Source organism: Carya illinoinensis, chromosome 15 (genome assembly GCF_018687715.1).
Source record: "Carya illinoinensis cultivar Pawnee chromosome 15, C.illinoinensisPawnee_v1, whole genome shotgun sequence".
Taxonomy (NCBI): domain Eukaryota; kingdom Viridiplantae; phylum Streptophyta; class Magnoliopsida; order Fagales; family Juglandaceae; genus Carya; species Carya illinoinensis.
This window is the reverse complement of record NC_056766.1, coordinates 15,118,711-15,262,889: the sequence shown is the minus strand read 5'-3', so window position 1 is coordinate 15,262,889 and position 144,179 is coordinate 15,118,711. Positions and strand designations below refer to the sequence as shown.

The following is a 144,179-nucleotide window of genomic DNA, read 5'->3' as shown; positions in this document are numbered from 1 at the left end:
GAAAACCATTGTAGTTCTAGAAAGGACTACACGTTCCAATAAATCTTATTAATTTGATGAATATTCTTACATGGATTATTAGGGGTATTTGTTCGTCGACGGCTAGATTGCAACGTATTATGAATAAACATAAGCCATCAATGGTGGCTTTATTAGAACCTTTTCTTTCTATTAATAAGTGCAAGCATTGGGCTAGGTGGTTGCATCTTCCAAACTTTTGTCATAACATAGAAGTTGGAGGTAAAGCGTGGTTGTTTTGGGATAATGGGACTGAATTTGAGTTGCTCTCTATTTTGGATCAAGTGTTAACTGGCTGGTTTTCTTGTGGACATACTCGTGTATTAGCTATTTTTATGTATGCTAGTTGTTTCCAACAGCAACGTTGGTTTCTTTCGCATTATCTTTGTGATATGAATGTAGATGGTTACCCTGGTTTTTAGGAGGAGATTTTAATATAATCCGGTTGAAAATGAAAAACTTGGTGGTATTTTCCAGTCTATTCAGGCCATTATGGATTTCAACAATTGTATCCAAGCATGTGGTTTACTTGATATTCCTTCGACTGGTCAGAAGTTTTCATGGTGCAATGGGAGGTTAGGAGGGGGTAGAATTTGGGTACGGCTTGATAAAGTGTCATTGAATACCGAGTTCTTGGCCTCGTTTGCAGATGGGAGGATGGAATATTTATCTAGAACATCATCGGATCACTGCCCGAGGGTTATTGAGTTGGTTCGTGAATAACGGAGTGGGCCTCAACCTTTCTGATTTCAGCTCATGTGGTGCACTCATAATAATTTTATAATAATTTTTCGGAGGTTGTACGTGAATGTTGGGAGCAGGAAGTCACTAGTTGTGCTATGGTGAGGTGAGTTTGAAGTTGAAAAAATTGAAACAAGTGTTGAGGAAGTGGGATGTTGACGTCTTTGGCAAGGTTAAGATGGATCTTAAAGTCATGATTGAAGAAGATTTGGTTGCTTTAGAACATAACGTGATCAATAACTTTTTGCAAGAAGCTGAAGCTAGCCGAGCTATTGTTATGTAAGCAAAAACATCTTTAATATTTATATTGCCAAGAAATTATGGGATGTCAAAAGTTGAGAATTAAATGGCTCAAGGAAGGTGAGTCAAATATGGCATTCTTTCATGCGTCGCTTAAGTGTAAGAGGAAGAATAAAAGTATAGATCACATGCTACTTGAAGATGGTCGGATTCTTAATACAGTAGATGATATTCACAATGGCACAATGACTTTTTTCTAGGAACTCCTTTTGACATCTACGGTTTCTGGTGATAGGAAGCCATGAGTTTATTAACTCCTTATTTTTTTATGAGGATAATTTTCTTTTGTGTAGGGCTTCTTTGATGGAAGAGGTAAAGGAGGCTCTTTGGTCTATCCCTCAAGATAGTAGCCTGGGTCCTAATGGTTTCTCGACAAGCTTTTTCTAGCATGCATGGTATATTATTAAAGGGGATTTGTTGAACATGGCAATTGAACTTTTTGATGGAAAGCCACTTTCTACTTTCTTTGGTGCTACAAATATAGTGTTGATACCAAAATTTGATGCACCAGATAGTTTTACTATATTTCATCCCATAAGCTTGTGCTTAGTGGTGTATAAAGTGTTGACGAAAATAATGGTAAGCAGGATGGCACTCTTAATGGGGAATTTGATTTCTAAAGAGCAATCAGGAGTCCTTAAAGGGCGTAGTATATTTGATAATATTTCCATTGCACAGGAATTGGTTCATGGTATAAATCAGTGAGTTCGGGGGATCAAGATTGATATGGCCAAAGCATATGATCGGATTAATTGAAAATTTTTTATGGAAGTTATGAGGCGATTGGGTTTCTCAGCAAAATGGAGGGAACTTGTTTTCAATTGTATCTCTTCTCCTATGTGTTATATAATATTGAATGGCATCGATGGTTAAAGGTTTTTTCAAGCCTTCTCAGGGTCTTCGACAAGGCTACCCTTTATTGCCGTACCTTTTTATTTTATCAGACGAGATTCTTTCTTGCATGATTCGAGAAGAGTTTAACAAAGGTTTTATTAAACCATTCAATCCTCTTGGGGGAACATTGATCAGTCATTTGTTTTATGCGAATGATCTCCATCTTTCTGCTAATGGTGGAAAGCTGTCAATTCATAAGATCATGGACATGTTGCACTCTTATGAAGCTATTTTAGGTCAACTTGTAAGTCCCACAAATCCTCTATTTTCTTTTCAAATAAATTTCCTCTCAGTAGGAAAGTTGAGGTGCTTCAGGCTACAGGATTTGTGGAGGGGCAGTGGCCTTGTAATTATCTCGGAGTTCGGTTACATGTGGGGAGGCGAACAATCCATTTGTTTGATCCATTGATTATCAAAGTGCAGAAAAAACTGGCAGGTTGGAAGAGTAAAATTTTGTCTTTTGGAGAAAACAGTACTCTTATCAAACATGTGCTAAGTAGTATGCCCATTAATATTTTATTAGTGTTGAATCTTCCAAAGGGGGTGTATAAAGGTATATCTTCCATTTTTTCCAAGTTTCTTTGGGACCTGGTGAGAATTTAAAGAAAAGAAAATAGGTGGCTTGGCATAAAATTTGTTTGCCCGTGGAAAAGGGTGGTCTGGGCATCAGGGATCTCTCATAAGTGCAATCTTCATTATTTATGAAATCTGCATGGAAATTACTTGTAGGATTCTTTATGGGCTGAATTTTTCAAAAAGAAATATGTTGGGGAAGCACATCTGGCATTAGTCTTGAGTAATTAGCTAGGTACTAGATTCTGGAAGAATATTATGCATGTGCTTCCTTTGGTGCTTAGTAATACAAAATATTTGGTTCACCGTTGGGATATAAATTTTTGGTATGATAATTGGATGGAGGATGAAGCTTTTGTAGCGTCTCTTGAGGTGAGGGGAGATCTTTGTCTAGAAGTTAATTCGGTACTTGCTAATTCCGGTTGGGATGAACTCAGGTTACGTGATCTTGTACTTGAGGAATTTGTGAATAAAATTGTAGCATCACAGGTACAACTGCAAACGGGTAGGGATATACTCATCTGGATGCTGACAACTGAAGGGGTTTTTATCATTAAATCGGCATGGGAGATTATTAGCAAGAAATGAATTTTTTGTCCATAGAGGAAGTGGCTTTGGCATAAGCATGTTCCAAAAAAGATGTCTTTTGTTTGTTAGAGAGCCCAAAAGGAAGCATTACCCGTGGATGATTTGATTATGAAGCTTGGCATTCCAATAGTTTCCAAATATAAATGTTGTTGTTCTCCTTAGATTGAAATTATTAATCATGTATTGTGCGAAGCAAGGTTGCACAAAAAGTGTGGGACTATTTTGCTGTTGTCTTTGGTATTAGGTTTCCTCAAATGCGATCTTGGCAAGGAGTTGTGAATGTCTGGTGGTTCTGGATGTCCCTATCTTCATAAGCTGGTTTGTGTAGAGACATTACTCCCAATTTAATTACTTAGGTTCTTTGGTGCTCAAGTTGTGGAGCAGTCAACACCAGTGTACCCTTTATCGCATTCACAAAGCCCTTTAGAGAGACATTTGCCATATCCATTACAATTGCTGGGGCAAGAGCCTGCAAAAAGTATCAATTTAGAGCTGATGCCAAATCAAAGAAAAATAGGAAATGTGAACCTGCATGAGCAAACTTTATAATGTGACTGTCTGCAAAGCAGGAAAAGAGAAATGAAAGCTCACGTTTGCTACAGTCATGACCATGAAATCCTACAAAGCAATGGCACTATCCATCAACAGAGTCTCCACTGAAATGACAAGAATTGGGACAATGTCCTGAACTGAGAACTGGTCTACTACTAAGAGATCATGGTATGCAGGACACATCAATTCACCTACAGACACATCAAAAAAAAAAAATTAATATAAGTAAAGGTAAAACTTTGTTGATAGGAATAGACATAGCCCAAGTAACAGGAAGTATACACAGAAAATGCCTAATACAGACAGATCAAACTGGATTCAAAGAAAATGAGTTAATTAAAAATTTGTGACATAAATTGTCAGTTCATAGGACAGCCTACTTACCATTAAAGCCAGACTTATGGAAGAAGAGATATTTCCTAACTAAATCATCATAAGTTCCTTTTAAGTCAAAGCTCCCTAATTTACCTTTAAAAAAAAAGTCAAAGCTCCCTAATCTGTTCAGAGGGAGCTGAATGGGCGGGCTCTCAAGCCAGAGGCAGATGATTTTGAGGCAATCTGCCACCATTGCATATTGCCGCAAATTAGAGTGAATATCAATGGCAAATCCACCTGCTTAGGGTAGTTCACACGGTGCACAAGACTGGACCTGATCAAGGTCACTAGGGGTTGTTCATAACTCCATTAAACATATTTTAGGGAATGGACGACTTTCATCACACCAGGGACATAAGACTGCAACAAAACATGCAATCCCATCGGTCTACCTATTCTCATTTGTTATTTTTTATTATTTTAATCTTAAACATTGTAAGATCTAGTAAAGAGTCAAAGGAAAGTTCCTTTTATATTTCATTTGACCATTAGAAGAAAAGTTGGAAAAAAAGGAAAAGGATTAAACACGGAATTGACAACCAACAGAGTGAACTAGGCTCTCTCTTTGTCATTAAAAGGCAAAATAGTCCATGGTAGGACTGGGTTTTCAGAATTAGATGCTCTCATGCTCATTCTCCTGCTCCAATTTCTAATTACTAAGACCTAGTTAATGAGCAATAATGAATGGGGACTACAGATATTGAGCTCTAAATCATACGTCTAGAGAGTTATTATTAATGCACCTGTGTTGATAACAACCATTTCCTTGGGTCATGGAACCTCGTACAAACCCTGTACGTACTAATGATGAGGCCATACACCTACACTCCAAAGAGGGAAATATCATGAGCAATATTGAAACATGAAGTCTTTTATTTATATGCCATAAAACATCAGGCATGTCATACAGCTATTTGAGAAAGTTCTGATAATATCAGACCTGGAGCTTCTCCCTCGCACTTCACCCAACACTCTGTCTGGTGCTCGTGCACTGTTGGTGTCTGTACATGATCCATCAGAGTAGGCTACAAAGTAAGTAGATACAGTAATCGGCCAATGATGACTGCCCACCTGCAAATGGCAATAGAATTAGTGGAACTTCAAATTAAAGACTCGGAACAGATAATTGGAATCTCGATACGAGGAGCCATGAAATGGTGATATCTAATGTTATCCAGCACATTTAAAAAATGCATGAATTTATTTTATGAGTACCCCCATTGGCTCTAGCTGTGTGTGTGAGAGAGAGAGAGAGAGAGAGAGAGAGAGAGAGAGAGAGAGAGAGAGGCTTTATAATCTAGCTCCTTTGTACTAGATAATATCTTAGCCAATCAACATCGTTCAAGCTCACTAGCCCTCATGAATCAGTGAGTTTCAAAGAGTATGATATTGAGTCGAAGTTGCACACACAGGTTCAACCGGTATAGTTAGTCTGGCAGCTAGCGGCTATGATAAATATGGAGCAAAATGCCGGCAGTTGATGTTGGAACCATGGAGAGGCAGACTTGAAAAACAATGAAACATTCGAATAAATACAGGGTCATGTTAAAAAGAACCAATTTCCATGGAACCTAAGAGAATCTGCTAGACTTGGAACGCCAAATTTTCTGTAGCTCTACTCCATTGTTACTGTTTGCCATTCCACCACCTCCCTCCCCCTCCAGGCCCATAAAATAAAAAAATAAAAAATAAAAACAAGAGAGTAAAAAGGTTTTCATTAATTAATTAAGGCAACGCATAGCCGACGAAGTACATGATCTATCACAGATCTTAATACAAGATTAGTGCATTACGTAGCTTATGAAAAGATAGAGGTGATCAAGCGGCATGTCACTTTTTAACAGGCGCGCATCGGAATAAGCATAATTATAGAACAATGCAAAACCTGTGTCATCGGGAGGTTAGTCTGCAAGACAACATAATTGTTTAAATAAAATAAGACAAAAACCAAGAGAAAGAAAGAGTGCATACAGCAGGCATTTTCACTCAAGAAACTTATCAAAGTTCCCCAAATCGGCAAGGCCAGAGTACGTTTAACTAGTCTTTTCTTGAAACAACGGCAGCAGTCACCAAAAAACTCGCCGGAGCAACCACACAAAACATCACACAACACCAAAGACGATAAAAAAGATCCGTTCCCCACAAAAAATTAAAAAATGCGTTGGGATTCTCTGAAGGCCAGGCGTTGCCCCCTATCTTTCACCGTTGAGAACGGAAAGTTTCCTTTGCACCGTGAGACGCTCGTTGACGTTCTCTCTGAAGCGAGATCTCGACACAGAGATCCGACCCAGTCCCAACTTGAAATATGGGCGACTCGGCTGAGTGCTAAATGAGTTATCCCCCAACGCTCTTTGCCCTTGTACATGGGGAACCCACGTAGGTCGTGAAACCGTATATAAACCCGTTTGTATCTTTCGCTCAGTCACTGTGGGACAATGTTAGGGCCGGCTAAGATACCAAGGCCACCCCACCTTGAGTCCGACGCCCCCCACAATGAAAAACAAATTATAGAAAAAAATAGTTTACCCTAAAGTCAAGCATTAAAATCAACATTAAACAAAACAACAATAGTGGTTTTGCATCTCAAAATTTTTAAATAGAATTTTCTTATTTAAATATTATTATCATTTTTAAATTAAAGCCTCATGTACTTAATGGCTCGCCTTAGGCCACAAAATATATCGAGGTGCGCCTGGACAATGTTGAAAGTGCGTATAAACCATTGGTTAGGATTGACTTCGGTTAATTAATATTTACCCGATGATTGTGACACATGGAAATTATAAACCATGTGACTCCTTGGTTTCTGACACACAGCTAGCAAGCCACCTATCTGACTTACAAGTAGTAAGAAAATAAAACCAATTATCGTTAAAACAAGGAATATGAACAATGAACAACATAGATATAAAATGAGAAGCATTATAGCCAAATAAAAAAAAAAAAAAATGTTTCTCAAAAATAAACATATATACTAATATAATTTCATATGATACATTAGATTTAGTTTACAACAAAAGTAACTTTACAATTTAACATATCACATCAAGTCACGTCAATTTGTAGTTTTACTTTTGTGAGATTTCTTTGTAATTAAAGCATTTCTGATCATATGACATGCATATTTATGAGTATATAATGTCATGTGTCATCTCTCTCTCTTTATTTTCCTTTTTTTTTTTTTTAGAATAATCATAGAGTAGGGGGAAAAGAAATGAATAACTACTGGTACTTCGAAAAAAAAAAAAAAGATGCACTGCAATCGATTGTTCTTTCACTTTGTATGAAGTTTTTCACTTCTACTATAGGCGGCAACTGTTGCTCACGCACTTGTCTAACAAATACATTGCTCAAGACACTTGATACAAGAGAAGCTCATGCTCCTCGGGGGAGATGTGGCGAGGTTCTCTCTAAAAGGATGGTTTTGTTCTTTTTGCAATTTTCTTAAATTAATAGGAGTTATAAAATGAGTATTGTGCCTCCCTTAAGACAATAGAAATTTCAAGAGTAATGGGCAAATGTTCTCCCCACTTGAGCACAACCAAAATTTGAATATGCATTGGAAAACATCAGTGTTATTGAATCCGTAGTAGTTCATATGGGTTTAAATGAATAGTCATAATAGAGGTGAGAGATCTTTGATCCCTAGAAGGAAAGAGAGTCCCTATGAATGGTGGATGGTTTGCCACTCACTCCAAATTTGTCAAGACAAGTCCTTTTTCTGCATAGAATAAAGATTTATTGAAGCTTTAATATGCATCATATAAGCAAGTTAGGCATGCTCAATCAGTTCATGACATGCTGGTTTGGTGGTATTCCACTCCGTATCTTATTAAATATCATATATTTAGTAATTCTACTTTGATAGGGAGAAAAAAAAAAAAAAAAAAACCCCTGAAAAGAGTTTTTCTGAAATAAAGATAAACAAGTCACTGGTGATTAAGTAAAACTTGTTGCTATTTTATGACATGGTGGGTTAAAGCTTTCAGTTTACATTTCTTTACTTTATTTCTTGGTTTGCAAAAGTTTGTGTTCCTCACTTAATTTTAAAGGGTTTCTTTCCTTTCCCAACATTTTGTAAAGGAGCTATTGTAATGTTTCAAGTTAGATTTTATAATTTTTAGTGAGTTTTTAATTTAAATGGTTGATTTACTAAACTTCTTTAACCGTGTCATATCAATGTGAGAAAAGTTGTTTTCCATTTTAAATTTTATCACTTTCATATATTTCCATATCTCGACAATGACAAGATCTTAAGATGCATTATAAAGACGTCATAGTAGCTCTCTTTCAACCGAAGGGGCAAATGAAAGCAAATAACAATCAAATCTTGACCAGCTATCTATATAAACCACTCGGTCGAGCCTTATGATTGACTATATTTATACAAATAGTGGGTTAGTTATGAAAATTATTTAATGCTTCAATGTTCAAGATGCATAGAATCTTAATGCTTAGCACATTTTTTTTTTATCTACAATAGTAAAGGTCCAAAGCATAATTTTCTTCAGAAAAATCAAGTTGGATTTATTAATTAGGTGTAGCTTATCATTTATATAATTTGCCTGAGACAAACTATGGATGCTACCCGCATGGTGCGGGGAGGGGGACCCTTCCCCTCACCTTGCAGAGGATGGCTTTCCCGCCCGGTAGCCTGGGAGTGGGGTCAAAATGCCATCTACCCCCCCCCCCCCCCCGGCCCGCCTAAACTAATCAATTGGATCTAAAAAGATATTTAATATTTTTAGACCCAAATTATAATATAATTTAAATTATAAATTAAAATTTATAAATACAAAAATAATTTAAATTTATTAGAGTTATACTTTGAATTGTCTTAATCTCCCAGACTAACCTTTATATAGGAAGTCAAGACAATACAATAACTTGAATACAATTTCAAGTCTTTAATAAATTGTATATGTCTATATACAATATATTTATATATATATATATAATATTTTTTATATATGAAGAGCGGAGCAGCAGGCAAGGTGGGTCCCTCTGGGGTCATCCTGCCCTCGCCCCCATTAGGCATTCTCCCTATAGAGTGGGAGCGGGGCGAACAGGGGAGAGGTAGGGGGTACGGGCCCCTGCTGCCCACCCCTAAGACAAACGGAGAAGATTGACTCTAGACATGATGGGACTTGATCCTTGAGTACTGGCCCTAGAGCCCATAGGGACTTGGCCCAATATGTTGACACATATATCTGTTTAAAATGTGTTGTGTAAGTAAATACGATTAAAGTAGCATTGCTCCTTAAAGAAATAGGCAACTATACTCTCTTTAGTTTACGAATTTGTCGAATTTGTGATCCAAGATTCTAACTTGATATGTTTGAGGCCAATGCTTTCGAATGTATTAAGTTTGAGATCCCTTGCTTTTAAAATCCTCGTGATTACTTCCTAACTAACCATTTAAAATAATATGACTTCCTATTTAACACAAATAACCATTTAAGATATTTTACATCAGTAAATAAGACTAAATATGATAAAGTTTAAGATAAAAATATAATTGATTAAGAAAAAAATAGGCAACTGTCCAATTTTTATTTTAAAAATTTATGATCCAAGATTCTAATTTGATAGTACCTGTAGAGTATTGTTAGATACAGTCTTACAATATACAAATTTGACGTATTCTATTTAAAAAAATAGATAAATATGATATTTATATAAAAAAATGTTATACTTTTTAATAATAAGTTCTATTATTTTTTAAAAAGAGTGCGTGCCAAGACTATTATTCGTATCATATAATTCCAAACATACTTAAAGTTGAGAAAAATAATCTTCATCATTATCATCAAGGGTACAGATTACAATTCCTAGCCAGCCAAGATTAAAAGCATTTTGTACAGAAAAATCATATTAGATTTATTAATTAGGTATGAAGTTTATCCTTTATCTAATGAGTACTGTTATTGGACTATCTAAAATTTACTGTTCAGATTACTCTCTGGATATGATATGGTGCAACGTAATTTATTAAAAATAAAAAAATATTCAAAATAAAATGACGTCAAAAAATATAGAAGAAAATTGAAACCTTAAGTTTCCTCTATCTTTTCTGTGTTTATATTTTTAATTTTTTTAATAAATCACAAGAAAGCATATGATGATACCATATCAAAAAGGTTATTCGAGCAATAAGTTTCACCTGACCAAATAAAATTATTCTTATATAATTAAGTCTGAGCAAACTGGGGGGATTGGTCGAGGGGCTCATGGGACTTGGTCCTTGCCCACTGGACTTAGAGCACAGAGGCTCTCAAACTTCGTCCCAATATGTTTGTGTAGACTGCCCGAGTAATAAGAAACAAATTGGCCCATTTCGTCAGTTACGCAGATGCAATAGAAACCAAGCCTAGAAGAAAACTTGATCACTAGAGTTACACTTGAGATAAGGTCCAAAACTTCTCATTATTTACTTGGGAAAATATTTATAAAGAGCTTTGATGTGCAAAAATCATAATAGTTTTCCATTATGTCTCTAAGAACAATTTTTTTTCAAAAATCAAAACTCCAACAAAGAAAATACTCTATCCATAAACGGATTACACAAAAATAATCTCACAAATTGACGTAATTTGATGTGTTATATCAGATTATAGAATTATTTTTATTATAAAGTAGGTCTAACGGATCAGATAAAATAACTTCAATTTGTAAGATTCTATTTGTATAATTTGTTATAGATGTAGCACTCCTATTTAGTCCTTTTTAAGTATAAGTTGAGACGTGTTATTGGACTTTCTTTGAATTCTTTTAAAACTTATGAAAACTAATTTAATAAAAGGTCAAGGTTTGAAGGTTGAATTTCAAAGTTCAGCCATCCCATTTGAAGTTATAAGGTGATCAATTTATTAAGGCGCAATTGAAAATTTAGACCCCACCTCATGCAGTCAAATGGTAATGGTGAAAATAGTCTCTCAAATGGAATCATTTCATATTCTTATATAGAGAAGTATTAGGTTTATATAAAGTATTTTAAAAAGAAGAATTTACAAACTGGTATATCTTAATATATTTCATCAGATAAATTATATAATTAAAAAAGAAAAGTTTTATAATATGATGCATTACTTTTAATCATGTCAGTTTATAAAATAATTTATTTTTTTCTTTTATAATTGGTCCATCTCTACTTGGAGTTGAAACTATGATTTAATTATTCAAACTAGTAAGTCGAATCACTTAAATACTATTCATTAGGGTTTGGTACCCACTCGACCTTTTTGACATATCCAAATTAATGTATGAAACAAATGATGGCCCACCCAGTTGTGATGCACATGTACATTAGTCAAAAGTGACGTAAGAAGAAATTGCATGAATAACGGAAATACATTAGTCAAAAGTGACGTCATCCAGCTAATTTCCAACCATTTCTTTCTAACAATCAGTGGGTTAGTAAACAAATCACCTATCTTTTCATTATAATTGGTTCGATACATGTTTGGTTATTAGACCGCACTAAGATTAACTGAATTCAGTCTAATTTTAAGTAGAGTCTAACATCTAAATAATAATTTTTAAATTACTGAACTCATCTCAATTCAAAATATATTTACAAGTAGGATCCACAACATTTTTCAACTTCTCCTAAATAGTACTAAACTTATCTTAATATCCAAACACATATAAATTCATTTTAAATGAGCTCTACAGAACTCACACTATCATCTCAACTCACTAAACCAAATACACTGAACTTATACAAAAAAACATCTAGCCCATACTAGAGTGCCCCGAATGACCCAAAAGCCTGTGAAAACTACCCAAAATACACCAAACCCAAATTGGAATGGAACACACCTCCCCAACCCCAACCCCTTGTTTCATGTACAACTAATTCAAATCCCTCTACAAGACCGTCTTCACAATGCCCTCACTTTAGTCTTCCCTCAACTTGAACTCCCTCATATCACGTTGTAGTTAAATATTGTCCATGAAAGATGCTTCAACTCCCCGCTTTTTTTTTTTAAACTTGATTTGGTTTCAAGCGTGTGGCTCGCCTCAATCGCAGTGAACAGAGCTTTAATTTGGTCTTCATATACATCATCTGAGATCCCCACAATTTTCTTAAACCCGTTAACTTTATCGTTTAACAGAAGTTGAGAAACCATGGGAACGATATTATCTCTAGACACAATATCCAACTGCACTCCCAACTCTAAACCTTCCTCCACACAAGGCACCAACGACAAACTTTCCTTCCCGTCATATGGTTGCTCGACAACAATATTGTTGTTATCCATTGTTTCTATCACCATTACATGTTCCTCCCCTCAATCAACATTGCTTGTATGTATTCCACTCCCTGATTGCTCAGATTGCTCCCTGAGGTGACACAGAACAAGTAGAGGAAACACAACCTTCTATAACCTCATTTGCATTTTCTAGAAGAGGCTCGACTGTTTCTTCCAAAGTATTCAAGACCCTGGATGGACCCCCATCTTCAACTAAAAAAGAACCGTGGACAAAACTACTAACCCCATCTGCAATTGGAGCCTGAGGCCCTACTGCTCCCTCAGGAGGCATAGTGACACTGGCATAAACAAAGATGCTAGCATCCAATAACCCTATCTGTGACAGCGTTGAAACCTTTGTCGGCACACTTGTGACCTTCAAACCCGAAGGATCTACCTCCCGCCCTCCCTCATCCAATCTCAACCCACCACCAAAACCCACGACTAGGTCCAGCCATTTATCCACTTTAATCATCAAATGACTCACATACTCAATAACTCCTTTCAATTGAGTTTTAACCTCCCACAAGACCCCCTCCACTTCTCCTAATGTCATTTGACAGCCTTTATCTCCTACAATTTCCTTCCCCTTTACTTCTGCCACTAAGCTGATCTTGGCCGGACTACCCGCCATTGACCTCAACACCGCAGCATATGAAGCACCTTTAAATGAGGGAGACCTTCCCATTGTTTTTCCATCGACAAACTCTCCACTATTTGCATGCTTCAAAAAAGTGGCTTTGGACCCAGTAGCACTACGAATGGATTATATAAAACCTTTCCATCCAAAGCCATTTGCACCGTCCAGAATCACCAACAAACCTTTCCTCCTTTCATTCCGAAATTCTAAGAGTTGCAGAAAGTTGCCCCTTGCATTAAAATGATATTTAATTATAAAAATTCCATTACCCATCCTTAACTCTCTGAAGAAACCTTCATGACAGTTAAGTTCTAAACAATCGAATAAAAATGAAGTTTTTATTCCACTTTCAACCACCTCTCGCCTTCCAACTGAGACGAATCCCCCTCGCTCGTCATCATGGTCAAATCCCAGAAGCCCAAATCAAAAATATCCTATTGCTCCCTCTTCATTCTCTTATGAACTACAAATCAAACAGCAAAAAACACCCATTTCAAATCTCTTCAAGGATGTTAGTTTTTGGAAATGGACATTGGACAGAAGTCGTAAAGGGAATGGTGAGTTTTTCCTAGCACCGCCTTGCGAGAGTGAGCAAACTCCGCCAAATGTACCTCTCCAGCAGTTGATGTTGGAACCATGATGAGGGAAGAAGACTTATAAAACACTGAAACATTCGAACAAATATAGGGTCATATTAAAAAGACCCAAGTTCCATGGACCCTAAGAGTATCTGATAAACTTGGAACAACAAATTTTCTCTACCCCATTGTTACTATTCGCCATTCCACCACCTCCCTCCCTTCCTCTCCATGCCCTAAAAGAAAACAAGAGAGTAAAAAGATCATTAATTAATAAAGGCAAGGTATAGCCGACGAAGTACATGATCTATCACAGATCCTAATACAACATTAATGCATTCTTTAGCTTATGACAAGATAGAGGTGAGCATGTCATTTTTTTAACGAGCGTGCATTGGAATAAACATAATTATAGAACAATGCAAAGCCTTGTATTATCAGGAGGTTAATCTGCTAGACCACCTAATTGTTTAAATAAAATAAGACAAAAATAAAGAAAAATGATTTTTGCCCAAGAAGCCTATCAAGTTTTGCAAATGGACAAGGCCAATATACATTTAACTAGTCTTTTCTTAAAACAACGGTGGCAATCACCACAGAACTTACCGGAGCAACCACATAACAAACTTGTAAAAACCCCATTAACATCAAGAATGAGAAATTATCGAAGCTTTGCTTAAAAAAACACTGATATATGAGTCATCCCCTCAAAAAATTAAAAATAAAAAGTGTTCTGTGGCTTGGTTAAGTGTTTAATATTGAGTTATACCCAACACTCTATGCACTTGTGGAGGGCCGACGAAAGTCGTGAACCGCATATAAAGCCGTTTTGTATCTTTCGCTTAGTCAGTGTGGGACAATGCAAGGCCACTCCACCTTGAGACCGACGCCCCCAAAATGAAAAACAAATTACAGAAAAAAAATAGCTCAGCATAAAATCAACATTAAAATCAACTCTTGCGACATTAAATGATAAAATTTGGTAAAAAAATAGGAAATATAAAAGTTTTATTCAAAAATATCTTATCTGAAATGTATAAATTTTTTAAAGAAGGGTGAAACTAGAACAGAAGCAGCAAAATAATGATATATTACTCTTGAGTATTTGCTAAAGATAAATTCTATTCATTATTTCCATACATTACAAATCATACATAATTTTTTATTTTTATTTTCTCTTATCTAATATGTGGTGTATGGATAATAAGTAGAATAACTTAATTATTTTAAAAAAAATAAAACCAAAAAATATTTAAAACAATAAAAATAAGTGTAATGTATTATGTGTTAGGATGATGAGTAACAAAACTCTTTTCTAAAATATGACGGCCTTGATTTGTTTTTAAAATTAAGCATTAAAAGAAGTATTATTGATAAGGGATAATACTCCATTTATAGAAATATTATATTCTTTTTCTAATTGTTATATTGCTTATAGAAATTATTAAACAAAACAATAATAGTTGTTTTGCATCTCAAAATTTTTTAATTGAATTTTATTATCTAAATATTATTATCATTTTTAAATTACAGCCTCATGTACTTAATGGCTTGCCTTAGGCCACAAAATATATCGAGGTGCGTCTGTACAATGTTGAAAGTGTCTATAAATCATTCTGACGGTTAGGATTGACTTTAGTTAATTCCTGTTTACCTGATGATTATGACACATGGAAATTATAAACCATGTAACCCCATGGTTTCTAACCTACACCAGGCCACCTGACTTACAAATAGTAAGAAAATAAAACCAATTATCTTTAAAACAACAAGGAATATGTACAATGAACAACATATATATAAAATAAGAAGTTTTACAAAAAAAAAAAAAAAAGAAAAAACATAAAAGTAAACCTACATACTAATATAGTTTCATATCATACGTTAAATTTAGTTTACAACAAAAATAACTTTATAATATAACATACCACATCAAACTACATTATTTTATGATTTTACTTTTGTGAAATTTTTTTGTAATTAAAGCATTTCTTATATAGCATACATATTTATGAGCGTGTGTTGGGGGGGTGGGGGAAACGGTGGGTGAAGTTGCACTGGAATCAATTGTTCTCGCACTTTATGAGTCTTATGCCTCCCTTAAGACACAATAGAGATTTCAAGAGTAGTGGACGAATGTTCTTCCCACTTGAGTACAACCAAAATTTGAATATGCGTTGGAAAGCATCAATGTTATTGAATCCTTAGTAGCTCAGATGGGTTCAAATGAATAGTCATAATAAAGGTGAGAGATCTTTGATCCCTAGATGGAAAGAGAGTCCATATGAATGGTGGATGGTTTGCCACTCACTCCAAATTTGTCAAGACAAGCCCTTTTTTGCATAGAATAAAGATTTATTGAAGCTTTAAGAGGCATCATATAAGCAAGTTAGGCATGCTCAATCAGTTGATGACATGCTAGTTTGGTGGTATCCCACTCTGTATCTTATTAAACAACATTTAGGTAGTAATTCTACTTTGATTGGGAAAAATAAATAAATAAAAATAAAACCCCAAAAGAGTCTTTATGAAACAAAGATGAACAAGTCACTGGTGATTAAGTGAAATTGTTGCTATTGGCACCATGGTGGATTAAAGCTTTTAGTTTATATCTCTTTCCAATTACTTTATTTCTTGGTCAACATAAGTTTATCTTCATCACTTAATTTTAAAGGCTTTCTTTCCTTTACCAACATTTTATAAAGGAGCTATTGTGGAGCAATATTTTTTAATACATTTCTTAATATTTAAGAAAATAATAATAATTTAATACATTTTTTAAATATTTAAGAAAATTAAAATAAAAAATAAAAAAGAAATACTCGACCTACCTAGCATTTATCTTTGTATAATTAAGTTGAAACAGAGAATTACCTCCAGGGCCTCATGGGACTTGATCCTTGACCACTAGACCTAGAGCCCATAGCCTCTTGGCCCAGTATGTTTTTGTACACTAATTTAGCCCTGTTGAACATTTAAGCATATGCAATAGAAACCTAGCCTTGTTGAAAACTTCATCCGAATTTGATTGAGTTATTTCTTTGTATGGTTTGAAAAATTCGACTCGTAACATCCTAAGTGTAACAAATTACGTGATACGTTTAACTATGACAGACAATCAAGCTAATCATATAAATTTTTATAACTAATATGATAAACATATCAATATCTGTCTTGTCAATAATATTATTCTCAAGTTACACTTCAGATATTACAAGTAGTAAGACTCTTTCAATTTTCTTATCCACTCGATAGTTATAACTTCTTATTATTTACTTCGAAAAATTTTTATGAATAAATTTATTGTGCGAAAATCAAAATAGTAGAACAATTTTTTTTCTTAAATCAAGACTCCATGAGTTCAGATTAATGAATGTGAAGTTAAGATTTTCATTTGGAAGTAAGAAATTGATAAATGTGGGATGTACGTGAAAAAATTTAATTTTTAATAGTAAATACCATTTTTTTTCAAAAGAATGGGGTACTAAGACTAAATTTAGTATTGATCGTATCCTATAATTTCAAACATACTTAAAGTTGAGATTTGAGGTCCCTTATTTTTAAAACCCTCTTGACTTCTTATTTTAATATAAAATACAAATAAAATAAAAATAAAAATAATCTCGTCATTATCATCAAGGTCTTACAAATTACAATTCCTACTGTTCATCCGGGTTCTGGCTAGGGAACCCTAAAAACCAAAATATCTTAGAATGCTAACAAATCTTTTTATTGGTAGACTTTAGTGTAAAAGATCTTATGTAAACTGTTCAGGACCTTTTAGATTTGTTATAGCTCTAGAAAGCTGAGAAAGAAGTTAAAACTCACCAACATTAAGGGGATGTTTGGGGAAAAAAAAAATTCATCTCGTATTATTTTATCTCATCTTATCTCATTTTCTTTCCAAACATCATTTAAATATAAACACTTTCAAATTAATCATTATAACTTTTCCAAACTTTCAAATAAATAACAAAAAATAATTCAACTTTTTCCAATCCCAAAACCAAAATTATATTAAAGAAATTATATTCTAACAATATTTTAATTTTATAATATTTTTTACTCAATTTTTTATTTCTCCTTTTACAAAATCCAATAAATACTTAATTCAAATTTTCTCAATACTATTCACAAACCATCTTACTAGTATTCACAAAATTCTCATCTCATTTCCAAGCATCCAAACATCATAGGACTTCTTTCCTACCTATATTACCAAGGAGCAGTAATGAACATCCAAGACAATCAATAAATAGGAGTGATCACAATGTCTTCCACTTTCACATACAATGTAAATTTTGCAACATATGATTGCAAAAATTTCAATCAGCAAAAATATTCTGTGAGCATTTAGGGGAGGTTGGAGATGAGAATTTTGAGTTTGAGATGAGAGTTTAAAATATCATTTTTAGTATTATTATTGTTTTGGGATTTGAAAAAGTTGTATTGAGATTTGAAAAAGTTGAATTGTTTATTATATTTTGTATGAGAATTTGGAAAAGTTGTAATGATGAAATGAGAATTTTGAGTTTGAGATGAGATTTCTTTGCCCCCAAACCTACCCTTAATATTATGTCAACATCAGACATTAGACAACCATCTAATCAGTCAAAGAATTGGAATTGGGTCATATTCATCCCATCTTCCCATTCAAACAGTAACTCCTAAAAGGAAAATTAAAGCTTTTTCCTTACTTTCAAGGCCTTAGGCCGGAGCTATCTTCATTTTCCTTTCCAAATTTTTCATAGCATTTTCTACAAAGCGGCTTTTGAATCGAAAGCCAAAACTCAATTAACCTTATTAACTTAGAGACTATTGCTACACCATCAAAAGTCATTGCAGACGAACCATAGGGAAAACCATTGGAAATTTTGTTAGTTTTTCTCTCAAGTTGTATGACAGATTTTATTCTCTCAGATTCATGTACAAACTATGTATAAATATCACTCGCAATGCAAATACAAATTACTATGGAATTCAGCCAAACATGTGACTCTGATATGGTATCAAAGCTTTCGACTCACAATCTCTAATTCACAGCGTTATCTTCTCCCTTTCCCTTCCCCAATCCTTCCATCATGTCTTCCTTTTCTCATATTGTCACAACCAAGTTAAACACAGATAATTACCTTCTGTGGAAGTTGCATATCACTGCATACCTTCGAGGTCAAGACCTCTACCAATATGTTGACGGTAGTCTTGTCTCCCCTTCTAAAACTTTACCAGATCAATCTACCTTTACTCCTCAAACCAACCCAGAGTTTACATCTTGAAAGCGCAATGATCAACTGGTACTCAGCACCCTATTTTCTTCCCTCTATGAATCAGTCATTGGTCATGTCCTTTCATCCAACACCTCACATGAGCGCTGGCTCTCCCTTTCTTCTCTGTTTGCATCACATTCCTAAGCTAAATAGTTTCAGGTGGGGTTTCAACATGCTAATCTAACTCAAGGTGAGCAATCCATCAACGATTATTTTGGTAAGGTTCGCTCACTTGCGAATATTCTTACCATCACGGGTAGCCCCTTACCTGATCAAGAGTTTGTCACTTACCTTCCCACTGGACTCAATTCCACATATAAATCCTTTGTTACTTTTGTAACTACACGAGCTGAGCCCATCTCTTCTAACAAACTTTACCAATTGTTGCTTGTTCATGAAGGTAGATTGTCTCATACTGCAAGGTATACCTCCTCCCTTGAGCCCTTTGTTAATTTTACCAATACTGGTAGTCATGGACGAGGTTCTTATCAAGGTAGTCAAAATGGCCGCAGAGGAAGAGGCAGAACAACCTACTCCAACTATGGTGGCCATTCTTTCTTGTCAGTTGTATAACCACATACCTTATAGAATCAAGGACCTACCTGTCAGGTCTGTCACAAAGCTGGCCATGTTGCCTTACAATGTCAACATCGTTTCGACCACAGCTACCAATATGCTACTCCACCATCATTCTCTATGAATATTACAGGTCCTCAAAGCTTCTCTGACCACACATGGTACCCAAACTCTGTAGCAACCCACCATATCACCCATGACTTTGCTAACTTCAACCTCTCCTTTAAGCCATACAATGGTAATGATCAAATTCGTGTTGGTGATGGCTCGAGCCTCTCCATTCAAAACACTAGTGACTCTTCTCCATCTTCTCCTTCCTCTTCCTTCTTACTGCGCAATCTACTTCATGTTCCAAGTATAACCAAAAACTTGATTTATGTCTCTCAATTTTGTCTGAAATAATCTCTGCTACTTTGAGTTTCATGCCAATTTCTTTTCTATGAATGACATCTCGATGAGGAAGCCCCTCATCATAGGACCACTCCGTGATGGACTTTATGTTTCCCTCCTCCTTTCATGACTACTTCTCCTTCTACCTCATCTCCTTCAGCTCATCTCAACGAACACACCTCCATGGCTCAGTGGCACCATCGGCTGGGTCATCCTCATTACTCTGTTGTCTCCAACATCCTATACACCAACCATTTGAAGATTGCCTCCAATGCTTCCAGATACACCTGCACCAACTGTCCTCTTGCCAAAAGCCATCAACTCTCATTTTCTCCTAATTGTTAATAGGCCCTTAGAACTTATGTGTGCGGATGTTTGGGGCCAGCCCCTTTTGTTTCTAGACTAGGCTACAAATATTATGTATCTTTTGTAGACCAATTCACCAAGTTCACTTGGTTCTATACTTTAAAATTAAAATCAAAGGTTCCTCAAGTCTTTTCAAATTTTTTACCTTATGTTGAACGTCTTTTTAATACCAAACTTGTTTCCTTACAAACAAATGGGGGTGGCGAATTTAAGCCACTCACACCATTATGTCACAAGCTTGGTTTTCATCATCATTTTTCCTGTCCACATACCCATCAACAAAATGGGCTTGTGGAAAGGAAACATAGCCATATTGTAGAAACCGGACTTGCCCTTATGGCCCATGCATCTCTTCCCTTTCAATTTTGGGCCAAAGCTTTCAACACTGCCGTTTATCTTATTAATTTCTTACCATCTCCAACTGTCCAAAATAAATAACCATCTTTTTCATGTAAATCACCGTTACTCTGATTATCATTTTTTAAAAGTTTTTGGATGTCAGTGTTTTTCCAACTTACATCTTTACAACAAACACAAAATTAATTTCAGATCTACCCATGTCTTTTCATCGATTATAACTCTATACACAAGGGATATAAGTGCTTGGACATAACCACCCAAAGACTCTATATATCTCGTGATGTTATATTTCATGAAGATTCCTTCCCCTACTCAAACACTCGGCCCATTAACGAATCCTCTGTACCGTTCATGTCCAACCCATTACATACTCACTCATCATAAGCCAACTTACCCATCCTATTCAAATCCCTAATTTGTCTCCTTTCACTTCCCCTTCCAGACCTTCAACTCCCACTTCTACTTCTACACCTACCCGAAATCAAATCCCTAATATCCCACCCCAATCTAATCCCCTCATTCTCACTCCAACTCATTCTCCCATCATCACTCGATCTCACACTCATTTTTCCCATACTCGTATCCGTTTGGATGGCACCATCCCATACCCTTCTTGAAATTGTCTCACTACCACTGTGCACACCCCCAAAACCCCTACCAATTACTCAGCAGCTTCTAAACATACAAAATCGGTGTGATGCCAAGTAGTAGGAGTATAGTGCCTTGCTCCAAAACTGTACTTGGACCTTAGTCCCTCCTAACCCATCTACTAATATCATTGGTTTCAAGTGGGTGTATCACACCAAACTCCTTGCCGATGGGTCCATTGAAAAAAGGAAGGTGAGACATGTAACCAAAGGCTATCATCAGCAGCTTGGCATCGATTTTCATGAGACTTTCAGTCCCGTGGTTAAGGCTCTGACCACTCGACTCATTCTATCAATTGTTGTTGCTCGTGGATGGCCTCTGTGCCAAGTTGATATCCAGAATGCATTCTTTCATGGAACCCTTACTCATCAGATATACATGCAACAACCTCAAGGATTTATAGATCCTCTGCATCCCAATTATGTGTGTAAATTGCGCAATTTACAGACTCAAGCAGGCCCCTAGGGTGTGGTTTGCCCAAGTATACATTTGAATAATACAGAAGCATATCAAAAGTGGATGCAATCTCATATCAATATCTTGATATGACAATGCATCCACTTTTGATATGCTTCTATAATGTTCAAAATGCATACCGTGTATATTTTTCCTCTCTCACCTACTGTGAGTGGAGGTGCTCTCTCTCACCTAGTGCGAGTACAAGTTTTCCCTTCTGAGTGTATCTTCCGAAGCCCTTTTTCCCTAACGGTGGGCGGTGAGTGGAATGGCGGACGACCTGGAAGGTCTGTATGGGCGCATGTCCCTAACGGAATCTGAGGAAGAGGTGGTGTTTGTTGACGAAGCGGTGGTTCTTGATACCGTTTATAGGGGAGAGAAATGCTTGATAATCCAGCTGCTGACTATGAAACATTACAGCAAGTAAGCATTGAAACAGATGCTGCGAAGGATCTGGAGACCGGTAAAATCAATGCGCATTCAGAATCTTGGGTCCAAATTCCTCATTGCTGAGTTTGAAGAAATAAAAGATAAAGAGAGAGTGATTCAAGATGGACCCTGGACTTTTGACAAACAACTGGTGCTGGTGAAAGATTTTGAGGGGGCGCAACAAACCCAAATGTTGCAACTGTCCGAGGCGTTATTTTGGGTCCGCATCCACGACTTGCCATTGATGGCCAGAAGCGAGGCTGTTGGAAAATTGATTGGGAGTACGCTGGGAGCCGTAGAAGACGTGGATTTAATCGAGGGTGAGCTTGCATGGGGCGAGTTCATGCGGATTCGTGTTCGCTTGGACATAACGAAACCGCTGCTAAGGGGCAAAAAGTTGTGTATTGGCTCTAGTGTGCCATATTGGGTAAGATTTACTTACGAAAAACTACCGGATTTCTGCTATGGGTGTGGGAGAATCGGCCACTCTCAGCCGGATTGTGACCAACGGAATGACCTGGACCCAAAACAGAGTCCCCTCCCCTATGGAGATTGGCTGCGGGGAGTGGGTCGTGGGGGAAAACCAACAGCACCGGGGCGGCCCCAACAGGCGGAAGTACACTGTGATAAGCGCACGGATGGGGAATCCACTACTGCTCCGAAAGTTGCTCCGGTAGTTGCTGAGGGAGAAGGGCATGAAGGAGGCAGCCTGGGTCTCGACAGAATGGAAGCAACACCAGAAGAGGAGAGGGATGAAGTCATGGGCCGGACCGAGGATGGGTTGAATGTGGGCCTTTCTAGGTGCTTGAGCGTAAAGGACATGGAGGCTTCTAACCGGGTTGGGGACCAGGCCGAGGGACTGAGTGCAAAAGGCCCGGAGAATCCAATCTGCATACGGGACAAGGCCCGACCCTTGCAACTAATGGGTAAGCCTACTGGAAAATGGAGGAGGCGAAACCCAGGGAGTCTTGTTACAAGAAATTTGGTGCTAAGGTGTGAGACCGTAGTGAAGAGGAAGGCATCCCCATTGATAGACGTCTCGCCGACCAGGGGAAAAAAGCAGAAACAAGGACCCTTCCCACGGGATGGTGGCGATCAGCTCCATGAAGTTCGTATTGAGGTATTGGCAGCGGCTGATGTTCAGCCCTGCCAGCAGCCATGAAAACCCTGATTTGGAATTCCCGTGGGCTTGGGAACCCACAGGGAATTCGAGCTCTACGTGATCTAATCACGAAAGAAGAACCCAGTTTGGTTTTCCTCCAGGAAACCAAGCTTAAAGCGAATGCTATGGAACGCTGTAAGTATAAGTTACATTTCCAAAACTGCTTTACAGTCGATTGTAGGGGTAGAAGTGGAGGCTTAGCCCTATTGTGGACAGGGGACTTATGTGTCTGTGTTCAATCTTATTCTATAAACCATGTTGATGCTTTGATTAAAGAGGAAGGTAAGCCGGAATGGAGGTTCACGGGTGTGTATGGAAACCCTGAGGTGGGTAACCGATACATGACTTGGGATTTAATTAGGCGGGTAAGTACTAGGGTGGATGGCCCGTGGCTTTTAGGAGGGGACTTTAATGAAATTTTGCACCTCAATGAAAAATGAGGTGGCAGACCACGACCAAATGCCCAAATGGAAGCTTTTAAACAAGTTTTGAGTGACTGCTTGTTACGTGATTTGGGGTTTGTAGGACCAAAGTTCACATGGTGTAATGGTAGAGAGGGGAATCAAGCTATTTCAGAAAGGCTAGACAAATTGGTAGGAAATAACCACCTGTGCATGTTATTCCCTCAATATAAAATTAGGCATGGTGGGGCTGCCCATTCGGATCATTTACCCGTATGGTTTGATTCTGAAGTTATGGAGGTTAGGAAAAGATCCCCAAAACAATTCCGATTCGAGGCAATGTGGGTAGGGGATGAAAATTGTGCTCAGATTATTGACCAAACGTGGAACAATGGGGAACACCGGGGTAGCATGGTTGATGTAATAAAGGCTCTAAAAAAGTGTGGAGAGCACCTCACCACATGGAATAAGCAATCCTTTGGAAATGTTCTTAAAAAGGTTGATAATGCTAGGAGAGAATTACAGCAAGCTCAAAATAGAGATGACATGGATCCGAATAGACCAAGTGTGGGTAAAGCTAGACAAGAGCTGCAGCTATGGCTTGAGAGGGAGGAGACCATGTGGAAGCAAAGATCCCGAGTCTCTTGGCTTCAAGAGGGGGACCAAAATACTCGTTTTTTTCATGCCCAAGCAAATGGTAGAAGGCGGAGAAACTCTATAAAAGGCCTGAAAGATGCCAAGGGAGTTATAAGGGAAGGGGCCATGAGAGATAGACTCATTGTAGATTTCTTCAAGGAGCTGTTCACGTCTTCCCCGCAGCTGCATCAAGACGAAGTCATGGCTTGCATACCTCGAAAAGTGACACTTGAAATGAACGAAGAATTGACAAAGCCTTACCATGCGAATGAAGTTAAGATTGCCCTCCAGCAGATGCACCCCACAAAGGCCCCGAGCCTGGATGGTATGTCTCCTCTCTTCTTCCAAAAATATGATGGTGTTTTCCCTAGTGACCTAAACCATACACTCATTAGTCTTATTCCAAAGAAAAAAAATTGTGAGCTAGTTTCTGATTATCGCCCCATTAGCCTATGCAATGTGGTGTTCAAAATAATCTCTAAGGTTATAGTGAATAGACTAAACCATCATTTACCTAAGATTATTTCAGATTCCCAATGTGCTTTTGTTAAGGGTAGACTGATTTCTGATAATGTACTTATTGCATATGAGCTGGTTAACTACCTAAGGCATAAAAGGTATGGGAAAAAAGGGTACATGTCCCTTAAATTGGATATGAGCAAGGCTTACGACCGGGTGGAGTGGAGTTTCCTAGAAAAAATTATGCTTAAATTGGGTTTTGCTGAAACTGTTGTACAGCTGATAATGAAATGCGTGACAACCGTATCTTTCTCTGTTTTGATTAATGGTGAGGCACATGGTCCTATTGTTCCCACTAGAGGGATTAGGCAAGGGGACCCTCTATCCCCTTACCTTTTCCTCTTATGCTCGGAAGGACTCACTGCACTGCTGAAAGAAGCTGAAAGCAAACAACTTGTGAGTGGTGTGAAGCTCTGCCGAGGAGCCCCTATGGTGAGCCATCTGTTGTTCGCGGATGACAGTATCCTTTTCTGCAAAGCTGACACACAAACCACTAGGAATATCCAAGGGGTATTGCAAAAGTATGAGGAGGCTTCGGGACAAAAAGTGAATAAAGGAAAAACTGCGGTGGTCTTCTCAAAGAATGTAGGAGTGGTGCAACAGAGAGAATTGCTGAACTTGTGGGGGGTTAGAACCTTCCAACAATATGACAAGTACCTTGGGTTGCCAAATCTGGTTGGGAAATCCAAAACTCTTGCCTTTGCTGAAATAAAAAAGCGAGTGTGGAATAAACTGCAAAGCTGGAAAGAGAAATTACTGTCACAAGGGGGAAGAGAAATCCTTATCAAAGCTGTAGCTTTATCGATCCCCACTTATGCTATGTCATGTTTTAAGCTCCCTTTAACCTTATGCCGAGAATTGGAAGGGTTGATGTCAAGATTTTGGTGGGGCCAAAAAGGAAATGAAAAGAAGATGCATTGGTTAAGTTGGAGAAAGCTGTGTGTTTCAAAATTCAGAGGGGGAATGGGGTTTAAAAATCTGCACTCTTTCAACCTGGCTCTATTGGCTAAGCAAGGATGGAGGCTATTACAGAATGAAGGGTCCTTATTGCATAGGATATATAAAGCTAAATATTTCCCAACTAGTTCTTTCTTCCAATCGAAGTTGGGACTGCATCCCTCCTATGCATGGAGAGGGATTTTTTAGGCAAAAAAATGGTTAAGAGAGGGATGTAGATGGTGTGTAGGGTCTGGTGCATCTATTTCCATCTGGAAAGACTACTGGGTCCCGGGTTTCAGAAAACTGAGCAAAAATACAGGGGCTGGGCTGTCGGAATGCCATGAGGATGCAACCGTGGATAGGCTTATCACCCAAGATACAAGAATGTGGAGGATGGATACTGTTAGAGCTCTCTTTAATCCAATGGTAGCTGATGAGATCCTCAAGATTAGAGTGCCTTTTGAGCCCTATGAAGATAAATGGATATCGACAGAGGAAGCCAATGGTTGTTTTAAGGTAAAGAGTGCTTATAGGCTATTCCAGGCAATTAACTCGAGGGAAGTGGCAGAAACTTCCAATCGGGTCCAGGAAAACTACATGTGGAAGAGCTTATGGAAAATGCATGTGCCTCAAAAGATCAAGAACTTTGCATGGCGTGCTTGCAAAAATATTCTCCCTACCCTCACAAACTTGAGACACCGAAACATGACAGTGGAAGAGGGTTGCAGTTTCTGTGGGGAAAGGGAGAAGGATATTAACCATGCTCTGGTGTTTTGCCCTCAAATAGCAGAAATATGGAGACACCTTGGGCCAGCAGGTTTACGGCTCCAACAACAGCAAAGTTTCAAGGAAAATGTGAAGATAGTACTGGACAATGGTACTGATGCTGACCTTGCTTTATTCTTTGTATTATGCTGGGGTATGTGGTATAGAAGGAACAAACATAAGATGGAAGGGGAGAGGGTAACGCCTAATGCAGCAGCTAACATGGCCATGTCCCTGCACAAGTCTTTCACTGAACTTAAAAATCTAAATGCAACTGTTGCAAGGAAATCATATAGGTGGAAACCTCCACCACCCGAGTTCCTAAAACTAAATGTTGATGGGGCAACTTTCACAGAGTATAGGAAGGCCGGCATTGGCTTGATCCTGTGTGACAGCACTAGCACGGTTGTGATGGCAGCAACAATTTCAGAAACGGAAGTGAATGACCCATCCACCATCGAGCTGTTAGCCATACTGAGGGGTATGCAAATGTGTATCCCTCTGGGCATCCCGAAACTAATGGTAGAATCTGATTGCTTAATGCTTGTTAATGAATTGCAGTCCTCACAGGCACCATCATCGGCAAACGGCAACTTAGTTATGGAAGTAAAAAATCTGATGAGTTGTTTTCATGAAGTACTTTTTGAGCATGTAAACCGAACGTGTAATGGAGTGGCTCATGTTTTAGCCAGGTATGCTTGGAATGTGTGTGATGTTCAGATGTGGTGGGGTTCGGCCCCAGCTTTTGCTGGTCAAGCCTTATGGTTTGATCATGCTGATTTGTAACTCGTTTGATATGAATGAAGTTTTACTCTGCTTATCAAAAAACAAAAAAATTCATACCGTGTGCTTTTAAATTGCAGAACTAATGGCTTTATTTTCTAGGCTCAAGGATTTCTTGGTTTCTAGATAGATTAGCCTGGTTTGTTTTGACAAATCATCTCAACTTAACTCATTTCATTATTACAACATTTCTAAATCTTCATACAAAATAAAATAAACAATTCAACTTTTTCATATCTCAAAACAAAAATAAAATAAACAATTCAACTTTTTCAAATCTCAAAATAAAAATAATATTAAAAAAATATATTCTAACAATATTTTATTCAACTTTGAACTTTAATCTCAACTCATCTCATCTCATCTGTGAAAACAAATGGGGCTAAATTTGATGATTTCATCTGACATCTAGATATTTGTAGTGAAAACATGTCAGTTGGCCTCCTCGGCAGGTCTAGCCTATAGTGAAAACAACCAACATAAGTTAAACAAGTTAGTTGAGACCTGTTGGAGACACTTAAGAGGTCAAACTATCTCTCTCGAGATTGGAGATTGCCCTAGGGTTTCGTGCATGGTGACTCACACCGCCCTGTCATCCTCCTCTGCGAGTCTGGCCTGCGATGATGTAGGAAAGAATCAGGAGATCATGGGGGTACAAATTATGGGGTATGGTATGTCTGTAGTGTCTGTTGCAGGGCATTTTTATGCAAATATTGTGGTGCATAGGCCTTAGCCTTTACCAGAGATTGATCTTCCGATTAGAGAACCACGATTTAATGATGGTGAGATGTTCTTTCTTTTCTCTAAGGCAGAGATAAATAAGTCAGCCGAACCTTTTCGTTTCTCTGTTGTCCTGAAATTTCTACGTCGAAGACCTTCGCTGGATCATGTTAGAGGCTTCATTAAAAATCATTGGCATTCTATGTCAGTGGTGGGACAGTTGAAAAATCCTCGTAATTTGCTGGTTAAATTATCAAATGAGGAAGATTTTGTGATTGTGATGGAAAGGGGTAATGCGGAAATTCAAGGGGTTCCTTTCTACACTTTTCATTGGACTCCTGATTTCAATGAAGAAGAGGATTCTCCTTTGGTGCCTATTTGGATCTCCTTACTGGGATTACCACCAAATTATTTTCATGTCTCAATCTTGAAGAGCATTGGAGAAGGATTTTGTGCATTTTTTGAAATGTGATAATGCCACTGCATGTGTTACAAGGCCAGAATGTCAAGTGGTTCTGGGTGTCCCTATCTTCATAAGCTGGTTTGTGTAGAGACATTACTCCCAATTTAATTACTTGGGTTCTTTGGTGCTCAAGTTGTGTGGCACATATGGAAGATGTAGGGTGGAATTGGGGGGCCAACGTCCGTGTTGTGAAAGGATTTTTACTGGATATTTCTTCACAACTTCGACGCTTCACAAGATGAATAGTAGAGATGCAAGTATACTGAATGAGCTTAATTGTCCTATTGTGCCTATTACTGTCAAATCTCCAAGAGTAGTAGCTTGGTCAAGGCCAGGGAGTGGGTGGTTCAAACTTAATGTAGATGGTGGTTCGAATGGTAATCTAGGCCCTGCTAGTGGTGGGGGCAACATTCGGGATGATTGTGGCCATGCCTTGGCAGGTTATGCGCACTCATATCGTGTCTCAACTAACACGCTTGTTGAGAGGCTTGAAAATGGCGCAACAGCTTTTTACATTAGAAATTTGTTGGTTGAGTCGGACTCTAAAGTAGTGGTGGGTTGGCTAAGATTTGGCACTTGCAATTTCTGGTACATGTGAGATTTTTGGAAGAAATTCAAACTTTGTTTCAACTGTTGAACTGCAGTGTTTGTCATATCTATAGGGTAGCCAACATGGTGGCAGATGTATTAGCAAAGGAAGGTGCTAAAAGCAAGATCATGGCTTTTGACGGCAACAATGTTGGCCTTGGGCGTTTGCGTGGTCTTTTGCTGACGGATTGTTTGGAATTGCCTTGTTTACATGGACAAGTCTTAGAGTCTTGATTGATTGGATGTATATGGTTATTCCTCCACCACATCGAGGGTTTTTTAACAAAGATTCTATTCTCCAAAAAATATATATATCTGGATATCAGTAGGCTATGCTAAGCATACAAAAGTGACATGATCCTTGTACGTTGAAATATCAGCTACTCCCAGAAGAAGGAAAATGAAAATCTTGCAATACTCGACTAACTCCTATTTATCGAAGAAAACTAAGAAATGAGCCATGTGGAGCTCACTGTCAAATGTGAGTGGAGGATTTTCAATACACAAACTAAAGATAGGAAAGAGAAAATCTTCAACACTCGACTCATCTTCTATTTCATCAAGAAAACTAAGACAATGCGTTATGTGACTGGAGGACTTTCAATACACAAACTAGATAGGATCTCAACCCTATGAGGGTATGCTTTTAAGTTCTACATTACCAAGTAGAGCCTCGATCTAATCTCTACATACAGGCATGCAGAGAGAGAGAATAAAAATACAAAAATAAAAATAGGAAAGTCCTTATTTAAAGGGGAGCTGGGGAGGAGGCCCACGTCCATACCAAATTTTCAGCAGAAACAATTGCAAGATGGCAGACAACTTACCCAATATGCTAGGTGCTTAGTTGTTGCCAAAGAAATTAAATAACTTCCTAGCACCACCTGGGAACAAACGGTGGTAGTTGGGCATGACAACTACTTCTTCTAGTTGCTAGAGTATGCTTGGTTCACTGGGTGCACAGTGCTTCCCATACATATCACTTTCCAGCACATCTTCTAGTTTTTGTTTTTTGGACAAGATGTTCCATGTAGTTTCACCTTAATTAAACAAAAAATCAGTCACTAAAATAGAGAACATATAAAAACATGAAGAAACGAAAGGATATTCCCTAACCAGTGGAGAAGTCAACACCAGTGTACCCTTTATCGCATTCACAAAGCCCTTTAGAGAGACATTTGCCGTATCCATTACAATTGCTGGGGCAAGAGCCTGCAAAAAGTATCAATTTAGAGCTGATGCCAAATCAAAGAAAAATAGGAAATGTGAACTTGCATGAGCAAACTTTATAATGTGACTGTCTGCAAAGCAGGAAAAGAGAAATGAAATGAAAGCTCACGTTTGCTACAGTCATGACCATGAAATCCTAGAAAGCAATGGCCCCATCCATCAACAGAGTCTCCACTGAAATGACAAGAATTGGGACAATGTCCTGAACCGAGAACTAGTCTACTGCTAAGAGATCATGGTATGCAGGACACATCAATTCAGCTATAGACACATTAAAAAAAAATTAATATAAGTAAATGTAAAACTTTGTTGATAGGAATAGGCATAGCCCAAGTAACAAGAAGTATACACAGAAAATGCCTAATACAGACAGATCAAACTGGATTCAAAGAAAATGGGTTAAATAAAAATTTGTGACATAAATTGTCAGTTCATAGGACAGCCTACTTACCATTAAAGCCAGACTTATGGAAGAAGAGATATTTCCTAACTAAATCATCATAAGTTCCTTTTAAGTCAAAGCTCCCTAATTTACCTTTAAAAAAAAAAAAAGTCAAAGCTCCCTAATCTGTTCAGAGGGAGCTGAATGGGCGGGCTCTCAAGCCAGAGGCAGGTGATTTTGAGGCAATCTGCCACCATTGCATATTGCCGCAAATTAGAGTGAATATCAATGGCAACTCCACCTGCTTAGGGTAGTTCACACGGTGTACAAGACTGGACCTGATCAAGGTCACTAGGGGTTGTTCATAACTCCATTAAACATATTTTAGGGAATGGACGACTTTCATCACACCAGGGACATAAGACTGCAACAAAACCTGCAATCACATTAGGCTACCTCTTCTCATTTGTTATTTTTTATTATTTTAATCTTAAACATTGTAAGATCTAGTAAAGAGTCAAAGGAAAGTTCCTTTTATATTTCATTTGACCATTAGAAGAAAAGCTGGAAAAAAAGGAAAAGGACTAAACACGGAATTGACTCCCAACAGAGTGAACTAGGCTCTCTGCTTGTCATTAAAAGGCAAAATAGTCCATGGTAGGACTGGGTTTTCAGAATTAGATGCTCCCATGCTCTTTCTCCTGCTCCAATTTCTAATTACTAAGACCTAGTTAATGAGCAATAATGAATGGGGACTACAGATATTGAGCTCTAAATCATACCTCTAGAGAGTTATTATTAATGCACCTGTGTTGATAACAACCATTTCCTTGGGTCATGGAACCTCGTACAAACCCTGTACGTACAAATGATGAGGCCATACACCTACACGCCAAAGAGGGAAATATCATGAGCAATATTGAAACATGAAGTCTTTTAATTATATGCCATAGAACATCAGGCATGTCATACAGCTAGTCGAGAAAGTTCTGATAATATCAGACCTGGAGCTTCTCCCTCGCACTTCACCCAACTTCACCCAACATTCTGTCTGGTGCTCGTGCACTGTTGGTGTCTGTACATGATCCATCAGAGTAGGCTACAAAGTAAGTAGATACAGTAATCGGCCAATGATGACTGCCCACCTGCAAATGGCAATAGAATTAGTGGAACTTCAAATTAAAGACTCGGAACAGATAATTGGAATCTATACGAGGAGCCATGAAATGGTGATATCTAATGTTATCCAGCACATTTAAAAAATGCATGAATTTATTTTATGAGTACCCCCATTGGCTCTAGCTGAGAGAGAGAGAGAGAGAGAGAGAGAGAGAGAGAGAGAGAGAGAGGCTTTTTAATCTAGCTCCATGGTACTAGATAATATCTTAGCCAATCAACATCGTTCAAGCTCACTAGTACTCATGAATCAGTGAGTTTCGAAGAGTATGATATTGAGTCGAAGTTGCGCACACAGGTTCAACCGGTATAGTCAGTCTAGCAGCTGGCAGCTATGATAAATATGGAGCAAAAATGCCGGCAGTTGACGTTGGAACCATGGAGAGGCAGACTTGAAAAACAATGAAACATTCGAATAAATACAGGGTCATGTTAAAAAGAACCAAGTTCCATGGACCCTAAGAGAATCTGCTAGACTTGGAACGCCAAATTTTCTGTAGCTCTACTCCATTGTTACTGTTCGCCATTCCACCACCTCCCTTCCCCTCCAGGCCCATAAAATAAAAAAATTAAAAAAACAATACAAGAGAGTAAAAAGGTTTTCATTAATTAATTAAGGCAACGCATAGCCGACGAAGTACATGATCTATCACAGATCTTAATACAACATTAGTGCATTACGTAGCTTATGAAAAGATAGAGGTGATCAAGCGGCATGTCACGTTTTAACAAGCGCGCATAGGAATAAGCATAATTATAGAACAATGCAAAACCTGTGTCATCGGGAGGTTAGTCTGCAAGACAACATAATTGTTTAAATAAAATAAGACAAAAACTAAGAGAAAGAAAGAGTGCATACAGCTGGCATTTTCACTCAAGAAACTTATCAAAGTTCCCCAAATCGGCAAGGCCAGAGTACGTTTAACTAGTCTTTTCTTGAAACAACGGCAGCAATCACCACAAAACTCGCCGGAGCAATCACACAAAACATCACACAACACCAAAGACGATAAAAAAGATCCGTTCCCCACAAAAAATTAAAAAATTCGTTGGGATTCTCTGAAGGCCAGGCCTTGCCCCCTATCTTTCACCGTTGAGAACGGAAAGTTTTCTTTGCACCGTGAGACGCTCGTTGACGTTCTCTCTGAAGCGAGATCTCGAAAAGATCTCACCTAGTCTCAACTTGAAATATGGGCGACTCGGCTGAGTGTTAAATGAGTTATCCCCCAACGCTCTTTGCCCTTGTACACGGGGAACCAACGTAAGTCGTGAAACCGTATATAAAGCCGTTAGTATCTTTCGCTTAGTCAGTGTGGGATAATGTTAGGGCCGGCTAAGAGACGAACACCCCCCCCCCCCCCCCCCCCCCAACAATGAAAAACAAATAGCTTACCATAAAAGCAAACATTAAAATCAACTCTTGCCAAAAATAAAATCAACATTAAATGATAATATTTGGTTAAAAAAACAGGAAATATAAAAGTTTTATTCAAAAATATCTTATTCAAAATGTATAAATTTTTTAAAGAAAGGTGAAACTAGAATAGAAACAGCAAAATAATGATATATTACTCTTGAGTATTTGTTAAAGAGAAATTCTATTCATTATTTTAACACACTACAAATCAGACATAATTTTTTATTTTTTTCTCTTATCAAATATGTGGTGTATGGATAATTAATAGAATAACTCAATTATTATAAAAAGAATAAAACTAAAAAATATTTAAAAAATAAAATAAATATGATTTGTGGTGTGTAAGAATAATGAATAACAAAGTTCTTTTTTAAAATATGACGGCATTGATTTGTTTTAGAATTAAGCATTAAAAGAAGTATTATTGATAAGGGATAATACTCCATTTATAGAAATATTAGATTCTTTTTCAAATTGTTATATTGCTTATAGAAATTATTAAACAAAAAAATAATAGTGGTTTTGCATCTCAAAATTTTTAAATAGAATTTTCTTATTTAAATATTATTATCATTTTTAAATTAAAAGCCTCATGTACTTAATGGCTCGCCTTAGGCCACAAAATATATCGAGCTGCGCCTGGACAATGTTGAAGCTGCGTATAAACCATTGGTTAGGATTGACTTCGGTTAATTAATATTTACCCGATGATTGTGACACATGGAAATTATAAATTACCATGTGAATCCTTGGTTTCTGACCCACAGCTAGCAAGCCACCTATCTGACTTACGAGTAGTAAGAAAATAAAACCAATTATCGTTAAAACAAGGAATATGAACAACATAGATATAAAATGAGAAGTATTATAGCCAAAAAAAAAAAAAGTTCCTCAAAAGTAAACCTACATACTAATATAATTTCATATGATACATTAGATTTAGTTTACAGCAAAAGTAACTTTACAATTTAACATTTCACATCAAGTCACATCAGTTTGTAGTTTTACTTTTATGAGATTTCTTTGTAATTAAAGCATTTCTCATATGACATGCATATTTATGAGTATATAATGTCATGTGTCATCTCTCTCTCTTCATCCTTTTTTTTTTTTTTTAGTTAGAATAATCATAGAGTAGGGGGAAAAAAGAAATGAAACTTGAAAAAAACATGCACTGCAATCGATTGTTCTTTCACTTTGTATGAAGTTTTTCACTTCTACTATAGGCGGCAACTGTTGCTCACGCAGTTGTCTAACAAATACATTGCTCAAGACACTTGATACAAGAGAAGCTCATCCGTAGCAGTTCATATGGGTTTAAATGAATAGTCATAATAGAGGTGAGACATCTTTGATCCCTAGAAGGAAAGAGAGTCCATATGAATGGTGGATGGTTTGCCACTCACTCCAAATTTGTCTAGACAAGTCCTTTTTTTGCATAGAATAAAGATTTATTCAAACTTTAAGATGCATCATATAAGCAAGTTAGGCATGCTCAATCAGTTGATGACATGCTTGTTTGGTGGTATTCCACTCCGTATCTTATTAAACAACATTTATATAGTAATTCTACTTTGATTCGGAAAAATAAATAAAAATAAAACCCCAAAAGAGTCTTTATGAAACAAAGATGACCAAGTCACTGGTGATTAAGTGAAAATTGTTGTTATTGGCTTTTAATTTACATCTCTTTCCAATTACTTTATTTCTTGGTTTGCATAAGTTTGTCTTGGTCACTTAATTTTAAGGGCTTTCTTTCCCTTCCTTTCCCAACATTTTATAAAGGAGCTATTGCGGAGCAATATTTTTTAATACATTTCTTAATATTTAAGAAAATAATAATAATTTAATATATTTTTTAAATATTTAAGAAAAGTAAAATAAAAAATAAAAAATAAATACTCGACCTACCTAACATTTCTCTTTGTATAATTAAGTTGAGACAAACAGAGGATTACCTCAGGGCCTCATGGGACTTGATCCTTGACCACTAGACCTAGAGCCCATAGGCTCTTGGCCCAGTATGTTTTTATACACTAATTTAGCCCTGTTAAACATTTAAGCATATGCAATAGAAACATAGCCTTGTTGAAAACTTCATCCGAATTTGATTAAGTTATTTCTTAGTATTGTTTGAAAAATTCGACTCGTAACATCCTAAGTGTAACAAATCATGTGATACGTTTAACTGTGACAAACAATCAAGCTAATCATTTAAATTTTTATAATTAATATGATAAACATATCAATATCTGTCTTGTCAATAATATTATTCTCAAGTTACACTTCAAATATCACAAGTAGTAAGACTCTTTCAATTTTCTTATCGACTCGATAGAGTCATAATTTCTTATTATTTACTTCAAAAAATCTTTATGAATAAATTCATTGTGCGAAAATCAAAATGGTAGAACAATTCTTTTTCTTAAATCAAGACTCCATGAGTTCAGAGTAATGAATGTGAAGTTAAGATTTTCATTTGGAAGTACAAAATTTACACGATGAATGGAAAACTTAGACCATCACATACTCAGTTTTTAGTTTGTGTAGTTGTGTCACTTTTGCAAGCACTGCCAGCCAAAGTTTTGACTAGCGAGAACCTGAGAAGGGCACAGTGCAAAAGGGTCACCTAAAGTTGGTGATCCATGCATGGTTTCCTTTGTTTTTCTTTCCCTTTTTTTTAGTGTGATATTTAAATTAGAGAAATAATATGTACAAATTCCATATAGACAAACTCCATTCAGGCTTTTGCATATAAAAATTAAAAAAGTGGATCCCACGTTGCAAAAGTATTAAAAAAAAAAAAAACCCTTTTATTTTTAAGTAAAACCCAATTTTTAACAGAAGAACTTTCTATTTATAGATCGTACATGTCATTACTCTTTAAACTAAGATTACCAATTTGCAACAAATGCTCAGTCCCAAAATATATTTATGTATTGGACCTCCAAGTATATGTTACTTAAATAGTTGACACATATAACTATTTAAAATGTGTCATATCAGAAACTATGATTAAAAATGACAAAATTCGAAATAAAATAGCATTGCTCCTAAAATATAGGCAAGTATTCTATATTTAGTTTACAAATTTGTGATCCAAGATTCTAATTTGTTATGTTTGAGGCATATGCTTTCAAATATACTAAGTTTGAGATCCCTTGTTTTTGAAACTAGCCTCGCAATGACTTCCTGAGAAGGGTGGCTCTACAGTCACCACTGGGAGCTCCCGCTAGTTACTTTTATATTTTTTTTTTATATGTATTTTTTTAAAACTTTTAAATATTTAAAAAAAAAATTAAAATATTAGTAAAAAATACTTACTTAACTATTAAGTAAGAAAAATATTAAAAATAAATAAAAAGTCCCAGTAAGAGCCACCAGGGAGAAGAGTAGTATTTTCCTCTTAAGTAAAAGGCAATCTACTACTTACATAACCATTTAAAATATGACTAAATATGATAAAGTTTAAGATAATAATATAATTGATCCTAAAACAAAATAGGCAACTTTCCTACTTTTACTTTACAAATTTATGATCCAAAATCTTAATTTGATATATATTTGTAGAGTAATATTAGATACAATTCTATGGTGTACAAGTCTCGCACACTCTTTTTAAAGAAATTGATAAATGTGGGACGTGCTTGAAAAAAATAAATTTTTAATAGTAAATTTCATTCTTTTTCAAAAGAATAGGGTGCTAAGACTAAATTTAGTATTGATCGTATCCTATAATTTCAAACATACTTAAAGTTGAGATTTGGGGTCCCTTATTTTTAAAACCCTCTTGACTTCCTATTTTAATATAAAATACAAACAAAATAAAAATAAAAATAATCCCGTCATTATCATCAAGGTCTTACAAATTACAATTCCTACTGTTCATCCGGATTCTGGCCAGAAAACCCTAGAAAGCAAAATATCTTAGAATGCGAACAAATCTTCTTTTTTTTTTTTTTTTTTCGTAGACTTTAGTGTAAAAGATCTTATGTAAACTGTTAAGGACCTTTTAGATTTGTTATAGCTCTGGAAACCTGAGAAAGAAGTTAAAACCCACCAACATTAAGGGGATATTTGGGAAAAAAAAAATCATCTCGTATTATCTTATCTCATTTTATTTCATTTTCTTTCCAAACATCATTTAAATATAAACACTTTCAAATTAATCATTATAACTTTTCCGAACTTTCAAATAAATAAATAAAAAATAATTCAACTTTTTCCAATCTCAAAATCAAAATTATATTAAAAAAATTATATTCTAACAATATTTTAATTTTATAATATTTTTTATTCAATTTTTTCTTTTTCCTTTTACAAAATCCAATAAATACTTAATTCAAACTTTCTCACTACTATTCACAAACCATCTTACTAGTATTCACAAAATTATCATCTCATTTCCAAGCATCCAAACATCATAGGACTTCTTTCCTACCTATATTACCAAGGAGCAGTAATGAACATCCAAGACAATTAATAAATAGGAGTGATCACAATGTCTTCCACTTTCACGTACAATGTAAATTTTGTAACATTTGATTGCAGAAATTTCAATCAGCAAAAATATTCTGTGAGCATTTAGGAAAGGTTAGAGATGAGAATTTTGAGTTTGAGATGAGAGTTTAAAATATTATTTTTAGTATTATTATTGTTTTGGGATTTGAAAAAGTTGTATTAAGATTTGAAAAAGTTAAATTGTTTATTATATTTTGTGTGAGAATTTGGAAAAGTTGTAATGATGAAATGAGATTTTTGAGCTTGAGATGAGATTTCCTTGCCCCCAAACCTACCCTTAATATTATGTCAACATCAGGCATTAGACAACCATCCAATCAGTCAAATAATTAGAATTGGGTCATATTCATCCCATCTTCTCATTCAAATAGTAAACCCTAAAAAGAAAATTGAAGCCTTTTCTTTACTTTCAAGGCCTTTGGCCGGAGCTATCTTCATTTTCCTTTCCAAATTTTTCACAGCATTTTCTACAAAGCGGCTTTTGAATCGAAAGCCAAAACTCAATTAACCTTATAAACTTAGAGACTATTGCTACACCATCAAAGGTCACTGTAGACAAACCATTGGGAATTTTGTTAGTTTTCTCTCAAGTTGTATGACAGATTTTATTCTCTCAGATTCATGTACAAACTATGTATAAATATCACTCGCAATGCAAATACAAATTACTATGGAATTCAGCCAAACATGTGACTCTGATATGGTATCAAAGCTTTCGACTCACAGTCTCTGATTCACAGCGTTATCTTCTCCCTTTCCCTTCCCCAATCCTTCCATCATGTCTTCCTTTTCTCATATTGTCACAACCAATTTAAACACAGATAATTACCCTCTGTGGAAGGTGCAGATCACTGCATACCTTCGAGGTCAAGACCTCTACCAATATGTTGACGGTAGTCTTGTCTCCCCATCTAAAACTTTACCAGATCAATCTACATCTACTCCTCAAACCAACCAAGATTTTACATCTTGAAAGCGCAATGATCAACTGGTACTCAGCACCCTATTTTCTTCCCTCTATGAATCAGTCATTGATCATGTCCTTTCATCAAACACCTCACATGAGCTCTGGCTCTCCCTTTCTTCTCTGTTTGCATCACATTCCCAAGCTAAATAGTTTCAGGTGGGGTTTCAACATGCTAATCTAACTCAAGGTGAGCAATCCATCAACGATTATTTTGGTAAGGTTCGCTCACTTGCGAATATTCTTACTATCACGGGTAGCCCCTTACCTGATCAAGAGTTTGTCACTTACCTTCCCACTAGACTCAATTCCACATATAAATCCTTTGTTACATCTGTAACTACATGAGCTGAGCCCATCTCTTCTAACAAACTTTACCAATTGTTGCTTGTTCATGAAAGTAGATTGTCTTATACTGCAAGGTATACCTCCTCCCTTGAGCCCTCTGTTAATTTTACCAATACTGGTAGTCATGGACGGGGTCATTATCAAGGTGGTCAAAATGGTCGTAGAGGAAGAGGCAGAACAACCTACTCCAACTATGGTGGCCATTCTTTCTTGTCAGCTATATAACCACATACCTTATAGAATCAGGGACCTACCTGTCAGGTCTGTCACAAAGCTGGCCATATTGCCTTACAATGTCAACATCGTTTCGACCACAGCTACCAATTTGCTGCTCCACCATCCTTCTCTATGAATATTACAGGTCCTCAAAGCTTCTCTGACCACACATGGTACCCAAACTCTACTGCAACCCACCATATCACCCATGACTTTGCTAACTTCAACCTCTCCTCTAAGCCATACAATGGTAATGATCAAATTCGTGTTGGCGATGGCTCAAGCCTCTCCATTCAAAACACTGGTGACTCTTCTCCATCTTCTCCTTCCTCTTCCTTCTTACTGTGCAATCTACTTCATGTTCCAAGTATAACCAAAAACTTGAATTATGTTTCTCAATTTTGTTTGAAATAATCTCTGCTACTTTGAGTTTCATGCCAATTTCTTTTCTGTGAATGACATCTCGATGAGGAAGCCCCTCATCATAGGACCACTCTGTGATGGACTTTATGTTTCCCTCCTCCTTTCACGACTACTTCTCCTTCTACCTCATCTCCTTCAACTCATCTCAACGAACACACCTCCGTGGCTAAGTGGCACCATCGGCTGGCCCATCCTTATTACTCTGTTGTCTCCAACATCCTGCGCACCAACCATTTGAAAATTGCCTCCAATGCTTCCAGATACACCTACACCAACTGTCCTCTTGCCGAAAGCCATCAACTCTCATTTTCTCCTAATTGTTAATAGGCCTTAGAACTTGTGTGTGCGGATGTTTGGGGCCAACTCCTTTTGTTTCTAGACTAGGCTACAAATATTATGTATCTTTTGTAGACCAATTCACCAGGTTCACTTGGTTCTATACTTTAAAATTAAAATCAAAGGTTCCTCAAGTCTTTTCAAATTTTTTACCTTATGTTGAACGTCTTTTTAATACCAAACTTCTGAATTTAAGCCACTCACACCATTATGTCACAAGCTTGGTTTTCATCATCATTTTTCCTGTCCACATACCCATCAACAAAATGGGCTTGTGGAAAGGAAACATAGCCATATTGTAGAAACCGGACTTGCCATTATGGCCCATGCATCTCTTCCCTTTCAATTTTGGGCCAAAGCTTTCAACACTGCCGCTTATCTTATTAATCTCTTACCATCTCCAACTGTCCAAAATAAATAACCATTTTTTTTTTCATGTTAATCACCGTCACTCTGATTATCATTTTTTAAAAGTTTTTGGATGTCAGTGTTTTTCCAACATACATCCTTACAATAGAAACAAAATTAATTTCAGATCTACCCATGTCTTTTCATCGATTACAACTCTATACACAAGGGATATAAGTGGTTGGACATAACCACCCAAAGACTCTATATATCTCGTGATGTTATATTTCATGAAGATTCCTTCCCCTAATCAAACACTCGGCCCATTAACAAATCCTCTCTACTGTTCGTGTCCAACCCATTACATACTCACTCCTCATAAGCCAACTTACCCATCCTCTTCAAATCCCTAATTTGTCTCCTTTGACTTCCCCTTCTAGGCCTTCAACTCCCACTTCTACTTCTACACCTACCCGAAATCAAATCCCTAATATCCCACCCCAATCTAATCCCCCCATTCTCACTCCACCTCATTCTCCCATCATCACTCGATCTCACACTCATTTTTCCCATACTCGTGTCTATTTGGATGGCACCGTCCCATACCCTTCTTGAAATTGTCTCACTACCACTGTGCACACCCCTACCAATTACTCAGTAGCTTCTAAACATACAAAACGGTGTGATGCCAAGCAGTAGGAGTATAGTGCCTTGCTCCAAAACTGTACTTGGACCTTAGTCCCTCCTAACCCATCTACTAATATCCTTGGTTTCAAGTGGGTGTATCACACCAAACTCCTTGCCGATGGGTCCATTGAAAAAAGGAAGGTGAGACTTATAACCAAAGGCTATCATCAGCAGCTTGGCATCGATTTTCATGAGACTTTTAGTCCCGTGGTTAAGGCTCCGACCACTCGACTCATTCTATCAATTGTTGTTGCTCGCGGATGGCCTCTATGCCAAGTTGATATCCAGAATGCATTCTTTCATTGAACCCTTACTCATCAGATATACATGCAACAACCTCAAGGATTTATAGATCCTCTGCATCCCAATTATGTGTGTAAATTGCATAAAGCAATTTACAGACTCAAGCAGGCCCCTAGGGTTTGGTTTGCCCAGGTATACATTTGAACAATACAGAAGCATATCAAAAGTGGATGCAATCTCATATCAATATCTTGATATGACAATGCATCCACTTTTGATATGCTTCTATAATGTTCAAAATGCATACCGTGTGCTTTTAAATTGCAGAACTAATGGCTTTATTTTCTAGGCTCAAGGATTTCTTGGTTTCTAGATAGATTAGCCTGGTTTGTTTTGACAAACCATCTTGTTTTGACAAACCATCTCAACTTAACTCATTTCATTATTACAACATTTTCAAATCTTCATAAAAAATAAAATAAACAACTCAACTTTTTCATATCTCAAAACAAAAATAAAATAAACAATTCAACTTTTTCAAATCTCAAAACAAAAATAATATTAAAAAAATATATTCTAACAATATTTTATTTAACTTTGAACTTTAATCTCAACTCATCTCATCTCATCTATGAAAATAAATGGGGCTAAATTTGATGATTTCAACTGACATCTAGATATCTGTAGTGAAAATATGTTAGTTGGCCTCCTCGACGGGTCTAGCCTATAGTGAAAACAACCCACATAAATCAAACAAGTTAGTTGAGGCCTGTTGGAGACACTTAAGAGGTCAAACTATCTCTCTCGAGATTGGAGATTGCCCTAGGGTTTCGTGCGTGGTGACTCTCCCCGCCCTATCATCCTCCTCTGCGAGTCTGGCCTGCGATGATGTAGGAAGAATCAAGAGAACATGGGGGTACAAATTATGGCGTATGGTATGTCTGTAGTGTCTGTTGCAGGGCATTTTTATGCAAATATTGGGGTGCATAGGCCTTAGCCTTTACCAGAGATTGATCTTCCGATTGGAGAACCACGATTTAATGATGGTGAGATATTCTTTCTTTTCTCTAAGGAGAGATAAAAAAAGTCAGCCAAACCTTTTCGTTTCTCTGTTGTCCTGAAATTTCTACGTCGAAGACCTTCGCTGGATCATGTTAGAGGCTTCATTAAAAATCGTTGGCATTCTATGTCAGTGGTGGGACAGTTGAAAAATCCTCGTAATTTGCTAGTTAGATTATCGAATGAGGAAGATTTTGTGATTGTGATGGAAAGGGGTAATGTGGAAATTCAAGGTGTTCTTTTCTACATTTTTCATTGGACTCCTGATTTCAATGAAGAAGAGGATTCTCCTTTGGTGCCTATTTGGATCTCCTTACTGGGATTACCACTAAATTATTTTCATGTCTCAATCTTGAAGAGCATTGGAGAAAGATTTTGGGCATTTTTTGAAATGTGATAATGCCACTGCATGTGTTACAAGGCCAGAAGTGGCGAGAATTTGTGTGGAAATGGACATATCTAAACCTCTACATCATCATTTCTAGTTGGGTCCCTTGGGGCTTGAGTCGAGTCATTATCAAGAGGTCATCTATGAATCTATTCCAGCATTTTGTGGGTGGTGTCGGAAACAAGGTCACCTTGAATCAAAGTGTGAGTTTAAAGAAAAATCTATGGAGAAAGGCAAGGTGAAGGTTGTGTAGGAGGATGCTAGGAAGGGGAATTTGAAACAATTTTGGAACGTGGTTGGGACAAAAAAAGTTTCGAAGGTGGTAAACCGGTCGGTGCACAGTGGAATTCATTCAAAACTTACCTATGTCTGTTCAGCAGCAGTTTGACCCTGGTTCAAACCGCTGAACCGGTCGAACCAATAAATCTTTTTTTTTTAATATACATACTCAAAACGATGTCATTCCACTTAAGTTTCAGTAGAACGGCATCATTTTCTACATATAAGTATACAACAGTCAACAGATAATTGAAATAACGCCGTTTGGTATTCATGTAAGACGTATGAAAAAAAAAAATTAATTGAAACGACGCCATTTGATTTTAAGAAAAGGGGGCATCTTTTCGAAATCATCTTCAACCTCCAGCTTCTTTTTCCTCCATTCCTCTCATCTGTTGCACTAGCTCTCTCTCTCTCTCTCATCTGCAATACTCTCTCTCTATACTCTCTTAGGCGAACTAAGCCACCAAGGTAACCAAAAATCGGCTAATAACTGACAAAGAACTGCCGAAGTCAATACGGCCAGTTTACCTCCTCCCCATCGACCAGTTACAATCGGTGGCTCCTCCCTCTGCAACGACATTGGTCGAAGTCAGTTTTGCCTAAAAACTACACTAAATACGTCGGTTTTCACCCTTATTAGAAACAAGGTCACCTTGAATCAAAGTGTGGGTTTAAAGAAAAATCTATGGAGAAAGGCAGGCAAAGGTTGTGCAGGAGGATGGTGGGAAGGGGAATTTGAAACAAGTTTAGAAGGTGGTTGGGACAAAAAAAGTTCTCGACATAGAAAATGATCTCGAAAAGGTGGATGAGCCTAAATGCAAACGAAAAGTGATTCTAGCAAGGATTCTTGGTTGAGAAGGTGATGGGGTTCAGCAATCGGTAGAGGTTCTATTTGCAAGTCTGAATGGTGACTTGTTCACTTAACATCAATTGCGCGCACCTTGAACCTGATCCAAGATCTTTTTTTAGTATGCGGGAGGAGACAATGGAAAATGTTAGTGGTTTGATTTCAAATTGGTTTGATCAGTTGGAAAAGGAAGCGACTAAGGCAAATTTTGATGAAATGAACAATGGCCTTTTATCCCTGAGAAGCTCATTGAAAATTATAGATGAAGCCTTGGAGTATGGATTATGTAGAGAAGCAGATAGAGTAGTGGAGGAGGAAGGAATGGTCGAGCTGGCTAGGATGCACGTAAATTCTATGTCAGATAAGGAAGATGATGATGATATGGAAGAATAGGCCGCAAAATGTTATGAGTCAGACATTGATGTTAATATTCTGATTAAGCATCTTTGGGGTGTTAAAAAAAGGAAAACCATTGTAGTTCTAGAAAGGACTACACGTTCCAATAAATCTTATTAATTTGATGAATATTCTTACATGGATTATTAGGGGTATTTGTTCGTCGACGGCTAGATTGCAACGTATTATGAATAAGCATAGGCCATCAATGGTGGCTTTATTAGAACCTTTTCTTTCTATTAATAAGTGCAAGCATTGGGCTGGGTGGTTGCATATTCCAAACTTTTGTCATGACATAGAAGTTGGAGGTAAAGTGTGGTTGTTTTGGGATAATGGGACTAAATTTGAGTTGCTCTCTATTTTGGATCAAGCGTTAACTGGCTAGTTTTCTTGTGGACATAATCGTGTATTAGCTATTTTTATGTATGCTAGTTGTTTCCAACAACAACGTCGGTTTCTTTGGCATTATCTTTGTGATATGAATATAGATGGTTACCTAGGTTTTTAGGAGGAGATTTTAATATAATCCGGTGGAAAATGAAAAACTTGGTGGTATTTTCCAGTATTTTCAGGCCATTATGGATTTCAACAATTGTATCCAAGCATGTAGTTTACTTGATATTCCTTCGGCTGGTCAATGGTTTTCATGGTGCAATGGGAGGTTAGGAGGGGGTAGAATTTGGGCACGGCTTGATAAAGTGTTAGTGAATACCGAGTTCTTGGCCTCTTTTGCAAATGGGAGGATGGAATATTTATCTAGAATATCATCGGATCACTGCCCAAGGATAATTGAGTTGGTTCGTGAATAACGGCGTGGGCCTCAACCTTTCTGATTTCAGCGCATATGGTGCACTCATAATAATTTTATAATAATTTTTTGGAGGTTGTACGTGAATGTTGGGAGCAGGAAGTCACCAGTTGTGCTATGGTGAGGTGAGTTTGAAGCTGAAAAAATTGAAACAAGTGTTGAGAAAGTGGGATGTTGACGTCTTTGGCAAGGTTAAGATGGATCGTAAAGTCATGATTGAAGAAGATTTGGTTGCTTTAGAACATAACATGATCAATAACTTTTTGCAAGAAGTTGAAGCTAAGCCAGCTATTGTTATGTAAGCAAAAACATCTTTAATATTTACATTGCCAAGAAATTATGGGATGTCAAAAGTCGAGAATTAAATGGCTCAAGGAAGGTGAGTCAAATATGACATTCTTTCATGCGTCGCCTAAGTGTAAGAGGAAGAATAAAAGTATAGATCATATGCTACTTGAAGATGGTCGGATTCTTAATACAGCAGATGATATTTACAATGGCATAATGACTTTTTTCTAGGAACTCCTTTTGACATCTACAGTTTCTGGTGATAGGAAGCCATGAGTTTATTAACTCCTTATTTTTTATGAGGATAATTTTCTTTTGTGTAGGGCTTCTTTGATGGAAGAGGTCAAGAAGGCTCTTTGGTCTATCCCTCAAGATAGTAGCCTGGGTCCTAATGGTTTCTCGACAAGCTTTTTCTAGCATGCGTGGGATATTATTAAAGGGGATTTGTTGAACATGGCAATTGAACTTTTTGACGGAAAGCCACTTTCTACTTTCTTTGGTGCTACAAATATAGTGTTGATACCAAAAGTTGATGCACCAGATAGTTTTACCATATTTCATCCCATAAGCTTGTGCTTAGTGGTGTATAAAGTGTTGACGAAAATAATGGTAAGCAGGATGGCACTATTAATGGGGAATTTGATTTCTAAAGAGCAATCGGCATTCCTTAAAGGGCGTAGTATATTTGATAATATTTCCATTGCACAGGAATTGGTTCGTGGTATAAATCGATGAGTTTCGGGGGATCAAGATTGATATGGCCAAAGCATATGATCGAGTTAATTGAAAATTTTTTATGGAAGTTATGAGGCGATTGGGTTTCTCAGCAAAATGGAGGGAACTTGTTTTCAATTGTATCTCTTCTCCTATGTGTTCTATAATATTGAATGGCATCGATGGTTAAAGGATTTTTCAAGCCTTCTTGGGGTCTTCAACAAGGCTACCCTTTATTGCCGTACCTTTTTATTTTATCGGACGAGATTCTTTCTTGCATGATTCGAGAAGAGTTTAACAAAGGTTTTATTAAACCATTCAATCCTCTTGGGGGAGCACTGATCAGTCATTTGTTTTATGCGAATGATCTCCATCTTTCTGCTAATGGTGGACAGCTGTCAATTCATAAGATCATGGACATGTTGCACTCTTATGAAGCTATTTTGGGTCAACTTGTAAGTCCCACAAATCTTCTATTTTCTTTTCAAATAAATTTCCTCTTAGTAGGAAAGTTGAGGTGCTTCAGGCTACAGGATTTGTGGAGGGGCTGTGGCCTTGTAATTATCTCAGAGTTTCGTTACATGTGGGGAGGGGAACAATCCATTTGTTTGATCCGTTGATTATCAAAGTGCAGAAAAAACTGGCAGGTTGGAAGAGTAAAATTTTGTCTTTTGGGAAAAAAAGTACTCTTATCAAACATGTGCTAAGTAGTATGCCCATTAATATTTTATTAGTGTTGAATCTTCCAAAGGGGGTGTATAAAGGTATATCTTCCATTTTTTCCAAGTTTCTTTGGGACCTGGTGAGGATTTAAAGAAAAGAAAATAGGTGGCTTGGCGTAAAATTTGTTTGCTAGTGGAAAAGGGTGGTCTGGGCATCAGGGATCTCTCATAAGTGCAATCTTCATTATTTATGAAATTTGCATGGAAATTGCTTGTAGGATTCTTTATGGGCTGAATTTTTCAAAAAGAAATATGTTGGGGAACCACATCTGGCATCAGTCTTAAGTAATTAGCGGGGTACTAGATTCTGGAAGAATATTATGCATGTGCTTCCTTTGGTGCTTGGTAATACAAAATATTTGGTTCGCCGTTGGGATATCAATTTTTGGTATGATAATTGGATGGGGGATCAAGCTTTTGTAGCGTCTCTTGAGTTGAGGGGAGATCTTTGTCTAGAAGTTAATTCGATACTTGCTAATTCCGGTTGGGATGAACTCAGGTTATGTGATCTTGTACCTAAGGAATTTGTGAATAAAATTGTAGCATCACAGGTACAACTGCAAACTGGTAGGGATACACTCATCTGGATGTTGACAACTGAAGAGGTTTTTATCATTAAATCGGCATGGCAGATTATTCGCAAGAAATGAATTTTTTGTCCATAGAGGAAGTGGCTTTGGCATAAGCATGTTCCAAAAAGGATGTCTTTTGTTTGTTGGAGAGCCCAAAAGGAAGCATTACCCGTGGATGATTTGATTATGAAGCTTGGCATTCCAATAGTTTCCAAATGTAAATGTTGTTATTCTCCTTAGATTGAAATTATTAATCATGTATTGTGCGAAGGCAAGGTTGCACAAAAAGTGTTAGACTATTTTGCTGTTGTCTTTGGTATTAGGTTTCCTCAAATGCGATCTTGGCAGGGAGTTGTGAATGTCTGGCGGCTCTGGGTGTACCTATCTTCATAAGCTGGTTTGTGTAGAGACATTACTCCCAATTTAATTACTTGGGTTCTTTGGTGCTCAAGTTGTACGGCACATATGGAAGATGTAGGGTGGAATGGGGGGGGCCAACGTCCGTGTTGTGAAAGGATTTTTACTGGATATTTCTTCACAACTTCGACGCCTCACAAGATTGAATAGTAGAGATGCAAGTATACTGAATGAGCTTAATTGTCCTATTGTGCCTATTACTGTCAAATCTCCCAGAGTAGTAGCTTGGTCAAGGCCAAGGAGTGGGTGGTTCGAGCTTAATGTAGATGGTGGTTCGAATGGTAATCTAGGCCCTGCTAGTGGTGGGGGCAACATCCGGGATGATTGTGGCCATGCCTTGGCAGGTTTTGCGCACTCATATCGTGTCTCAACTAACACGCTTGCTGAGAGGCTTGCTTTATTGGATGGTTTGAAAATGGCGCAACAGCTTTTTACATTAGAAATTTGTTGGTTGAGTCGGACTCTAAAGTAGTGGTGGGTTGGCTGAGATTTGGTACTTGCAATTTCTGGTACATGTGAGATTCTTGAAAAGAAATTCAAACTTTGTTTCAACTGTTGAACTGCAGTGTTTGTCATATCTATAGGGTAGCCAACATGGTAGCAGATGTATTAGCAAAGGGATCATCGCTTTTGACGGCAATAATGTTGGCCTTGGGCATTTGCGTGGTTTTTTGTTGACGGATTGTTTGGAATTGCCTTGTTTACGTAGATAAGTCTTAGAGTCTTGATTGATTGGATGTTGATTGATTGGATGTATATGGTTATTCCTCCACCACGTCGAGGGTTTTTTAATAAAGATTCTATTCTCCAAAAAATATATATATCTGGATATCAGTAGGCTACGCTAAGCATACAAAAGTGACATGATCCTTGTACGTTGAAATCTCAGCTACTCCCAAAAGAAGTAAAATGAAAATCTTGCAATACTCGACTAACTCCTATTTATCGAAGAAAACTAAGAAATGAGCTATGTGGAGCTCACTGTCAAATGTGAGTGGAGGATTTTCAATACACAAACTAAAGATAGGAAAGAGAAAATCTTCAACACTCGACCCATCTTCTATTTCATCAAGAAAACAAGGACAATGCGTTATGTGACTGCAGGACTTTCAATACACAAACTAGATAGGATTTCAACCCTATGAGGGTATGCTTTTAAGTTCTACATTACCAAGTAGAGCCTCGATCTAATCTCTACGTACAGGCATGCACAGAGAGAGAATAAAAATCCAATAATAAAAATAGGAAAGTCCTTATTTAAAGGGGAGCTGGGGAGGAAGCCCACGTGCATACCAAATTTTCAGCAGAAACAACTGCAGGATGGTAGACAACTTACCCAACACACTATGTGCTTAGTTGCTGCCAAAGAAATTAAATAACTTCCTGGCACCACCTGGGAACAAACGGTGGTAGTTGGGCATGACAACTACTTCTTTTAGTTGCTGGAGTATGCTTGGTTCACTGGGTGCACAGTGCTTCCCGTACATATCACTTTCTAGCACATCTTCTAGTTTTTGTTTTTTGGACAAGATGTTCCATGTAGTTTCACCTTAATTAAACAAAAAATCAGTCACTAAAACAGAGAACATATAAAAAGATAAAGAAATGAAAGGATATTCCTTAACCAATGGAGCAGTCAACACCAGTGTACCCTTTATCGCATTCGCAAAGCCCTTTAGACAGACATTTGAAATATCCATTACAATTGCTGGGGCAAGAGCCTGCAAAAAGTATCAATTTAGAACTGATGCCAAATCAAAGAAAAATAGGAAATGTGAACTTGAATGAGCAAAATTTATAATGTGACTATCTGCAAAGCAGGAAAGGAGAAATGAAATGAAAGTTCACGTTTGCCACAGTCATGACCATGAAATCCTAGGAAGCAATGGCACCATCCATCAACAGAGTCTCCACTGAAATGACAAGAATTGGGACAATGTCCTGAACCGAGAACTGGTCTACTGCTAAGAGATCATGGTATGCAGGACACATCAATTCACCTACAGACACATCAAAAAAAAAATTAATATAAGTAAATGTAAAACTTTGTTGATAGGAATAGGCATAGCCCAAGTAACAGGAAGTATACACAGAAAATGCCAAATAGAGACAGATCAAACTGGATTCAAAGAAAATGGGTTAAATAAAAATTTGTGACATAAATTGTCAGTTCATAGGACAGCCTACTTACCATTAAAGCCAAACTTATGGAAGAAGAGATATTTCCTAACTAAATCATCATAAGTTCCTTTTAAGTCAAAGCTCCCTAATTTACCTTTTAAAAAAAAAAAGTCAAAGCTCCCTAATCTGTTCAGAGGGAGCTGAATGGGCGGGCTCTCAAGCCAGAGGCAGGTGATTTTGAGGCAATCTGCCACCATTGCATATTGCCGCAAATTAGAGTGAATATCAATGGCAACTCCACCTGCTTAGGGTAGTTCACACGGTGCACAAGACTGGACCTGATCAAGGTCACTAGGGGTTGTTCGTAACTCCATTAAACATATTTTAGGGAATGGACGACTTTCATCACACCAGGGACATAAGACTGCAACAAAACATGCAATCACATCAGGCTACCTATTCTCATTTGTTATTTTTTATTATTTTAATCTTAAACATTGTAAGATCTAGTAAAGAGTCAAAGGAAAGTTCCTTTTATATTTCATTTGACCATTAGAAGAAAAGTTGGAAAAAAAGGAAAAGGATTAAACACGGAATTGACTCCCAACAGAGTGAACTAGGCTCTCTGTTTGTCATTAAAAGGCAAAATAGTCCATGGCAGGACTGGGTTTTCAGAATTAGATGCTCTCATGCTCTTTCTCCTGCTCCAATTTCTAATTACTAAGACCTAGTTAACGAGCAATAATGAATGGGGACTACAGATATTGAGCTCTAAATCATACCTCTAGAGAGTTATTATTAATGCACCTGTGTTGATAACAACCATTTCCTTGGGTCATGGAACCTCGTACAAACCCCGTACGTACTAATGATGAGGCCATACACCTACAAAGAGGGAAATATCATGAGCAATATTGAAACATGAAGTCTTTTAATTATATGCCATAGAACATCAGGCATGTCATACAGCTAGTTGAGAAAGTTCTGATAATATCAGACCTGGAGCTTCTCCCTCGCACTTCACCCAACATTCTGTCTGGTGCTCGTGCACTGTTGGTGTCAGTACATGATCCATCAGAGTAGGCTACAAAGTAAGTAGATACAGTAATCGGCCAATGATGACTGCCCACCTGCAAATGGCAATAGAATTAGTGGAACTGCAAATTAAAGACTCGGAAGAGATAATTGGAATCTCGATACGAGGAGCCATGGAATGGTGATATCTAATGTTATCCAGCACATTTAAAAAATGCATGAATTTATTTTATGGGTACCCCCATTGGCTCTAGCTGAGAGAGAGAGAGAGAGAGAGAGAGAGGCTTTATAATCTAGCTCCATGGTACTAGATAATATCTTAGCCAATCCACATCGTTCAAGCTCACTAGTACTCATGAATCAGTGAGTTTCAAAGAGTATGATATTGAGTCGAAGTTGCACACACAGGTTCAACCGGTATAGTCAGTCTGGCAGCTAGCAGCTATGATAAATATGGAGCAAAATGCCGGCAGTTGATGTTGGAACCATGAAGAGGAAGACTAGAAAAACAATGAAACATTCGAATAAATACAGGGTCATGTTAAAAAGAACCAAGTTCCATGGACCCTAAGAGTATCTGCTAGACTTGGAACGCCAAATTTTCTGTAGCTCTACTTCATTGTTACTGTTCGCCATTCCACCAACTCGCTCCCTCTCCAGGCCTAAAAAAAAAGAACGCCAAATTTTCTGTAGCTCTACTGCATTGTTACTGTTCGCCATTCCACCACCTCGCTCCCTCTCCAGGTTCTAAAAATAAAAAATAAAAAATAAAGAGTAGTGCATTATGTGGCTTATGAAAAGATAGAGGTGATCAAGCGGCATGTCACTTTTTAACAAGCGCGCATAGGAATAAGCATAATTATAGAGCAATGCAAAACCCTGTGTTATCGGGAGGTTAGTCTGCAAGACTACATAATTGCTTAAATAAAATAAGACAAAAACAAAAAGAAAGAACGAGTACCCCCGTTGGCTCTAGCTGTGAGAGAGAGAGAGAGAGAGAGAGAGAGAGAGAGAGAGAGAGAGAGAGAGAGAGAGAGAGAGAGAGAGGCTTTTTATAATCTAGCTACATGGTACTAGATCATAATATCTTAGCCAATCAACATCGCTCGAGCTCACTAATACTCATGAATCAGTGAGTTTCAAGGAGTATGATATTGAGTCGAAGTTGCACACTCAGGTTCAACCGGTATGGTCAGTCTGGCAGCTGGCAGCTATGATAAATATGGAGCAAAATGCCGGCAGTTGATGTTGGAACCATGATGAGAGAGGAAGACTTATAAAACAATGAAACATTTCAAATAAGGAAAAATTTAATTGTAAGTATAGCTGTGTACAAATATGTACATCAATTTAATGTGATTAATCAAAAAGTAAATTTTATTAAAAGTAATGCTAATTTAAATTTTAAATATGAATGAATCAATATTGATATGCATATTAATACGCGACTTTACTTGTATGCAATAGAACTCTTCAAATAAATGCAGGGTCATGTTAAAAAGAACCAAGTTCCATGCACACTAAGAGAATCTGCTAGACTTGGAACGCCAAATTTTCTGTAGCTCTACTCCATTGTTACTGTTCGCCATTCCACCACCTCCCTCCCCCTCCAGGCCCATAAAATAAAAAAATAAAAAAATAAAAAAAATACAAGAGAGTAAAAAGGTTTTCATTAATTAATTAAGGCAACGCATAGCCGACGAAGTACATGATCTATCACAGATCTTAATACAACATTAGTGCATTACGTAGCTTATGAAAAGATAGAGGTGATCAAGCGGCATGTCACTTTTTAACAAGCGCGCATAGGAATAAGCATAATTATAGAACAATGCAAAACCTGTGTCATCGGGAGGTTAGTCTGCAAGACAACATAATTGTTTAAATAAAATAAGACAAAAACCAAGAGAAAGAAAGAGTGCATACAGCTGGCATTTTCACTCAAGAAACTTATCAAAGTTCCCCAAATCGGCAAGGCCAGAGTACGTTTAACTAGTCTTTTCTTGAAACAACGGCAGCAATCACCACAAAACTCGCCGGAGCAATCACACAAAACATCACTCAACACCAAAGACGATAAAAAAGATCCGTTCCCCACAAAAAATTAAAAAATGCGTTGGGATTCTCTGGAGGCCAGGCCTTGCCCCCTATCTTTCACCGTTGAGAACGGAAAGTTTCCTTTGCACCGTGAGACGCTCGTTGACGTTCTCTCTGAAGCGAGATCTCGAAAAGATCTCACCTAGTCTCAACTTGAAATATGGGCGACTCGGCTGAGTGTTAAATGAGTTATCCCCCAACGCTCTTTGCCCTTGTACATGGGGAACCCACGTAAGTCGGGAAACCGTATATAAAGCCGTTTGTATCTTTCGCTTAGTCAGTGTGGGATAATGTTAGGGCCGGCTAAGAGACCAAGGCCACCCCACCTTGAGTCCGACGCCCCCCACAATGAAAAACAAATAGCTTACCATAAAATCAAACATTAAAATCAACTCTTGCCAAAAATAAAATCAACATTAAATGATAAAATTTGGTTAAAAAAACAGGAAATATAAAAGTTTTATTCAAAAATATCTTATTCAAAATGTATAAATTTTTTAAAGAATGGTGAAACTAGAATAGAAGTAGCAAAATAATGATATATTACTCTTTGAAGAGATACGATCTGTCAACCATGATTCTCTCTCCATGACTTCCTCACATATTTAATTCCTTACTCTGTTTTGTATACGATCTTATTTTCCATGTATAGCATAATAGGCAGTGATTATATTTTCTTGTAAAGCACAATAGACAGCCATGATGTTAGCTGTACATAACCGTTACTCGCATCTGTAATTTCTGTTTAAGATGAATACAATATCAAAGGAAAGTAAGTTAGTTTTCCTACATGGTATCAGCGCCCCCAGAGGTATCACCAACGATGGAGTCTTCTACCTCTTCGATCCCACCTGTGTCAAATCCCTCTTCTCTTGAATTTTTACCATCTTCTCCTCATTTACCTGATATCTCCATTAAGCTAGCTTCCACCAATTATCTTTTGTGGAAAGCCCAAGTCATTCCCATTCTACGTGGCAATGGTCTTCTTGGCTTTGTGCAAAATCAGGTTCCTTGCCCGTCGCAAACCATCATCGGTGAAGATGGTGTGTCTCGAACCAACCCAGCGGCAGCCATGTGGCTGCGCACTGATCAATTGATCCTTGGATGGATCAATAGCTCCCTATCCGATGGTCCCTGTCCCAAGTCATCAATAGTGAATCCTCTCATGATGCTTGGAAGGTTTTGGAGACTCTTTATGGTAGTCATACTCAGGATCGTCTTCAACAGATGAAGGGCGAGTTGCAGTCGCTCAACAAAGGCAATTCTTCTTTAGAGGATTACTTGCACAAGGCTAAATCTCTAGCTTTGTCTCTTCGAGGTGCCGGTAAGCCAATGGATGACGATGAGTTCATCATATGTATTCTTCGAGGCTTAGGATCTGAGTTTGATCCTATAGTAGCAGCTTTAAATGCTCGGGATATTTTTCCACCTCTTGAAGGGGTCATCGGCAAATTACGTGATTTCGAAATTCGTCTTCAAGCAGCACGAGTAACTTCTCCTAATGTTGCATTTTACACAAACCGTGGCAAAACCAATACAAAGTCTCGTGGAGCTCATGGTTCTCGTGGTCGTAATATTCCACCCAACCACACTACTTCTCAATCCCAACAAAAAGATGCTCGTTTTTCACGCTCAACTAGAGGTAATTCTGGAACTCGTTCTCAAGCTTTCACAAATCGTGGTGGATGTGGCCCTGCTCGTGGACGTGGTGGCATAACTAGCTTTCGATGTGGAGGCCCCAATCATAAAGCAGATGGATGCTTTGCCTCAGATGAGGAAGCAGAACAATTCAAAGCTTTTGCTGCACTCCAAGTTGCCGATACTACAGAGGACACCTGGTACCCCGACACTGGTGCAAATCATCATATGACATCTGATACCAGTGAAGTACAAGGTATTCATTCTTATCTTGGAAATGATGCTATTATGGTTGGCAATGGAAATGGTTTACCCATATCTGGTATTGGACACGTCTCACTACCTGCTACTAATATCAAGCTCAATCATGTTCTTATTGTCCCTGATATTAAAAAGAAATTGCTATCTGTCTCTCAACTTACAAGGGAACATAACTGTTATTTTATATTTTATCCTTGGGGCTTTCTTCTTAAGGACATGAGGACGAAGCAGGTGCTACTTAAGCGCTCAATGGTCGATGGCTTGTATCCAATCCAGTTCCGCCAACATTCAAATTCTCCAGTTGGTCTACTCTCAACTAAAGTACCCAGCAACTTGTGGCATGCTTGGCTTGGACACCCTCAAGCTAGAATTCTTCAACTTTTATCTTTACCATTTCTAAATAAAAATGTTGCTTTTTGTGAAAGTTGTGTTTTGGGTAAATCAACCAAATTACCATTTAGCTCTCGAGAGACATATGCTACTACCTTTTTACATACTCTTCACACCGATGTGTGGGGACCTGCTCCAATCTCCTCCTATGATGGGTTTCGATTTTATTTAATCATTGTCGATGAATATTCTCGATATACATGGCACTTTCCTCTTGCTCGTAAATCTGATGTTGCCACTATATTTCCTGCATTTCTTCAGCGAATGGTTAACCAGTTCAATTCTCGTGTAAAAATAATTCAAAGTGATGGTGGCGGTGAATTTGTTAACCAAAGTTTACAAGATTATTTTGTAGCCCATGACATTATTCACAGATTATCATGCCCAGGGACACCAGAGCAAAATGGGTTGGCCGAACGTCGGCATCGGCATATTGTGGACACTAGTTTAACGTTAATGGTACATGCTTCCATTCCGCCACGATTTTGGACAGCTGCATTTACCACTGCCGTATTTCTTATCAATCGGCTTCCAACTTCTATTCTGGGTAACAAGTCTCCTTATGAACTTGTTTTTGGATCACCACCATTCTATACTCTTTTATGAGTTTTTGGGTGTGCATGTTACCCATTACTTACTCCTTTTGGAAGGTCCAAACTGGATTATAAATCCATCCGTTGTGTGTTTCTGGGCTACTCTCCACATCACAAAGGGTATCAATGTTTAGACATGCAAACAGGTCACATATATATATATATATATATATATATATCTCGGCATGTAAGATTTGATGAATTCACATTCCCATTTAAGTCTACACAGGAGTCCAATAAAACTGATTTTCATGCCTTCAAAGTTCGTGCTCTTCCCAGGCCTTTTCAAATTGCTGCTTTGCAATCTCTTCCATCGGATTCTTTATCGGCAGCTGCCACTCGTGTTGCCCATGAGCCTCCTTCATCTCCTTTTGCCCAACACTCTGCCTCAATGCCTCAGTCCGCATCATGCCAGGAGCTTCCTACTCACACTATCCTTCAGGATGCTTCCGAATTGCCTTCTCCAACAATTGAGGACATCTCACAAGCTGCTCCACGTCGAACTCATCACATGATCACACGGGCTCAAACAGGTTCATTAAAGCCTAAGGTTTTCCTCTCTTCAAGACATCCAGTCCCTGTATGTTTTCTAGCAGATCTTGCAAACCAACCACAAGAGCCTCAAACGTATAAGCACGCTCTCACTGATCCAAAATGGCAGCAAGCCATGCAAGCTGAAATTAATGCTCTTCATAGCAACAACACGTGGACTTTGGTGCCTCGAAGACCATACATGAACGTGGTTAGCAGCAAATGGGTGTTTAAAATTAAAACACGATCTGATGGCTCAATTGAATGGTATAAAGCTCGACTCGTGGCCCGTGGTTTCACACAACTTCCTGGCTTGGACTATGATGAAACATTTAGTCCAGTGGTTAAACATGGTACCATCCGATTGATCCTCACCCTTGGTTTGTCTCAAGGATGGTCAATTAAACAACTTGATGTAAGCAACGCTTTTCTTCATGGTGATTTACAAGAGCGTGTATATTTATCTCAACCACCTGGTTTTGAAGACTCGTCTCATCCTCATCATGTTTGCCACCTGCATAAAGCTCTCTACGGTTTAAAACAGGCTCCAAGAGCTTGGTATATGAAGTTCAGTAATTATCTTCAGCAAATGGGCTTCCATCAATGTCCCTATGATCAATCCTTGTTTTCTCGACGTTAAGGATCCGATATAATTGTGCTCTTAATTTATGTCGATGACATACTTATAACAGGGAGCTCTCCTTCAAAAATCAGCAACTTTATTTCTCATCTCTCTACTGCTTTTCACATGAAGGATCTTGGCGATGTCCATTTCTTTTTAGGCCTACAAATTACACGAGATGAGTCGACCATCACTATCACTCAGACTCGCTATCTACTTTCTCTACTTCAGAAATTTGGTATGGATGGTGCGAAACCAGTCTCCACTCCTATGGCCTCTGGTACATTGACTGCTAATGAGGGAGTCCCCCTAGCTGACCCAAGCTATTATCGGCGCCTTGTTGGTTCACTACAATATCTCACTTTGACACGCCCTGATATTTCCTATGTGGTCAACAATATTTGTCAGTTCATGCAAAATCCTCGAGACACTCATCTCATTGCCGTTAAGCGTATCTTTCAGTACCTCAAAGGTACTCTTAATATTGGCCTTAATTTTGTACAAGCTCCTTTCATTGCCCTTCGTGGTTTTTGTGATGCGGACTGGGCTGGATCCAGGGATGATCGACTTTCTACAACTGGGTTTGCTATCTATATGGGTGATAACCTGTTATCCTGGGGAGCTAAAAAGCAAGCTACTGTATCTCATTCCACAGCGGAAGCCGAATATCGAGCTTTGGCCTCAACCACAGCTGAACTTATGTGGTTTATGCATCTTCTGAAAAGCATTGGCTATTTAATTCCTGCTCCCACATTATATTGCGACAACATCAATGCTATCAATATGGCCAAGAATCCCGTTTTTCATCATCGCACGAAACATATCGAAATCGATGTTCATTTCATTCGGGAACAAGTTGCTCGTGGTATTCTTTCTCTGCAACACATCTCTGGTCCAGATCAAATAGCCGATATATTTACAAAACCATTGTGTGCTGCCAAGTTTCTACCGAATAGAAGCAAGCTCTTCATCAGTCCAATACCGCCTTGAGCTTGAGGGGGGATGAAGAGATACGATCTGTCAACCATGATTCTCTCTCCATGACTTCCTCACATATTTAATTCCTTACTCTGTTTTGTATACGATCTTATTTTCCATGTATAGCATAATAGGCAGTGATTATATTTCCTTGTAAAGCACAATAGACAGCCATGATATTAGCTGTACATAACCGTTACTCACATCTGTAATTTCTGTTTAAGATGAATACAATACCAAAGGAAAGTAAGTTAGTTTTCCTACACTCTTGAGTATTTGTTATAGAGAAATTCTATTCATCATTTTAATACACTACAAATTATACATTATTTTTTTATTTTTTTCTCTTATCAAATATGTGGTGTATGGATAATAAATAGAATAACTCAATTATTGTAGAAAGAATAAAACCAAAAAATATTTAAAAAATAAAATAAATATAATTTGTGGTGTGTGAAAATAATGAATAACAAAATTCTTTTTTAAAATAAGACGGCCTTGATTTGTTTTAGAATTAAGCATTAAAAGAAGTATTATTGATAAGGGATAATACTCCATTTATAGAAATATTAGGTTCTTTTTCAAATTGTTATATTGCTTATAGAAATTATTAAACAAAAAAATAATAGTGGTTTTGCATCTCAAAATTTTTAAATAGAATTTTCTTATTTAAATATTATTATCATTTTTAAATTAAAGCCTCATGTACTTAATGGCTCGCCTTAGGCCACAAAATATATAGAGCTGCGCCTGGACAATGTTGAAGCTGCGTATAAACCATTGGTTAGGATTGACTTCGGTTAATTAATATTTACCCGATGATTGTGACACATGGAAATTATAAACCATGTGACTGCTTGGTTTCTGACACGCAGCTAGCAAGCCACCTATCTGACTTACAAGTAGTAAGAAAATAAAACCAATTATCGTTAAAACAAGGAATATGAACAATGAACAACATAGATATAAAATGAGAAGTATTATAGCCAAAAAAAAAAATAAGTTCCTCAAAAGTATACCTATATACTAATATAATTTCATATGATACATTATATTTAGTTTACAATAAAAATAACTTTACAATTTAACATTTCACATCAAATCACATCAATTTGTAGTTTTACTTTTGTGATATTTCTTTATAATTAAAGCATTTCTCATATGACATGCATATTTATGAGTATATAATGTCATGTGTCATCTCTCTCTCTTCATCTTTTTTTTTTTCCCGATTAGAATAATCATAGAGTAGGGGGAAAAGAAATGAAACTTCGAAAAAAAAAAATGCACTGCAATCGATTGTTCTTCCACTTTGTATGAAGTTTTTCACTTCTACCATAGGCGGCAACTGTTGCTCACGCACTTGTCTAACAAATACATTGCTCAAGACACTCGATACAAGAGAAGCTCATGCTCCTCGGGGAAGATGTGGCGAGGTTCTCTCTAAAAGGATGGTTTTCTACTTTTTGCAATTTACTTAAATTAATGTTTGTAATGTTTCAAGTTAGATTTTATAATTTTTAGTGAGTTTTTAATTTAAATGGTTGATTTACTAAACTTCTTTAACCGTGTCATATCAATATGAGAAAAGTTGTTTTTCATTTTAAATTTTATCACTTTCATATATTTCCATATCTCGACAATGGCAAGATATTAAGATGCATTATAAAGACGTCATAGTAGCTCTCTTTCAACCGAAGGGGCAAATGAAAGCAAATAACGATCAAATCTTGACCAGCTATCTATAAAAACCACTCGGCCAAGCCTCATGATTGACTATATTTATACAAATAGTGGGTTGGTTATGAAAATTATTCAATGCTTCAATGTTCAAGATGCATAGAATCTTAATGCTTAGCACATTTTTTTATCTACAATAGTAAAGGTCCAAGGCATAATTTTCTTCAGAAAAATCAAGTTGGACCCTTCCCCGCACCTTGCAAGTTGCAGGGGATGGCTTTTTAGCCCAGGGGCCCCCGCCCCGGTAGCCTAGGGGTGGGATCAAAAAGCCATCTACTCCAACCCCCGCCTAAACAAATCAATTGGGTCTAAAAAAATATTTAATATTTTTAGACCCAAATTATAATATAATGTAAATTATAAATTTAAATTTATCAATATAAAAAGAATTTAAATTTATTAGAGTTATACTTTCAATTGTCTTAACCTTCCAGACTAACCTTTATATAAGAGGTCAAGACAATACAATAACTTAAATAAAATTTCAAGTCTTTAATAAATTGTATATGTCTATATACAATATATTTATATATATATAATCTTTTTTTATATATGAAGAGCGGAGCAGCAGGCAAGGTGGGTCCCTCTAGGGTCATCCTGCCCTCGCCCCCCATTATGCATTCTCCCTACAAGGCAGGAGCGGGGCGAACGGGGGAGGGGAAGGGGGTACAGGCCCCTGCTGCCCACCCCTAAGACAAACGGAGAGGATTGGCTCTAGACATGATGGGACTTGATCCTTGACTATTGGCCCTAGAGCCCATAGGCACTTGGTCCAATATGTTGACACATATATCTGTTTAAAATGTGTTGTGTAAGTAAATACAATTAGGGATGTAACCGGTACGATTCGGTCTGATTTTGGACAAAATTTAGGACCGAACCGGTATGCACCGGTTTTGCATTTTTCAAAACCGATTACGCACCGATTTTTCTCCTAAACCGGTATTCCAGTTTTACCAGTTTCCGGTCTGGTTTTAATAAAATACAAATTTGTCATAAAAATTCTGTTAAAAAAAATTGATTTAAAAAATTCTGCTTTATTAAAAATCTATAACCATTTACAAAAATCTGCTTTACAAAAAAAATGTGCTATATAAAAAAATTCTGTTATAAAAAATCTGCTTTATAAAAAAAGATTTGTTATGTAAAAAAATTTTGATATAAAAAATCTACTTTATAAAAAAAAATCTGTTATATAAACAAAATTCTGCTATATAAAAAACTGCTATAAAACAAAAATTCAAATAAGAAATCTAGTATAAAAAAAAAAATCTGCTATAATTCTATATTAGACAATTAGTATTAGTATATATATATTAGTATTAGTTTTGATCATTTAGTCTATATTAGAATATTAATATTAGTATATATGTGATTATTTTTTATGTGATTAAAAATTATATATAATATAAAACATATTATATATAATATTAATATATAAATAGTACCGGTCCAGTCCGGTCCAAAACTAACCGGAACCCAAACCAAAATCGGATCGATTCCGGCCGGTTTTTCATTTATGGAAACTGGTTCTAGACCGAGCCAGTCCAAAACCGGCACAATCAGTCCTGTTCGATTCGATCCGGGCCGGTTTTCTGATCTGTCGGGTTTTTTGTACACCTCTAAATACGATTAAACTAGCATTGCTACTTAAAGAAATAGGTAACTATGCTGTCCTTAGTTTACGAATTTGTGATCCAAGATTCTAACTTGATATGTTTGAGACCAATGCTTTCGAACGTACTAAGTTTGAGATCCCTTGCTTTTAAAACCCTCGTGATGACTTCCTAAATAACCATTTAAAATAATATGACTTCCTATTTAACACCGATAACCATTTAGGGTATTTTACATTAGTAAATAATACTAAATATGATAAAGTTTAAGATAAAAATATAATTGATTCAGAAAAAATAGGCAACTGTCCTATTTTTATTTTACAAATTTATGATCCAAGATTCTAATTTGAAATGTACTTGTAAAATACTGTTAGATAGTCTTACAATATGTAAGTTTCACGTACTCTATTTAAAAAAATAGGTAAATATGAAATTTATATAAAAAAAATTATATTTTTTAATAATAAGTTCTATTATTTTTTAAAAGGAGTGCACGTGCCAAGACTATTATTCGTATCATACAACTCCAAACATGCTTGAAGTTGAGAAAAATAATCTCATCATATCATCAAGGCCGTACAAATTACAATTCCTAGCCAGCCAAGATTAAAAGCATTTTGTACAAAAAAAAAAAAAAAATCAAATTGGATTTATTAATTAAGTGTGAAGTTTATCCTTTATCTAATGAGTACTACTAATGGGTTATTTAAAATTTACTGTTCAAATTACCCTCTTGATATGGAATGGTGCCACGTGATTTATTAAAGATTAAAAAAAATATTCAAAATAAAAGGACGTCAAAAAATATAGAAGAAGATTGAAACCTTAAGTTTCCTCTACCCCTTTTGCGTTTATATTTTTAATTTTTTTAATAAATCACATATGATGATACAACATCAAAAAGGTTATTCGAGCGAGAAGTTTCACCTGATAGAATTATTCTTATACAATTAAGTCTAAGCAAACTGAGGGGATTGGTCCAGGGGCTCATAGGACTTGGTCCTTGCCCACTGGACTTAAAGCACAGAGGCTCTCAAACATCGGCCCAATATGTTTGTGTAGACTGCCTGAGTAATAAGAAACAAATTGCCCATTTCGTCAGTTACGCAGATGCAATAGAAACCAAGCCGGCCTAGAAGAAAACTTGATCACTAGAGTTACACTTGAGATAAGGTCCAAAACTTCTCATTATTTACTTGGGAAAATATTTATAAAGAGCTTTGATGTGCAAAAATCATAATAGTTTTCCATTATATCTCTAAGAACAATTTTTTTTCAAAAATCAAAACTCCAACAAAGAAAATACTCTATCCATAAACAGATTATACAAAAATAATCTCACAAATTGACGTAATTTAATGTATTACTTTTAAGTAGGTCTAACGGATCAAATAAAATAACTTCAATTTGTAGAATTCTATTTGTATAATTTGTTATAGATGGAGCACTCCTATTTAGTCTTTTTTAAGTATAAGTTGAGACGTGTTATTGGACTTTCTTTGAATTCTTTTAAAACTTATGAAAAGTAATTTAATAAAAGGTCAAGGTTTGAAGGTTGAATTTCAAAGTTCAACCATCCCATTTGAAGTTATAAGGTTATCAATTTATTAAGGCGCAATTGAAAATTTAGAATTTTAGACCCCACCTCATGCAGTCAAATGGTAATGGTGAAAATAGTCTCTCAAATGGAATCATTTCATATTCTTATATAGAGAAATATTAGGTTTATACTGAGTATTTTAAAAAGAAGAATCTATGAACTGATATAATTCATCAGATAAATTATATAATTAAAAAAGAAAAGTTTTATAATATGATGCATCACTTTTAATCACGTCAGTTTATAAATAATTTATTTATTTATTTTATAATTGGTCCATCTATACTTGGAGTCAGAACTATGATTTAATTCTTCAAGCTAGTAGGGCGAATCACTTGAGTACTATTCATTAGGGTTTGGCACCCACTCTACCTTTTTAACCTATCCAAATTAATATCCCAAACAAATCATGGCCCACCCAATTGTGATGCACATGTACATTGCTTGCTATCATGCCATATAACTAATTCTTCTTTGGTAAAGAAAGTGGCCACAGGGGCCCATGAGCATATATTTTGAATCATTTTCCTCCCAAAAAAAAAAAAAAAAGAGCTTTAATGTTTTGAGATTTTGGGATGCCTTCTAAATGTGCTTAATTTTTTTTTTTTTTTCAAAGTTTGGATGTGAATTCTAGGCTAGAATGAGATTTTCTATAGTTTTTTTTATACTTTTTACAATGTGAAAGAGATAGATATAAGACTGGTTTAGATTTAGAGATGAGATGGTTTTAGATAAAAAAAAAAATATAAAGTTGAATAAAATATTATTAGAATATTATTATTATTTTTGGATTTGAAAAAGTTGAATTGAAATTTGAAAAAGTTGAATTGTTTATTATATTTTGTATGAAAATTTGAAAAAGGCAAGGTTTATATGTTGTCTTTATCTCTATTCGAATTGTAAAAAGTATTTAGAACATAAAATTATAAGAAATCTTAATCCTTCTAAGGTTTGAAGTTAGAATAAATACGTATACAAGATGAGTTTATATCTAAAATAACAGATTAAAATCCCATCAAGTGTTGATCAAGTAGGAAAGAGACACGTAAAGTTAAGTTTGCAGTATTTATTTACCATTCAAATGTTCTAGGGCCCCGTATGATGTTTATCTCTAGTACTTGGAAGTCTTCAAAATGAAGCTAAGAAGTTGATGAGTTTTTTCCCCAAATAACACCCTCCCTACGAGACACACGACAATAACAACATTCTATATTAATTTAACAGATTGAGTATAACTTAAGAAGATGAATTTATGTGAATATAGAAAGAATTGTTTTCTTTTTTCAACGCAATACTGAATTGGGCACCCAACCACTTCTCAATAACGTAAGAAGAAATTGCATGCATAACGGAAATACATAGTCAAAAGTGATGTCATCCAGCTAATTTCCAACCATTTCTTTCTGCCAAACAATGGGTTAGTAAACAAATCACCTCTCTCTTTCATTATTTGATTGTTGGACCACAATGAGATCTACCATGTTTAGTTTAATTTTAAGTAAAATTTAGTATCTAAATACACAACTTTTAAATCACTAAACTCATCTCAATTCAAAACATTTTTACACGTGGGATCCACGATCTTTTTCAACTTCTTATAAATATAATATTAAATTCATTTTAATATTCAAACACATATAAACGCATCATAGATAGATCTTACAAAACTCACTTAACCATCTCAACTCGTTACTATTCATTACAAACTGAGTTTAACTCAGTTTAGCTCAACATTCAAATGCAGCGTAAGTAGGTTCCATCTAGATTATACATCATATTCTTGGATCTCTTATATGGTGGGCAGACTTCAAGTTTAGATTCGACTAGAGAGTTTACAAGTATACTTTCCATGACACAATTATGATCATAGTATATATATAATCAAGCTCGAATCGATCACTCGGTCCGTTATGAGTGTTTCATTATAATTGAACTATTATTTATTAATTATGGCAGCGTCAGGATATCATATTTAAAAGTGACTCTCATTATTAAAGAGTAACTCAATCGGGTCGACAATGTCCAACACTGATCTCCAAGATTCCACCCTACTCGTTGAATTTTGCGATATAAAAACTAAAAAAATTTTGCACATAATCCGACCAACTCGGATGTAAGAGTATGGGGATTTGAATTGGGTACGTAACAATTTTTGCTTTCTTCCATCGCTATCCCCACTTGTATATTTGATAGTAGTGCTTATATATATATATATATATATTAAGTTTCTCATTTTATGCATTATTATAGGTATCCGATGTGAATTCTCTATTAATGTTTTACAGTGGAACCTAAATTCATGGCATCTTGCAGAACACACCTCAAATCTAAGCCGTTGGATCCCAAAAATAGTGGGACCACCACTCATTCAATCGTACATTTCTTGAGATCCATTGTCCGACAAAGCTCAAGTTGAATTACAAACGAATTTTGTGCCATTATGTATCAAAAACAATATTTACAATATCCATTAATTTGTACTTCTTTGATGGATTGAAACTATATTGAAGACTGATTTGGATTTCCTATCCAATTTTAAATTTAGAGAATGATAGATTTGGCTATATATAGTCATTTTTACGTATTTTAATACTCTATTAATGTGATTAACTGCATTATTTTTTTAATATTAAATAGTTGATTTGACTAATCACATTAGCTAATTTGACTAATTATATTAATAGAGTGTACAAAAAAATATTTAAAAGTGACTATATATAACAGAACTCATGAGATTATCTCGTTTGGGAGAGTTTTTAGATGTATGAGATTTTGAGGGTTTCTAGAAATCTTACAAGATCAGCTCGTTTGGGTGAGTTTATGGATGTATGAGATTTTGAAATTATGATGAAAGATGGTAATTAAAAAAATATGAGTAATATTCTTCTATGGATATAGCATCCAAGAGTGATCTTATAACAATTAATTAGAAATTACAATAAAAATTAATTAAATACTTAATAAATATTGTATCATGCATGTGCACATTGTGTTTTCTTCTTTTTAAAATCCAAGAACTAGCAAACGTAAATTAATTACCATAACAATTATATTAACAATGAGGCTTCTTAAGTTTATGTTATATGATCCTAAATAGATCAAACACGTAAATTAATATATCATATTAAAATATTTTTAATTTTTTATATTATATATATATATCTAAACATCTCCGTCGCGCATCAATGCTTAACCCTAAACTCCGGTGCTTTCGAAGGTCAAATTATTTGGCGTGTGAGAACCACGTGACTTCTTCGACTCTCTTCCCTCCCGACACCAAGGTGGGTTATATCGTGCTGAAGTTTTCATTATTTTCTCCATGTATCTTTGTCATGTAGCCTTCTCTCCATGCCTCAACGGTATTGTTGTCTCCTACAATGAAGTCTCATTATCATTCATTCATTAGCTTGCTCTTGCTTCGGATCTACGACTTGTCTTATAAATTTACTAGTGGCAGTTGATCATGATGCTACGTACCAAACCTAGCTATTTTGCCATAAATAGCCAAAAAAAGGAGACCACGTTGTTTCCAATTGTGATACGTACGTACGCTGCAATTAACGTACTCAGCTATCTGCTGACTGTAAAAAGTATTTCTTATAATTTATTTATCTTTATTTTTATTTTTAAATTTGAATAAATTTACTTTAAAATCATCTATATTAACTTATCTATCTTTATAATTTTAAATAATTATAAACAGTAATTATTCATCTTTGAAGATGTCATTTTCCTTTATCAAATATTATTTAATTTGTTGTTTTTTTCCTCTCCTCCCAACTCTCTCTTTTCTCTCTTTTTCTCTCTTTTTTTTTCTCTTATCTCTCTTTATTATTTTATTATTATTTGATCAAAAAATACATAATCTAATATAGAAAATTTTCTTCATATTTAAAATCAATCTTCAAAATATGTAATTTTACATATAAAGATAAAGAATCTATTGTCAATACTCTTACGCTACAAACAAATAAGTACTTATAATGAGTTATTTGTGATAAAAATAATTATTTATAATAAAAATATATTCATCTTGATAGAAAATAGTTATTTTCGTAAAAAATAACCGACAATAAATAAGAAGTTTTTAGCTAAGCAGAGAGGAAAGTAAACCATAAATTAGGTATATATAATATATATGCTACACACAATATTATTATTCCTCAGCAACCAAATGATATGATCGTGATTTAATTGTTGTAACTCCGATTAAGTTTGGCAAGCAACAAAAGCGACGTACATACATGCATCCTTGTCAACTTTTGTTTTAGTTATTTTAATTTGAATTTTATGTTTTATTTATTTTTTTCAATACGATTATATGATATTTCACAATTCATAATTGTAACTATCTTTTCCCTCTATAGGTATACGAGTTTCTTGATCTGCTTACCAAACGTCAGATGTCGCATTGCCTTTTTCGTATTAAATTGCATGGATTTGAAGCCGACTTTGGTGGGTTTCCATAATTACTCTAGATAGGACCAAATCAGTCCGTTTAAACCAACGATCCAAGTTATAACTCTCTCTCTCTCTCTCTCTCTCTCTCTCTCTCTCTCTCTCTCTCTCTCTCTCTCTATATATATATATATATACACACACACATATTAGCAAGGATTCTATGGAATACATAATAAATTAAATGTTTAGTCTTTATTAAGGGCATGTTTGGTAAAAATATCTTAATTTAAAATTTTCATATCATCATTACAGTTTTTTAAAATTCTCACACAAAATATAATAAGCAATTTAAATTTTTTAAATTCTAATTCAACTTTTTCAAATCCTAAAATAATAATAATACTCAAAAATAATATTTTAAACTTTCATTTCAATTCAAAATTCTCATCTTACTTATCAAATCTACTCTAAATCTTTGGCATGAGGCTTTTACATAACAATCCAACAAACTAATCATGTTACTCCACTGCAATGAGTTAGCTCTACAAAATAATAAGTTGTCATCTAAAAAAAAAAAATGGCTAATGCAAATCTGTCCTCGCACAATAGGAATCTCAGTACGAAAGTAAGAGGGATTATTTTGAGCATTGATGATTCCAACTTTCTACTATCTAAAACTCAAATTATCGAACCCTAATTACAGACGTCTCCAAATGAAAATTCAAAAAAAAAAAACTGCACGTTCTATGATGTTGAGTTTTTCTTGAAATAATATTTAAATCTTTGGATTCAAATTCAATAACTGTGTGTGGATGAGATAGTTGGTTCATACAAGAAAAGTGAGCTTTTGTGATCAAATTTTAGTAACCAAAAAGACTTTTTTCTACAAAAACTATGGAAAATAGTCATTTTCATCATTAAATTTTGATCACAAAAGCCCACTTTTCTTATAGTACATTGTAGGTCTTGAGGTCCTCAATAGATAAAGTTGCAGGTCTTGAGGTCATGAGGGGGAAGGAGAGACAGGGAAGGAGTGATCAGTGGATCCCCGGTTGCATATCTGTTAGTGGTTTTCCATGTAACTCTTACGTGGCATGTCTCTATTAGTCTCCGATAATTAAGTCTGATAGGAGACCGGTTAGAAACGTTTTTCATATATATATATATATATATATCTTGACTTTGCAAATAATATATGTACATATATATCTAACTTGATGATTACGATTGGAGGCAGGCATGACTAAATAGGGCCAAAGTGCTAATTTGAAACTTCTTGGGGGATATCTCATGTGTGTGCATATCTGTGTTTCCAAAATGAACATCCTTTATATAGATGGGGACCTTCTTTTATGTATGGGGACCATACATTATTCTTTATTTGTTCTCATGTGGCTAGATAATACCATGCTTGACTCATCGGTGCCACCACAAATATAATACCATCCAAATGAGATCTCACTGTTGAATATGAAAGCGTAAACTATTTGTATATTTGTAAATAGCTATTCTCGTCTTATATAATCTCACAAATGATTATTTTTTTATAAAGACCGGTGTGTGTATATGTATATGTTTATACATGTCATATTCATGAAAAAATGTCAAAAACCTAGATCCGATTCCAAAACCAATCTTACCTACACAAATGATGGAATATATACGACTAAGTAATAGTACTTTTCCCCCTCCAACATCCTTAAAATTATTATTAAGAATCCAATACAAAATCCGACATCGAATTTTGGATTCTATTACCTAACCTTTTCTTTTTTCTTTAAAAGAAAGTGACATTGCAAAAGTGGAAGTTGGCATGCTGCAACAACGAGAAAAAAAAAAAAAAAAAAAAAAAAAGGTCTACAAATACAATAAAGCACTGATCTGTAAGCACGATTCTATGATTATTATACATCTTTTCAAAAGTTAATAGATATTTTTTTAAAAAATATTATGTAAAAACAAAATGAGATGAAAACCTATATCATCTTTTATAGTTTCTTTACAAGAAATATTATGTCTACATATACGTAAATAAATTTATACATTGGCATGACTTAGGCTGTTTTTGGTTAGCCAATCTAACTCAATTTATCTTATCTAATCATTACAACTTTTTTAATTTTCAACACAAAATATAATAAATAATTTAACTTTTTCAAATTCTAAAATAATAATAATATTAAAAAATAATATTTTAAACTTTCATCTCAACTCAACTCACTATCCAAACCAGCCTTAGACCTAATTTGGATAGAGATTAGATGCTTCCATTTCAATTTTAATTTATCTAATCTCAATACTCAAATACCATAAATATAGAGAGTTTTTAATTTCAAATATTTAACTTTTTCATCTAATAATTATCTAATTACTACAATTTTTCTAAATTTCTAAATAAAATATAAAATTTAATTTAATTGTTTAAATCTCAAAACAAAAATTATATTTTAATAATATTTTAACTTTATAATATTTTTATTTAATATTTCTCTCTCATTTTTCAAAATTTCATAAAATATTTTATCTTAAATCATTTCTAACCCATTTTATTTATTTATTTATTTATTTTGAAAAGATACCTCTGTATATCATTAAACTTTAATCAAACAATGTTTGTCAAAGTCCAAACAGTCTACAATACAGACTGGGACTTCCTCTATCCATACCTTTTCTTCTTCTAATCTTAAAGCTTCCTTTACTAACATATGAGCTACACTGTTTTTTTCTCTATAAATGAAATGTATAGACCAATCTGGTCTGTTTGCTAGAACAGACCGTATATCTTCAACTATTGAACCCCCATACGATAAATCCTCTTCAATGCTGAGAACTGCCAGAACAACAGCCTTTGCATCCCCCTCGAACATAGCCTTCTGAATATTAAGATCATTACACAGCTCCAAGGCCTTCCAAAGTGCAAAACCTTCTGCTACTGTTGGATTCTGCACATGATGTTTTTTATCACACACAGCCACTAGGACCTCCCCCTCTTCATCTCTAATCACAATCCTCATTCCCATTCTTTTCCCCCTAAGATCAAGAGAGGCATCCCAATTCACCTTTACATATCCTCTTTTTGGTTTTTCCCATGTCATCCTGTTAATTCTGGTTGTTGGTGTCTGTTCTTCCTTCCTCTGGATTTTTTGAGAAATCTGAAACTCCTCAAGGCCTTCCTTTGCTGTTTTAAGCAATCTTGTTGGGCAGGAGATGCTTTTTTCAAACACAAAAGCATTCCTTCTAAACCAAACCTTTCGAAAAAGAACTGCCATCTCCTCAAGTTGTTTCTTATTTAATCTTCCCATAAGTTTTTCCCAAAAGAGTAGGAAATCATGTTCTGTGCTTCTCCATTTCTGAACCAAGCTTTGAGAATCAGACCAAACATCATTTGCAGCTGTACACTCCCAAAGAGCATGCATAACTGTCTCAACTTCTGCACCACAGAGAGGACAACATTGATCAGCAGCTATTTTCCTCTTGTAAAGGTTCATTTTGGTGGGTAACAAGTCATTTCCAGCCCTCCATAGAAAGAACTTGACTACCCTTGGCACTTCCAACTCCCATATACTCCTCCATCTCTTATCTTCCTTCTCTTCCTCTGAACTTCCCCCTTTTCTGTTTCTAATTCTTTCTAATTGCAGAAAATATGCACTGTTAACTGAAAATACACCCTTTTTCGATGGACCCCATATGATTTTGTCTTGTACCTGACCTCTGCTTAAAGGGATGCTTAATATCTGTTCTGCCTCCTCCTCTGAAAAAATGGACCGACTCTTTGCTTCATCCCACTCCCTTTTGTGTTTGACAATCAAGTCTTCCACCCTTGCTTCACCTTGCAAAACTGAAACTGGTGACTGTACAGCATATGATGTTGGAGTAGAGAGCCACTTATCACCCCAGATTTTTATCTTACTACCATCCCCTACTTTCCATCTTAAGCCTTCTTGCAACAAGCCTCTAGCCAACCAAACACTTCTCTATATAAGGGATGGTTGTGAACCAAGCTTAGCTTCCATAAAACTTGTATGCCTGAAATATTTTTCTTTGAAAACCACAGCAGCAAGAGAGTCAGAATTCCTGATAAACCTCCATCCTTGTTTAGCTAAGAGAGCTAAATTAAAGCTCTCCAAGTCCCTAAAACCCAGTCCACCCTTTCCTTTGTGCATGCCCATCTTATCCCACTTCCTCCACTGTATTCCCCCTTCTGACTGCTGCTTACCCCACCAGAATTTTGAGAACATACCATTAATGTCATTGCACAGTCTTTTGGGTAGCTTGAATACACCCATGGTGTAAGTGGGTATTGACTGAAGTACTGCCTTTATTAACACTTCCTTTCCAGCTTGAGACAGGAAATTGTTCTTCCAACTGGTTATTTTCTGCCACACTCTTTCTTTTAAAACTCTGAAAGTCTGATACTTAGATCTCCCTACAATAGTAGGAAGCCCTAAATATTTCTCATAGCTTCCACATACTACTGAGTCTCCAGCTTCTAGTATTTTATTCTTTTCTTCCCACTTAGTGTTGCTACTGAAGAAAACCGATGTCTTTTCCTTGTTTAAAAACTGTCCAGAGGCTTTTTCATACTTTTTCAGCAGTTCTTGAATCATGTTCCACTCTCCCAGGTTGGCTCTACCAAACAAGATGCAGTCATCCGCAAATAAAAGGTGATTTAAGCTTGTTCCCCCTCTGATCACTTGCACACCTCTTATTAAATTCTGGTTCTCATAAGTGTTTAAGATGGCACTCAAACCTTCAGCACAAATGAGAAAAAGATAGGGGGATAAAGGGTCACCCTGTCTTAATCCCCTTGTAGGTTTGATATTGTAACCTGCCTTGCCATTTATCAATACCGAATAGGACACTGTCCTAACACATTTCATAATGAGTCTAATCCACCTCTCACAGAAACCCATCCTTTGCATCACTGTCTCTAAAAACTCCCACTCCACCCTATCATAGGCCTTTGACATATCGAGCTTAATGGTCATACTCCCCACCTTCCCCCTCTTCCTTGTCTTCATGGAGTGTAGCAGTTCATATGCTACCATTATGTTATCATTGATCATTCTCTCAGGTAAAAATGCACTCTGTGTAGGAGATATAATGGCACCCAATACTCTCTTAAATCTGTTTGAGATGGTTTTTGAGACTATTTTATAGACTTACGTTGCAAAGACCATTTTATTTTAATTCAAATATCTCACTACTATTTACATATTCTCTTATTTTATCTCATTATTTAAATTAGATCTATAATACATTAAATTTATTTTATAATAAATATTTTTTATAACTTAACGAATTACATTAAATCAAATTAAGTAATACAGAAATAGTGAAATTCTAGTGCCAGCTCTTGCTTAACTCTCCCAACGTTATGGTCGACAAAGCTCTGAGTTCGTTCTGTTGACAATGTCCTGTTCGATTTCAATGGCCCCAGCATGTTGAAGTTTTATTTATTATTACTCAATAAAAAGATGGAAAAAGAAAAAGCAATAATAATTACGAAGCGTGTACTCCCCTCAACACATCACATCACAGAAGACAGTAATTGGCAGTAGCTAGTGATTACAGATTTGTTACAGATACACACCATATCTGTGACAAATACAGTTCAAGGCAGCAGTCCAATGAGATTTCATCAACCATTTTACTTTTCGTTTTTCCTTTTGTTTTAAAATAGAAATTTAATGAGCTATGAGGATGAGAAGTCGTCGATCATTGCATGCATGAATCACCACAGTCGAAAAGAAGAAAGAAACGACGGCCCATGTCCCTTCACACGGCCCGGCGGGCAGCTGCTGCGAACTGGGGGGTATGGAGTGACCCCATGATTTCCGTTCCTGGATGCCAGTTCTTTAATGCATGTCTTTTTGCTGGCTATTTGCTTCTCAAAAGTATCACAATCTTGACAATTATATAATTAGGAGATCGAGATAATTTTAAAGATTTTAGGATTGTTTTATATATATATATATATATATATGAGATAATATAGTTTTAGGTTAAAAATAAAAATTAAATAAAATATTATTTTTAAATATTATTATTTTAAGATATGAAAAAATTAAATTAAAATTTAAAAAAATTAAATTATTTATTATATTTTACGTAAAAATTTTAAAAAGTTATAATGATGAGATGAAATATTTTTTGAATTGACCCTATAAGGTTATTTGGATAGTGTGATGAAATAAGATGATTTTAGATGAAAGTTAAAAGTTGAATAAAATATTGTTAAGATATTATATCTTATTATTATTATTATTTTGAAATTTGAAAAAGTTGAATTGTTATTATATTTTATGTGAAATTTTAAAAAAGTTATAATGATGAGATAATATGAGATATGTTAAAGAGTATTTTTCAATCTAAATAATCTCTAAGTTTTATACAAGTCTTATATATAGAGAGAGAAAGAGTGGATCATATTAAGAAAAATTAAATTTTTCGCACTTTTTCATGATTGAGTTCACTTTTTAATATAAAAAAGGTCCATGTTAGGTTTGTACATTTGAAACTTATATATATATTATTATTCTAATTAAAAGATTGGTGTGTAATCTATAATTTATTTGAAAAGTGATATTTATAGTTATTGAATATACAAACGCAATATGAAATTGCATAAAAAATTGTGGATCCCAACCTTTCTAAAAAAGAATTCGCACTTGCACAAGTTACAATCTAACATTGCTCCTTTATTATAAGGCTCCCAATATTCATAGAAAAAGTCAAAAGATGGATACTCCATTAGCTTGACATCTACAATAAATTATATGAACATAAAACCTTGATTAAAGAGAAGAAAAAAATAAGAAGAAGAAACTCCATTAGCTTTATGCTAAAAGTCAGTGAATAAGGTGGTAGGACCTGAAACTAATACCACCAGGCCACTTTTGTCGTTGCTAAATATCCATGGACCTTGCTACGCCCATTGAAGCTGTAGTCCAAGAAATTCTATCAGAAGGTTATTTGATTTTTTTTTATACATTCTTTTATATCTTTAAATATTTTTCTAAAAAAAAAATTACAATGTCATTAAAAAAAGGGTTATTTTCTAAATTAAAAAAAAAAATACAGGAAGCTTTCATTTAATGATTATGATGAGCTGTTTTCTAAATGAATAAAGCTAGTTTGTCTACTCAGTGTACCTCTCAAGTGTACAGCTTAGCAATTTTTTTTTTTTATTTAACCATTAAAGAAATGAATTTTAGGGTATGTTTGAGATTACGGTGGGAGTTTTAAAAAGTACGATAGAACGATATAAAGTACTTATATGACAAAATTTATCCATTTGGTAATTTTACATTAAAGTATTTCTAAACTAAGAAAAAGTAAAAAATTATGTTTCAACAAAAGTATCAAAGTGATGCTTTTTATCAGAAGCACTTCAGAAAAAAGTAATCTCTATTTTACTGTGCTATGTACATTACGAAATGACCCTCATCATTTTAGCACAATGACAACTTTGCCAATATATACTTTTTATTATTCTCGTATAATCTACTTAAGACTTTGCCAATCAATTTTTTTCATTCTTCTCTTATAACTTATGCATCGTTGAAAAAATTTTCTTTTTCATTATAATTACTAAAAAATCTATTAGATTATTTTTGTTATTATTTTATTATAATATTTTATTTTTATCAAGTATACGCCTTTTTATGTCAAAAAGTACTTTTTAAATTTATTTTCAAACAAATTAGTATGTTTAAAAGTGCTATAAATATACGGATCCTAAACAATAAATAACTTTTTAATAGTAGAGCTTATTGCATTAAGTTCTAAGCTATAAGTTTTAACTTAAAAATAATGTTTTCTACCGTAATCTCAAATATACACTTAATGTATTGATATATTTTTTATTTTTAAAAATATTAAAATATATTAAAAAAATAAAAAATAAAAAAATTTCAAAACTAAACTAATGATAAGGTTGAGCGGTGCTACTCTGGACAGAGTAACACCTCTCTTTCAAAATTATTTATTAGTATATGAAAGCAAGCATCTTGTAAATGATATTTTACTGTTTCTTTTACGATATATAAGTAATAAATTAGTGACTCTACAGTCACATATGGGATCCCGACGATGATCTATCAGTACTTTATTTATGCATTTTTAATATTTTTTTTATATAAAATTTTTACAATATTATTTAAAAATAATTTTTTAATTATTAAGTTAAAAAAAAGGAAGAAAAACACCTATCAGAATCCCCGGTCGGGATCCTCCATCTGGAAAAGTAGCAATCCTAATTTCTCCAAACAATAAATGCCATGAAACTTAAACAATTAAACGAGTCAAAGTTTTTTGCAGAAAATATGGAAGATTAGGAAGTACATTGGCTGGATACCAAACCTAACTACCCTATTAATTTATGTTGCCCTAATCAATTAATAAAGTCAAGCCCTTCAACAGCTATTTACTCAGTTTTTTAATTTCACTTGTTTCTATCTTCTTCTTTTTTTTCCTTTATTCCTTTGGAAAAAAGAGGTCTCAGGTGGTGCTCCCAAGTCCCAACCAATGAATTTATCTTTGAGTTTTACTATATATAAATACAGTTTCGTATTAATTTGTGTACTAATATTGATTTATTCATACTTAAAATTTAAATTAACATTGTTTTCAATAAAATTTACTTTTGACCAATCACATTATATTAGTACACAGATTAGTACACAATTATACTTGCAACTATATTTTTCCTTTATCTTTAGATTCTTAATTTTGAAGTAATTGACGAGTCATAATTTGAAAATATATAGATATAATATATCAATTTTATTTTTTAAAAAATTGAAATCCATGCTGTCCATTGACAGTATTTTATGGTGTTAGATCTATGGACTATTTTAATATGAATTATAACAAGTGTTTTAACTGCACAGGTTATGATTATGATCAAATTTATTAAAGGAAAATGATAGGGGGACCGAGAATACTTCCTTATTTTGACCGATATGCATTTTATTCAATGCAGGAGACACCATTCTTGAATATCTAGTAGTGTTCTTTATGTTATAAAAATTAGTCTTGAGCTAGTTTTGAATTTGGGCCAATGGTTAGACATAATAGTTTCTATAAATAAAAGAGAATCATTACAGATATAAAGAGATTATATAAAAATAAATTTATAAATTGACGTGACTTTATGTGATATATTATATTTATTTTATATTAAAAATAATTTTATAATATGACATATCTTATCAAACTATATGAGTTAATAAATTTATTTTTATATTATCTGTTTATTATTAACAAATATTTCTTAAATCTTAAGCACAGAGGACTAGAGGAGGCGATTTTTAAGAGAAATGATATTTGTAGTCGTGATTGTGTAAGTACAGCGCAGTCTCTTTAAAAAAAGTGAATTAATACAAAACTTACATAAAAAAAAAAACTAATTTTTTAATCATGGACTCTGCTCTTTTTCAAAGCGATTACGTAGCGTTTACATATTCTACGACTATATGTAGCATTACTCAATTTTTAAAATCTCAACTCCATGATAGAAATTTTTTTTTTGGGCATTGGGTTCTGAATTTTTTATTTTTAAAATTTTTGGGTCTTTTTTTTTTTTTTAGTCATAAGTTTGGGGATAAGGAATTGATTGTTTTTTTCTAACGTACTTTCTTCATGAAACTATATTTTTTAGAATAATTTTATTGGGGTGAGAACTATTTAATTTTAAATTAATGAACAATTAATTTTTTTTAAAAACACTAGCGCTGTTCAAAAGGAGAGTGGGCCAAAGAGCTTTGAAACTCGATCAGAACAAGTTAATATGTTTTGAATTCTTCTCTGTGTACACCAAAAAATTGCTGCAAATTTCTGGGTCTAATCAATGCCAGCATTTATTATTTAATAATTTCAAGCTCACAATATTCTTGAAAGTTTCAACAAAATACATAGACTCGTTGTTTGTTTTCACATAAGATCTAATTTGAATATTACAAATTTTTTTAAATTATTATATAAAATATAATAAATAATTTAATTTTTTAAAAATTTTAATATAAAAATAATACTAAAAAATTATATTCTAATAATATTTTATTTAACTTTTATCTCATCTCATCTATATAATCAAACGAGACTAATTCTAATCTAATTTAACATCTGAATATATAAATTAAGTACATTTTGGAAATAGAAAATAATTAAGTATATTTCAAAAATGAAAAAAGAGTGTGTAAGTCTTGCCTATTCCAACTAAAATAAGTATAAAAAAAATGGAATTCATATAAAAAAAAAAAAACAACCTTTTTGTGGTGAATTCTAAAAAGGAGTTCGCGAGACTTACATGTCTAAAATTTTATCTAGTATTACTTTTTGAAAATTTAGACAATTTATTTTAATTTAAGTTGTTAGAAGAAATTTCTTGACTTCTTCAAGTACTCAATTAATCATGTTAGGAAAATAATGACCATTTTTATATATTTCAAATTTGTAATAACAATATAAAAAAACTATGCACAAAGTCAAACAGAAGGAATATTGTTGCTATAAATAACTTGAATAAGATTTATTTATTCAGAAAATTTCAATGATGAACACAAAAAAAAAAGAAAAAAAGCCTTACAAATATAATCATTTGATTATTATTGATCCTTAACAAAAGTCGTTGAGCGCCTCAACACATGCCAATCATCCTTAGTAGGATTCCTTAGCAACTAACCATTAAGTGAACTTATACCAACCCACAAATTCTTTCATGGGGTTGAGCCAAACTGCACCAACACTACATATTATACTAATTTTCTTTCTTCAAAGAAAAATTAGTTAAACTTGATTGACAAACAAAAGACCCGAGTGGGGTAAGGTACTCCAGTTCCACCTTCCATCCTCTCTCTTCCTCCTTTCATGGTTAGATTTAAAGAAGTTTGTGTGTTGCTTAAGTTTTGGGGATGAAAACTAGTCGACCTACTTCGTTCTAACCACTTTTTAAGTTGCGTGCACCATATTCAGATTCCTAGACTGCCAATCTACAAGGAGTAAGAAATGGTAGCACAGAAAATGGTGGACGAGTGTGTTTCATGTGACGCTCTATTCGATTAAAAGGCCTCGAGTTTTCAAGATTTAACCATTTATGTTCATCCACAACCAGTATGTGGAGCTCACATGTTGACAGCTCTTCGTACTTGTTGAATGTTTGCGATGTTGTAATCGAGTCGATCATCGATTCTGACTTATCTTTTTAATTTCTTTAAGATCTAAAACCGGTGTACTCTTATATTCAAGTAAGTAGATTGAGAGGCAAAAATCATCTTCAATCAAAACAATTGATATGACATTAGTGCGATTCTGAACTCTACTTGAAGTTTATTCTTATAATGAAAATATGTTGGTATCAGGTACAAAAACTACAAGATATGTTGTGCTACTAGTGGAAGAAAATAAGAGGTAAATTACATTATAGCCCTCTTACAAACTTTTTGAGACTACTTGCTCTCCTTTATTTTATTGTAAAGCTTTTACCATTTTGAGATAAAAACAACCCAAGGGGCCCTTAATTTCCAACATATTTAGCTTAAAGTAATATCCACTCAAAATGTATGGAGAAACCTGGTGTTGTGTTATTATGTTATGAAATTGAATGCATGTGGCCCCCACAAAAAAAAAAAAAAAAACTGAAAATCAGAGAAAATTTAAAAAATAATATATTGAACTATTACATCAAGTTGGTCCCTGACTTCTGAAGTTTCTTTTTTTCATTCTTTTTCCTGGTTACGCTATCTGAAACCTTTGCTTTACTGCTTGGGAGAGGAGTGAATGTCCCTGATTTTATCTTTCTAAAATCTGCCTAGCTTTGGCTTCCTTTGAAGACTGCACATCTCTTTTAAGGTTGTAAACGGTTTCATTTTAGAGATATTTTATAACCAAAATCGGTATTAACTAAATTGGTATATACCAATTTTGAAATTTAAAAAACCGTTATGATACCAGTTATATCCTTAAATCGGTACTTTCGATTTTACTAATTTCGATCTGGTTCGGTCCAGTATATTATATAGTATATATATTATAGTATATAATAATATAGTGATAATATATTGTAGTATATTATAATTATATTGTTGACTATAATGATATATTATAATATATAATATAGTAATATATTACAGTATATTATAATATATAGTGATATAGTTTTTGTATAATTATTAATATGATAGACTATATTGATAATATATATTTATTTATATATGATTTTTAAATTTAATATTACATTAATTAGTAATTTATCATATAATACAAAATTATTTTATATAATATAAAAAATTAAAATATATATATTTATATGAATCGGTTTGGTCCGGTGTTCGAAAAAAGAAAATTGAAACCGGATCAATTTCAACCAATTTTAAGAAAAATAGAATCTGAACCGGACTGGACTGAACCCATTGATTTAGATCTGGTCCGATCATTGGTTTTTTTTCACCCCTACATCTCTTGTCCAAAATCTTCCTTTTTTGTTTTTTTTTTACAACCATCTAGCTGGGCGAGAGACTCGTGTGCCGTCCCTCTCAGGGTGAGCACACTAATGAAGAACAGTGCTTGGCAACTTGAACCGTCATATGGAAGAGTAATAGTACTCGCCACCCAAGTAACAATTATTCTATAGCTAGTTGTTGCCTACAAACAGCAGGCAATTAGCTGAGGTGGCATTAATTATATTAAAAAGAAGAGGCGGGAAAGATGAAATTGGTAAAAGCCTATTCTTCAAATTTTAAGAAACACTAATGCAAAAAAATATCACTCGAGCAGGAGAGAGAAGCACTCCCATCTCTTTAGAGAGAAGTCCTCCCTCCCTCTCTTCTCTCTGGCCATTGTTTATTTTTTGTTTTGATTATGTTAGTTTAGATATATCAAATAAGGCTTGAGGGGCTGTTTAATGGTGGCTGAAAGATTTTTTTGGCGTGTTTCTCCCGCAATGGCCCGGTACTAGGTTTGTGTGGCTGGCCATCATAGTGGATAGGGTGGCATGAGCCTCAGATTCATTGGGTGCAAAAGAGCCGTATTTTCGTTAAGGAAAATAGAGGCGAGCTAGCTCACGTAAATATACTTCCTAAGTGGTCCGATACGAGTCATCACCACGAATGAGAATGGCAGCATGAGCAAGAAAATAGAGCCAAACCAAGGCTTACTACCAACAAGACGATTGAACTTGGATCAAAATTTCTATCATGCTCAATATAACTCGAATTAAAAAAAAAATTACTGAGATTTGTGGAATATGAGATGGCATCTGAAGATTGAACTCCAAGATTGCATCTTTGGTCTGAATAAGAGATCAATGATGAAACTGTTGATAAGCTCCTAGGACCAAAGAAATTGAGCTGAATCTGTAAGAAAAAGAAACAATTGTATTGAAAATTTATAGCAGTATGCTCCTACTGTTTAAAGAAAGCCACAAGACTTAATTCATGTCAAAGAAATATGAATGAGAAGTCATACTTGGAGTCCACTCGTTTTGGGGCAACCATTGCAAGAGCTACAACTGAACCATAGAACATTACTACCCGTATCAATCTGCACATAGAATCCTCTTGGAGGATTATCCAAATGCACTTTTGTAAAATAAAACTTTCAAAAGATCAACAAATCAGTCCTCAAAATTAGAGAGAAAACATAGAAAACCGAAGGCGAAGCAAAATTAAGCCAAATAAAAATGAAAGGAAAACACTAAGCTCACAGATGATAACCGAAATCATCTACCGAAATTTTTTTATTTTTACTTAGTGATTAAGTAAACATTTTTAAATGAATATGTAATTTTTTTATTTTTAAAAAATATCTAAATAATTTTAAAAAATAATGAAATAAAAAAATGAAGATTTATAGTGATCGGTAAAAACTATCTATAAAAATATTCTGTGGACATAGCAATGTTCAAAATGAAAATAGGTACCTAAAGTCCATGCATTCTTGGACCACTATTAACAAAGACACAGAATAATAATAATAATAATAATAATAATAAGAATACAACCGATAAAGACAACAATATACAAAAGGGATCTTCAAAATTAGAGAGAAGGAGGAAGGGAAAAATAAAAAGCACAAAACCGTGCCGTATGATTTTTTCCACGTCAATGTCATTTGCACGGCGCTTGCACGAGCTGACTGCATCCATCATTTTTTCCCAAGTAAATACATTAAAGAATAGTACTCGCTAACCTGAAAGAGCATACTAAAGAAAAATAGTGCTCGCTAACTTGGACAAACACACGACAGAATAACATTACTTGCGATCCAAGCGAGCACACTGAATAATAACAATTCTCGCCAAACTAAGCAAGCACACTAATATTGTTGATTCCTGGTGACAACCAAAAATCAAAACATCCTAATGATAACATGGAGTCAAGAAATTCATCTCTTCGTGTCAATATTGTCTCCCACAACTCTTAAGGGTTGGCTTAAGTAGTAAATAGTAAATACCATTTTAGTAGCATTCTCCCAGCTCCCTCCAAGGTCTACGTCAAATCCTCTTGGTTACAAACAATCTCAAGAGACTATTAGATTGGAAGATTTTTCATTTAAATTATCTGAATTGCACTTGTGAGAAGGTCTATACTGAAAGCTATGCATCCTCGAGAATTGTCTACCATGTTTGGCCAATATTAAAAAATTCCTTATGATAGACAATTATAAAAATATAATTTTACTTAATATTTGCCTCCAAGAATCATATCTTCTCATAATTTATTTTTCAAAAATTTTAATGATATATTTATAGATAATATATAAAGCCACATGCTGTCGAGAAATAAAAGAACTACCAAATAAATGGGCACAAAAACAATTAACAAAGTTAGAAGGTTTAAACTGTAATTTGGAGCAACATATGGGTCATTCATGCTGACTTTCTTGGCTATATACTTTTTTTAAAGGGAAAAAAAAAAAAAAAAAGTTATGGTCTCTACAGTCTACCCACCCCCACCCACCCAATATATTTGATAATTTGATTTTTCTAATCCAACTCCTCTCCTTTGTCCCTTACACTTCCCGTCTTTCCTTTCAGAAAGCACAAAAAATATAATCACATATGAGAGATAGATATATATATATATATCGCTGAAAAAATCTTCGACATTTTCTAAGTCGCTCCACGAGGCATTGTGAGCTTCCGATTCGGAAGAGCTTCTCTGAAACCAGAAGAACTTTGGAATCGAAAAGACACACTGTCTCTCCGTACCATTTTCGTTTGGTGCTTTCAAATCAGTATTCCATTGATTCGGATACAACGCAAAAGGGTATCTGTCTCGTCTGTATAGTGGGCACATATCATTGGATCATTGGAAATGCAGGCCAGCCAGCGATTTTCCTGGGTTCTAGAGCCGATCGGAAAATCGCCGGCGATTTGATGGAATCGGAACTCTTGGAGTTGGAGTTGGAGTTTGAGTTTTCGCTGTTGCTTTTTCATGGAGGTAATGGTTCGGTTTAGTCCATGTAAAGTTCCCAGATTCCGAACTAAGCTGCACTTCGCCGTCGCCGTCGTTGTTTTCGAGGTAAGACGTGCTAGCTGATTTGCAATTTTCTTTTTCGATTTCTCAGTGCTCCGAGAAATGGGATGCATAGGACTGAGGTTTTTTTTTTTTTTTTAATTGTTGTTGGCCGTGTTTGGTCGTTGAGAAGGTTTGGGAAAAGAGGATAAAAGTTGGGGTTTTGGAAGTGGCACTTTTTCTGAACCCCCAGGCGGTTGAGAGTAATCTGAGCTTTGTTTTTGGTTTCCCCAGGAACCAAATGGGGGATTACTGCAGATTTGTTAAGGGAAAGTCCTTTTGTTTAGGAAATCAACCGGTTTAGTGACTTCATAGTTAAATGTTTTCGTAGCCTTGTATGGCTGTCTTCACTTCTCTTGAATTTATTTCACGCGTTTTTTGTGGGATATTAATGGAAACTGTTCGTTGGTGCGTGGGGAGGCAAACTTATGAGAGAAATCCGAACCGTCTAATTTCGCTTACATTTTAGCACAAGCTTGATATGGAAACTTAGCTGAGCTACTGTTTATCTTTCGCCGATGGTAGAACTCAGATTTACTGGGGTTGAAGGTCTTAATCTGTATAACTGCGCAAAATATATATATATTTTTTGTGAGAAGTGCCAAAAATAAAAAAAAACATATAAAACAAATAACTTGGCTTATTGGGTTCACTAATTTCTCCTTTGGTGTGATGGTAGCTTCCAGAAGTCTGGTTTTCTTAGATCTGCCTCTCTTTCTTAGTAACAAAATGATGCAATGTTTATCCTTTGTTTTTTTCATTCTTAATGTATGAATCTTAAATTCAGGTCTCTTGATTTTGGCCGTGCTTATCTTTTGTGTTCAAAATCCCATAATAAAAATTTCCTTTTTCTGCTTCAGATTGCATTGATCTTGGTGCTGTTGGAAGCTACTGATGGAAAATCTCTAGAGCACCAATTGCAATGGCAAGGCCCAAAAGGGGAAAGTAACAGCAACCTTGTTTCACACTCTTGCATCCATGACCAGATAATTGAACAAAGGAGGCGGCCTGGGCGCAAGGTGTATTCTGTTACCCCGCAACTTTATAAGGAGTCTGATATCTCAAGACAGCTTCACCGCAAAGGTAGGGCATTGCTTGGGGTCTCCAAATTTTTGGAGCGGCAAAAGGATGCAAAGCAGCCTATTAGAATATATTTAAATTATGATGCCGTTGGCCACTCGCCTGAAAGAGATTGTCGACGTGTTGGAGACATTGTGAAGGTTAGTGTTACCATTAGATCGTTATGCCGAAAACTTGGCCCAAGGGCAATGACTGTGAACCTTATGTTGGCTTCCTTTTCTTAATTATGCTCCATCTTCCTGTTTCTTCAATCAGGTTGGCGAGCCTCCCCTTACCACTCTTACTGGCGCTCCTCCTTGCAATCCTCATGGTGATCCTCCAATTTTTGGTGACTGCTGGTACAACTGCACATTGGATGATATCTCTGGGGAGGATAAAAGGTCTCGCCTTCGCAAGGTTTGTTTTTGTTCTTTGTCTATTCTCTCTTATTTGGATTTTATTAATGATTGTGAAGATTGTGTCAATTTTATGTTTTGCTTTTTTGCAATGCTTTATGTCGTTTGTCCACTGCTATATCACCTGGAGCATTGTAATTTGCATTACTCTTTCAGAGAGTTTCTTATTGAGCTAAGAAACTTATTCTTGGGAAGCAACTTAATGCAGGCTTTGGGTCAGACAGCAGACTGGTTCATGAGAGCCCTCTCTGTGGAGCCTGTGAAAGGAAACTTGCGGTTAAGTGGATATTCTGCATGTGGACAAGATGGAGGGGTACAACTTCCACGCGAATATGTTGAAGGTACCTTCACAGCAATTGAGTGCCTTTTTGTGGAGCTTATAGCAATTTTTGTTCTACCAGTACTTGTTCTGTTGAAATTTTCCACACGCTGATTATTCTGCTATTTTCCCCAGATGGTGTAGCTGATGCTGACTTGGTTCTTTTGGTCACGACAAGACCTACCACTGGCAACACTCTAGCGTGGGCAGTGGCATGTGAGCGTGATCAATGGGGCCGTGCAATTGCTGGTAAATTATACATGGAGCATCTTTTTGTCTAAAGTATTATCTTACCCTTGGGGGTGATAGAAATATGAAACCAAGATTGATGATTCGTTTTGTTTTGTAGGTCACGTAAATGTTGCTCCTCGCCATTTGACAGCTGAAGCCGAGTCTTTACTTTCAGCTACTCTCATACATGAGGTCAGTTAGTTGCTATATATCCATACCTATGTATATATTATATTTTCAAGGAATTAAAGAAGTGGTAATTTTTTTTGTGATGATCAGCAAGTGTGTTTTTGCAGGTTATGCACGTCCTCGGTTTTGATCCCCATGCCTTTGCTCATTTTCGAGATGAGAGGAAAAGACGGCGTAGTCAGGTAAACAATACTACATATTACTTTCGATCCTAATTTATGTCAATTCTGATCCATATTTCAAATGGTAAATTGCTGCAATAATAACCCATGTCTTGGGACTTAATGTCGCCGTTTCTACTTAATTAAATGGTTAAAAGAGGAAATATATCTTCTTTTCTTAGAATTAAGAAGCTCTTTCCTAATATAACTTGATTTTGTAGGTCGTTGCACTCTTCACAGATTTTCCTTGATATAGTCAATCGTAGAAATTTTCAACGATCACTAAACTACTTTGCTGCTTTATGCAATATCTTTGATGAAGTTCAACCTAAAATTTAATATTAGATTTTGATAATGGTAAAAAATGCTAACAGTTCTACTTTCTAATAAACATAAGTACTTTCTAATAAACATAAGTTCTTGCATTTTGAAATAAGGTGCTTTTTGAAACTTAAGTTGCCTATGTGCTTGTCTGAAATTCAGTGCAATACAACTTTTATTAGTTTGCATTATTTTTCATTCATTTATAAGATGTTCCTTTTTTATTTCCTGTCTTCTCTTCTTGCTTGTAGTGTATATAACAATTTATAGTTCTGCATTGAATGTTAAGAGGCACTTGTTTTGTTACTCTACTCGTCACCTCTATTGCAGGTTACAGAGCAAGTTATGGATGAAAAGCTTGGGCGTATAGTGACACGCGTGGTGCTTCCACGTGTTGTCATGCACTCGCGATATCATTATGGGGTGATTGTCAATGTTCTTGATGTGTATATTGATCTGTTGCTTATAAGTCTGTGTTATCAGATGACATTTTATTTTACTTTTTGTGGCTATAAATGTTTATCTGACAGGCATTCTCTGAGAACTTCACTGGGTTAGAGCTAGAAGATGGAGGAGGACGCGGCACATCAGGTTTCTAACTTAATTCTTTTCTTATTGGTTTTGTGCGAGAACCATGCAGAGGCAAATCACTTCACATTGTAGTGTAGAGGTTATATGAAAACTTTAATGGCATGAGAATTATTGATATATATGGAGGCTGATGTTTGGTTGGATAATTTTAGGTTAAAGTTTGAAAATATGGAAATTTCGTGAAACAATTAAGAGTGTAGCATATTTTAGTGTATGACACAGACTCCATCCATTCAATGCTGCTAAGTTTATGTTAATAGACCATAGTTATGCTCATTTACTTCTAACAACTGGCTTGCAGGATCTCATTGGGAAAAAAGACTTCTGATGAATGAAATTATGACGGGTTCAGTCGATACAAGATCAGTAGTTTCAAAAATGACGCTTGCTTTACTAGAAGATAGTGGATGGTACCAGGCTAATTATAGCATGGCAGATCGTCTTGATTGGGGTCGCAACCAGGGAACCGAATTTGTAACCTTACCCTGCAATCTCTGGAAGGGGGCATACCGTTGCAACACAACCCAATCGTCGGGCTGTACATATAACAGGGAGGCAGAGGGGTACTGTCCAATTATAAGTTACAGTGGAGACCTCCCTCAGTGGGCTCGTTATTTTCCACAGGCTAACAAAGGTTTGTTCTTATTTTAAATTTACCTTCATGTCTAGTGATGGTTGATGCTCTTTACCCACCGCATGGGCTTTGATTTAAACATGCAATAACCGACTGGACTAGCCAACAAGAGGAAAAGGGGAATAAGAAGACATTTTTCCTGATAACTTAATGATAGAGCCTTTAAAGACCAAAGATGACCAAAAGCACTATATACTGACTGTCAAACAAAAGAATATCAACATTGATCTAGAACTGAACCAAAAAAAAAAAAAAAAAAAAAAAAAAACCTCTCAACCTAGCGTATTTGCAATGAAAGTATAGTCGTGTAAGCTGAACCAGATGCCAACTAAAAGAATTATAATGTTCTCTGTTGGCCTGCCCCATTTCATTCTAATCCTCTGTGCCAACCTGGAAAGTTGTGATAGCCACCCAAATATTGAAATTTGGAATGGGATCCTGGTTGAATTTCATGATTTCCAATTGTCTTATTCCTGCATCAAAATTCTTTGGTTGGTATCATCTGAAAAAGTATCCCTTCTGCCGAAGTACTCAAATGCATCCCTTCTGCTGGAGTACTCAAATGAAATAAATTTATGCATTTTTTAAATGTGCTGGATAACATTTGATATCACCATTTCATGGCTTGTCGTTTTGAGATTCCAATTATCTGTTCCGAGTCTTTAATTTGAAGTTCCATTAATTCTATTGCCATTTGCAGGTGGCCAGTCATCATTGGCCGATTACTGTACATACTTTGTAGCCTACTCTGATGGGTCATGTACGGACACCAACAGTGCACGAGCACCAGACAGAATGTTGGGTGAAGTGCGAGGGACTAGCTCCAGGTCTGATATTATCAGAACTTTATCAACTAGCTGTAAGACGACATGCCTGATGTTCTATGGCATGTGATTAAAAGACATCACGTTTCAATATTGCTCATGATATTTCCCTCTTTGGAGTGTAGGTGTATGGCCTCATCATTAGTACGTACAGGGTTTGTACGAGGTTCCATGACCCAAGGAAACGGTTGTTATCAACACAGGTGCATTAATAACTCTCTAGAGGTATGATTGAGAGCTCAATATCTGTAGTCCCCATTCATTATTGCTCATTAACTAGGTCTTAGTAATTAGAAATTGGAGCAGGACAAAGAGCATGAGAGCATCTAATTCTGAAAACCCAGTCCTACCATGCACTATTTTGCCTTTTAATGACAAACAGAAAGCCTATGGTTCACTCTGTTGGGAGTCAATTCCGTGTTTAATCCTTTTCCTTTTTTTCCATCTTCTCTTCTAATGGTCAAATGAAATATAAAGGGAACTTTCCTGTGACTCTTAACTAGATCTTACAATGTTTAAGATTAAAATAATAAAAAATAACAAATGAGAATAGGTAGCCTGATGTGATTGCATGTTGTGTTGCAGTCTTATGTCCCTGGTATGATGAAAGTCGCCCATTCCCTAAAATATGTTTAATGGAGTTATGAACCACCCCTAGTGACCTTGATCGGGTCCATTCGTGTGCACTGTGTGTACAACCCTAAGCAGGTGGAGTTGCTGTTGATATACACTCATTTGCGGCAATATCCAAAGGTGGCAGATTGCCTCAAAATCACCTGCCTCTGGCTTGAGAGCCCATTCTGCCCCCTCTGAACAGATTAGGGAGCTTTGACTTTTTTTTTTTTTTAAGGTAAATTAGGGAGCTTTGACTTAAAAGGCACTTATGATGATTTAGTTAGGAAATATCTCTTCTTCCATAAGTCTGTAACCACAGAATTGGAAGTTGCACGTGATCACCTACAGTCCTACATAACGCATTCACAACGCGGGATGTTCTTATGAAAGAGTGGCATCCTTGTCATGACTGAAGAGCCATAGTTAGGCACAGGTCTTTGGAGTAATTGAAGTGTGGCAACAAACCATTCATTGATGATTTATCTGTAAATAGAAATCCATTAAATTTTTGCCATCATGGTAGAACCAGCAGCAAATATACTGACTTATAAAAAAATATATATAAAAGACAAACTCCTGAGCTATACGTTTCTGTAACAATGATTGTGGCAATCGATCTCTTTTAATATATTTTTTTATTAAATTGAAGTTCAGTCCCTCATTTTGCCACAATATTATTCTAAATGGCTATTGATTTACTTTGTAGGTTGCTGTTGATGGTATGTGGAAAGTATGTCCTGAAGTTGGTGGACCAATTCAGTTTGCTGGCTTTAATGGTAAGTATGCTGTCCTATGCACTGATAATTTATGTCACAAATTTTTATTTGACCCATTTTCTTTGAATCAACTTTGATCTGTCTGTATTAGGCATTTTCTGTGTATACTTGCTGTGTACTTGGGCTATGCCTATTCCTATCAACAAAGTTTTACAGATATTAAGTTTTTTTTTTTGATGTCTGTAGGTGAATTGATGTGCCCTGCATACCATGATCTCTGTAGCACTGGACCAGTTCTCGGTTCAGGACACTGTCCCAATTCTTGTCATTTCAGTGGAGACTGTGTTGATGGAAGGTGCCATTGCTTTCTAGGATTTCATGGTCATGACTGTAGCAAACGTGAGCTTTAATTTCTCTTTTCCTGCTTTGTAGACAGGCACATTATAAAGTTTGCTCATGCAAGTTCACATTTCCTATTTTTCTTTGATTTGGCATCAGCTTTAAATTGATACTTCTTGCAGGTTCTTGCCCCAGCAATTGTAATGGATATGGTAAATGTCTCTCTAATGGGCTTTGTGAATGCGATAAAGGGTACACTGGTGTTGACTGCTCCACTGGTAAAGGAATATCCTTTCGTTTCTTCATCTTTTCATATGTTCTATGTTTTAGTAACTGATAATTTGTTTAATTATGGTGAAACTACATGGAACATCTTGTCCAAAAGAAACAAAACCTACATGAAACCTAGTTTTTTTCTGTGGCTTTCATGTTCTTAATGATTGGCATTACCTTTTCTCAAACAGTTATGTTTTACCGGCGAAGGAAATACTGGGGGTGATATACATATTGATGAGTTGTACAGAACAAAAATCTGTTTCATTGTTATCGTCATTTTTGTCTGCATAGCAGATGAAAGTCTACAACCCTTTGATTTTTGATAATGCTCTTGCCACTGGTCAGTTTGTAAAAAGCACATATCTTTGGGAACAATCGATTTGATTTGAAGATTGATTAGTTTAAATCAGTGGTGACTCCTATTTCAAAGTTTGTAATATAGGTGCATGTTCTCTCCTAGTGTGTTTAAGCTTTGTCCAGGCAGCTATACAGTTGGTATAGGCATTGGCAACCCAGTGCAATCACTGCTATTTTCATGAGTGAGCACATCTAGTGAAGGGGTTAGATCAGCCTTCCAGGAACATTTTCACAACACATCAGTCTTTGTTTCATCCTTGCATGCACATGATTAGATTATTTTGACATATTATTGTGGTTGGTTTTGTAACCTGTTAACTTTGTTCTTCGGCATAATGTGCAGCAATTTGCGATGAACAGTGCAGCCTTCATGGAGGTGTCTGTGATAATGGAGTGTGTGAATTCCGTTGTTCAGACTATGCAGGCTACACGTGCCAGAACAGCTCGATGTTGTCCTCTAGCCTTTTAGTTTGCAAAGATGTGCTGGAAAGTGATATGTCTGGGAAGCATTGTGCACCCAGTGAACCAAGCATACTCCAGCAACTAGAAGAAGTAGTTGTCATGCCCAACTACCACCGTTTGTTCCCAGGTGGTGCCAGGAAGTTATTTAATTTCTTTGGCAGCAGCTACTGTGATGCAGCAGCTAAGCACCTAGCGTGTTGGGTAAGTTGTCTGCCTCCCTGCAATTGTTTCTGCTGAAAATTTTGTATGTGGGGCCTCCTCCCCAGCTCCCCTTTAAATAAGGACTTTCCTATTTATTATTATTGAATTTTTATTCTCCCTCTTCTCTCTACATGCCTTTACGTAGAGATTAGATAGAGGCTCTTCTTGGTAATGTAGAACTTGAAAGCATACACTCATGGGGTTGAGATCCTATCTAGTTTGTGTATTGAAAGTCCTCCAGTCACATAACGAATTGTCTTAGTTTTCTTGATGAAATAGAAGATAGTCAAGTATTGAAGATTTTCTTCTTCCTATCTTAGTTTGTGTATTGAAAATCCTCCACTCACATTTGACAGTGAGCTCTACATAGCGCATTTCGTAGTTTTCTTTGATAAAATAGGAGTCAGTCGAGTATTGCAAGATTTTCATTTTCCTTCTTCTGTGAGTAGCTGAGATTTCAACGTACAAGGATCACGTTACTTATGTATGCTTAGCTCAGCCTACAGATATCCGGATATGACAATGCATCCGCTTTTGATATACTTCTGTAATGTTCAATGCATACCGGATGTTTTGAAATTGCATTAGAACTGATGGCTTTATTTTCTAGGCTCAAGGATTTCTTGGTTTCTAGATTAATAAATGATTTGATGGTTTCATCTGACATCTTTCGTTCTTCTCACAGCAGTTTTTACTTGCACATTGAAACTTTATATGGTGTTTGATATTTACTATTTTGGCTGTTTGAATACAAAATCACGTTTCTGTATCTGTTTGACTAAAATATATTGACCGTAAATCATCAGATCTCAATCCAGAAGTGCGACAAGGATGGTGACAACAGGCTTCGGGTTTGCCATTCAGCATGTCAGTCCTATAATTTAGCTTGCGGAGCTTCACTTGACTGCTCAGACCAAACCCTCTTCAGCAGCGAGGAGGAAGCTGAGGGGCAATGCACGGGCTCTAGTGAAATGAAACTCTCGTTGCTTGATCGGCTTCTGAGCATCTTCTATTTAAGTAATAGTTCCTGGAAGGGAATGTCTGTAAAAAGTAGGCGGCTTTAGTGGTTTTTTTCTTTCCTTTTCTTTTTGGAGGGTGTTGGGGGAGGGAGGTGGGTATTAATCTTTTCCAATATTGGCTTGTAATTTTCTAGGGCTTATTGTAGGCGAAATGGCCTTTGTGATTCACGAGCCATTGATGGAAGGTTGCCTTCTTAAAGTCGAGTTGGTAGTTAGGTTAACCGAGTTTCGGCTTTCCAATCGATTCAAAAGCCGCTTTGTAGAAAATGCTGTGAAAAAATTGAAAAGGAAAATGAAGATAGCTCCGGCCGAAGGCCTTGAAAGTAAAGAAAAGCCTTCAATTTTCTTTTTAGGGGTTCATATTTGAATGGGAAGATGGGATGGATATGATCCAATTCCAATTATTTGACTGAATTGGATGGTTGTCTAATGCCAGATGTTGACATAATATTAAATGCTCACGGAAGATTTTTGCTGACTGAAATTTCTGCAATCAAATGTTGCAAAATTTACGTTGTGAAAGTGGAAGACATTGTGATCACTCCTATTTTGCTTAAAATTGTTTGGGATGTTCATTACTGCTTCTGGGTAATATAGGTAGGAAAGAAGCTCCATGATCTTTGGATGCATAGGGATTGAGATAAGATGAGCTAAAAATTTTGTGAGTACTTGTTAGAGATTTGTGAATGGTAATGAGAAAGTTTGAGTTTAGTATTTATTGGGTTTTAGAAAATGAAAAAAAAAAAAGTTACATAAAATTAAAATGAGTAATATTACATACAATGGTGAAATACGTAAATTTTATATAATTGTTTTGAAAAAGAGGTTTATTATTAAAAAATTTAATTTTTTTTATGAGTTTTATGTTTTATTTATTTTTTTTAAAGTGATTATCCGACGGTTGCATAATTTACCGTTGTAAATATATTTTGTCAATTAAAATATTATTAAAATATAATTTTTTTAATATAATTTTGTTTTAGAATTTAAAAAAGTTGAATTATTTTTTGTTATTTATTTGAAAATTTGAAAAAGTTATAATGATTAATTTAAAAATATTTTTATTTAAATAATATTTGAAAAGAAAATAAAATTAGATAAAAACTTTTTCTAAATATCCTTGTTGGTAAGTTTCAACTTCTTTCTCAGCTCTCTAGAGCTATATACAAAGTTTGCTTCGCTTCCAAGTAATCTAAAAGGACCTTTACATAAGGTCTTTTATGCTATCCAATAAAAAGATGTATTAGCATTCTAAGGTGTAGTTTGGATAATGAGATGAAATGAGATGCTTTTAAATATTTAAAAAGTTGAAAATTAAATAAAATATTGTTAAAATTTGATATTTTAAAATATTGAATTGTTTATTATATTTTGTGTGAAAATTTGGAGAAGTTATAATAATGAGATGGAATAAGATGAAACACTTTTCCTATTCAAACGGGGATTCAAGTTGACATTTCTTACCAATCATCTTCAAGATCCCAATAAAAGGAGCTTTCCTACCCAAGACCAAGGGAAAGGGTGATCGGATCTAAAGGGGACCTTTGAAAAGATATCATACGATGATTGATAAGGGTGACAATATGTAACACGACTCGTAAACCCAACACGATACAAAATTAGCGGATTTGGATTTAATATTAATGAGTTTGAATATAGATGGGTTGACCTATTAATACATGATTAATTAATAGGTCAACCTGTTTGACACGAAATTAATCCGTTATGCCCCGTTTAGATTTTTATTCGCAATTACATTTATACCCTTATTAACCCTAAAAACCAACATATTCTACTTCTCTATTTTATCTCTTAAGACTCACTCTCACTCTCAACTTCTCAAGGACCAAGTTCACGCTGCCCCCTTGCCCTCGGACCTCACTCTCTCGAGTTTAAGCCAGCTCTCTCATGCCATTGACTACTGTTATGATCCTGAGGGTTAAAAGTTTAATCAAATTAGTATTCAATAGTCTTAGGACTTTTGTATAAATGGTTGGGTTTTTAACATTGGTATTAGAGTAGGGACCGTGTCATGAGTTCAAGTTACGAAGGGATGACCTATAGGTCGGATTAAAATGCCTTGTTGCTATGTATGGACACAATATTAAGTCATTGAATAATAATAGATAAGTAAAACTGACAAAAGGGAAAGGTCTACAGCTGGATCAATGTCGATAGAATGGGCCGTTGTGGACATCAAATTCGGAAGCATGGTGGAATATTATCACCATGAGGGTTAAATGTTTAACAAAATTTGCATCCAACAATCCTAGGATTCTTGAATTAATAGTTGGGTCTTTAACAACCACCCCCTCTCCCACCTCTTAATCTTTTAGAGCCTTATGCCGCATCGCCGGCCCCACTCCAACGGTCCACCTCTCTTGGCCTCCTCTCTCAAAGGATCTGGACCCCTAAGGATCTGGAGTCTAGACCCCCTTGCTCCTCGATCTGGTGACGCAATCTTCGCTAATGTTGGATGCGTGTTAAGCAGAAATGCTAATTTCTATTTCACCTTCTGTTTTGTCACCCAAAAAAACCTAGAGAAATAAATGGGAAGTGTTTGTATTTTTTAATAAATAATATTTATTATTAACGTTTTTATTATTACCGTTCCCTCGTCATTAATAATTTTAATTTCATTGTAATTTTTATTTTATTATTGTGTATTTTCACCTATAGAAAGTTGAGCCAAGTAGAACTTGACTTGAACATAGAGTGATCATTTTGTTGGTTTTTTTATTGGATGGAATTTGTTTTCTCGATTTTATTTGGAACCAAACTGAATGTTAAGGATGCAACTATTCTGTTGAAGTCCTTGATCGTGTCGATTTTCGTAGTTGATTCTGATCTTTGATAATTTAATTTATTGTTTGCCTCGTAAGGTTTATGAGCAGTTGATTAAAATTTTGTTGATGAAATTTACTCTATTATTTTATTCATTCTAGTCTTGATCTATGAAATTTGACAATGGTATAGAATGCGGAGCTTTTTACGTACCTTGACGCACGAAGCTTTTTAACTTTCAAACCTGAATTGCTTTGAAAAAGATCCAAAACTGTGCTTGCTTGCACTTTAAGAGTGGCTAAACAAAACCCAAAAGCTACCTAAAAGAGAAAGGAAAATCAACAAAAACCTTAAATTTAGCAGCCAAAAGATAAAAATGAAGATACAAATCAAGACTGATTTGGCATTTACACACAAATTATAGAAAATTCCAATTTTGGCGCGTACTTAGGACCATTTGAGCTCCAAAATTGATGATGTCACCAAGACAAGTAGCTCAAGCTTAATTTCTGAGACGTATATGAATCACTCGCAAATTGATCAAAGAGAGGAGGGAGAAAGGGAGAAGAGAGGATTGGAATTGTTTTCAAAGAAGGGAGTAGAAAAAACCAACATGAAGGGGATATTCCCACCCCCTCCTCTAAATTGGGCATGGGCAAGAAGCTGAAACCCATCTTGGCCCAAATCTTTCCCCTCTTATGGGCCATTAAATTATCAACAAAACTTGGCCTAGAGCTGTACTAGAAGAAAGGGGATACCCCCGTGCAGGAAACAAGTTGGGGTGGATGGGGGTAGATGGGACACGTCGACCACGCTCCTACAACACCTAGCATTTAAAGATCTAAGCTAGCAAGTGAACGAAGATCACAGACAATCCTCCATTCCTTGAACATTGGGATAGGAAGTGACCGCACCAATCATCTGCCATCAAAATGTCACCTAGGAAGCCGTGCAACATTAATGGTGCCACCTCAGAAGCCACGTCACATTAAAGACTACGACCTTACAACTGTGGGCGTGACACTAACCCCTGACACATGGTACAAAATATTCCAAGGTATAAAAGCCAGATTCCAGGTACGAATAACTTCTTCATTATGATTCTAGAAGAATTCTCCAAAAAAGGACACTGACTTTGGTATCAGAGGCTCCTTGTACCACCCTGAGCCCACCTTTGTCTCTGTATTGCAGATAGCAGGATCTCGGCTTGGGGTTACTAGAACTTGGCCCAGATGTACAAAAGACATCATCAATAGTGGTTCTGTCTGTAGGGGTGGAAAATCGTGTTAATGGGTCGTGTTCATGTTGTATCAAGTTGTGTATATTATACGATATGGGTTAACCCAAACGACCCGTGAAGCTTAATGGGTTAGATTTTCAAACCCTAATACAATCCATTAAAAAAAGGGGTTCACACAACATAACCCGTTATGTGTCGTGTCCCATTATGAATTAATAATAAAAATATTGACATGAAACAACCTGTTTCGACTCGTTTCAACCCATTTATATAAAGGGGCTGAATTGACCCAAATAATCCATTTGACTTGATTAACATAATTTCACATAAAATTTAAAATTACAATATTTCTAAAAAATATAAAACTAACTAAATAAGTCTAAAATTAAAATCCAAACAATAAAAATACCAAAACTACAATTCATAAGAAGTGTGGGAGGCGGTCGTGACTCGTGAGAATTGATTCAATTGAGAATTAAGAGAGAGAGAGAGTTAGGAAATAAGAAAGAGGATAAAGATATTTTTGTTTTTAGGTTAAAAAGGATATAATTGTAATTTTGAGTAAAAAAATTTAACGGGTCTAAACGGGTCACTAACGGGTTAAGCGGGTTGACCCTTTAATAAATCGCGTCTTAACGGGTTAACATGTTTTGACTCGAACCTAACCCAAACTCACTAATTTTGTGTTGTGTTTGTATTGGATTAACGAGTCGTATCATATATTACCACCCCGAACTGTTTGTGGGATCAATATAGATGCAACGTGTCCTTTGTATGCTGGCGACAACATGTTCTCAAACAACTCGTGGACATGTCATTAGAAAACATGGAAGAAATGTTCACAGAAATGGAGTAGATCTTGAGGAAGTTGACCACGGACGAAAATGAAGAACCTTGAAAGGAAAATGACAACCTGAGGTTGGACGCCAGTACGCAAGTCGTAAAGTGTTAAAGGAATGGATGCTGGCAAGAAAGAAAGGAAGAAGACGCAACCTGAGCTGTATAGCCTTATGGACAAGTATGAGGAGATGGTGAAGAAGATGGGCACCTCATCGTCAGTGGACCAGTCACTCACTAGCACAGATCTACCTTACAGTGTAGTGGTGATGGTTACGCCACTATCGTCGAAGATCAGGGTTCCCAGATGGACATGTATGATGGGACTAGGGACTCCTTCGAGCACATAGAAACCTTCAAGGCTTATATGATTTTGCATGGATTCCTTGTGGAAATTACTTGCAGAGCCTTCCCATTGACCTTAAGGGGGGCCGCGAGGGGATGGTTCGGGTTGTGGTGCCCGGATCAATCAATAGCTTTGGGGAATTGGCTTGTTTGTTCCTCACGCAATTCATGGCCAGTAGGAGGAGGAGACACCCAATCACTTACCTCTTGACCATTAAACAGAAGGAGGATGAAAGTTTGGAAGCTTACTTGGCTATGTTCAACAAAGAGCATATGACGAAGGATGAGAAGATCACCCTTGCTCCACTCTTAGGAGGCGTATGGCCTCGAGACCCTAGGGGAGTTCATGGACCTGGCTGATTGTTTCATCAATGCAAAACACGCTTCGAGCCCTGATGGTGCCTAGGAAGACAGAGTTGGAATAGGCTGATAGAAGGGCCAAGGCCACCTAATGGCGCCCAAGCTATTGAAAGGGTTCTCGAGAGACATGGTTTAGTTGGTAGGAAACATCACCCTATCAGTCTTGGCCAACAAAGGCCCCCCACACAGCCACGATGATGGTTGACTTTATAATGGTAAAGGCTTTCTCATCATACAATGCCATATTGGCGCGACCAACCCTAAACAGCTTGAAGGCGATGACTTCGACTTACCACCTGAAAATGAAGTTTCTAATGAATATGGCAGTGAAGGAGACTCAAGGTGAATAGGTGTTAGCATGCGAGTGCTATATGCAGGAGTTGAAACTAGGGAAAGAGGAGGTCCATGTAGTGGAAGGCCCAGAAAGAGGCACCCTCCCAGCAAGTGCGCTCGTGAGAGAGAGGGGGGGGGGGGGGGGGAGTTTACCACCAGAGAAGAAGACGCCAGGGATGAGTAGGCCCTCAGGCAAGTGGTGTAACAGCCCGCTAGAAATTTAATTGTGAAATTTCTATTAGTTTTAGGAACCTCGTGAAGACCCCATAAGTTTTCACGAATCCATTAATCGTATAGGTTTTAGTCTAACTACATAGTTAGTGTTATTATTTACTATGGTATCCGAAGTGTATTTTTGATTATTGGAGATAGTTAGAAGTGTCAAAATGTATTATGGTTTGTGCCATTAGACTCGGAGGGTTATTTAAGGTCTTATGGCACAACAACACTTTTTCATATTTTCGGATGAAACGTCTGCTCAAAACTGTAGATATTATTGGATAAAAATATCTTGAGCTAATTTTTGTAGATATTATTGGATAAAAATATTTTAAACTAATTTTGTAGATATTATTGGATAAAAATATTTTAAGCTAATTTCGTGGATATTATTAGGTAAGAGAGTCCTACACTTAACTCTCACTTCGGGTAAGAGAGTCTCACACTTAACTCTCACTTCGGGTAAGAGAGTCCTACACTTAACTCTCACTCCAGTCTCATCTCTTCCATATCTCATCCATAAGTATCTCCAGCCACCCCTCCTCATGAAATTATCTTCATTTACACTTTCTATTAAAAGAATATCAAACACTCTCTCTTAGACAGCTTTTAGGAGTTCTTTTGTACGCCCATTTCGAAGTTTTTTTAAGTGTTTTATCATAAAGTCTCCTTCATATAAGTTGTTTATTTTTGAGTTTAGTTTACGTGGATATCTTATTTGTCCCATTTGAAAATCATTTGGTTAGTCAAATATTATATAAACTATAGAAAGGTCATTCCGGGAGATAAACTGGAGAATATGTTATAGTTTGGAGTTTTTGACCAAGCTAATGGATAGATATTAGTCCGAAATTTTTATGGAGTATTGTTAACATGTGTATATGATTATTGGTTGAGGATTTTTGCATTATTAAATGTTTTTATGAAAGATTTTCTTAGATTTAGAAACTTAGAAACTGGAAGTGGAAAAACAGTTTCTGTTTTGAGAAATTTTAACTCTTTGGTGGTCTAAACCTATTCCAATGACTTTGATAATTTTATTGGAGGATCCTAAGCATCTTATATACATGTTATATTATTATTTTAAAGATATTTGATGTTAGTTTCAAAGATATGAAATTTTATGTAAAGAGATATTCAAATAAGCCAAAGTGTGGATGTTCTTGGCTAAATTTATGTTTTGGTTAATTTCTAACCATGTGATCTTTAATTAGAAGCTTATATATGTTTTAGGATATCTTTTTAAATCATGTGATGGTTTGGTTTGAAGATCACATATTTATAAGTCATAGATCAAAAGGTTGATCAAAACAAGTTGGAAACAAAAATCAATAGAAATAGCATATGAGAATTTCGGCCCTATGGAGTTTTAATAGTTGTGATTAGTTTTAAATTTTTCTATATTGATATTTGAATTGAGAATAAAATTTACATGAGGCATATAAATTTTGGTGACTTTTGGAGTTAGTATGCAAAATCCTTAAGTTATGGGTAAAACGGTCATTTTCCTACATGCAGAGAGTAAAATGGAAATTTTACTCTTTAAGTTAGTATTTTTCATATTTCAATTTATTAGTGATTTAATGCTAACTTTTAGAATCACTAATTACAGTTCCTCGTGATCGCGCTTAAGGTTTTATAAGAAACGCGGAGATCGAGGTAAGTTAGCTTTTAACTTACTAGCAGTCTACTGTGTATGTGTGCTAAGTAAAGGAACTATAGTGTATGTATGTGTGTTATCATATATGTCATGCCATGCCAAGTTATCACGTAATTTTCTGTTATACAGAATTTATTCCGTCATCAGCTTTTATCTGTTACATAATATATTCTGTCATGTATTGCTGTACATTACAAGTATGTCATGCTAAGTATGACATCTATTACATGTATGTCAAGTCATGTAATATTCACTGTTGCAAGTATGTTATGTTAAATATGTTGTCTATTATATGTTATGCTATGTTACGAAATGTTTCTATCTCAAGTTGGTCATGTATTTCAAGTTAAATTCAAGTCACGTTATGTTACGTCAGGGCTTCAGTCCTTTCGTATTCTAGTCACGTTTCATCTTGATTACTTATGTATGGGGTCACAGCAATTGTGACGCATACACTACGTGAGACACAACAATTGTGACACGTAGAATACATGAGACCACAACAACTGTGGAGTATGTATTTAAGCAGTTAAAGAATAAGTTTTCGTATAATACATGGGGCCACAACAACTGTGGAGTATGTATTTACATGTAGAATAAATGGGGCCACAACAACTGTGGAGTATGTATTTAACTGCATTGTGATGTGTAGAATGCATGGGGCCATAACAACTGTGGAGTATGTATTTAACTGCATTGTGATGTGTAGAATATATGGGGCCACAATAATTGTGGAGTATGTATTTTTCATGTTAAGTCAAGTTTGTATAGAATACATGGGGCCACAACAACTGTGAAGTATGTATTTACACGTAGAATACATGGGGCCACAACAACTGTGGAGTATGTATTTACACGTAGAATACATGGGGCCACAACAACTGTGGATTATGTATTTTTCATGTTAAGTCAAGTTTGTGTAGAATACATGGGGCCACAATAACTGTGGAGTATGTATTTACACGTAGAATACATGAGGCCACAACAACTGGAGTATGTATTTTTCATGTTAAGTCAAGTTTCAGAGCAAATTCATGCTAAGTCAAGTTTTAGAACAAGTTCATGATAAGTCAAGTTTCATATCACGTTCATGTTAAGTCAAATGATAAGTTAAGTTTCATATCATGTTCATGTTAATTCAAGTTTCAGAGCAAGTTCATGCTAAATCAAGTTTCAGATTAAGTTCATATCAAGTCAAGTTCAGTTCATGTTTCAATTTAAGTTATGTCAATTATGCTATGTTGTACGCCAAGTTATGCTTTAATTACTTATGAATTTGATTATGCATTTATGCTTTTACTGTCATCCATGCATTATTAGCTTGTGTGAGAGTTTTTTGTTAACTTACTGAGATTTGTAATCAAATCTCACTTTGGTAGTCCCAATTACCATTCCCCCCGAATGGTAGATCTTGTTACAGGACCTGAAGGAGAATCGGGAGATGATCAACTAGACACAGTTGACTAAGTGACGGTGCGACGCCAATGTTAATATAGTAGTTAACGTAAATTACTACTTGTACGATGGAGTTGCATCTCTAGTACTTTTTGGATCATAACCATTTTGGACTAGTGTTGTGATCTTAGTTGTTCAATGGGTCCTTATGTATGAAATATGTTTTAAGTATTTGAGATATTTTCAATTTGGTGCATAGTATTGCGAAAGAAAAAAAATTATCCGCTGCGAATATTGCATAATGTTAGATGTATGTTAGGAATATTGCATCTTATATGTCATGAACGAGGGTAGGTAACCTTGTGTTGCATGTCTCGACGCTTTAAATGTCCGTCTGATCCCAAACGGAATTTGGGGGCGTCACAAGTGGAACCAAATGAACTACTGGAATTAGCTTCCCTCGATCCTAGCCTCCCTAAGAACACAGTTATAATTGGCAGGCCAAGAAGTAGCTCCTCATGGAACACCAAGATGTCTTTGCCTAAGGTCACGAGGACATGCCTAGGATCAATCCTTCCATAATCGAACACCACCTTTGCATGGACCCCGAGGCCAAGAACGTCAAGCAGAAGCACCAAAGTTAGCGTAGAGAAATGGGTTGCCATTGCTGAGGAAGTCTGCCTCCTACCTGCAAGGTTCATTCTTGAAGCACACTACCCAGATTGGTTATCCATTGTCGAGCTAGTGAAGAAGTCTAACAGAAAATGGAGAATGTGTGTTGACTTCACTGACCTAAACAAAACTTGCCCAAAAGACAACTTCCCTCTTGCCTGGATCGACTTAATACTAGACTCCACTGTAGGCTATCGCATGTTGAATTTCATAGATGTTTATTTGGGGTACAACCTGATCCACATGAACCTCAATGACGAGGAGAAAATGTCATTCATTATGGAAAGGGGGCTGTACTACTACACAACCATGCCCTTCAGCCTAAAAAATGCAGGAGCCACTTACCTGCAGCTGGTTAATCGTTCAAGGAGCAAATAGGGGGAAACATGGAGGTTTATGTGGATGACCTGCCTGTCAAAAGCATAACCCCTAAACAGCACTTAGTTGACTTACGCAAGGTCTTCGCAGTGCTACGACACTACTAGATGACATTCAACCCAACAAAGTGTGCATTCAGTGTTGAGTTCTAGAAGTTCTTGGGTTTCATGGTCTCCGAGTGAGGAATAGAAGCCAACCTAGAGAAAGTGGAGGCCATACTCAACATGGCCCCACTTTGGAACATTAACAACAAGCAGTAGCTAGTTGGGCGGGTTGCCACCCTCAATGGATTTGTTTCCTAGTCCACGGACAAGTGCTTACCATTTTTCAAGGTGTTGCGGAAGGTGCAGACTTGGGACAATGAGTGCAACTAGGCATTCGAGAATATGGGTGTAACCTGTATGGTTCAGTCCGATTTTGTACATTTGTTAGAACCGGATTGATATATACTGGTTTTAAAAATTTAAAAACTGATACCGGACCGATTTACCACTGAAACTAGATCTTCCAATTTTTCTGATTTCACAAGCTGGTTTTTCGAATATCTATGTTAGTTATAATATGATATTTATATATACTAAACTATTAGTTTATTTATATTATAGTATAAGTACATTAATTTATAATAATTAACACATACTAAAATAATATTGAATTTAATGATAGTCTATATAAGTTCTAGCTTTTTATATGAGTATATATGATCAAATGTGTAAAAATGTATTTACAAATATATACATTATAATTTATTTGGCTAAATATGTATTTATTCTTTATATATATATATATATATCAAAAGTATGTTTATATTAATAACTTAATATTAATGTTTATGTTTAAGACTAAAATTCATATGTTATATCACATGTTATACTAATTTTATGTTATAAAATTAATAGACTTGAAGAATAAGATTAGAATTTATGTTACATTAATTAGCAATTTAGTGTATGATATATAATATGATATAAAAATTATAAATATATATATACTGGTTCAGTTTGGTTTAAACCGATTTTTCAAATATGAAAATTGATACTGCACTGGTTTAGGATCGATTTTGATTCTTAAGAAATAGTACCACACTGGACTGCTTAGAAACTGGGCTGAATCTATCAGTTTGGTAAGGTCAACTGGTTCTATGGTTTTTTTTAATACCCCTATTCGAGAACCTTACGCCGTACCTTGCCAACCCTCCATTGCTTAGTTAGGCTATATGAGGAGAAGCATTGACCTTGTATCTATCCATCTCCTCACATGTAGTCTTCGCGACCTTGGTTGGGGACTTGAAGGGCTCCCAGAAGCCTATATATTACACCAATCAAGCTTTTCAGGGAGCAGAGGCAAGATACCCCTGAATGGACCAACTGGCTTTCACACTAGTGATGATTGTACGACGGTTGTGGCTGTACTTCCAGGTACATCCGTATCCAGTTCTTATAAAAGCCCCTCTAAAAAAATCTTGCAACGGTCAGATGTTTCAAACCAATTGATGAATTGGGCGATAGAGCTAAGCGAATTCAACATTGAGTACATCCCCAGAAAATATCGTGAAATCGCTTGTGATGGTAAACTTCGTAGCAGAGTTCAACTGCTTCCCAGAAGAGGTCCGAGATGCACCTCCCATGAAGCCCTGATAGGTCTTCATCGATGGTTTGTCCTATTGGACTGATGAGGGAATGGGGGTGCATATTGTTATGGACATCGGAGATGAACACAACTACACCATCAGGTTGGCATTCAAAACCACCAACAATGAAGTAGAATATGAAGCGTTGTTAGTTGGATTAGCAGTCATCAAGTCCCTGGCCACCAAGAAGTGGAAGTAAGGGCCGAATCCCAAGTGGTCGTCAACCAAGTTTAGGGGGAGTTCAACATAAAGAGTGAGAAGCCAAAGAAATACTTGATGCTAGCAAGGGAAAGGCGCAACCACTTTCGATATTTTCAAATCTAGCAAGTACCTAAGGCCAAGAACTAGAGGGTCGACAGGTTGACACAAGTCGGGTCTAGGTAGGAAGACGCCCCTCTTCCAGAGTAGACAATGATCAAAAAGGTAGACAAGCCCGTTGTATTGAGATCTCAGAAATAAGGTTAGGTGCTCTAGAATGGGCCGTAGAGATAATCGAATACCTAGATGTCAACAAATTGCCTAATGAGAAATGAGAGGTGAGGAAAATCAAGAACATATTAGTGCACTCCACCCTTGTGGACAAAGTCTTGTATCGACTAGGTTATTTCACACCCCTTCTAAGATGTGTCTCTTCTAAAGAAGCACAATAGATCTTGGTAGAGATACATGAAGGGTACGCGGCAACCACTCGAGTTGGAAGGTGTTGGCTGGAAAGGTAGTAAGGGCGGGGTATTACTGGCCACATGCCCTCAAAGATGTGGAAGAGTTTGTTTGATAGTGTTAAGAGTACACCCTAATATCTCACTACCCACCAGAGGAGCTATTGTTGATCATGTCACCATGGCCCTTCATATAATGGGGAGTGGACCTAGTTTGTAGTTGTTACTGTCGACAACTTCACCTTAATTGGGATTGACTGGACCTCCTTATCCTTTGGGACGACCCCACACACATCAACGATAGGGAACTCTTATCGACTGGCTTGTTCGGCAGGGAACTCCCACTCCTTACTGGATGTAAAGAAGAACAGTCAAGTCTAGTTCTTTGAGCTCAGCTGGGGTTACTAGTGGGCAACCATCTGTCCCTGATAGGAGCGAAAACTACATAGGTTACCGTCAAGCTTCAGCAATGAATGGGTGAGGAGGAACTCTCGGGAGCTGAGCTCCAGGTAGCCCCTAACACCTGGCACCAAACAATGCAACAACATACAAGAATTCTCCAAACATTGGGGTAGAGTTGTGAAGGGGCAAGACAAAATCGCGAACCAGTTGGTAGAAAGGAAGTCGTAGTCTGTTGGAGAACATGGCAGGGAATAGTTCCACTTTCATGGTGTAACCCTTAGGACCTATGGTCCCTGGGTGGGCCTCAGGAACCTCAAATGCAACGGAGTCTGGGACTCCATAAAGGGCTTTCAGTGAGCTCAAGGTCACTAAGGATGCCATTGACCTACTGTTTTATCCTTCAAAGAATTAAGACTCAGTGTCGACCTCAGGGGGGGTCCAAGCCCCCTAGACTCCTTCATTCTTGGACCTATGTTCATATTTGGTATTGTTGGAATTTTATTTTTGGATTTATGCTCATATTTGTTATCGTTGGGTTTGTAATATTGAATTTATTATATAAATCTAAAAAATATTGATAACTTTCATTAGTAGGTAGTCTTATTTTTCTTAGAGATATTGTGATTTTAACTTTTATGTTAAATTATGTTAATTGGGTCAAATGAGTTATGTGGGTCTGTTCAACCTATTAACATAAAACGAGTTGAAACAGGTTGAAATGAGTCGTGTTGTGTTGACCTATTTCTAATTAATTATTAACAGTTGTGTCAACTCATTTTTTGAATGGGTTGTATTAGGGTTGGAAGGTCTGACCCATTAAACTTAACGGGTTTTGTTCATGTTGACCCATATAGTTGAATACACAAGACTTAAACACGATATGAACACAACCCGTTAATATGATTTGCCACCCTTACTAAAAGCTTCTTCTACCTCAACCCAAGAGACTCTAGAGCGATTATTTTCTCTATGCCAAGGGGTCATCGATTTCCATTGTATAGTGATATATGAGAGATCTTGAGAGACTGTACAACTAATCCATTATAGTGGATTTTCCCTCTAAACACCCTATGGATGTAGGCTTATGTCAAACTGCTTTCTTTTACACTTTCATCGTACGCTTCACCATACACAAATCTTTCAAAAATTTAGCGTACTATGGAATCTGTTTAATTGCATCTAACAAAGGAATGATAATTTTCACTTGTTTGAAAATCTCACGAATATCAGCATTTTGAACCAATTTGTGAGAATGTTGCAACCTTTGAGGAAATGGAGTAGGTATTGGGACTTTCATAGGCATATCTAGCTCGACCTTGTCAAGTTCACCATCACTCTTGGAATTTAAAGAATTGTTGGTCTCATCAACTTTCATTGAAATACTCTTATCAATTGTTTTTCCATTACGTAGAGTGGTGATGTGCTTGGCATATTCAAATTTTGAATCAGAAGAATTTGAATTTTTTATCTCAAATTTTCCTTTGGGATTCGGCTGAGATTGAGCGGGAAACTTACCCTTTTCTTGAGCGTGCAATGTAGAGGTTAAATCGCTACTGGAACTTCTCATCTCATTAATGATCTGCATTGTCTGAGTGTTAATATTGGCTTACCCCTGCATAAAAGTTTGTAATGTCTCCTCAAGGGTATTCTAATATGGAGGCACATAAGGAGTAGAAGAAGAAGGTCATTAAGGATTTTGATTTGAATTGGATTCGTTCCTCCAACTAACGTTTGGGTGATTTCTCCATTCAAGATTATATGTTTCCGAATAATTGGAAGACAATAGTCTCTTATAAGAATTCATGGCATTTGCTTGTTTGTGCAACACCACTTTAAAAGCGGGGAATGTTGGACAATCCTGATTTAGGTGTCCACTAATCTCACATATGCCACAATTCTCTTTTTCTTTTTCAATGACCTTAGCTGAATTTACCTTCTTAAGTTTTATAGCCTCGAATTTTCTAGTCAAACTTGTTATCCTAGCATTCACATCCTCATTTCCTTTAAAGACATACCTACGCTTTTGAGACATGGCATTGAGTTTGGGCTTATTTGACCGATTAGAACGATATGTGTTGTCCCAAGATTGAGCATTTTCAGCCAATTGGTCAACATAGTCCCAAGTAACATCGGGATCTTTATTTAAAAATTCACCATTACACATCATTTCTACAAGTTGGTGCATTCGAGATGTTAAACCTTCATAGAAAAAAACTAATAGTGCTCCAAGTTTCATAGCCATGATGTGGGCAAGTTAGCAATAATTCTTTAAAACGCTCGCAACATTGAAAAAATGTTTCATTTTCTTTTTGAGAAAAATTCATAATGTTTTTGCAAAGAGTGTTGGTCCTGTGAGTAGGAAATAACTTTTTCAGAAAATTTCGTTACATTTCTTGCCATGTGCCAATAAATCCTGGTCTCAAGGAATTCAGCCAGTTTTTAGATTTTTCTTTCAAAGAGAATGAGAACGACTTTAATCTAACAATATTATCATTGACAGTTTGGTTTTGTAAAGTTGCACAACCTTTTCAAATTCTTTCAAATGCAAATAAGGAATTTCTGAGTCTAAGTCATGAAACTTGTGAATTAATTAAATTACTTCCGGTTTTAAATTAAAATTCCCCATATTCGTAGGAAAAAATATGCAAGATGGAGTACTTGTCCTTGTTAGCTGCAAATACTCGCGCAAAATTCTCATTGGTGGATTATTTTGAGCTTCCTCATTTTCGAGTTCGTCATGAGCACTATCATTGTCAGCTATGGTATTAGAATGAGAATTTTTAGAATTACCAGACAACCTATCAACAAATTCTTTTAAAACAATTTTCTCTTTCCTCAATCTACAAGTTTGATCACGTTACCACGAGATCATTCATCATAGAGGTTCACGCACATTCAAAAACTAAAAGGTATGGACAGGTCTCAAAATTAATTAATGCATGCACCACCAAAAGTCTTCTATTCTAAAAACTAAATGTAAAACAAGCAAGAAATAAGAAAAAATGGAACGAGATTACCAAATGATATGAATATGAAGGCAATGTTACTTGATCCCTTTCCCGTTAAAATAACAAAAATCGTACCTACAAAAAAATATGAGTAAGTTAGCAAAAGATAACTATTTTTTTTTTCTTTTCTTAAAAAGAAAAAAATCGTATCACACATTGCAATCCTCAGCAATGGTGCCAAAAACTTGTTGCGCCTAAATTTTGACTCAAACTAATGAACAAAAAATTTAGTGCAGTTTTATCTGCAAGTATACAGTTGTTGTAATACCTAACACGATCAAATCCACAGGAATTGACTTATGTGATAAAGAAGATAAACTCAAACAATGAAAAGAAATTATCAAAAGAAATGTGCAATCAAATATAAAATAAAATTACTGAGATAAAGATTTTTGAAATAATGGAATAAAACTAAAATGATAAAATAAATTGATATGAAGCAAGACTAAGGTTTCGAGTATCCGTCTAATAATTTAGAGTATTGTTTCCGATCGATTTACTTCAATTAAACTAGAATAATGATTCTTTTTAATTGGAGGATTTAACATTTAAGGTCAAGAAAAATAGTCACTAATGATTAAGTAACAATGATTGATGATTATAACATTTACAAATTCATTTAAATATCACAGGAATTTTTCAAGCATTCATTGTATTCGGAAATCACAATGAATCAAGAGAAATATATAGATAATCAAAATATTTAATAATAAAACCATTCAATCGATCAAACTCAGAATATTAATTTCAATGTCAATCCAAAAACAATGTTTAAATTATTAAACTTCATCTCTAACCTTAGTAGGAGAATTTAGCCAACCACGTTCATCACAAGAGTTACGAAAATTATAAAAATATTCTCCATAAGACAACTAAAATAAAACACACAAATTAACACCAGAAAATTAATCTAAAACATAGAGCAAAAGTAAAGAGAAGATGAGAGCCCCAAGCAAAAAAAAAAAACTCCCTATCCGTTCGATCCAAGAAAACCTCTCTCCCGTCTCCTGTTCCTTAGCTCTCTCTTTGTTTCTCTCTCTCTCTCTCTCTCTCTCTCTCTAAGCTCAAAACCAGCAAGCCCAAGAGACCACCTGCTGTCTAGCTGCTTTCACAAAAGCTCCAAACCTCTCACAAGTCCAAGCCCCAACAAATGAAAACTTCTCTCCCGTGTTGAATGAAGTCTAGCATTCCTTCCATCCTACCCATAGTGTCCAGTGTCCAGCGTCCAGCATCCAGCATCTAGCCAAGAAAAATGAAAAAGTTAGTACTCTCCCCCACGAAACTCCCTACTCTTTCAGAAAGCTTTCCATCTCCCAAATCCAAGTCTCACACCGTCTGTCTGTAAAGTTGCCGCTGCTTGACTTCACTTTCTTTCGTTCAACCAAGCCCCAAGCTCTCTGTTTTTTCCCCTAAAAACAGAGCACCTCCAGCTACCGAAAGTCTTTCTCAAGCTTTCTTTCTCTCCGGCTGCTCCCATTGCTTTCTCTTTGGAAAAGTCTCTCACAGTAAGAAAAAAATGCTCCTCTGACGAAGAAGCCAAGCCGTCTATTTAGTCCCATCCAAGTGTCTCCTTTCTTTCTCTACTAAGCTTCCTTCGTTCGGTCTCCGTAAGTTAGTTTCTTTTCTTTTTAGGAACCAACATCTCCACCTCAAGAAGAAACTATCTCCCTCGCGTTCGTTCTCTCAGACTCCAAGGTTGAACAACAGTGACCTTGAAAAATCTATTGAAGCCTTCTGTTGTGGTTATAAGAAAATTTCCCAATGAGGAAACACCACCGATAGAGCCCTTTACAGATCCTTTCTTTTCTGGTCAGTAGCCTCTCCCCGTAAGCTTCCTTCACATTTTGTTCCAGTAAGTCAGTTTTTATCCTTCCATAAACTTCTTTCGTTCTGTCTGCATCCACCGAAAAACACATGCCTTTTGTTTTTCAAAACTTGCTCTCCTACGACTTTCAGCCCCTTTTACGACTTTCTCATTCAGCGTCCACCAAAGCCAGCACTCACCAACTTTTTTTTTTTTCAAACCTATCTTCTTGCCCCTCACAGTGAATCACTCCTTTAATCTCTCCAAAACCTGCTACATCACACCCCGTAAGTCCATCCTCAGCACATGAAAGTGTTAGCCTTTTCTTTTCTTGTTGCAAAATCTACTGCATGATGATTAAATGCAATTGCTATGTGTGCTTGTGCTTCCATAAAATAATGAGTGGGTCCCACGGAACCATGTGCATGTGTTTTTTTTCCTTTGACTTCTTGTCCAAATCAAGCCGATCATGTGCTAAAATTTTATGTATTTTATCTAAAAACAGGAACTCAGAAACTATAAAATAAAAAAAAAGTAAAAATAAGGAAAAGAAACAACACACCAAAAAAAATAGAAAACCAAAAATAAATTAAAAAGTAAAAAAATAATATCAAAGAAAAATATTGTTTATGTGAAGAAATGTCGCTCAATTAAATCAGAGGTTATAACTCTAAGTATAAACTATGATATTAACCAATTTAAATCACAACACAAATTTATACCTATTAACTATTTTTTCATCTAAAACCAATAGTCATGTCATGAAGTAATTAAAATACATTGGTTTTAAATATATAAAATATGCAATATTTCAGCTCAATCACACCTCCAACTAGCTTTTTGCTAATCCTTGAGCAAAATAGGAAAAATTAATTGACATGAACATTGTATAAAGCTCAAAATTCAAACAAAAATAATCAAACATAATTATGAATTCTCACAAAAAATCGATTCGTGACTATTCAACACTAGGAGTTGTATCCACAAGGAAAGTCTCAACATTTGTTCACATAGAATTGGGGCAAATGTTTGGGTAACTGTTTTTATCCCTTTATTAAGTAAAACTAACACATTTTCATCTTTTTTTTTTATTTTTTTTTATTTTTTGAATTTTTTTTCAATTTCTTTGTCTTTGTTCTTCTTCAATTTTTTTTTTTTTTTTTTTTTTTTTTTTTTTTTTTACATAAGAGTAGGTAGTCCTGCAGTTTACTTTTCCTATTTTAAATCAATGAACATTAATGAGGAACACTACAAGTGTAAGCATGTGCAAAATGTTCTTTCAAAACTTGCCCTTCATTCTATATAAATCATACTAATTTTCATCTCAATAAATATTGCATCCCAGTGTTTCAAGTCACTGTTCAACAAAATATGATGCATCATAAGTTATGCTCTATGCTTCGGGTTGAAAATAAATTTTCACAAAATAATTCTGATCAACTATTCTACCAAGATGCTCAAATTTCACAAAAATGCCAGAAGGAGTGTGTGTTAATCACTTGTGTTTTAATGCACATCACAATTTTTTTTTTGTACTAACACATTTTCAACAGAAAACCCTCCCCCAACTACATGTGACATTGTCTTCAATATCCAGCAAATGAATGTTCAATGGCATATGCTACACAGGCATGAATTGAAGCAAGATAAACACTACAGAACATATATTGAAACGAAAATGATTAAACAGAGAGGAAAGAAGTCACTTGATCAGATACTCGACTGCATATAAGGAGAAGATTTCTATCAAAGTTAGAAGACACAAAAAGCAAAAGAAAGAAAAACAAAACAAACAAATACGGTATATATAATGAGGAATTAGAAATTAATTCTGATAAGCAGGATCCTCCAGAGTAATGGACTCAGCCTCTGGAGTAAAATCACCTAAAAATGGTTTCAACTTTTGTTCATTAACTTTAAAAACATTACCATTATCTGAGTTTTTTTATTTCAATGGCCCCAAAAGGATAAACAATTTTTACAATAAAGCGACTGATCCATTGGGATCGAAGTTTGTCAGGAAACAAATGAAGCCTTGAATTATACAACAAAACTTTTTGGGAAGGCTCAAAAGACTTTCGAAAAATATTTTTATCATGAAAAATTTTCATTCTCTCTTTGGAAACATGAGAGTTTTCATAAGCTTCATTCCCAATTTTCTCTAACTTATTAAGCTGAAACTTACGAAGAGTGTAAGTTTTATCCACATCAAAATTAAATTACTTAATTGCCTAATAAGCTTCGTGTTCCAATTCCACAGGCAAGTGACACGCCTTTCTAAAAATGAGTTGATATGGGGACATACCAATCGAGATTTTAAAAGCAATATAGTATGCCCAAAGTACTTTAGTTAGTCGTAAAGACCAATTTTTGTAACTTGGGTTAACCGTCTTTTCAAAAAAAAAAAAATTGATCTCCCGATTAGATACCTCAACTTGGCCACTTGTTTGTGGATGATAAGGGATAACAACCTTATGATTAATACCATATTTTCGCATTACAGTCTCAAAAGGTTTATTACAAAAATGTTTACCCCCATCACTGATAATGGCTCAAGGTGTTCCAAACCTTGATAAAATATTTTCTTTCAAAATTTTAGCACAATTTTGTGATTGTAGTTCTTGCATGGAGCATCCTCGATCCATTTGGACACATAATTAACAGCTATCAAAATGTAGAGATTACCAAAAGAAACTGGGAAGGGTCCCATGAAATCGATGCCCCAACAATCAAATATTTCAACAACCAACATTGGATTTAATAGCATCATATTTCGGCGGGTAATCCCTTCTAATTTTTGACAATGCTCACAAGTTTTACAAAATTCATGGGTGTCCTTGAAAATGGTAGACCAATAGAAACCACATTACAAAATTTTAAGAGCTGTTTTCTTTCCAGAAAAATGACCACCACATGCCTCTGAGTGACAAAAAGACATCACACTTTGAAATTCGCTATTGGGAACACATCGTCTAATTATATGATCCGGGCAATATTTAAACAAATATGGATCATCCCAAAAGATTTTTTTTACCTCTACAAAAAACTTCCTCTTGTTTTGTTGAGTCCAAATGTGGGAAATTTCACATGTAGCAAGAAAATTAGTGATGTCAGCATACTAAGGCAATTGAGATATACTAAAAAGTTGCTCATCTGGGAATGTGTCTCTAGTAGAAATTGTCTCTAATAGAAATTGTCTCTATGGAATCTGAAAGAACAAGTTTAGACAGATGATCAGCAACAACATTCTCAACTCATTTATTTTATCTTTAATTATGAAATCAAATTCTTGTAGCAAAAGGTTCCGTCTAAGTAACCTAGGCTTTGCATCTTTTTTTGTTAAAAGGTATTTCAATGCAGTATGATCAGTAAAAATGACAATTTGAGATCCAATCAAATAAGAGCAAAATTTTTCAAGTGTAAAACTTATTGCAAGTAACTCTTTTTCTATTGTTGAATAATTCATTTGAGCACTATTTAAAGTTCTACTTGCATAATAAATAGCACAAGGCTTTTTGTCCTTACCAACATAGCTCCAATAGCATAATCATTAGCATCACACATAATTTCAAATGGTAAATTTTAATTAGTTGATTGCATAATTGGGGTTGAGATTAACATACCTTTTAGTTTTGTAAAAGCTAACTTACAATCATCAGTCCACACAAAAGAATTTTCCTTTAACAATAAATTGCACAAAGGTCTAGAAGTTGTGCTTAAGTCTTTAATGAACCTCCTGTAGAAACCTGCATGACCTAGAAAAGATCTGATATCCTTGATGTTCTTTGGGATGTGCAATTTAGAAATTAATTTAATCTTGACCTTTTCCACTTCAATTCCTTGAAAAGAGACAATGTGACCAAGGACAATCCATTGAGTGATCATAAAATGACACTTTTTTTAGTTTAAAATAAAATTCTTTTATTTGCATCTAATCAGCACTGTTTCCAAATGAGTCAAATATTCATTAAATGAATAATCAAAAATAGAAAAGTCATCCATGAATATTTCAACGAAACGCTCTACCATGTCACTGAATATGCTCATCATGCATCTTTGAAATGTAGTAGAAACATTACAAAGCGAATGGCATCCTTCAATATGCAAAGGTATCAAATGGACATGTAAAAGTGGTCTTTTCTTGATCCTCAGGAACAATATTAATTTGGTTATATCCAGAATAACCATCTAGGAAGCAATAAAATTTATGGCTCGCTCTGCACGTTCAATGATTTGATCCATGAATGGTAGGGGAAAATGATCATTCCTAGTTACAAAATTTAGTTTTTTGTAGTCAATGCACATATGCCAACCAATAGTAACTCTAGTTGGGATCAATTCATTATCAACATTCTTAACTACAGTCACACCAGATTTCTTAGGTACCACCTGCAAGGGATTAACCCATTTGTTATCAGAAATAGGGTAAATGATCCGTATATCTAGAAGTTTTAACACCTTCACTTTGACAACCTCTTTCATGTTGGGGTTTGGTCTAAGTTGCATCTCTTTAAAGGGCTTAGCATTGTCTTCTAGATATATCATGTGGGACAAATCAAATGACTGATACCTTTGATATCAGCTATGGTCCATCCTATTGCCTCTTTGTGTTCAATGAGAACACCAATTAATTTTCTCTCATGAATTTCATCCAGTTTTGATGAGATGACCACTGGTAATATCTCTGCTTGGCCTAAAAATGCACATTTGAGATCAGCAAGTAGAGGTTTTAAGTCAAGTTTTGGTGTTTGCACACTTGAGGAGAGGGACACGACATCATGAGGTGGCAATTTCTCAAAACATGTCCTCCATTTATCAGTGTCCATTATAGGAGTAGATTCTAACAAAAAATTCATAGATGCAAGTACAGAATCATCATCAAAATTTTTACCATGAACCAAACAAGCCTTGAGAGGGTCAGAAAAAATTGACAAGTCAAATTTATTTTGAACAAGAGTTTGGATCAAATTTACTTCATGCATATCATCATTATCACCAGGTTATTTACAAATATTGAAAATATTTAACTCTAATGTCATGTTACCAAAAGAAATTATCATCACACAACTCCTATAATTTATTAAAGTATTTGAGGTCGCAAGGAATGATCTACCCAAAATTATAGAAATTTGAGGGCAAACATCAAAGACAGGTTCTGTGTCCAAAACAATAAAATTCACTGGAAAATAAAATTTGCTTACTTGCACTAACACATCCTCAACTATCCCTCTTGGTATTTTAATTGAACGGTTAGCAAGTTGGAGCGTTACTTCAGTGGGTTTAAGTTCACCAAGATCCAACTACTTATATACCGAGTAGGGTAGGAGGTTAACACTAGATCCAAGGTCAAGTAAGCCTTTTTCAATTTAAAGTAAGGTTTTTTCAATTTTAAAATTTCCAATTACACAGGAAATTTTTGGACAACCTAGGTCTTTATACTTTAGAGGAGAATTATTTTGAAGGATGACGCTTACCTGTTCTGTGAGGAAAGACTTCTTTTACACTTTCATCGTGCGTTTCACTGTAAACAAATCTTTCAAAAATTTAGCGTAAGATGAAATCTGTTTAATTGCATCCAACAAAAGAATGTTAATTTTCATTTGTTTGAAAATCTCAAGAATATCAGCATTTTAAACCAATTTGTGAGAATGTTGCAACCTTTGGGGAAATGGAGCAGCTATTGGGGCATTCATAGGCATATCTAGTTCGACCTTATCAAGTTCACCATCACTCTTGAAATTTAAAGAATTGTTAGTCTCATCAACCTTCATTGAAATACTCTTATCAATTGTTTTTCCATTGCGTAGAGTGGTGATGGATTTGTCATGTTTAAATTTTGAATTAGAAGAATTTGAATTTTTTATCTCAAATTTCCCTTTGGGATTCGGCTAAGATTGAGCAGAAAACTTACCATTTTCTTGAGGGTGAAATGCAGATGTTAAGTCGCTAATGGAACTTCTCATCTCATTAATGGCCTGCATTGTCTGAGTGTTAATATTGACTTGCCCCTACATAAAAGTTTGTAATGTTTCCTCATGGGTTTTCTTATGTGGAGGCAAATAAGGAGTAGAAGAAGAAGGCCCTTGAGGATTTTGATTTGAATTGGACTTGTTCCTCCAACTAAAGTTTGGGTGATTTTTCCATCCAGGATTATATGTTTCCGAATAAGGAGAAGAAAATGGTCTCCTATAAGAATTCAATGCATTTTCTTGTTCGTGCAACACCTTTTTAAAAGTAGGGATTATTGGACAATCTTGAGTTAGGTGTCCACTAATCTCACATATGCCACAATTCTCTTCTTCTTTTTCATTGGCCTTAGCCGAATTTACCTTTCTAAGTTCTATGGCCTGGACTTTTCTTGTCAAACTTGTTATCCTGACATTCACATCATCATTTCCTTTAAGGACATATATACCCTCTTGAGACATAGCATTGAGCTTGGGCTTATTTGACCAATCAGAACGATCTGTGTTGCCCTAAGATTGAGCATTTTCAGTCAATTGGTCAAAATAGTCCCAAGCATCATCAGGATCTTTATCTAAAAATTCACCATTACACATCATTTCTACAAACTAGCACATTTGAGATGATAAACCTTCATAGAAAAAACTAACAGTGCGCCAAGTCTCATAGCTGTGATGTGGGCAAGTTAGCAATAATTCTTTAAAACGCTCCCAACACTGAAAATTCATTTTCTTTTTGAGAAAAATTCATAATGTTTATGCTAAAAGTGTTGGTCCTATGAGAAGGAAAAAACTTTTTCAAAAATTCTCTTTGATTTATTGCCATGTGCCAATAGATCTTGGTCTTAAAGAATTTAGCCAATTTTTAGATTTTTCTTTCAAAGAGAATGAGAACAACTTTAATCTAACATCAATGATAGTTTGGTTTTGTAAAGTTGCATAAACCTCTTCAAATTCTTTCCGATGCATATAAGGACTTTCTGAGTTTAAGCCATGAAACTTGGGAAGTAATTGAATTAATCCAGGTTTTAAATTAAAATTTCCCATATTCGTAGGAAAAAACATGCAAGATGGAGTACTTGTCCTTGTTGGCTGCAAATACTCGCGCAAAGTTCTCATTGGTGGATTATTTTGAATTTCCTCATTTTCGAGTTTGTCATGAGCACTATCATTGTCAGCCATGGTATTAGAATGATAATTTTTGGAATTACCAGACAACCTATCAACGAATTCTTTTAAAGCAATTTTCTCTTTTCTCAATCTACCAGTTTGATTACGTTGCAACAAGATCATTCATCATAGAGGCTCAAGTACATTCAAAAACTAAAAGGTGTGGACAGGTCTCAAAATTAATTAATGCATGCACCACCTAAAATCTTCTATTCTAAAAACTAAATGCAAAACATGCAAGAAAAACAAAATAGAACGAGATTACCAAATGATATGAATATGAAGGCAATGTTACTCGATCCATTTTACATAAAAATAACAAAAATTGTACCTGTAAAAAAATATGAGAAAGTTAGCAAAAGATCAGTAATTTTATTTTTCTTTTCTTAAAAAAAAAATATCTTATCACACATTGCAATTCCCGACAACGGCGCCAAAAACTTGTTGTGCCTAAACTTTGACTCAAACTAATGAACCAAAAATTTAGTGCGGTTTTACCTGCAAGTATACAGGTGTTGTAGTATCTAACATGGTTGAATCGACATGGATTCACTTATGTGATAAAAGAAGATAAACTCAAACAATGAAAAGAAATTACTAAAAGAAATGTGTAATTGAATATAAAATAAAATTACTGAGTGAAGATTTTTAAAATAATAGAATAAAACTAAAATGATAAAATAAATTGATATGGTGAAAGACTAAGGTTTCGAGGATTCATCTAATAATTTAGAGTATTGTTTCTGATCGATTTACATCAATTAAACAATAATAATGATTCCATTTAATTGGAGGATTTAGCATTTAAGGTCAAGAAAAATAGTCACTAATGATTAATCAAGAATGATTGATGATTATAACATTTACAAACTCATTTGAATATCATAAGAATTTTTCAAGCATTCACTGTATTAAAAAATCATATTGAATAAAGAGAAATATAATCAAAATATCTAATAATAAAACCATTCAATCAATCAAACTCACAATATAAATTCCAATGTCGATTCTAAAATAATGTTTAAATCATTAAACTTTACCTCTAACCTTAATATGAGAATTTAGCCAACCATGTTCATCACAAGAGTTACGAAAATCATAAAAATATTCTCCATAAGACAACTAAAATAAAATGCACAAATTAACATTAGAAAAATAATCTAAAACATAGAGCAAAAGTAAAGTGATGATGAACCCCCCCTAAAAAAAAAACTCCCTGTCCCTTCAGTCCAAAAAAAAAACTCTCTCTTGTCTCTTGTTCCTTAGTTCTTTTTTTCCTCTCTCTCTCTCTCTCTCTCTCTCTCTCTCTCTCTCTCTCTCTCTCTCTCTCTCTCTCTCTCTCTCTCTCTCTCTCTCTCTCTCTATGCTCAAAACTAGCAAGCCCAAGAGATCACCTGCTGTCCAACTGCTTTCACAAAAGCTCTAGACCTCTCACAAGCCCAAGCCCGAATAGAAAACTTCTCTCCCGTGTTGAATGAAGTCTAGCGTTCCTTCCGTCCTACCCACAGTGTCCAGCGTCTAGTGTCTAGTATCCAGCCAAGAAAAATGAAAAAGTCAGTACTCTCCCACACGAAACTCCTTACTCTTTCTGAAGTCTTTCCGTCCCCCCCGTCCAAGTCTCACACCGTCTATCTGTAAAGCTGCTGCTTGACTTCACTTCCTTTCATCCAACCAAGCCCCAAGCTCTCTATTTTTTCCTCTAAAAACAGAGCACCTCCAGCTACTGAAAGTCTTTCTCAACCTTTCTTTCTCTCCGGCTGCTCCCCTTGCATTCTCTTTTGAAAGGTCTTTCATAGTAAGAAAAAAAATGCTCCTTTGACAAAGAAGCCAAGCCGTATGTTCAGTCCCCTCCAAGCATCTCCTTTCTTTCTCCCGTAAGCTTCCTTCGTTCAGTCTCCGTAATTCAGTTTATTTCCTTTTTAGGAACTAGCATCTCCACGTCAAGAAGAAACTAGCTCCCAAGCATTCGTTCTCTCATACTCTAGGGTTGAAAAATAGTGACCATGAAAAAGCTACCGAAGCCTTCCATTGTTGTGATAAGAAAATTTCCCAATGAGGAAACACCACCAATAGAGCCCTTTACAGATCCTTTCTTTTCTAGTTAGTAGCCTCTCCCTATAGGCTTCCTTCACATTTTGTTCCAGTAAGTCAGTTTTTATCCTTCCGTAAACATCTTTCATTTCGTCTGCGTCCACCAAAAAACACCTGCCTTTTGTTTTTCAAAACTTGCTCTCCTACGACTTTCAGCCCCTCCTACAACTTTCTCATTCAGGGTCCACCAAAGCCAGCACTCACCAACTTTTTTTTTTCAAACCTATCTCCGTGCCCCTCGTCATGAATCACTCCTCTAATCTCTCCAAAACCTGCTACATGACACCCCATAAGTCCATTCTCAGCACATAAAAATGTTAACCTTTTCTTTTCTTGTTGCAAAGTCCACTGCATGATGGTTGAAATGCAATTGCTGTGTGTGCTTGTGCTTCCATAAAATAATGAGTGGGTCCCACGGAACCATCTGCATGTGTTTTTTTTTCTTTGGCTTCTTGTCCAAAATCAAGCTGGTCATGTGCTAAAATTGCATGTATTTGATCTAAAGACAGGAACTCAGAAACTAAAAAATCAAAGGAAAAGTAAAAATAAGGAAAAGAAACAACACACCAAAAAAAATAGAAAACCAAAAATAAATTAAAAAGTAAAAAAATAATATCAAAGAAAAACATTGTTCATGTGAAGAAATATCGCTGAATTAAGTCGGAGGTTATAACTTTTTAAGTATAAACCATGATATTAAACAATTTAAATTACAACTCAAATTTATATCTATTAACCATTTTTCCATCTAAAATCAATAATAATGTCATGAAGTAATTAAAATACATTGGTTTTAAATATATAAAATATACAATATTTTAACTCAATCTCATGTCTCCCTCCAGAAAGCGATGAGAGGAATTCTCTTGCCAGTTTCTCACCGTAGAGCATCTTAGAAATAGGCGTGAAGAACCTCACTAGCCAATCAGGAGCTAGCGAGGTCACCAATAGTCACCATCTAACTCATCGGTATCCTCTGTCACTGGTGTGGTGGTCCTTGACCACGGGAGCTTTGCCTACCATAGAGTTCCTTGCTGCCATCACCTTTACTCACCATGGGAGTTCACTCAACACAAACACCCGACACTCATTGTAGAGGCTAGCTTAGCCTAGCCAATGTTGCAAGCATTTTTTGTTGCCATCACGATGAGTGTCACCACATTTGGCCTCGGGTCAGTGGCATATGTTGCATAGGGGCATGGCAATGTATCGAGGACTGGTCCGTAGCGGGCATGCCTCGCACGTAAGACTTTGGCAACATAGAGGCAGTGGTAGTCATGGGATCCACGTCCAAGCACACCATAAATAGTCGGAGACAATGTTTGTCACCGTGGGTAGGCCTATGTAATGATGGAGGTTGACGGGTGGAAGACCTGTCAACCATATGCATGATATCGTGAAGACACTGGTGGGCACAATGTCTGCTTGTTGGTATTTGTTGCGACTAGTGCTGCATTCCCACGACTAACAAGAATCCTTTGCATCCTCATAACGCATCGATGAGCTAATGGTCACCATAGGAGAGCAACCAAGTTGCCCAGCTTGCCATTCGCTGTGAGTAGCCCCATCATCGATCTTTGCCCATGAAGGTCTTGCTCATCATGGGCCTTCCTTGCCCATGAAGACCTTGCTCGCCCCCATGGCAGTTGGCAGTGAGTCCACCAACCCTGAGCAGCTCATACCACAGGCAAGAGCATGGGCAAGTGCTGGACAGGCTCATTGAAACTCACCACTCCCATGGCGGGCAACCCAAAGGAAATGGTGGGAGGGCAAGTTGTTGCCCTCCACATCGAAAAACATGACTAGAAGCCACCTCGGACAAGCATGGGCTTACCCGGTGAAGCTCATGCACTATACCAAAAATGCTGGGCAAGGAGCTCACCTATAGTATGGGCGACGAAAAGCAAAATCTCACCCGGCCACTTTGGAACCTTGCCACACAAGGCTTCACAAAAGTAGCACAATGCATGTCCATCGCACCATGATGGAGGTCCCAGTGCTTAAGCATGCTTAACCTCTAGCAAATCATCGATGAATAGAAATCGAGAGACAGCTTTATGAAGCATCATCGAGGATGACCAAATTACACCATATCATCCTGAAGAGTCTAATAGTAGTAGTATTTCCCTGGGATGATTCTATGTCTAAAGGTTTTATTGGGACTGATTGTGGTATGAGGAGTGGCTCTATCAATGTGGTGACAATGCGTGGCATTTTGCAACACCATGCACTTGGTGGCTTACAACACCATGCACTTGGGTGCTCGCAAAGTCTTCTCAATCACAATAATGCCTTACGTCTTGTGGGGTAAGCATTGGCTTGTGGGTTTTGCCTACCACCTCCTGTGGTTAACGTCGGTCAGGAGAACGTCGCCCAACTTGCCAATTTCCATGGCAGGCGATAACCATGAACAAACAGCTTAGATGAAAAGCACTTAGCATCCACGAGCAACAGGCCCACCATGATTATTGACCAACACGTACGGGAGGAAAAGGGTTAGTGGGGTACGGGCAACAGGAAGGAATCTATAGGCAATAGACAGAAAACTATAGGCAATAGATAGAAAACTATAGGCAATAGACAAGAAATTGTGGGCAATAGACAGGAAAAGAACATAATGTTGTGGGCAATGGACAGAACAGTGCAGGCAACAGGCCTACCATGATTACCAACCAACGTGTATGAATGAAGCAAGGCTAGTGGGAGTCATGCTCGTGGTAGAAGTCCATACAATGTGAGCAAGGAAGAACGTTACGGGTAGCAAAAAGCAAGCAATGAAGGATCGAAGCATGTGAAGACAAAGGCCATAAGCATCATGAGCAAGCAACAAGCATAATCATTTGGCAAGCCCCCTGAGCCATGCGGATAATGAAAAGCAAAGTTTTACTTGCCCACTGTGGAGACGCATTGGGAACGCACCTTATCAAGATGTAGTGCATGGAAGAATGATGAGGGGGGCAACTCACCACACAACACCCCATACACAGCCACTGCACTATGAGCAATCGAGAGCCAAATGGCTTGTGGTAGCTTATTCACTTACTATCTACATCTATTTTTGCTAACTAATTTAATTTATGAAGGTCTCTCCCACAAAAATTCTTGAGATTCCATGGAATCCCTTGTGGCTATGCACTTTGGAACATACTTTGCTTGCTAGTCTTACATAGAGGCAAATATGAACAATCCACGTCCCAAGCGAAAGCCCCAACATAAGCAAATGAAAAAAGAGGACTTGCGGCAAAAATCCTACCCCACAAGACAGGAAGCTTAGAAGTCACTCACCTGTTTTGGGATACCATCTACGAGGCCTCTCTTAGACACTACTTAGAATCACGAGCACTTTAGATCTTCATTATTTCCAAAGCATGGTTGCTGACAAGCCTCTTCTATGTACCTTAAGCCATCACAAGATGGCTCAGGTTTGCAAGTCTCTAGCTTGTAATTTGAATTGTTTACACTAAACTATATGGTCTTAGGAAAAAATATCTCAGAGCAGTCAAGTATACCTCTCAACTGGAGTAGGGCGGTTGTCGGTTGAGCACGTCTCGCTCCATAGTAGTGCTATTGAGCATCGCTCCCCCTATAGTAGTGCAATCAAGTATGCCTCTAGCCAAAGTAGAGCCGAGTGGTTGCCACACAGCACCTGATGAATCTCCATAGATGGCATGACTTTCTTAAGGGTGTTGATCCTCACCAATGCAGTTAAGTCCTTCTCCCACCGAACCAAAGTTGAGTGGTTGCTACACTCGCACACGGCAAATCTCCACGGATGGCACCACTTTCTTAAGGGTATGGATCCTTACCAAGGTGGTCGAGTCCGTCTCTTGCGAACCAAAGTTGAGTGGTCATTACACTCACACTTGGAAAATCTCCTCGGATGGCACCGGTTTCTTAAAGGTGTTAATCTTCACTAGTGCCATCGAGTCTGTCTCCTGTCGAACAAAGCCGAATGGTCACTACCTCACACCTGATGAATCTCTATGGAAGGCACCACTTTCTTAAGGGTTTCGATCCTCGCTGGTACGGTTAAGTCTATCTCTCACTGAACCAAAGCCAAGTGGTTGCTACACTCGCACTCAGCGAATCTCCATGGATGGCACCACTTTCCTAAGGGTGTCCGTCCTCACCAGTGTGGTTGAGTTCGTCTTCCACTGAACTAAAGTTGAGGGGTCACTACTCTTGCACTTGGAAAATCTCCACTTTCTTTAGGGTATCAATCCTTGCCAGTGTGGTCGAGTCTGTCTTTAGCCAAACCAAAGCTGAGTGGTCTTGGTTTTGGTTGACACACTCACATCTCTCCCATAGTCTAGCATCTCTCCCGCTGGGTCTAACCCCATTGGAGCACACGGGTTACCCCTCAGCGCCATCAAGCACCTTCTTAAGCAAAGCCAAGTGGTCTCTACACTTGCACCAACGAGGCCGAGTGATTGCTACACTCACACCTAGCCAATCTCCACAGATGACATCACTTTATTAAGGGTGTCGATACTCACCAGTGTGGTTGAGTCCTTCTACCTCCGAACCAAAGGTGAGTGGTCCTTACACTCGGGACTCAGTGAATCTCCATGGGTGACACCACTTTCTTAATGGCGTTGATCCTTGCTAGTGCAGTCGAGTCTGTCTCATGCTGAACCAAAGCTGAGTGGTCACTACACTCTCACCCGACGAATCTTCAAAGCAACTTCTCATACCCTTGTGGAACAATTGAGGTTTGCAAGTCTTTAGCTTGTAGTTTTGGCTATCTAAACTAACTTGTTTGAATTTTGGTGAAAATCTATTAGTGTGGTCGAGTATGCCTCCCACCATAGCAGTGCAGTGGAGCTTCATCCCCCACTACCCAACATCAACGCGACCAAGTACTGCTCTTGTTAAAACAATGTGGCTGAGCATCTTATTTGAGAAACGTTGGGTCTTGACACTCAAATCACAACCGCCTTGCGTAGGATACCTCCTAGAATGGGCTTCTGAGCTCTACAAGTGCATAGCACATTTGATCTCTTGGAATGAGCTTCTGAGCTTTGTAGCCACCTTGCGCGGGTTACCTTTAAGAATGATTTATGGGCTCAAAAACTGCTTGGAATGGACCCAGGGAGTCGAAGAGCTCCCTGACCATCTAAGTGCAAGTTACGACGAACACACCTTAACCTTCAAATGACAAATCACCTCATGAGGACAAAGAATCTACTCGCACTTGTAGCAATGCAAATGTAAGTACGCGCACCTCACCAGTATCATTGACTAGTTCAACCACAAATTTGCTTGGCTATCCTATGCAGAAATAAGCTCCTAAAGGCACATCCCTTACAACCTTTTCTGAAAATCCACATATCTTTGCACTTGAAGATCCTTGTTGAATCACACAACAAGAAAAAACTAGCGACAATTTTTCTATATTCGTATTCCATCGACTTCCACGGAGTATCTATATTTTCTCAACTAAAAGATTCCCAAGGCATTCTTGTTGAAACAAGTTAGCCTTAAGAATCACGGGCACCCGTTAAGGATAAAATAGCTCCTCCCAAAATATGCCAGGCCCAGTCCACCATAAGGCTATCATTAAAAAGTAGGATGGAAAAAAGAAGGAGGACAAGACAAGACAAGGGGTGGGAGAGAAAGTGAATTCAGGCATGCATAGGGATAAGGTGAAGTGTCTTAAAGCTGACATTTCTCACTAACCACCCCAAAGACCCCAATAAAGCGAGCTTTCCTACCCAAGACCAGGGGATAGGGTGATCGAATCTAACGGGGACCTCTGGGAAGACATCATATGGCTTTTGGAGAGCTCTCTCTCTTGAAAATCTTCTTCTACCTCAACTAGGAGACTCTAGAACGATTATTTTCTCTAGGCTAAGGTGTCGTCAACCTCCATTGTATTGTGAAATACAAGAGACCTTAAGACGCTGCACAAATCACCTATTATAGTGGATTTGCCCTCCAAATATCCCATGGACATAGGCTTATGTTGAACCACATAAATCTATGTATCTTTCTCTTATATAAATGATTTTATTTATTATTTGCTACCACTGATAAACTCAAGCATGTCGTATCGATGCACGAGTATTTCACCCAACCACTATTGTGGATCAAGGATGATCACTTTTTCTTCCATCCAACCTGTTGGTGAAATTTGTGGTTTAACATTTTTTTTCCTAAGCAATTTCGATACATTATAATTAAGGAATATAGAAATACATGAGTAAGGGGTAGGGGGATCCTAAAAAATGCTCTTTCTTAACTAATACAACACTATATAAAAAGAAAAAGAAATGGGCCATAGAAGCAAATATATGTTTCATGCCTTTCCCTACTAGGAGGGAGCTGCACAAAGTGGCGGTTTTTATACAATCTGAGAGTGGGATTGTAGTTCCATGACTGTAGGCCATGGGGATTGTAGTGACTACAATTTATCTTGAAGTAGCTGTTGGGGAAGTCCACTGCCTTGTCTTCACGATATGGTGGCCAAATATGACAACTCTTTTAATCAAAAGATAGTTAAAAAATTCAAACTCCATCACATTATACATCGTCGCAAAAATCTAGAATCTCCCAATGGAGTATATTTGATTCTCGAGCTGGGGGCAAAAGTAAAAAAAAATGGGGCTTGCGGGTTGTGGTAGAGAGAGACCGCTAAGGGACCAAAGAGGAGGTGTTGATCCTCGGGTACCAATAGTTCCAATATTTTACTAAACTCATTACATAGTATCCTAACAAAATTTGAGAAAAGAAATAAGGAAAGTAGGAAGATAAATGCAAAAATAGATGGATTACAATTTGCACCACCTCCGATATATTTTAAAATCTATGATGGTGCGTGGTGCCTTAACATTTATTTTCACAAGTTTCTTCAACATTTTCAAAACAGATCGAGCACGTCCGTACGTGCATTCACGCCACTGCTCATAAAGACATTGCAACCGATTGAGCACATGTCCACATTACACGATATTATGAATGCAACCGATTGAGCATGAAACATTATTGCACGAAGAAAAAAACAGAGACGGAAGCTTCGATCCGGCGGGGAAGCATTAATTTACAGACATGCAATATTTAAGAATGCATATTGTGACATGCAACATGCAATAGACATGTCCTTTTCGTGATTGAAAGGGTCGTAGTTGAGTGCATGCCAAACCTGCTTAACCTTGGTCGGTAGAGTTTCGTAGATTCTCCTATTATATATGACATAATAACCCTAGAAAAATAATGCAAAAAAAAAAAGAGGCGAAGAATATTAGGAATATAGAGGGTCTATCAAGTCATAACTTAACCTACCAATTGCAACAGAATCCGAGGCAAACCTAATTAGAAATTATGGGCATGCGGCTCATCCAAATAGTATTGATCTTGTTTATCCAATAGTTTTCAACTTTTGTTAACAAAAAATATAAATGGCCTCATCTTCTGATCATGAGTATTAAATCTACTCCTTTCTATGAGCATTAAATCTAATCCTTTCTATTAGCTTAAGTTTTTAAAGAACACAGAATATAAATGATTCATGGTTGGTTTAGGTACTGGTGAAGAATACTTCAATTCTATTAATTATTTTATTATTATTTTTTACATATTTTTTATTATTTTGTATTACTATTTAATAATTTTTCATTAATTTTTCACTACTATTAACAGAGTATATGAGATCACTTCATTACTCAAACACAACCTAAATCGACGTATTCCCATAATACAAAATGGAGATTTCAAAGTTTTTATTGATCAGTAAATCTTCACCACGTGCATTAATTAAGTTATGGCACATATATGCCAAACATTTCATTAGTACATGATTAGGACTTTAAACAAGATAGGTAAACACATCAAATAAGTTATTTCGGATAACATCAACTAACAACTCAAGAAATAGTACTACTTCAAGGTCACTCCTTTAATGTGTTTATTACATTTTTATTGAAAGACTCAAGTTCGCGAAGTATCTTCTCTCCCATGTCGCTCTCTTTCCCACCAAATCATCTAATTCCATAGACTAGAACATGACAATAAAAGTCAATAGTATTAAGGAATCTTCACACAAATCAGAACTGTCAATCGAAGTACAAAAAATAAACATGCTAAAGCGAAGAATAACATCGAATTATTTCTTATATATAAAACTACACAAACCTAGCCAACAGAAATACTTGTCCCAATGTTAATACAACCATAAATAAAGAAACATTTAGAAATTAATTTTCTCTAATTTAAAATAATGATCGTGAAGGAGTCGGGCAAAACGTGATCAAGTAATTCGACCCAGAACAAGTGCAAGTGCTAGAAGCATCATCGTACGCATAACTATACGCGGTCGGACAGGCATTCTTGAACATTTCCGAGTATTGTGTCGGCGGGCAAGTCTGTGGCGTCGAGTGGTCCCCCGTGCAGCAAAATTCTGGCGTGTTAAATGCCGCGCACGCGCTCTTGCAGGCCACCACCGAGCCTGAATCGCTTACCACCTGCAACTGCGACGGGCATTTACCGTTCAAGTCAGCGACGCAGCCGGCGTACTGACAGTCGCCGCTTCCGCCGGTCGCCTTGACTCCCATGCCGACGTTGTAGCCGTCGACGAGGCTGACGTCGTAGAAGTCCTTCTCGGTGGAACCCAACGCGATGGTGAACTCGGCTAACGTAACGGGTGGCTGTCCACCACCGACGCATTTCAGCGAGCCGCAATCACCGGTGATGCATTTACCGTTGCCGGATGAATCGAAGTTGCACCCTGTTCGAGCCCAGAACCTACCGGACCAGCCGGGTTGAGCCGTGAGCTGAACGGAGTTGCCAGGAGCCAAGGAAAAGCCGCCGTCCCCGAGAACCGGCCCGTTTCCTGAGAGAGTTCCAGGCCACACCGTGTAAGTGCATTGATTCTGGAGGGTAAATATGGTAGCTGAAGCCATAGTACCTGCAATATGAAAGCACGCGAAAGAAAATGATCCAATAACCGAAGAACTAGCTTTAATTCCAAAGTTAAAAGAAGGGTTTTTCAAAGGGGACAAGAACATGATTTACCTAACGAGAATAAAAGGAGAAGATGGAAAGGCTTTGAGCTCGGTATCGCCATTGATGTTTCTTTGCGAGGAGGAAGAAGATGAAGATATTAATGCGGGACGAAAAACAGGAGTAAGGGTGGTTGTGAGTAAGGTAGGAGGTTTCCGTATTTATATTTATGTCCCCGTGAATCTCTCCTCCATTATCAATACGGCCCTTTCTTTACGTGAGCATTATTGTATTGGGTGTATCTATTCTCTGTGAACACCACCAGGATGAGTTTGAAACTAAAGCCAATGGCAGATTGCCACGTAATGAGACTGCATGATGATGACTAATGGGAAATCATGATGTGTCAATATCCTCCTGCCATGCATCTTAAATCCGCCACAAATCAAAATCACAATTATTTAGTTTAAATGTATTGTGAGGAAAAAAAAAAAAAAAAAAGAATAAAAAACTCACAAAATGGTTTATTAATTCACTTGATAAGGAGGAGGTCTTCACAAACCAGCTGGAATACTATTTGTGCACAAAATGGAACGTGGAGATCTTCACAAACCAGCTGGAATACTTTTTGTGCACAAAATGGAAATCGAGAGAGAGAGAGAGAGAGAGAGAGAGAGAGAGAGAGAGAGAGAGAGAGAGAGAGAGAGAGAGAGAGATCTGCAAACCTCAGCGAAAAAATGGGATCTTTTTATTATTTACAATGATTCTCTGAAATTATTTAGTTATTATATTAGAAGGGTTAAATATTCCTATAATATATTTATCTGTTTTGGAAATTTTATGTAATTATAAGAGATTACATAGATTCATTCCATTGGAGTTAAGATTACATATATTATATGTAATCATACGAGATTACATATATTATAATGTTAGTGTGGAACTTAATATTTGATCAAACATTGGCTTAATAATTTGGTGTAATTCATGCAACATGTCACCACTAAGGTGGTCACTAATTGATACTAGGAGGTATTTTTTTAGAAGTTAAAAATTCGAATTAGGACAGATTGAAATCATTTATAATAATAAAGCTTAACTTTGGAGGCATAAAATGAGTTTGGGATCAGTTGAATTATTTTGAGATGCTGTGGTGATAGATTCACTCTTGAAAATTTAATTATAACTTAAACTAGACATTCCACGATGAAAAAGAACTCTTATAGTCACGCCGTTTCTACGCAGGTAGTCTCCACCTCCATTTTCAAAATAAAAAATAAAAAAAACTCATGCATCAGCTCACATGACAACGGCTGTTTCCTCAGACAACGGATGGAGGAAGAGGGTAGGCAGAGATGCAGTACTGGCCCGTGCACGTGTTGTCTGTTGTCAAAAGCTCCAAAATCCCAACGTGGTACAACATCAGCAAAGCAACCGGCCACTGCTGATCTTGCACGTAGGGCAGCAGTTAATTAATGAAAGCATGTACGTAGGTCCTGCACTCGATCGTCTCCAGTATTATCGCATGCATCCAGACCACTTCAACTCATCATTTCCCCTCCCAAAAACATCATCTCCGCGGTACAATCAACTCATGATCACCCCTTCCAAATAATAATAAAAACTCATGATCACCATTCACCTCGATCAGTGCAAATTAAGTGATTTGAAAATCTTCCCTCTAAAGTTCAGTGGCAAAAGCAACTTCGGATCCCATGGTATTGGCCCGTTGGGTCTCCCACACTAATTAAGCTGGTGGCTAGCTGGTTCCACTCTGCAATATTCTATCTGAAAAAACCTGCTGTTCTTCCTAAAAAAATTTACACAAAATTTGTATGCTTGGCTAGTTTAGATATTGAAATGTATTGAGTTGATTTTAATACAATCTAATTTTAAACTGAATCTAATATTTAAATACATAATTCTTAAATTATTAAATTTATCTCAATTTAAAACTTTCTTATACATGAAATCTACAATATTTTTTAACTTCTCATAAATAGAATTAAACTCATCTTAACATCCAAACACATCTAAACTCATTTTAGATGAATCCATAAAACTCACACCACTATCTCAATTCAATACTATTAATAAAAAATTAAGCTCAACACAACATCCAAACGCAACCTTAATGATCTTGTACTACTCTTCTTTCGTGAAATTCATGCAGTTGTTTTATAAAATTGTATATTTTATTATATATGAAAATATATATATATATTTTAATTTAAGTGAGATTTATTTTTATATAATATTTCTGTATCAAATTTGTCTATTTAGAATTTTGACCTAATATTACACATTAGATAATAGCTAATTAACTACACACGAAGATATGTCGGCCACAACAGTGCTAATTCTCATGCATGATGTTGTAGCTTATTACTTAACCACTTGAGAAAACTAATTAATTATGAAGTCAGAAGACAAATAAACCTAACACACGCAAATAAGGTTCGCTGGTTTCTCAAAAACCCAACCAAATGTTTTATCTCAACCAGCCCGATGATGAGGTGATTTTCAACTCAACTAACCACGTATCCTTTTTTCTGTTACTTCTCTGATTCTGACATTATCATTTATCATATTTAGAACGTTTCAGATTCCATTGAGAGTGGATAAGAAAGGATTGGCCAAAAGCGAGAGGGTGATGATCATCATGATGAAGTGAAATTGAATGAAATCTAAACATGGAAACAGACATTCGTGGGCTTCTAAACATAGTGATGATATATGTTGATGACGTGTCTTGTACACTGGGGCTAAGCTCTAACAACCCGGGCCATGATCTTTCTACCAGTAATTAAAGAGAAGAAGGTCGGCTTAGTGGTGGTCTAGGGAGCCTTCAATGTCAAAGTCAATAATTCTTCTTTTTGGAGAATTGTAGGAGAATTAGAGAGTTTAGATAGAGTTATTCGTACCTAGAGTTTGGCTTTTATATGAGGTATCGGGATAACATCCCATACCTTGTGTCACGGGTCAGCGTCACGCCCACAATTGCCAAAGTCTTGGCCTTTAAAGTGGAGTGACATTTGAGGTGATGCCATTAATGTGGCGTGACTCCCCGAATGACATCTTCATTGTAGGCAATCGATGTAATTGCTTCTTGTCCTCATCCTTAGAGAATGTTGTCAGTGTTCTCCTTGTCGGCATAGAACTTTTAATGCTAGGTGTCACATGAGAAATTTTTCTTGCGCAGTGTATCCCCTTTCTTCTAATACAACTTGTGGGCTGAGTTCCCTTGGTGATTCCTGGGCCGTAGGAGATGAGTGATTCGAGTTGAGATGGGCCTCAGTGTCTTGCCTAGGCTTAACCCAGTGGGCAGGGAGGGGAATATCCCCTCCAGTTACCCCACCAATTTTGATCAAAAGAGTATGGTGGAAATTCTTCTATTTTCAAGCATGTTTGGGCGGCACGTCTCTGACAGACTGATGTGCACTTGAGTATGCCTGTTTGGCTTCCCTTGTCTGGGTAATGACTAACAGTTCTCCTCCTACATCACTTTTTGCATTGCGTATGACAGGATTTGCGCCCTACCCCCATCCTATTCTTGGTCTGTTTGCTTTCACTCTCTCTTGGAGTCTTTGACTCCTAGTATTCTTGCTCTCTGACTTCCTTGCTTTCTTTTTCTCCTATCCACCTCTTTTAGCCAGTTTTTTCTACTTTCTTCCATGGCTCCTGATTGAGCTGTAATATTGCAGATTTTATACATTTAGAACTAATATATTTTAATTATCTCATGAAATTATTATTATTTTTAGATGAAAAAATGATTAATAAGCATAAATACAAGTTGTGAATTTTAATTGATTAATATCATGCTTATGCTTAATTTTATAACTATGATTTAATTGGATAATATTTCTTCACATGCATAACACATTTTTTATGTTCTATTCTTCCTTTAAATTTATCTTTAGATTTCTATTTTGAGTGTATTACTTTTTTTCCTTAATTCTATTGCTTTTAAATAAGACTGATAATTTACTTTCTTTGTCTTTTTTATGTTAACATGCAGTGCAATAAGGAAAGTGGGATGCAGCAGTTGTTCTGCAGAGCCAATAGGAAAGGGCACGCTGAAGACACTGCATTTGAGGTGCACAGGAGCTGTGGTCTAGAAAGGGGAGTTGGATTTTTCTCATTTTGGGATGGAGACACAGACGACATTTGTGTTTGGGGAGTGTTTTACGGAGAAATGGAGAGGGAAGGCACATCTAGTTTGAAGGGAGAGCAAGAGCTATGGATCGGGCAGGAGGAGGAATGAAAAAGAAAAAGAAAAAGAAAAAGAAAAAGAAAGAGGCTGGCGTGAAGAAAGAAAAAGAGGATACTAACTTAAAGAGAGCGACGAAACGGAAGGAGGGGAGTTTTTTTCTTCTTTTTCAATGGGGTTATGAGGAGCTCTTTTTCTTTTCTTTTTTTTTTTTTTTTTTTTTTTCCTTGGGCTACGAGAGTTGAAATGAGAAACAGAAGGGGGGATGACAGAGAAGCTGAATGGCAGGAGTTTTTTTTTTTTTTTTTTGGATTGCCCACCATTATTTAAAAATATTAAAGAAAAAATAAAATAATGTAAAAATATAATTAAAAAAATCTAAAATACTGTGAAAAAATAAGTTAAAAAGTTAAAATTTAAATACAATGACTAAATCAAACTACAGATTGCAAACGATAAATTTAAATTTAAAACTACAAATCACAATAAATTTAAATTTACAACAGCAAAATATTAATATGAAATAGCCACAATGGCTGGATAGAATTGATATGAAATAGTCTTGGGTCTTGATAGTCCATACTCCATGCATTTGAGTTGATGACTTGATAGTGATTTTCAATTTTCCTGCATGAAATTTTATTGATCAGAGGCACTATCTTTTTCTTTTTCTTATAATAGGTATCTACAATAATGCACTATAAAACTAGGTACTGCACTATTATGATGACAAAGTGAAGAAGAAAAAGAAATAAAAACGTAATATGACAGATAGTCATCATGAACTCACCTCCACCTCTAACTCTGATGAGTTTTGCGTGATGGTAATCATGGTATTAAGTTTCTCACCAATAAAGGGGCCATCCTACGGTGCGTCCATCTTAGTCATCCACAATTAGTTTGGGGTTCACAGCTAGGTCTACACAATTATAAATTAAATAATAAAAACATTAAAATTATGTATATAATCATTTAAAATCATAAAATTACCTAATTCAAGCCTATAGCTCTCAGCATCAACAATTTTTATTCCAATGGGTGCTGAACTTAACCAGTTCTATGTGCAAATGACAACCTCGATGGTGATCCGAGACAAGAAAATTCGATAAGCATCACAGACATGACCTCTGGTGCTAAATGCCAACTCAAAGGCAACAGTAGTGATAGGAATGACTAGTACATCACTGGCTATTCAGGAAAGGACTGAAAACTTGTCAGAATTCACCTTCCACTAAGTTAATATCTTGAATGTATCCCTAGGTGCCTTGACATCTTCTATAAAGTAACGCTCAACCTCAGACTTACACTGTATCATATTCCTCAATGCACGGTGTTAGGGAAAAGTTTCGTTAAAGGCCTAAAGCCCATGTGAATAGCCCCAAGCCCATCACCTTCCCTGGGCCCCATGAGTTAGTTAGTCACGGGTCCAACCCTGCGAGGGATCCCCCTAGCAGCTCGGGGCAAACCCCTGACCCGTATAGGTTGAAGGCAACCACTTGTGGTGAGATGGAACATTACAGGAACGGTGCAAAAAACCAAGAAGAAGGGACACAACTGGGCAGTAACACCAGAAGATCACGCCACATTTAATGAAGACACTAGAAAACCATGTCGCATTAAATGACTGACACCAGAAGACCACGCTGCATTAAAGACAGCATGCAGTGGAGTCTCCGGGTGGCCTCCCTCTTCCCTAGAACACAGGGTATGGCCTCCCTAGAACACAGGGTATGGCCTCCTGATTGAAGGAGCTGAGTATAAAGAGATGCCTAGAATTACGAGGTAAGGGGTTCTATCCTTGAGAACAAATTGTTATTAGACTTCTACATTTTCCTTTGGAGCATTTTTGAGTGAAAAAGATCGACTTAAGCATTGGAGGCTTCCCAAGCTACCGAGATCCACCCCTTTCCCCATTGCAGGATACCGATCGAGCGAAGGCTTGGACTGTTGAGCAGCCTGGCCCAAAGGCGTACGAAACAAGACGTTAACAGTTGGTGTCATCTGTGAGATTTGACAAATCTTTAAGTTGAGAGTGTCTTTCACATGCTTGTAAGGACTCGTTCTCAGTCGGTGCAGGATCAAGACAAAGAGATGATGAATGGCATGGAAGCAAGGTTGGCTGCTATGGAGCAGCTCCTTAAAAGGCTAACAAATGAAGTGGATGTTCTTTGGGAAGAAAATCATGCCCTCAAGGACAACTTTTGAGAGTCAACTCGTCAAGAAGGTCCCAGTGCTAGTGAACACCAGGAATCTAGGAGGGAAGAGGAGGGCAACAATGCCCTAGAAGAAAGAAAGCGCATGTAGGATGATCTATGTAACCTCCAAGGAAAATATAAGGAGATAATGAGAAAAATGGGAAGCTCGTCCATAGTAAATCAGCTACTGGTCAGAATGGGCTTGTCGTATAGTGTAAAGGTGGTGGCAGTCCCATTGCCACCGAAGTTGGAGGTCCCACCTGTGGAAATGTATGATTAGACCCGAGACCCGGTCGAGTACTTCAAGACCTTCAAGGCCCATGTGACGTTGCATGGGTTTCCTGGAGAAGTGGCATGCAAAGCCTTCCCGCTGACCCTGAGGGGACCTACGAGAACTTGGTTCTGCTCCTTAGCGCCTGGTTCCATCGAGAACTTTGATGAGCTGGTGCACCTATTCCTCACCCATTTCATGGCTAGCCGGAGAAGAAGACGCCCAGCCGTTTTCCTCCTCACCATTAAGCAAAAAGAAGATGAGAACTTGAAAGCTTATCTAATCACGTTTAATAAGGAGTGAATGACCGTGGAGGGCCAGGACGAGAAAATTACACTGGCAGCGCTATTCAGAGGAGTCTGGCCTCGGTTGGCATTCATGGTGGAGTTGGCGAAGAAGACTCCTACAACTCTTCAAGAATTCATGAATCAAGCGAACAATTTCATCAACGCCGAGGATACCCTCCACACCTTGACCAAGCCCAGACGACAGGAGATAAAGGGGGCGTAAAAGAAGGGAAAGGCCTTGACCAAAGGTCACACTTGGGAGAATACGGAGCGTAAACAGTGGGAATCAAGAAGGGAAGAGCCCATTACGAGAGGCGCACTGCACATGCACAGTTGCTCTACTTTCACTGTTACAAAAAAGGAGAAGTGGTTAACATTAGTGTAACGACGTTACGACACCCACCACCGAATGACCCCTACAGTATCGGATAGTGTCGGTCACCTCGGAAAAGCTACTCTCCACCACGATATCCCCCTTTTTAGCTGTGAGAGCGGCCATGGAGAGGAAGCTCCTAGGAAAGGAGCCCTACCAGAGAGTATCGATAGGGGAGGCGGGAGAGCCCGAGGCAAAGGGAGGGATGTCGAGTGGAAACCACCATGCCTTCCCTTTCAATAGATGCTCACGGGGGAGATTTGCACCATTGTATGAGGGTTCGTCAGTGGAGGGGCAACTTCATTTAGGAGGAAAGCCCATGCTAGAGAAGCTTGATACCGTAAAGTCTATGCAGCCTCCTACCACCCCACGAAGTACCTTAGAACCGAACTTGCTCCGGTGATCTCCTTTGGAGAGGCCGACAAGGTAGGGGTGCTCTATCTGCATGACGACCCACTGTTAGTCATCATGCAGATCGCCAACTTCACAACTCGGAGGATCCTCATTGACAACGGCAGTTCTGCAGACATCTTGTTTTGGGAGGCATTCACTCTCATGGGGATAGACGCGACTCAACTTTGGTTGGCCTCGACACCTCTCAAAGGTTTCTCTGGGGAAACAGTCCAATCGGTAGGGGCAATCACCCTATCAGTCTTGGTGGGCAACCCACCCTGCATTGATAGTGAAGGCTCCCTCCTCCTACAATGCCATCATCAACTGTCCAAAGCTCAACAAGTTGAGGGCCATCATCTCCACGTATCACCTGAAGGTTAAGTTTTCGACGGTTTGGGGAATTGGGGAGATCTGAGGAGAGCAGACCTTGGCACGAGAGTGCTACATGCAAGAGCTCTTGCTAAAATCCACCACGGGAGGAGCGACACCCAGCATGAGCATGCGCCACTCAGGAAGTTGTGATGAGCTCTCATTAGGACGTGAGCCATCTCGACTAGGAGGGTGAAGGAGAGGTGCATGCTAAGAAGAAAGGATAGTCGAGGCCTACTACGAGTCTTTTTTGGTTCTGTAAATTTGGTTTTCCCTATTGGTTAATGAGAATGCTAAGTCTCTTTCAGGAAGCTTGCAAAACTAGTCTCCAAGTGTAGTCACTTTAAAACTCACCTGAGAGAATGATGAAACTCCCCCGAGGAAATACACCTCGTAAGGGAAAGCTCCCCGGCGTGGAAATGCTCCCTTGAGGGAATGGTGAACCTCCTCCAAGGAAATAAACCTTGCACAGGAATGCTCCTCGACGTGGGAATGCTCTCCTGAGGAAATGATGAACCTCCCCTGAGGAAGCACACCTCGCGTAGGAATGCTACCATAAGGGAATGAATGAAACTCTCTCAAGGAAGTGCACCTAGAGCGGGAAAACTCCTCGGTGTGGGAATGCTCCCTTGAGGGAATGACAAACCTCCATTGAGGAAATACACTTTGCACGGGAAAGCTCCCCGACGTGGGAATGCTCCCTTAAGGGGATGACGAACCTCCATCGAGGAAATACACTTCATGCAAGAAAGATCTCATACGTGGGAATGCTCCCCTGAGAGAATGATGAACCTCCCCCCAGGAAGCACACTTCGTGCAGGAAAACTCCTTTCCAAGCATGGGAATGCTCCCCTGAGGGAATGACAAACCTCCCATGAGGAAATACACCTCGCACAGGAAAGCTCATCTGAGGAAATGCTTCCCTGAGGGGATGAATGAGCCTCAATGACCTTGGAGTCTCACTGCGTTGAATCAACGAACAAGGTTGGTAATTATCAAGTAAAGTATACATGTCTTGGTTCTGATTTTGCAGAATGTACGTGAAGGATTTGGGTGAGTTTGGCTTACACGGCACTCGGTCCCTTCCGTAGAGTGCCAAGATCGACTAAGCCTTGCAGGTTCTACATATTAGAGGGATTTTTGTTGCGGCTTTGACTATGCAGCATGCTCAACCAAAATGGGGGCCTTGCGTACAAGATCATGGGCCAATTATGCTTTAAGTGGTCTCCCATATCGCTATGTGTAAAGGGTCAATCGTATTCGGCGGGGAGCCATAGGAAAGGTTATCAATTTGCCACAGTACTGGCAAGCGGCTAGTGCATCGCTGCCCATGAAAGGCATACATGATACAAGAAAGCATCGTAAAGAGAGACGACATAATAGGAAAACATAAAAAGAAGAGTATTTTATTCATCAATTTCCAGAACAATTACAACGCAAGGACTACAGCATAAGAGTGAGAAACCATGCAAAGAGAAAAAGTCAAACACAAATCAAAGGTCTGAGTCAGACTCGGCGGGCTACAACACTATTGGAAGTAGGGCTCAGCTGGATATGGTACTGTCGGCAAAAAGAGGTAGAGACTCCTGGGGTCCAAATAGCAACTCCAAAGAGGGACCATCCCAGAATTGCCAAAGGGAAGCTAGACAGAAATCGACTCGAAGGGGGGACTCGGTCAACCTGAACTCTGCGGACTCACCCGAAGAATAGGGGGCAGAGAAGAGCTCGAGTTGAAGCTGAGACCCACTGTGGTCTCCATAAAAGTCCCCCCCCCCCCCCCCCGGCGGTGGCATGGGTCTCCTCTCCTACTCCTCCCCAAGTTGGAGAGGAAGCGTCTCGGCATGAGTAGACTTAGAATGCCCGAAATCTCCTTCGATAATTTGGCCGGGGAGGGAAGCCCCATTTTCCTAGGGTGCGAAGGCAACCTAGGATGTAATGAGGAACAATGAATTGCACAAGGAGTTCTGAGGTAGAGAAACCTATCGAACGGCCCACCCGTGAGGCCAAGGGCACCCCTTCTTTTCAGAACATCTCTTGGTAATGAAGAATGGCACGACTTTTGGAAAGGCATCCTTTAGAGGTTCGAAGGAGAACCTTATAATGGACTAGGAGTGGGTACTAGGCTGCCCAATCTAGCACAATCATGATGCAGCATATCTCAGCTATTGTAGTAGTGGGGCACATTGCCTTCTCACTCGGTACTACTCCCCAGGATGCTTTTATCAAGAATTCAACCTGGGAAATCTGTCCACCTCGAATTGCCACCCTCGACCGACCAAGAAAAGGCATTTTCCGGTCCAATCTGAGACCTTGCGGTATCTCGACTTCAACATGACCAACGCGGGTGCCATTCCCCTGAAATTGTAGATCTCTCCCGTACTCCTTTTTACGTGGTGAGTTAGGAGGAACTCGCAGTGAGGTCAGCACCCTCTGGGTCTAACTTCGACAAGGCCCACTAACACAGTACATAGTAGCACATGAAAATTTGCCAAGCGTTTGAATGAAGTTGGGCGGGTGCCAGCCCCAAGTGGTATAGAATTTCACAGATAGGGTGAGGAAAGGATAATCTCAGCTCGTAAGAAAACATGCTGGGAAAGAGGGCAACCCACGCCACAGTGCCATCAGCATTCACACCCCTTCACGCGATTCGGGAACCTCCAAGATCACTGAGTCTAGAATTTGGTAGGTCAAGGCCAACGACTGAAGAAAAGCCACACTAGCCTTAGAATGCCAGAAGTGGCCAAGGAACCCAGGCTCTGATGAGACAGCCTTGGGGCAACATTTGAAACTAGTCAGGTTGGTAGATTTCTGGGAAGCCATCGGGGCAACGAAGACTAAGGTATGCGAGGAAGGCGCAAAGTTAGGGGGAAAGGAGATGATGGGAACAAACAACGTGAGTTTGTCGTATGGGGTCCTAGGCCTCTCGACGTGAGTGCCTCATCCTGCCTCCTATCTTGTTGTCCCTTTTTGGCCTTCTTGGGGACTTTGGCTTTCCCCGACATTTTGGCCTTCCTGTCAACCTATTCCAATTTTGTCTTCTTGGGGTTGGTCAGGGCTTGAAGCGTGTCTTTAGCATTGATGAAGCTATTAGCTTGGTCCATGAATTCCTGTAGCATGTTGGGAGTTCTTCTTGCCAACTCTTCCATGAACGAGTTCCATCACTAGGGTATTTTTTCATCTTGGTAATTCGTCATCATACGCTCTTTGTTAAACCTATCCAGGTATGCTTTCAAAACTTCGTTCTCTGTTTGTTTTACTGTTAAGAGGTACGCTGTCGAGCACCTTCTTTTCCTACTTGCCATGAACTTAATGAGGTATAGGCGGGCCAATTTTGCAATGATGTTGATTGATCGGGGTACCAATGACCCTAACCATCCCCTCGCAGCCCCCTTCAAGGTCAATGGGAAGGTCCTACAAGAAATTTCCCCAAGGAAACCATGCTGGGTCATACGAATCTTGAAGGTTTCTAGGTGCTTAAAGGGATCCTTGGACCCATTGTACATTTCCACTTGGGGAACTCTGAATTTCAATGGTAGTGGCGCCTCCATCACCTTAGTACTGTAAGTCTGTGCTAGTGAGCAGATGACCAACTAACAAGGAGGCGGCTATCTTCCTTGCCATCTCCTCATATTTGTCCATGAGGCTACAAGAAAAAGCCATTTTTATGGCCAAAACAACTTACGGTGAGCAGCAATTAGACGGCAAAAATATTTTTTTTACTGTAGCCATATTTTTCTTCTGGAGAGCGAGGGAATCACTGCTAAAAAGACTATTTGCGACGATAATGTGTCGCCACAAATAGAGTCGCAGAAACATACCACGTTATTGGTCTTTGACGTCTACGTTTCACTATATTTGCGCCGAGTAATGACCGCCGCAAAATGTCATCATAAAATCCTTCCCGTTAAGTTATTTTGCCCCGTTTCTTTTCCCTCGTTTCTTTTCCTTCTCTCCCTTTTCTCTTTTCCCCCAGCTCGAGACTCCCTCTATATTCTCTCTGAGTTTGTTGTTGCCCTTCCCAAGCCATGTCGTCGCCATCTCGTCGAGGAGGTGAGTCTCTCAATCCTCCGTTTATTTCTTTTTCTATCTTCGTCTCTATGTGCGCGCATCTCTCTCTCTCTCTCTCCCTCTCCTTTATCTCTCTCCGTCTATTTCTCCCACTCTGTATTTCGTCCTAATTTTCTCTCTCTCAATGGGGTTGGCTTTGGCTTTTTCTTTATATTATTTTGGGATCAGGATCTGCAGAAAAAGAAGATTTGATCAACGTATGGAAGCAGTGACGGAAGAGAACTAGGTATTTGTTTTCTAGAACAAGTTATTTTTTTATTTTTTTATATTTCATTTTCTATATTTTTTTTGATAAAACAAGTTCCATAAAGCGGTCATATCTTGTCTGGCTTTGTCTTCACATTTGTTAAATTTTGCCCTTTTGCATATCTTTGTTCTTCATTTTTCCTATTCTGTCTATTGCAATTTCTCTGTTAATTTTTCTGTTTTGCATTCCTTTTTTCCATGTTAGTCGTGTTGAAAATGACTGAGCGTAAATGTATTCGAGATTTGCAAGTTTTGTTTCTTCGCGGTCAATATTATGTTTTGACTTCATTGTGAATCTATATGAAGGGTAGTTTCATTTTTTTCTTTAGACTTCTCTGTTTGTTTTATTTGTTTTGTTAATTTATTTGGTTTCTCAACTACTGGGTTTCGTTAGTCCCTGAAATATCAAGCATTGGAAGCAATCAATTAAAGGGTGACGGTTGATAGAAATGTAAAATGTATTGAGATTTTGAAAATGCAACGAGATCAACACTCATTATCCAGTAAGATTCTACTTTCCTTTTTGTTGGCTGACAATTTTTTGTGATGGTTTTTTTGGGTTTGATGCAAGTATTACAAAAAGAGATGCAATATTCGAGCTCCTTGCTGCAATGAGATCTATCCGTGTCGCTATTGTCACAACGAGGCCACTGTATTTGTTACTATTTCTATATATTACATGATATATGTTCACATAATCACATTAATTCTTGGTTTTGCAAACTTGTTTCCACGCCATACATTTTGCTCTTGTGATTTTCTTCATCTAGGTTTTGTTAGTTGTTATGTATTTGATTTACTAGAGCATGTTGAGCAACCACTTTGATTTATAAACATTTATGTGAATCTAGTAGGAGTTTGTGTTGTAGTTTTAGGCAATTAATTTGTTCAGTTTGTGACACGGAGGAGTCTGTATGTGTTTCTAAGTAATATCGTGTAAAGCTTTCAGATTCTTCATTAGAAATATCTTAACTGGTTTCAAATACCTGAATGGGGGAAAATAAGAAATTTATTTATTTTATTTATATCCAAAACAATTAGATTAGATTTTGTATTTATTTGTACACTCCACATTTTGCTTATAGGCATGCTTACATGCTTTTAACTTAGTTTCTAAACTGCTCATATGATCAATCTGGTGTTCATACGTTTGGATGGTGAAAAGAAGCTATGGCTACATGAACTGCTCATATATGGTAAACATTTGATTGTTTCTAGGCATCCTAATGTGCTAAACCTAATTCCACTTATCTCCAAACGTTCTAAGATTTATACGTGTCTAAAAAGGTCATTTAGGGTCATTAACTCGAGCCACTTTAGAGTTTAATGCCACTTTAGAGCCTCATGTTTGGATATGAATAGAATTAATTAGAAGGTGTCATGTTCTTCTTGTCATGAGATTAATGATCTTGTTTATTTTTTGGGTTTCTCAATAATCTTGTTCATTGGGTTGATAGAGAGTTTTGGGAGTATATAGTGCTAATATTTGTATTTGTTATTATGCTTTTACAAGAAAAGCTTGTTTGCCTTGTATTAATTTACAATGTATATGTTTGCCTTGTGATTGTGTAGGGTTGGATGCTCTGATTTTGGTTCTGGAATCGATCTTGATCCTCTCTATATATGTTTGCCTTGTGATCCTCTCTGATTTTGGTTCTTGGTGACCTGAATGATAGATATATGTCTTGGTGGTAGTAGAAGCTCAAAATTTTGAAGATGCCATTAGTGATGTTAGTATAAACTTTCTTCACTTGTCCCTCTTGATGGTGAAGAAGGTTAAGTGAGGTGTACACTTTATACACACTTGAGTAGATTGAAATTTTATGTTTTTCCTCCTATAACTTTTGATGAACATTAGTGAGGTAGATGTTTTGTCTCCTATGCTTCACATATCATTATTGATTAAGCCTCTGTGATATTACCTTTGTGACATTAGAATCATGTATGCCATGTAAATTAAGCCTATGTGATATTGGAGAATCATAATTTTCAATCTTTATTTTTTTTTCTTTTTTAAGTTAACGTTACTCACCAATCAATGCTCTTTCTACTTTTATGTTGGCTTCTATATTTAAGGGCTAGTGTCTTTTCTTTTTTTTTTTTTTTTTTTTTGCATCTTTAACTTTTATATGATCTTTACATTCTAGAGGATATTTATTTCCTGTTTTTTTGGTTAATTTCTTTTTTGCTTGGATTTTTATTGATTTTCCTTGAAATATACGGTTTTTATTGATCTTAGATTTGTTGGCTTGGATTTTTACTAATTGGTTTTATGCCTTTATTTTTTTTTTTTTTTTGCATAGCCAAACATCATTTGTTGCAATTTAGGATTCTGTGTCTTTTTTTTTTTTAAATGCTGAACATTATTTGCGGAGAGACCTTTTCCTTGCAAATAATAATTTCCTGAGAACCAGCCTCACGACAACAGAGTTTGTACCTCGTGTGAAACCATCATTTGCAACGAAATGGCTTCGTGGCAAAAGATATTACATCCGATGCAATGCAGAGGTCACCGAAATTGATCAATCCAGATGTTTTACTCCCGACCAATTTCCACGAACCAATTTCGGTCGGGTGCCTTTTTTTGTGACGAGAAGTAGACTTTTTGGGGCAAAATTACATGGCGGCAAAAGACCTTATTAATTTTTGTTGTGGTAGGTTGTGATTCTTTCTTTCTTCTTAACAAGCGTTCACCCCGCCAATGCTCTGGGATTCTTCATATTCATTCCTACTTGGCCTTGCCTCATCTTGTAGCTCAGCGTTGTTTCTCCCCAAAAATTCATTTTCTTAGCAAAGATTCTCAACTTCTTCCACCATCTTCATCATGCATTCCTCCATTTCTACAAATTGTCTTTCCATGTTCATCAATGTTGCTTCTTGTCTGCAGGTTGACTATGAATGCATAGTAGCTGGCATATGAAGGATATGTTGCATCTATAGAGATGCTATAGACGATGCCACTATTAATGACATATTTCATAAACCGAGGCTAAGCTCCAACAACCCGGGCTGTGATTTTTCAACCTGCAATTAAAGAGGTGAATGTAAGCTCGATAGTGGTCTAGGGAGCCTCCAATACCAAAGTTAGTATTTCTTCTTCCTGGAGAATTATAGGATAATTAGAGAGTTCAGAGAGAGTTATTCATACTTGGAGTTTGGCTTTTATACAAGGTATTGGGGGAACATCTCGTACCTTGAGTCAGGGGTCTGTGCCACGCCCACAGTTTTCAAAGTCACGGCGTTTAATGTGGCGTGGGGTTTGAGTGCAATGATTAATGCGGCGTGGGTTCTTGGGTGGTGTCTCAACTGTAGGGAATCGGTGCAGTCAATTCTCGTCCCCATCATTAGAGAATGGAAGATTGTCTGTGTTCTCCATTTCCTTGCCATCGTAGATATTTTAATGCTAGGTATGACAAGAGAGTGTCAGGGTCGGTGTATGCCATCTGCCTTGCCCCCTCTCCCCTGCCTTGTTTTCCGCATGGTGTATTTCATTTCTTCTAATACAGCTTGTGCGTTGGATTCCATTGGTGATTCCTGGGCCATAGGAGATGAGCGATCTAGGTTGAGATGGGCAATCTAGGCCGAGATGGGCTTCAGTGTCTTAACTAGGGGAATATCCCCTCCAATATACTTCTTGTAAAGATAAAAGATGCTTTGTTTATTGATACTTTTTGACTTAGATATGATAATAATAGAATGCCAAATTAGTTACTGCCACCCATGCGGGGGTGCTTGGCTGCGGGGTGGGTAGAACGTTGGCCTTTAAGATGGAAGAAAATTGCCTATAGGTGATCTAACACAATCTTAATGGATAGATTTTAGAGGAAAGTAAAAAATGTCATATTTTTGTATATAATCCGAAGATACAATGTCTTTTTTGTAATTTAGAGTTAAAAACTGATCCTAACAATATAAAAATGCAAAGTGTGTCAATCCCAATTTTTAATTATATATACGATATCTTGCAATATAGGATGTGAGTATCTACGCTCCGGTAAGGCCTAATTAATAAGCAATTACCTGATCGAAAGAGAGATAAGAGAAAGCCAATGTGAAAGAGAAAGATTTGTATGGTATTTAGATTGTTTGTTGGCTACAGAGTTTACATATGAGACTTTGAAAACTTTCGGAAAAGAAGCATATATAGTATATGTAAGAATGCACAACGAAAAGTACTTCGGGCTTAGCTTAAAGAAATGCTCCACAAGTTTCTCCAGCGCGACAAAAAACAAGCGTT

General features: G+C 36.7%; 2 protein-coding genes and 2 long non-coding RNA genes across 8 annotated transcripts; 1 reads left to right on the top strand and 3 right to left on the bottom strand.

Annotated features, from left to right (window-relative positions):
- Positions 1–29,509: 29,509 nt before the first annotated feature.
- Positions 29,510–33,009, bottom strand: LOC122297317. 2 transcript variants are annotated; one of them, XR_006238712.1, is made up of 6 exons: positions 32,630–33,009; positions 31,599–31,739; positions 31,377–31,479; positions 30,322–30,473; positions 30,099–30,194; positions 29,510–30,022 (listed from the first exon to the last, which is right to left on the bottom strand). It is a non-coding gene; the product is annotated as an uncharacterized LOC122297317 (long non-coding RNA). The 2 variants fall into 2 exon arrangements; XR_006238713.1 differs by having other exon boundaries at positions 30,125–30,194.
- Positions 33,010–48,874: 15,865 nt separating this feature from the next.
- LOC122295904 lies at positions 48,875–53,358 on the bottom strand. 4 transcript variants are annotated; one of them, XR_006238315.1, is made up of 7 exons: positions 52,849–53,358; positions 51,329–51,669; positions 50,887–51,017; positions 50,670–50,772; positions 49,615–49,766; positions 49,418–49,487; positions 48,875–49,315 (listed from the first exon to the last, which is right to left on the bottom strand). It is a non-coding gene; the product is annotated as an uncharacterized LOC122295904 (long non-coding RNA). The 4 variants fall into 4 exon arrangements; XR_006238317.1 differs by lacking the exon at positions 51,329–51,669 and adding an exon at positions 50,042–50,311; XR_006238314.1 differs by lacking the exon at positions 51,329–51,669.
- Positions 53,359–82,391: 29,033 nt separating this feature from the next.
- LOC122296438 lies at positions 82,392–92,124 on the top strand. The gene is made up of 17 exons (XM_043106152.1): positions 82,392–82,916; positions 83,771–84,130; positions 84,246–84,386; positions 84,594–84,726; positions 84,840–84,953; positions 85,054–85,127; positions 85,232–85,306; positions 85,937–86,029; positions 86,137–86,197; positions 86,499–86,831; positions 87,532–87,658; positions 87,781–87,880; positions 88,977–89,046; positions 89,233–89,385; positions 89,508–89,603; positions 90,302–90,621; positions 91,428–92,124. Exons 1-17 carry the CDS (start codon positions 82,830–82,832, stop codon positions 91,683–91,685), a joined length of 2,595 nt encoding a protein of 864 aa, XP_042962086.1. The 5' UTR covers positions 82,392–82,829; the 3' UTR covers positions 91,686–92,124.
- A 34,545-nt stretch (positions 92,125–126,669) lies between these two features.
- LOC122295698 (pathogenesis-related protein 5-like) lies at positions 126,670–127,758 on the bottom strand. Its single transcript, XM_043104784.1, has 2 exons — positions 127,600–127,758; positions 126,670–127,492 (listed from the first exon to the last, which is right to left on the bottom strand). The coding sequence occupies exons 1-2, from the start codon at positions 127,649–127,651 to the stop codon at positions 126,798–126,800; spliced, it is 747 nt and encodes a 248-aa protein (XP_042960718.1). The 5' UTR covers positions 127,652–127,758; the 3' UTR covers positions 126,670–126,797.
- Positions 127,759–144,179: the final 16,421 nt, after the last annotated feature.

Coding starts and splice junctions, on each gene's coding strand:
- LOC122296438 (XM_043106152.1), top strand. CDS start 82,830: ATGGAGGTAATGGTTCGGTTTAGTCCATGTAAAGTTCCCAGATTCCGA. Junction 86,030..86,136: donor ACTCGCGATATCATTATGGG/GTGATTGTCAAT, acceptor TTTATCTGACAG/GCATTCTCTGAGAACTTCAC. Junction 87,881..88,976: donor GCATTAATAACTCTCTAGAG/GTATGATTGAGA, acceptor TTTACTTTGTAG/GTTGCTGTTGATGGTATGTG.
- LOC122295698 (XM_043104784.1), bottom strand. CDS start 127,651: ATGGCGATACCGAGCTCAAAGCCTTTCCATCTTCTCCTTTTATTCTCG. Junction 127,493..127,599: donor TCTCCTTTTATTCTCGTTAG/GTAAATCATGTT, acceptor TTCATATTGCAG/GTACTATGGCTTCAGCTACC.